The sequence below is a fragment of the Pygocentrus nattereri genome, chromosome 25, assembly GCF_015220715.1.
Source record: "Pygocentrus nattereri isolate fPygNat1 chromosome 25, fPygNat1.pri, whole genome shotgun sequence".
Taxonomy (NCBI): Eukaryota; Metazoa; Chordata; class Actinopteri; order Characiformes; family Serrasalmidae; genus Pygocentrus; species Pygocentrus nattereri.
This window is the reverse complement of record NC_051235.1, coordinates 8150926-8277199: the sequence shown is the minus strand read 5'-3', so window position 1 is coordinate 8277199 and position 126274 is coordinate 8150926. Positions and strand designations below refer to the sequence as shown.

Genomic DNA, 126274 nt, shown 5'->3' with positions numbered 1-126274 from the left:
AAAAGGAGGTGGTCATAATATTATGCCTGATTGGTGTATACATATATACACATACTGCTGTTCTCAGAAGAAAACTTTTAATATCTTTATAACTTTTAATAAAGTTTTTGACATAATTTGAAAATGCCTTTTGCCTTCTACATTGTGTTTAAATTTAATGAAAAATGGACCAAAAGAAACAGCCTGAAGTCCGGTTCCATTGACTTACATTTAAAGTAAAGTACGTTTTCTCCTTTTCCTGTAAAGTTATCATTTTGGAGATACAAGGTTTTCTTCTGACAACAGCGATATACAGTATCTCATAAAAGTGAGTACACCCCTCACATTTCTGCAAATATTTTATTATATCTTTTCATGGGACGACACTATAGAAATGAAACTTGGATATAACTTAAAGTAGTCAGTGTACAGCAGTACAGATTTACTGTCCTCTGAAAATAACACACAGCCATTGTTTTCTAAATAGCTGGCAACACAAGTGAGTCCACCTCACAGTGAACATGTCCAAATTGTGTCCAATTGTGTCATTGTCCCTCTCTGGTGTCATGTGACTCATTGGAGTTACAAGGTTCCAGGTGTGAATGGGCAGCAGGGCTGTTAAATTTGGTGTTCTGGGTGCAATTCATTCATACTGGCCACTGGATATTCAACATGGCACCTCATGGCAAAGAACTCTCTGAGGATGTGAGAAATAGAATTGTTGCTCTTCACAAAGATGATCTAGGCTATAAAAAGACTGCTAACACCCTGAAACTGAGCTATAGCGCGGTGGCCAAGGTCATACAGCAATTTTCTAGGACAGGTTCCACTCGGAACAGGCCTCGCCAGGGTTGACCAAAGAGTTTCCATGTGTTCAGTGTCATATCCAGAGGTTGGCTTCAAAAAATAGATGCATGAGTGCTGCCAGCATTGCTGCAGAGGTTGAAGAAGAGGGAGGTCAGCTTGTCAGTGCTCAGACCATACGCTGCAAAATGCATCAACTCAGTCAGTGTGGCCTTCGTCCCAGAAGGAAGCCTCTTCTGAAGACAAGCAGTCCAAGAACATGGATTGCTGACAAGACTAAGGCAAACTTGTTTGACTCAGATGGTGTCCAGCATGTGTGTCCAGTCCTGGTGAGGAGTACCAAGACAACTGTCTCTCACCTACAGTCAATCATGATGGTGGTGGCATCATGGTCTGGAGCTGCATGAGTGCTGCCAGCAGTGGGGAGCTGCGGTTCATTGAGGGAAACATGAATTCCAACATGTACTGTGACATTCTGAAGCAGAGCATGATCCCCTCCCTTCGGGAACCTGCGCCGCATGGCAGTTTTCCAACACGATAATGACCCCAACCACCTCTAAGATAAAGACAACTGCCTTGCAAGTTAAAGGTAATGGACTGGCCAAGAATGTCTCCAGACCTAAACCCAATTAAACACCTGTGGGGCATCCTCAAGTGGAAGGAGGAGGAGCGCAAGGTGTCTAACATGTCATCATGGAGAAGTGGAAGAGGATTCCAGTAGCAACATGTGCAGCTCTGGTGAATTCCATGCCCAAGAGGGTTCAGGCAGTGCTAGATAATAATGGTGTTCACACAAAATATTGACACTTTGGGCACAATTTGGACATGTTCACTGTGAGGTGGACTCACTTGTGTTGCCAGCTATTTAGACATGAATGGCTGTGTCTTGAATTATTTTCAGAGGACAGTAAATCTGTACTGTTATACAGGCTGTACAGTGACTACTTTAAGTTATATCATAGTTCTGTTTCTATAGTGTCTTCTCGTGAAAAGATATAATAAAATATTTGCAGAAATGTGAGGGGTGTACTCAATTTTATGAGATACTGCATACGCTGTACAGCATTATGTCACTGTCCAAAGATAAACATGTATCCCCAAAGTGGAAACTTTACAGGAGAATGTAAAAAAAGTTCTTAATTCTTAAAGCCAGTGTAAAGAGGTTTTCTTCTGAGTAATTGAAGTAAGTAAGTACACAGTGTGAAAAACAGTCGCTGTATTCAAATGATGCCAAAAACAAATTGACAAAAATGGATATACATGTTTATTTTGGAACGTGAATATCTACTGTCTACTGTATGTTTACTGTGAAGAAAATTACTGTATGTTTAGTGTGCTTTACTGCTGGTATACTTCAGGTTATTAATCTCCTGGCTAACCCAAAACCAATGATAATAAAGCATCTGACTGACTTTCTGCATTTTACAACACTTCACCTTTGGTACTAAAATAAGTTCTATCAGGCTTTTATCAGGCTTTCTTCTCTTCACTGCCATTTACATGTTGCTATTTGTTTTACAACCCAGGCAACATGCTTACAATGTATATATGAATGTGTTTTCTGTAATATAATGCAGTTCTGCAGATACAGTTACTCTAATATAATTGTAGAACTCGAGAATTTAGGTTTCAAATGGTTTCAGGAAGCCGTTAAAATTGAAAATAAAAATAAATGTAAATGGGTCCAGAATGATGAACAGTGAACTGCTGCAAATGATTCTAAAATGAATGAGAAAGCTGTGCAACATCAAGAATGAGGTAATATTAAGGTAAATATTTAATGATACAATATTATGATTTATTTACAATAAGAACGTATTGTTGAAAACTAATTATGGCATACTATTTCTTATTTAATACATTTTTTTCATTCCCATTGAACACTTGAAATGCTCAATAAAAACATATACAGCTATGTTTTGGTATTGATTTGTTGAAAAAAAGTTATTAGTGATTACAAACTTTTAAAAAGTGTTTGTATGTTTGTGTAACTTGAATATTATATATTGTATAATGTATAATATTATTCAATGTGACACCTAATACCTATCCATCTATGAAGTCTGACAGTACCATAATCAGCTCGGTCACCTAAACACACACACAAAAGTCACCTGATTCTGAAACTCGCTATCAAACATTAGTCAGCTATAATCATTCATACACACGCGTTTTTGTTGATATAGGGGTCTAGTGATGAAGACGAGTGCTGCTGCATGTATTGTTGCTAACATTGTTGAACTATTCATGTTTCAACATAATTATGATGCGTTCAGATGGTGGAGGGTTAAAGAGTAATGTGTTGAAAATTATGAATTCACTGGCTTGTGTACCATTCTGTGCATTGCTTTCGCTGAGATTGGCCAACAAACCCTCAAACTAGGTGATGATACTCCTCACCATGGAGCTTGACTAGAAGTTTACTGTGATACGATAGTGTCATTTGATTAGTTGTGTTCAGGGTACTTGTTACTGATTGGGATGTGCGCATGCAGGTCATTTCAGGACACTGGTTCGTTCAGATTAATGACAGATTTGAGTCACTTACCTACACTCAGAACAAAATATTTAAGCCCAAAACTTAAAACTTATGTATTTTAATTACATGTCAATTTTCCATTCAATTTAAATACATAAATCCAATGTAAAAATGATATTATAATTTGTGTTTCTCCATCATGTTAAATAAACCTGAATGAATAAAATAATTTCTATTAGAAGTAATTGTAGGATTTATGCAATTCTTTTACATAACATTTAATAGGACCTTCTGTATTCACAGCACAATTACTTAGACTGTGTAAATGTATTAAATGACAAGACATGTTAAATTCACAAACACTTATTGCCGTCCAAACTGTATTGAACAGTATTTGCTGAGTCACATTATAAAGCACATGCAAACTTTAAAGTCTAATGTGAAAGAAATAAACATAACTTTATAGATTTCAGCTGTGATCAAATTCCCTGCTTTAGAATTTCTATTCACTCGCAGCTGAACTACTAATTAAAGCAGATGTTTATGTGCACAACATTACTACTGAGGTGCAGCTCTCATGCTAACCATCATGCAAGTTAGCTAGCTAACGCTATCAGTCACTTCACGCCATGCTAATATGTCGAGGTTATCTACAGTTACAAAAACCATGAACTGTTGATTTTACTATTAATGGAATACAACTTTATATACAACTTCACAATAAATCACTGCCCGTGTTTATTTATTCTACCTTTTGTACCTGTTAATATGACATTAGACCTAGCAAGGACGCTAGCTAGCTGGTTCGCTGGTGTTGTCTAGAGTATCTCTCAAAATAAGCTAAATGAAACATTAATATCCAGACAAAAACATCAAAAACACAAATTAAGTTAATGCGCAGCACTGTTTTATTGCAGTTGCACTGAATAACAAAGGACGGCAGGAGACTGTGACAATAAAACGAGCCATTTCATGTCCACCATGCCAGCTGAAGCGATTTACTGGTTGATCATGTGTATCACACGTGCACTGCCTCCTAATAAGATGTAGTGGAAAAATCTAATAGGTCTTATAGCAATTAAATGTTTATGATAGCCATAAATATATTTTTTTTGACTGAACACATGTGAAACATCAGGTTAGGAAGATCAGATCTGAGCAAAAAACCAGCTTGTAACGGCTTAGCCGTCTTTCACCTCAGAAACTAAACCTGATAATTGCTAGTTTTGTAAGTTCTAGTCATTTAGGAATGCATGATGTGGTGTTGAACTTCCAAGCCATAAGGATCTGCTCTGCTCTTTCTCCACTTCTTCCAGGCAAATCCCTCAAGGAAAAATTGGTTTCGCATTATGTTTTGGATGTTGGTACGTTGGTCAGCAGCAATGGTAGTTAATAAGCTGTTTACTAGCAAGACCAGCATAAGTTGTGTTTTTGGATGCTGGCTTGCTGGTCAACCAACATGACCATGCTGGGTTAAACCAGCACCAGACCAGCTTAAATCATCTCTGCCATTGGTGGGTTATTTTGATATTTCCTCACAGAGTGAAATAGCCTACAGCAGTAGCTAGCTAGCCATATGGTAGACTGCTGACATGAGTACAGGTGGCATTTTTTCTTTTTTTCTGACTGACCTGATGCTGTCTCTCTGATAGCTGTTGTCTTCCTCTTGGCTCCTGACAGAGGCACATAGCCTGCGGGCAGTAGTTAGCTAGCCATATGTTAGAATGATCACACAAGTACAGGTAGCATTTTTCTGACTCTTTCTCAGCTCCACTCGTCTTTCCTCTTTTCCATTTTGTGAAGATGATGTAGGCTAGTTGAGTTAGCTAGCTCACTAGGACTAGCTAGGACTAATGTTATTACACATAGCTGTGCCTTTTTTTATTTCCAAAGAAAACTGAGTGCTTTTACACGCTTAAGCAAACCATGACATTCAATCTTGTGTCAACGTTAGGCTAAGGCTAACCTCACACAGCTGGCTCTTCCTTCCCGTCTGCTGCCTCAAAAACAAACTTGATTACTTCTGATGCAGAAGACTGGACAGCGGATGTGATTGAGGCTCTACTGTGTTTTCATTTTAATTTGAACTGTGACTGAAACATTCCTGACTCAGCCACTCAGCTAAACAGGCTAACATTAGCATGGTATGCAATGTCTGTACGTTGTTATCTGTGAGGATTTATGGCCGAGGACTGGACAGCGGGGGGGTGATCAAGGCTCTACTGTGTTTTCATTTTCATTTGGAATGTGATTGAAACATCCATGACTCTCAGCTAAATGTGCAAACGTTAGCATGGTTTGCACTGTTTGTACGCTGCGCACAAAAACTGAGAAACAATGTCAACTGTTATACTGGACGGCCCAGTTCTACTATTTACATATGATAACTGTGCCTGTCCTCATTCTTTAGACGTTCATTAGCATCTGTTCAAGATATGGAAGAGGAAGAACCAGTCCTTTCAAGATGTAAAGTGGAGCTAAAACCTGTACACAGTTAATCTGAGTTGACTGCACATTTCCCTAAAGCTCTGGGGCAGTCGTGGGCTGGAGGTTAGGGATCTAGCCTCGTGACCGGAAGGTCGCCGGTTCAATCACCAAAGCCGACAGCACATGACTGAGGTGTCCTTGAGCAAGACTGCGGATTGGGCTGCCCACCGCTCCGGGCAAGTGTGCTCACTGCCCCCTAGTGTGTGTGTGCTCACTAGTGTGTATGTGGTGTTTCATTTCACGGATGGGATGTGCTGAAGTTGTATTTTAGACTGCCTATTTTTTGTTTATCCCTACATGGTCATGTCTCTCACACCTGTCGTTTGTCACGTATATGCTGGGTCTAATCCTGGCATCAGTCCAGCTGGCTAGGTGTCTGGCACCTGTGTGTGCAATGAATAAACTTCACCTCTCCAGACATCAGGCTGGTTCCCCTGGTTAAGTTGGGGTTTGGATTCTTCACCATGCATACCATATTATCAGCAATGCCTTTATCAGTGTGTGTACTTGTGTATTTGTTTATATTCTCTCTTGTGTATCTACCATGCATATCGTTTTTTTTTTTTTTTTGGTTTTCTTTTCCCCACCCCCTGGGAGGGATTTCTCAGTTTAGCCAACATAAGCTCAAAGTCAAGCTTGTCCAATAGGAGAAGAGCTGAGGGAGACTCATCTTTGAGCTTACGTTATCTGGCTAACTGAGAAATCAGTGGAACACTCCTCCCTAGCTTTGCCCCTTCATGATGTCATGCACCTGTGTCTTGTCTGTCGCCATGCCCTACATAGCCTTGTATGGGTGGCTGGTATTCTAGCTGTTGGAGAGATCAGCCAGCACCTGAAAGGTCATGGGTTCATGTCCCAGGACTGATTGGTATACCTGGTTGTGCCCTTGTGCAAGGCACTGAACCCCCACTGCCCCAGGTGGTGCTGCTCCCAGACTGGGCATAGTCAGGCCATATGTTCAGTGTGGGTGCCTGTAATTTCTTCTTATCTGTTCATTTGTTCTGTTTTTCATTTACTTTTATGTTCCAAACATTAGTTTTTGGAGCCAAGGATGGGTATTGTAGTGCAGTACTGCTTCCAAAAATGAATAACAATAATTAACATATTTATGCTCTATATCATTTAATGTTATAGTACACTAATAGAAAAAAATGGCCAATGCGTAATGAATGTTAATAAATGAAATTTAACTTATATACAAATATACAACCTATATGCAAACTTATAATTTGTAGCCGTGGAAAAGCTGTAAAATGTTTAACAAATCATTTCCAAGAATAATGTAATATTGAATCAGTTATTAAAGCTGTAATATCTACAGTTGACTGGAAATGTGAGTGGGAATTACTATACACAAATAATACAGAATATTTTCCATTGAATAATTTTAATAATAAATACTTCCCAAAATACTCTATAATGTTTTTAAAAACAGCTATTGGTTTGTTTATAGCATCACAGGTATGTGTTTTTATTATTTTTATATTGCTATTTAACTTTCTCTCTCTGCTTATAGTGAAGCTTTAGTCAGATTAGGAGGAGATGCTGCTCCTGTTTCTGTCTTTTATGTTTCTTTTTCTGTACTTCCCTATCAGAGCAAAGTCACACTCAGCCACTAGAGGGAGACAGACAAGTTATTATTACAGTAGCACTGTTTAAAGGGAAAATGTTAACTTAAATACTCAGACTTGAAATGAAACACTAAATGCTGACCCACACAAAGGGAGGAGACGTGTTTGTATCACTAAGGTTTTTGTTCTTTTACTTGCCTTACTTATCAGTTAATTAACAGGGTTGTTATTACTGGTCATCCCTATTATAATCCCTGTTAAAACCTTGTTTTTGGAAGAAACTGGGAAATTCCACCAATTCTTCTGCATAATTTAATGGTTGATGTGTAAACAAAGTCATTCAGAGCAGTTTAATGTGAAATGGTTCTTAATATAGCAGTGCTGATAGGAACCAGGGGGCGCCATGTACCATCCCACCACCACACAACACAAATATAACCATTTTATTTACTACCCAGAATGATCTTTGAACTTTTTTTATTTGCATGTACATTTATATGTAATTTTCATAATGAAAAAAGTGAAAAGAGTGAAAAGTTCATTTTCAGCATGGATTATTTAGCCTTATGACCTCTCCGCCATTAATGATTGTTAATAAAAGATGGTATCAGCCAAACCTTTATGTAAAAATCAGTATATTCTCAGGCAGTATATTCATAACCATTCCATGGAATGGCTTACTATGGGGGAGTTTTCAGAGACATCCGGTTCCTGTCACCACCACCGTGAACAACTCTGACTCCACAGGTTTCTCAATGGATCATTTCACACCAATCCCTTCTGACTCTGTTTATCTTAACCATTAACTTATGCAGAAATCTTGGAAATCAACTTTTGGATTTCAGCATGCTCTACAGTGGCCAAGCTCCACCCTTACAAAACTCTTCTTCAGTTGTTATGTAGTAAAGGCAGTGGTTCTACAACCCCAATTGCAATGAAGTTGGGACGTTGTGTAAAACATAAATAAAAACAGAATACGATGATTTGCAAATCCTTTTCAACCTATATGCAATTGAATACACTACAAAGACATGATATTTATTTTATTCAAACGGATAAACTTTATTGTTTCCTTTCCTTTTAATAACACTCAATAAGTGTTTGGGAACTGAGGACACTAAATGTTGAATCTTTGTAGGTGGAATTCTTTCCCCATTCTTGCTTGATGTACAACGTCAGTTGCTCAACTGTCCGGGGTCTCCATTGTCATATTTTGCACTTCGTAATGCGCCACACATTTTCAATGGGAGACAGGTGTGGACTGCAGGCAGGCCAGCCTAGTACCCGCACTTTTTTACTATGAAGCCACGCTGTTGTAACACATGCAGAATGTGGCTTGGCATTGTCTTGCTGAAATAAGCAGGATGTCCCTGAAAAAGACGCTGCTTGGATGGCAGCATATGTTGCTCCAAAACCTGTATGTACCTTTCAGCATTAATGGTGCCTTCACAGATGTTCAAGTTACCCATGCAATGGGCACTAACACACCCCCATATCATCAGAGATGCTGGCTTTTGAACTTTGTGCTGTTAACAATCTGGACAGTCCTTTTCTTTTTTGGCCCAGAGGACACGACGTCCATGATTTCCAAAAACAATTTGAAATGTGGACTCGTCAGATCACAGGACACTTTTCCACTTTGCGTCAGTCCATCTCAGATGAGCTCGGGCCCAGAGAAGCCGGCAGCGTTTCTGGGTGTTGTTGATATTTGGCTTCGCTTTGCATGGCAGAGTTTTAACTTGCACTTGTAGATGGAGCGACAAACTGAGTTCACTGACAGTGGTTTTCCGAAGTGTTCCTGAGCCCATGTGGGAATATCCGTTACAGAATGATGTTCGTTTTTAATGCAGTGCCGCCTGAGGGATCGAAGGTCACGGGCGTTCAACGATGTTTTTCTGTCTTACTGCTTACTTGTAGAGGTTTCTCCGGATTCTCTGAATCTTTTGATGATATTATGAACTGTAGATGATGAAATTCCTAAATTCTTTGCAATTGCACATTGAGAAATGTTGTTCCTAAACTGTTGGACTATTTGCTCACGCAGTTGTTCACAAAGTGGTGAACCTCGCCCCGTCCTTGCTTGTGAATGACTGAGCCTTTCAGGGATGCTCCCTTTATACCCAATCAGGACACGCACCTGTTTCCAACTAGCCTGTTCACCTGTGGAATGTTCCAAACAGGTGTTTTTTTGAGCATTCCTCAACTTTCCCAGTCTTTTGTTGCCCCTGTCCCAACTTCTTTGGAACATGTTGCAGGCATCAAATTCAAAATGAGTGAATATTTGCAAAAAACAATAAAGTTTATCCATTTGAACATTAAATATCTTGTCTTTGTAGTGTATTCAATTGAATTTAGGTTGAAAATGATTTGCAGAATAATCGTATTCTGTTTTTATTTATGTTTTGCACAACGTCCCAACTTGACTGGAATTGGGGTTGTACATAAAACATAAAAAAAAGCTAACAAACATCTTAATGCCTGTATGGTACACTGCATGGTTAAGTGATTCTTCTCTGTGATGGAAAAAACCTGTATGTGGTTCTTTAAGGAATATAGTCGTTTCTTTAAAGGGGAATTTTTTTTCCATATTTCTGCATGATTAAATGGTTAAGATGTAAACAGAGTCATTTGGAGTGGTTTGACAAGAAAAGCTTCATTCTAGATAAACGTGTAGAGTCAGAATTGTTCTCAGCGATGGTGACAGTAACCAGATGTCTTAAAAGGTTATTACATGAAATGTTATACAGTGAACAGATGCCTGAAACATTGTTTTATAGTAGTTTTGAGGATGTTCTGGCCAAAAATGTGTTTTTAAAGTCTATTCATGGCAGAGAGGAAGAATTTTGGTCTTGGACTTCAGCTCAGCCTTTAATACAATCACACCAGGTCAGCTACACAACAAACTACTCCAACTCAGCGTGCCAAGCCCCACCTGCCAATGGATCACCAACTTCCTCACTGGCAGAGAGCAGCAGCGTCAGCTGACGAAGTTCAACCTGCCCCAGGAGCTGATGATGCGGTTCTACACAGCCATCACAGAGTCTGTCTTCACCACGTCCATCACAGTGTGGGGCAGCTCAGCTACCAAGCGTGACCTCCACAGACTGCAGCGCATCATCAGGTCTGCAGAGAGGACAATAAGGGTTAAGTTGCCTACACTGCTGGAACTGCATGCCTCTAGAACCAGGAAGCGTGAAGAGAAGATCTCCACAGACCCCTCTCACCCCGGACACCACCTGTTTCAGCTCCTTCCCTCAGGCCGGCGCTTCAGCCAGATGAAGATCAGGACATCCAGGCTACAAAGGAGCTTCTTCCCACAAGCCTTCACTCTCTTGAACAGTTTAATATTACATATAAACAACATTCCAGGTTCAAACTGCACTTCTATATATACTGGTATGTAGTATCAACTCAACTCCATCCTCTGGAACTGCCGCTCAAATCAATGTCTGTTCTAGCATCTTACTCACCTTTTTCCTCAGTGTGTTTGTAGTCCACTGTACCCTAATATAACCTTGAATTTCCATGCAAGCTTGGATGTTGCTGGTTACTGACCTTACTTTCTGTTTTCCGTCAGTCAGTATGAAATCTGTTAGCTTCATCAGATATACATATTCATCATATCGCTGTTGTTGGGAGAAAACCTTGTATCTCAATTTTTGACATTTTCCAGTTTTTGAGATAATATGAAAATATCTGTTACCCTTTATATACTGTGTAAATTTCAGGATGGATGGACCAAAAGAAATGACCTAAAATGACTTGGAAAAATGTCTGGTTCCATTGACTTACATTAAAAGTAAAGTAGGTTATTTTTTCTCCTGTAAAGTTGCCGTTTTGGAGATAAGCGATAAGTTAAACCTTACTGTGACCCTTTTTAAGGTGTTTGTGATTAAATGATTAATCTTTAATAAACAAATTTTAGGCTATTCATAAACCCTTTATGAGAGTAAAGAAATGGTTCTATAGAAAGAACCCTTTTGGTTGCTATAATGAACTCTTTTTAAAAGGTTCTATATAGAACCGTTTGTAGCACATTCAAGCACATTTTCCATCAGTCTGAAGAACCATTTCTTTAACGCAGGTTCTTTGAGTGTTCATGTTTCATTTTCTTTACTAAAGAACCCTGAAAGCACCATATTTGAAGAGTGTACTACTCAAAACCTCCAGTGAGTTTTATATGTAATGTTGATAAATGGCAAAATAGTGGTAGATCTGAAAAATTGTTTTCTTTGGAGACTATTTTGCCTTCTAACACCCAGCATGTACTCCTCCACCATGAATATGTTTTAAAAAGCCCACACATTTTAGGCCAGAAATTTCTCAAAACTAAAGCAAGACTAAAACAAGCTTAAACACAAACATGCTGAGGCAGCATTCTGAGCAAATAATAAACAGGACATCTGGCTTCTATCATCATTGCTGTGAACAGTTCTGACTCTGTACGTTTCTCTAGAAAGGAGCATTTCACATGAAACCATTCTGAATGACTGTGTATACACCTTAACCATTGACTTACTCCCATTTCAGATTCTACTTAATGTTCATATTTGTTCAGTTCCAGGTTCAGCGGCAGAACAGTATATCTGACAGTGCTGGAACAAAACATAACTGCAATACTTTCAAACAATCTCAGCATACAAAGATAACAAAGCGAAACAAGGAAAATATAGTAAACAACAACATGCTGTAAAAAACCTATTTTTAATAGGCTATTCCTCAGTATCATTTAAACAGAAATATTCTGTTTCTGCATTTCACAGCAGCTTTTTCTATATTTCTAAGCACTTGTTAGTTTCTGGGTAAAGCTTATCTGCCACTCCACTGCTCATGGCTGCAGCAGAGAGTACACCAGCCAAATAAGATTCGAGGAGAAAACGGCTCCTTCATCATGAGAGAGTAACTGGCCTCTTTTTCACCATGATTATATATTCAAATGTGTTATTAATGACATTACAACTATATGGAAGTGTTAGATGTTCTATTCATTTATATTCATTTGTTTCCGGTGGCGTGGTGGGTAGCGCTGTCTCCTCACAGTGAGAAGGGCCTGGTTTCGAGTCCCCGGCCAGGTGACCAGTGTCCTCTCTGTGTGGAGTTCCCGTGTTCTCCCAGTGTCTGTGTGGGTTTCCTCCAACAGTCCGAAGACATGCAGTCAGGCCAACGGGACATGCTAAATTGCCCCTGGGTGTGTGTGTGTGTGTGTGTGAAGGTAAATGTCTGTCTGTCTGCCCTGCGATGGACTGGCGGCCTGTCCAGAGGGTATCCTGCCTTCTGCCCAATGACCGCAGGGGTAGGCTCCAGCACCCCCCCACCCTGAGGGAGAAGCAGCTTAGAAAAGCCACAGTGTCTCAGAAATGTTGATGTTTTGCCCATAAACTAGGCGTAAAAGTGTGGCTAAGTTAGCTAATGCTAATCAACAGCGGCTAGCTAGCCTCATTGATGAATACAGAAGGTATGTTTTGTATAAAACATGGCAGATATACAGAGGAAAATGCTGAAATGATAAAATAAAGAAACATTTGACTGTCATGACTATGTTTTGTCTTTCATTTGCAGTGAGGGAGTTTTTACCACATACGTCAATCTGTTTTTGGATCACTTGAGGGCAGGGTTACCCAGAATTCTTTGAGGTTTCAGTTTCTCCATGCTAAAGCACAGGACTAGGGGCTTTTCACATGCTTTTGTTTTACTCACCATAAAGTAGCAGGCTGCTAACTGAGCTCTCAGTAGGTAAAATCATAAGGCTTTGCTCTAATAGCCATTTTCATCATCAATAGTTATCAGCAATATTTTTGTTGACACCACTAAATCTGTGGGTTCTCAATCATTGCTGATATCAGCTGAGTGATATATAGTTGGGTTCTAGTGGAGGATGCAGATTATTTTCTCTTTTGAGTTGAAGGAAACTTATTTGCTATGGACAAAACTGTAAAATGATGGAATGTTCCATATAAGAAGTATGCAAATTGTTCTGTATATACACAGAATATGTAAGGTTATTTAACAGAAGTTTTGCCATTAAACGAGTGATGGAACTATGTTAATTTTACAGAAAATTTACAGGCAATTGTTATTTTTACATAGTTTTTTTGTGTAAAGTGTACATCTCACCCATAAGTACGGGAACGACAAAGCTACTTCTTTTGTTTTTGCTATACACTGAAGACATTTTTGTTTGAGTTCGAAGGATGAATATGAGGAGATCGCCTGGGGAGAAGTTGGGGGTTAGGTGTCTTGCTCAAGGACACCTCAGTCATGTGCTGCCGGTTCGATCCCCAGAGCCGACAGCACGTGACTGAGGTGTCCTTGAGCAAGACACCTAACCCCCAACTGCTCCCCGGGCGCTGCAGATTGGGCTGCCCACCGCTCCGGGCAAGTGCGCTCACTGCCCCCTAGTGTGTGTGTGCTCACTAGTGTGTATGTGGTGTTTCACTTCATGGATGGGTTAAATGCGGAGGTGAAATTTCCCTGTTGTGGGACTAATAAGGGTCTCTTAATCTCAGTATTTTTTGTTGCTACCATCAGGCTCTCTTGCTGCTGATGAGTGGTTCGCATCTTCGCATCATCTTCAAACGCTAGCGTGTGATACCTTCACTCATGCCCTGTGAAGGTTGTTGGTGATGTCAGTGACTAATGCTTTCGGGAGTTTTTCTTCACAGCTCACAGTGTTTCTGTCATCAGCTGCTGTTGTTTTCCATGGCCCAACTGTTTGATGTCTGGTTGTTAGGAACAACCAGTTCATTCCGAACTGTTGACCTCAGAACAAACGCAGAAATCCAAGGCTCTGATCAAGAGTAGATATTCCAAGCTATTAAATGTAACAAGCCTTTTAACAGGGCACACCTGGGCGAAAAGAAATATCTCTCAGTGACACGTTCCGGTATTTTTGCTCACTTGAAATATGGGTGGGTCTAACCACATGGGCGCATGCCACGCTCTACATTTAACAAATCTAGGTATAAATATCAGGAAATAAAAGCTGAAATTCTGACCTATCTTTTCATATAGGGATGGGCAATATGGCAAAAATATTATTTCACGATATTTCAAGACATTTTCATGATCAGTGTGTCTGAGATCCTGTCATTTGGAACAGACAAAATAGAACATGTATTGCCACATATAAAACCCTATAATATCCTATAAAATCCTAAATCGTATTAATAAATCTACAACTGCAATGTTTTATTTGATGTTTTACAAACTACACTGCACCAACTAAATTAAACAGGCCTAATTATGCTCACTTTGTAAAGAAACATAGTTAGTCAGTGTTCTTTAAGTACATATTGTGGCATCATTTATCACACTAATGATAAAATATCATCATATTGCCCCTCCCTAGTCTCATCATGTGATCTTAAATATCGATTTTATTCATTCATAAATCTACCGCTTTTCTTAGTTTCTACAAGACACAAGCATCAGAGAATTGATGTGAATTCAGTGAAGAAGAGACACCGCATTGGTTGAGAGTTTGAGAAAGTTTGTTTGTGAAGAAAGAATTTAGCAGGTAGACGTGAACATATTCTAGGGCAGGGGTGCACAACTCCTGTCCTGGAGGGCTGGTGTCCAGCAGAGTATGGTAAGGGATCTACACAAATGTGCTTTGACTAAATAACATTTTACATTTATGGCATTTGGCAGACACTCTTATCCAGATTGACTTACAACTTGATCATTTTTACACAGGTAGGCCAAGGTAGTGTTAGGAGTCTTGCCCAAGGACTCCTATTGGTATAGTATAGGGTGCTTGAACCTCGGTTTACAGCACAGAAGGCAGAGGTGTTAACCACTACACTATCCAACCACATCCCGTTGTTGACCACATTATCAAAGTTAAAAGTGTGAGCACTAAGTTAGATTAAATAGATTAAAAGTGTGAGCACTAAGTTAGATTAAATAGATTAAAAGTGTGAGCACTAAATTAGATTAATGTTGTAAAATCAATAAAACGTTACCAGAAACAGATAAAAGCAAAAATGAACACGGCTTAGTGAGGCGAAACAGGCCTACACACATGTTTATTCATATATAAGGTCATGGCTGTATGAGAAGAGCAAAATAAAACACAAAATAAATTATTTCAAAATAAAATCCCCTGCTACTCTAAAAAAAATGATATCTTGGCAAGGGAAATGACCTAAAAGCCAGTCGATATATTTATGTTGAGATTTTTAAAATTCATTATTTAGATTATGCATCATATTTTTTAAGTAATTTTATCAAGTAAAATTATCACTATGTTGCCAATATATCGAGCTAATTTTACTACAATGATTTAAAAGAAGTAAATTATGTCTCGAAATAAGTTAAAAATTCTCATTACAACAACATGAAGCTCAACATGAGGAACATTAGATATATCGGCTAGATTTAAGACCATTTCACCCCCAGATACTATTTTTTTACAGTGTACTGTCACACTGCTATACTGTAAAACACATTAACTGTACGACCACAAGGGGGCGCTATGTCAGCGGCTCCTTTAAAGTGCAAAGAAGTGATTATTTGCGTAGACATATGAGGCACCGGGCTTTTATTTGAGATGGTTCGAGGTTTTAAATGGTTCTTCTGCCATTTAGAAAGCAAACTTTGAACGAAAGAGCCAAACAATAGATCTAATCTATCAAACGCTGTCCGGTCAGCTCAGAATTACGCTGGAATGAATCAAAGCTTTAAGCTGCGGGGGCTGTGAGCTGTAATCGTACCCTCTAATGCAGCCTGGAGACGTCATGAGAGGAGGGTGGTCTCTCAAACTTTGCGAACAGCAACGCTGACAGAGCCTGGAAGTGTTCGCTTCAGAGCCAGACGTGCTGCACTCATTACAGCTGCTGTAGAGAGTGACTAACGATGGAAGTGGCCGAGGGAGATGAGCGGGCGCCCGGCCATGCAGCCACTCTGCTCGGGGCAGGACGGACCCAGAAACACGGCAACGCCGCTAAAAACGGGACGTCCAGTAAAATGAAAATCATAGCTGGGGTGAGTTTCGTCTCATTCATACCGACACTACGGCAGTACATGAGAGCAGAAGCCGTGTCTGAGCCACAAAGCTGGTGGGTCAAAGTCTCTCCTGACTCAGTTTGTCTTTCTCCTCCACCGCAAACACGGGCGACTCTGGAAAAGACAGACTCTCCATTCATTAGCAGAAGGAATATGAGGGCAAAGGGTCGAGCAGAAAGTGCGTTAAATGTCCAGCTAGTGAGCTAATTCTTCTGCTTTTGTGCTTCAGGTCATTCTAGCCGTCACCCACATTCAGTTGTGGTGATTCCTACTGAAACTGCCGTCTGTTTACAGCCACTCAGCTCAGCAGGAGTGAAGGACGTTACTGAGCGAGGTGTCCGACAGTTATGAGGCATGTGAACACTTGAGGTAGTGGACGTTGACCTGGTTAAAGAGGTTAGCCTTCTCGTTATTAGGACCAACAGATTTCCACAGTGCTCTGGAAACGTCTTTCACTTATAGGTGAGCTACCTGTGGGTACCTGTAAGTACACTTATACCTGTACGCAGTTAGCCTTATCGTTAGCTCACCGTCAGCAACAACAAAGATTACCACAGTCCTCTGGTGAGAAGATAAAACAAACACCTTTCTTTAATACCTTCAGTATTCACGCCAAGGCTGAAGCCGGCTTCTTAATAGAATTTTTCCGTTCCACCTTAAATGGTGCGGCAGTTACATATTACCGCCGGCAGATGGCGCGTTTTAAATGCGAATAAATGAGTTCTTCAAAACGTGAAGGGAATCAGATCTAAACAGTCATTTAAAGTGACTTAGTGTGAGGTGCTCTCTTCCAGAGCAACTACTCACCTGATCTTGCTCTAAAACACGTTAATTTTTCACTGCGGATGGGTACAGGCAGTTATAAGACAATATAGTTCCAAACAATGTTTATTTACTATCCAGAACCACCAGTGATCTATGTTTACATTTACGGCATTCGGCTGGCGCTCTTATCCAGAGCGACTTACAGTTTGATCATTTTTACACAGGTAGGCCAAGGTGGTGTTAGGAGTCTTGCCCAAGGACTCTTAGTGGTGTAGTGTAGGGGGTTTGAACCCCAGCCTACAGTGTAGAAGGCAGAGGTGTTAACCGCTACACTATCCCAACCACTATGTGCTGTTGGTGATGGTAAAATAGTCATAAATCTCAAAAACTAAGCTTTCTTGCCCTACAACGCCCTGCATGCACCCCTCCGCCATGTCTGGATTAAATAACTGGATTAAAATGCAATACTTTTCCTCAAAACTATCATAAAACAGTACGCCAGGCATCAGGCAGCATATATCTAACGTTTCATGTAATACATTCCTATGAGTGGGCTTATGGAGGCATTCAACTCTTCAGACGTCTGGTTCCTATCATCACTGTTGTGAACAATACTGCTTCTGCAGGTTTCTTTAGCGCTGAGACTTTCATATCAAAGCACTTTGAATGACTTTGCTTACACCTCAGTCATTTAATTAGGTGGAGTTTTTGAAACGTTGGTGGAATTCCCCTTTAAGTGGCGAGGATCCCTTATCTGTATAACATACACATTTGAATGAAAGGGTCACAGTTTTTAAAAAGTCCCGCGCTGCAGTGTTTACAGTAATATGTCTCTTCTCAGGATATATATTGGGTCTTGAGCCTGGTGGTCAGAAACAAGTCTCTACTGAGACTCTACTGGGCTTTACAAGCTAAATGGATGTTTGTGGCTGAATGAGCACATAAGTCATCGGTTCAGGTCTGGTATGTTATGTTTATTTCTGCAGTGAGGTGTTTTCCTCGCCGGGATGACACTCTGTTATATTGTCCTTAAAACAGGGGGCAGTTGTGGGCTGGAGGTCAGGGAACTGGCCCTGTGACGAGAAGGTCGCCGGTTTGATCCCCAGTGTCGACAGTCCGTGACTGAGGTGTCCTTGAGCAAGACACCTAACCCCCAGCTGCGCCGTGGATAGGGCTGCCCACCGCTCTGGGCAAATGTGCTCACCGGCCCCTAGTGTGTGTGTGTATTCACTAGTGTGTATGTGGTGCTTCACTTCACGGATGGGTAAATGCGGAGGTGGAATTTCCCCGTTTGTGGGATTAAAATAGTATCACAACTTCTGTCTGACTTTCAGATATTTGGAACGTCAGGAATTTGTCATTTCCAACAAACTCAAAGCCCCACAAATCTGTGGGTTCTCTAAACCTTCTGATTCCAGATTTTAGGGTAGTCTGTTATTTTATGTCTCAGCCTGAGTGCCATTCATTTAGATGCTCTGACGATCAAGAGATTGGCAGAGCGGCACTTATTAAAGAAGGTTCCTCAAGGGTTCTTTAGTAATAACAGTGGTTCTATTTGGAATCATGAGTTCTGTATAGAATCATTTCATGTTTAAATAGTTCTTTACATGGTAAAATGGTTCTTCAGATTGATAGTGAGTGTGTTGTAGATGTGCTCTAATGTGTTCTGTGTGAACCTTCCTGAAAACTGTTCTAAATAGGTTCTTCTACAAGCTTGATATCATAATAATAGCTATACTACTTTTTTGTTGCTGGATGGAACCATTTTTGAACCTAAAAGCTTCTGTATAGCACTATACACAACAAATTCAAATATAGCCACTTTATTACTCCAGAAAACCTGGTGCACCTGTCTTCTGCGTTTTATATGCAATATGAATGATGGTAACAAAATGAGGACTGTTTCTCCTTAACAGTGCCCTGCATTTTAGTGGCATTAAATGCTTCAGACGTCTGGTTCCTGACGCCACCATTGGGAATAATTAAGAGTCACAAGTTGCTCTAGCAGAGGCATTTCACATGGAACCACCCTGAAAGACTCTTTACATCTTAACCACTTAATGTTGCAGAAATCTGTACCATCTAAATTCAGCAGAATGTAACTTATGCACCACTTCAGGTGGAATGGACAGGTCAGAATAACAAGCCAGTCTCTTGGATTAAGCTTTCCCCCGTGACATACTTTCACGCCATTGTACCTGACGAGTAACCCGAGTTTCATGTTACTTAGTCAGAACAGAGTGAAAGCTCCTCAATGAGCCTGTCACAATTATCACATAATCACCTGATCACAATGACCTCAGCTTAATTTTACAGTTATGTGGTTCCATTATTGGATGTTTATGGCACAACAAACAGGATAGAATTGCGTGCATTTGAATCAGTTTGAGGCAAATTCATGCTAAAGAGCATTAAACCTGTGTGCTGAGTCGTTTAAGTTTAAGCTTAAGTGATACTGTTTTGATCCCACAACCGGGGAAATTCCATCTCCGCATTTAACCCATCCATGCAAGTGAAACACCACACACACACTTGCCCGGAGCGGTGGGCAGCCCTATCCACGGCGCCCGGGGAGCAGTTGGGGGTTAGGTGTCTTGCTCAAGGACACCTCAGTCATGGACTGTCGGCGCTGGGGATTGAACCGGCAACCTTTCGGTCACAGGGCCAGATCCCTAACCTCCAGCCCACGACTGCCCCAAATTCCCAATATGATGTTGTCGCTTGTTTAGAGGGCGGCGATGAGTAATATTTGTTTATTTGAGCTATAGCCATCTCTGGTGTAGCTGGGTGCTATTATGTATTGACTGCTGCTTTCGAAAAGACTACTAAAAAGGTCTACTGCTCGATTCAGGGTTTGATAGGATAGAGCTCTTTCTCTGTAAGTGAGGGTCAGATTGCAGGCGAAAGCTTGTTTTTCCCCACTGTGTGGTGCTCTCATTGTGTCTCATCAGGACATTGCCAGGTGCTCAAATTTCCCCACTAAATGATACGCTTGAAATGCCCCATTTCTCATTTCTCCTTTTCAGCGTCACAGTGGCTTACATCCAATATCACACTTCTTGGAACAGGAATAGGCTCTCAGGTTCAGCTACTCTAACACCATATCTCAGTTACTGAGACAGCTTCTTCAGGGTTCATCATGCTTACAATAAGAAAAGCATGTCGGGACCATAAGGATGAGGGCACGGAAAAAAGGTTTGGCTTGAATAAGGCAAGGCCTGTGCAGTCTTGGAGGTTGTGCATTCCAGCCTTTGGGGTAGTGTCACTGAAAGATCTCCAGCTTTGGAGAACTTCATTAGAGGGATTTCTAAGAAGGCCTGTATTAATGGACTCAATGGGTTGGTATGTGAGGGAGGAGAAGTTCAGAGGAGGTGGAAGGGGAAAGTTCATGGAATGCTTTAAATGGGACTAGAGCTGAACTGGATAGAGGCTGTAACTGGACGCCAGCGAAGTGGTTGAAAGGGGGAGGTATAAGCAGATTCTCTGGTATGTGAGCAGAGATTTGGATGTATTACGGTTAGTCGAAGGCTTCGAGGGGGAAACCTGCAAAAAAGAGTTGCAGTAATCAAGATGTGATGCAGACAAGACCACAAGACCAGACTTGGACTTGTATTTCTGCATCATAAAAGCCGAAACGGGAGAGGAGGCGGGTGATATTGAAAACATGGCTTATGGTATTTAAATGTGACGGGAAGTCAAATGTGATTTTTAATTTTGGAATTGTCTACCTTGAGACCCTAACAGCATGATCTGGCATCCAGAGAGCAGTGGGCTGAGCGTTATAGAAGATACACTCACTGGCCACTTTATTAGGTACAGTTGCTTGTTAACACAAATAGCTCATCAGCCAATCACATGGCCATGGCTTTATTTTTTTTTTTACATCAAAACTATGCTTACTTGTATTTTAAGCTGATGATCCAGTTGCATGTAATTGGATAGCTAATGTATTGTGGTGTTTGTATTGGGCCGTGCTGCCGTGAGCAGCAGAACTTGATTGTGATTTGATTGATTGCAGTTTAATGACAGCATTCTGTTTCCAGTGGGTACAAGAGCAGTTGGCAGAAATACTAATTATGAAATAAGAGACAGACATATCACTGAGGCATGTAGAGCGTTCCTTCTTCACAGCTCAGGGCGTAACAAGACATGACTGGATTGTCAGAGAGAGATTTTTTATTGTGTATTTGATGTGTATATTGCATATTGTATATAACGAACATTTAAATGCTGTGTAAAACCCTATTTGGGTGGGATTAGATAAAGCCAGCTTACAGAGGATGTTGGTAATGTTTATGACCAATTCGCATGGGATAAGAACTGTTGGTATAAATGACCGAGGGGGGAGTGGCTATTCGTTTTATGCACCGACTATCCAGAAAAGTGTTAAACATCATCTGTTCACCATAGCCGTCTGTCTGGCTGTCTTGTGAATACAAAGTGTCGTCAACATTGGAATTAGTTTGGGAATTCTTTAGTTTGGGAATTGCTTCTTTGAGTACCTCCATACTTAAGAAACTTCTTTTTCCCCAGAATATCATAGACTTTTTACTGACCAGTTGATTTGCATGGACTTAATATAATGAATTATTAATAGCTTAATAGTGAAACAGTAATAGTGGAATCCATACTGATGTAGGAACACACAGTTGTTAAAAATTGCTGTCATGGCAGATTTAAATGGGCCTAAAAACGCTGGTAAAGATGACCTTAACCCACCTCCTTATGTGAAACTTATTCTGGTCAAATGTGATTTAAGTTGTGGGGTTTTGGAGACCTCTCTGGTGGAAATGTGTAATTACATGCAACATCAGTTGTGTTTTGGAGCCCTTCCCTAAGCGAAAGTATGTAAGTGAACTATCTACTACTGTCATCATATCTTCATCCGTGAAATGTTTATTTTGCCTTTAAGACCTAAACATCGAGCCGAGTCTTCTTTTTGAGTCTGTGCCTGTGGCGTTAATATGTAATGACATGGTGCTAAATCCCATCAAATCTGACCTGACGCCTCTGACTTTGAAATTGCTGTTTAAGGCTTTACAGGGTGACTCGCAGCAGCACACATACAACAGATTTAAGACTGCAGTTTGTCTTTTGTTTATAATTTCAGTGGCAGAGCGAGGACAGAGGCCTTGCGTAGGTCAGGGAGGCATTCTTTTGACAGTGATCCGCATTTAGCAGGGGTGTTGAAGGTGGATACAAGATGCTATCTTGAACACCAGAATGTCTTTGGAAGGCACATGGTAAGATAAAAGAAGCTTCGTTTCACTGTGTGGAGGTGGTGTGTGGATTGACATAATTATAGGTTTGGTGGTGGGCTTTGAAGTTATAGCGGCAGATTATCTTGCATGTGAGGTGAAAGATGGAGCAAGGAAAGAGAAAAGGCCAGGGAGTATGAGTGTGCTTGGATGACTCTTGTGGTTCAAGTACAGCCATGGAGTCAGCAGAAAGGATGTGGAAAATGTCAGTGGGTCAGCACAAACTTCGTTGGTCTCAGACAGCAACATAAGGTCATCACTGGCTGAAAACCTTACACAAGTTACAGAATCAGCAAACTAGGGTGCATAAGCTACGCAGGGAGACGTACTAGTACAGCACTGCAAAAACAAAAATAAACTGGGTGGAAAAAGGAAGAGTAAACTCAGTGCAGGGTTGGGTTGCATGGTATTGCACGGTATTTAAAAATAATGACGGTATTTTAAATTCTGACTTGGTAAATTTCTGTTCTGTGTCTGAACAGCTAAATAATCTGTTACCACCCAGTCTAGGGCCAGGCCGTAACAGACAATGAGAGTGGGCTCTCTACCCAGAGCCAGACCAGACACCGAACACCATTTAGCCCAGAAAATGACAGGTTTATTTTCTTCAGAAGCTCAAACAAGCTGGGTTGATGGCTTCAGGGACAAGCATTAGCCAAAATAACAAAATTCATGATTTCAAACTTACTAAACTAAAAACAAAAGAAACAAAAGGCATATAGGCTACCCTAACTCCCTACCTCAAACAGGAGAAGGTAACCAAAACAACACGGCACCTGTCCCCTACTTTCACCCAGCTTTCAAAGCATAATCAGTCACAGTTTTAACAGCAGAAGTGAAGAGTGCCTGGCTGGTCTGCACAGGTGTTCGTCCAGGTCAAGTCAGAGGGGAGAAAAGCCCTAAACGTCTCCCAAGATGGTGGCTTCGCGAACTCTTATACCCCGGTGCGCCCCTGTCTGGCCAATCATGGGGACACGCAACAGGAAAACACAAAATGCCAGCACAAGGCACATGAAAGGTATATTACATTCTGCTGGTTTATATTTTAGAGGGGCCCACTGATTAGCGGTGTGGGAGCTGACCAATAGGTGGCGCTGTTAGAAAGGGGGGTTGGGGGGGATCAGAGCCAGGAAAGATTTTAAAGGGGAGCCTGGCCACTTTCTGTTTCTGTCATTCTATGGAAACATCCATTTTTGTGTCCCTAGCATTTACACTTGAAAAACATGGTAGGATTACCATTGATTCATATTTTAAAATAAATGTAGTGGTATTGGTTTTAAATCAATTATCTTGAATTTCAAGCCCCACAGAAGAGCTCATCCTCACTGTCGCGTGTAAAGGATGAGGCCATATTTTGAGGTAAAAAACACATTTTTCTGCAATTTTCACTGCAAAAATCAATACATGACTATGAAATATATCATTTATATGACAAAAGAAAACAAATGCCAAATAAGTCTAACGAAAATTGTGGTCCCCAGGAGTCGTATCACTAATGCTGATACTGCGTAACGAAAAATCTCTTATTTTGAAATAGAAGTCACACTGATGACGTCCCTTGACTTACTTTGACCTGTTTTCTGAAGATCTATGAAGAAAAGCGTGCTGAGTCTCTTTTCAGAGACTCTCTTTTCACCAAAAGTTTCAGTCAGTGGTGTGACCCACTTTTTATTCTTTGGTAACCGTGAAAAAATAGAATACAGATGGATTAAATTGCATATTTTGGTGGAGAGTCCATGTTTGACATCATGTTTGATACGCCGTAGCAGCCGTTTTTTAAAACGTGAACGTTTCTTATGTGAAACACCAGTGACGATCAGTAACACCAGTGACTCCTATGGATAGATAAAAGTGGACGTGTATGTAGAATGACCCGTCTCCCACTATATCAACAACATGACATTTACAGCATTTGGCAGAGGCTCTTATCCAGAGCGACATACAGTTAGATAAACCCCCTTTTCATTTTTGGAAAACAAAAGGATGTATTCCTTTAAAAACCAAAGAAAACAACGCTATCTTTCCGATTTTCTACAGCAAACCTTACCACCATGTGATGATTGGTTGACAAGCTGATCAGCTTAATGGCCAAAGTGAAGCAGTTCGCACTCATTGATGTCAGCTAAGCATGAACAAAGCATCATGGGAGCCAAAGCGTGCTCTGAAGCCACAGCAACTCTGCACTGGACAATCAAGGGTCTGCTAACCATATGGAAACTGTAGTATAGACAAGTTGAGTTTTTTCAATTTAAAAAATCATTAAATAAAATTTGACTGGATCAGCAGTGATTAGTTGGTCATTTGCATATTAATGCATATTTAAAATTCTCATACTGCTGCAGAGAAGCAAAGATTGCCACTTGTTGAGATTGTTATTGGTCAGTTTATTCTGTTAATGGAAACTTTGTTATTTACTCTATAACAAATGTGATTGATAGCAACAGCCCCATATAGGATGTGCAAACCATTCTGACGTCTGTACAGGAGAGTAATCGGCAATGATAAAATTTCAGCGTGCAATAACGAAAGTACCTGTCTGACCGGAAGTCTCTTCAATTTCAATATTCCCACCTTCAATCAGGGAGCTGTTTCACTTTCTGGAATTGAAGGCAGTCAGAAAAGAGGATGGCTGCAGAGATGTGAAAGCTGCTGCCGTGGCTTCTGCAGGTGCAAAGCAAGGCCTCCAGCACTGCTATAAAGGTTACAAAAGACAGAACAGGAAATGAAACAGGGTCAGGAAGATATATAAGCAGGTGTGCAGTGTCGTAATACGTAATTCGGTCACTGAGGTGGAAACAGAGCCATTCAAAGTGTTGCGATGTGAAATGGTGCATTGTAGATAAAGCATGATAGGAACCCGGGGTCACTGTGTCTACAAGGTACATGCAAAATGACTGGAACTTATACATGCACATCCATTGATATTGATACCCAAGAAGTACCTCTCTCATGTCTCATGACCATTTCATGTAATAACTTTCCTGGAGAGAGCCTTTCAACTTTTTAGACGTCTGGTTCCTATCACCACCACTGTAAGCAGTTCTGACTTAGTGAGCTTCTCTAGACTGGTGCATTTCACATTAAACCACTTGAGATGGTCATCATCAAGATTTACTTCCCCAGAAGTTCCCCTTCCAGTGCACTGGTATGTAAGATTCAAGGGCATACAGTTAACCTCTGTGAATCCATTTGACTATTTTTCCATAGTTAATTTACCAATCGTACTAATTAAAGCACAAAAGATCACATTGTAGCAGTGTTTGGCAATACAGACGTAAATGTACATCACCATATGTTCTATTATTTGGACAATAACTATCATAGTAAACAAAGTAATAATATAAGCAACTGGAGTGGGCGATATGGCAAAAATATCGCAATACTTTTTTATGATACACAGTGCATATCACAATATTTTGTGGCAGACACAATGCACTGGTAGTGTCACATTTGAAAACAGGCATCCGGAGCTCTCGGTCCAGTGATTCTTATTCAGTATTTCACACACTGCACCTCACTAAATCCAACTAATCAGGCCTAATTATGCATTTTCTTTTTTTTTTTTTTTGATACTTAAGTGTTTATTTAGATTTTTTTTCACAATATGCACAAAAAACACTTTAAAGAATTAAAGACACAAATACAAATGATAATTATAACCCCATCCATAGTACTAAAGATCTCTGTGTCCTTAACGGAAGAAAGAAAGGGAAAAAAATAAATAAATAATAATAAGATAAATAAAATAATATATAAATAATAACAACAACAAAAAAAGATAACAGTAATAATGTCATAACAAAATAAGAGTATAAAAATATTAAATCCACCCAGGTTGCCGAAAGTCGAAAGATTGTGTGTTAAAGATTACAGTATGTTTAACAGTTCTTTTATTCCAGTTTATTCATCCTTGTTCGTTTCTGTGATGGCATATACTGTCCATTTGCTCCAGTTATTATCAAAAATTATTCCCCTCAGTCGAAGCTGGTAAGTCATTTTTTCCAATACATAAATTTCTCTAACAATTTCTACCCATTGTTCAAAAGTGGGGGGGTCCGATTTGCCCCAATTTCGCGTTATTGCTTTGTTGCTTGCTATCAGCAAAATCTTTGTTAAATACCTATCACTGTCTAAAACATAGTTATTTATATCACCAAGATACATAACTTTGCATTCTTTGGGTATTGGGTAGCCCAAAATGTCCTTGATGCCCTCATTTATTTTCTCCCAGAAAGAATGTAGTTTATCACATTCCCAGAAGACATGAGCGTGATTGGCCACCATATTTGTACAGAGTCTCCAACATGGTTGATGTTGCCCAATTTGTTTACTCTTTATTTCGGGTGTTATAAAATATCGAGTCCGATTTTTCCACCCAAATTCTTTCCATATTCTTGAATTAGTAGTAGTGTGTGGCACCCTGCACATTTTAGCCCACTCTTCCTCTGTAATATTGATGTTAAGTTCCTTTTCTCATTTAACTTTTATATATACAGTGGAGGAGGCATTACATTCTCTCAGGCTATGATAGAGATGAGATGTTGCCCTTAGTTTTGTTCCACTATATGTTTTTACAACAGCATCGATGACTGCATTAAGAGACTTTGAAATTTGCTCACCTTGTAACTCATTTATAAAATAGTTCCTTATTTGTAATATCTAAAGAAATCTCTATCCCCCAGGCCATACCTCTTTTTTAATTCCTGGAAACTAATTAGATGTCCATTTTTAACATTGTACAGACTGCTGTCACGCCCTTTGTTGCCCACTGTCTGAAGCTATGATCTATTAAGCTTGGTTTGAATCTCTCATCGTAGGCAAACCAACTTAATAGTTTTATGTGTCTACCTAATTTGTGTCGTTTGATAAAATCAAACCACATATCTAATGTATGAATACTAATACAGTCTATTGAATCTTGTAGTGTCTTTGTAAGTTTCATATTACCAAGAAGGGACTGGATTGGAAATTGCCATACAGTCTTCTCTATGTCTTTCCACCGTGCATAATAATTTTCGTCACACCATTTAAGTAATGGTCCCAGTTGGGCTGCCTGGAAATAGTCTTTAAGATTTGGCAGTGACACCCCACCCCTTTCCCTGGGCAACTGTAAAGTGGAGTAATTTATTCTAGGCTTTTTTCCATTCCAGATGAATCTGGAAATCATTTTATCCCAAATGTTGAAACTTTCTTGGGGTATTTTAATAGGAAGTGAGTGAAACAGGTATAAAAGTCTGGGAACTACATTCATTTGAATTATTTCAATTCTAGAACTAAAATCCAGAGGTAGTAAGGACCAGTTTTCCAAATCTCTCTTGATCTGTACATGGATCTGGTTGTAGTTTGTTTTGAAAAGCTGGGAGAGATTTCTTGTTAAAAACACACCAAGGTATTTTATTGTTTTTGCTTCCCATTTCAGTTGGAACATCTTTTGGATTTCTTGAGAGGGCGTATAGTTGAAGGCCAAGATTTGTGTTTTGTGAACATTTATTTTGTAACCTGAATGTTTTCCATATATACTCGGTAATTCCATCAGGTTTGGGAAGCATGCATTAGGGTTCCTTAAGTAAACTATGATATCATCCGCAAATAGGCTGACAATATGCTTTTGTCCTTTTATAGTAATTCCCTGTGGGTCTTTACTCTGACGTATAACTTGCGCTAATGGTTCAATATATATGGAGAATAGGAGCGGTGACAAGCCGCATCCCTGCCGAGTACCTCTTGTGAGCGTTATCCTTTCTGTTAGACTACCATTAAATTTTATCCTGGCCGTTGGATTTTGATATAAAGTTTTGATACACTTAATTGAATCTTTACTAAATCCAAATCGTTCTAACACTAAATATAGAAAACCCCAATTCACACTATCAAAAGCCTTCTCGGCATCGAGGCTTATCATTATAGCGCTCATCCCAGTCTTTTGCACTGAGTCAATAATATGTAGAGTTCTCCTAATATTGTCTTGTGTTTGGCGACCTATAATAAAACCTGTTTGATCTTCATTAATTAGCTCTGGCAGAAAAGTCATATATCTTTTTGCTATAATAGAGGTATATATCTTGTAGTCCACATTAAGAACTGAAATAGGGCGGTAATTACTACAATATTCTGGATCCTTGCCTTCCTTGGGAATTAATGATATTATTGCATCCTTCCAAGATGGTGGCAGTTGCCCTTTTTTAAGCGTCCAATTAAAAGAAGAAACTAGTAGAGGGGTTAATTCTTCTTTAAATGTTCTGTACCACTCTGCTGGAAAGCCATCATTACCTGGGGATTTGTCTGGATATAGCTTCATATATTTCTTTTTGAGTAATAGTGGCCATAAGTTGTTCATTTTGTATTTCACCAATGGACGGTAGATCTAGAGAGTTGAGGAATTGTCTTATCATAATTTCGCTAGAAGCAAGTGGTTGTGTATATAAAGTTTTATAATATTCCTTAAACACATTCTCAATTTCCATTGGATTATACAAATGCTGACTGGAATGAGAGTCCTTGATCTTATATATTGTATTTGCATTCTTTTGTTTACGTATCCGTCGTGCCAATAGCTTGGTAGCCCTGGCCCCTGCCTCATAATATGTCTGTTTTAGGAATCTTAGTTTTTTTCTCTACCTCTTCTCTTAGAATATTATCTATTTCTTGTTGTGTGGCCCTCTTTTGTTGTAGAAATTGTGTTTGACGAGTATTCTGATATTGTATTTCTAAAGTTCTTAATTTCTCAATCAGGCTAAAATATGTTGCTTGTTTAAGTTTTTTAAGACGTGACGTAATCGCTATCAATTTCCCTCGAATAACGGCCTTGAGCGCATCCCATAAAATTGTTGGTTCTGTTTCCCCTGTGTCATTTTCCTCAATATATCTTCTAATTTCTATTTTAATTTGATCAATTATTGTTTTGTCGTTTAAAATACCTACATTTAACCTCCAGGTAGTGTTTTTCTGCCTGTTACCTAAGTGTACATCTAGATGTACAGTGTTATGATCTGATATATCAGCTGTTCCAATTTTACATTCTATTACCCTATGTAGTTCCCAGCTATTCATAAATATATAGTCGATTCTTGAGTGTGTTTTATGTGGGTTGGAGTAATATGTATAATCTTTTTCCAATGGGTGAAGTTCCCTCCAGACATCGACCATTCCTTGTTCTTTCAAAATGGTGTTCATGAATTTGGTAATGTGCATTTTGTTTCTGTTAGAGCTTGTGGTATCCATATTCCGATTTAATATTATATTTAGATCCCCCCCACAGATCACAAGGCCTTCTGATTCTGAGGCAACTATTCTAAACAGGGATTGAGCATGAAAAAGCATTTATCTCCCTTCTTTATCTGTAACTTCTTTGAAACGTTCAAACGCGACTGAGTTTTTAATAAGTATTACTACCCCCCTCTTATGGCTCTGTTTGTGTGAACTATAAAATGTGTTTCTATAGCCAGTTTTTTTCAGCTTTTCATGTTCCTCTTTTGTTAAATGAGTTTCCTGCATAAATATAACATGAGCCTTAAGCTTTTTCATTTTTAGGATTACTTTGCTTCTTTTGATGGGGTTATTCATGCCATTTACATTCAATGACACCAATTTTATAGTACTCATGTTATTGCTGACAAAGATTTATAACTCTTTCTATGGCCCTGGCAACCGTACAACATATAGTGAACCAAGAAAAGATTGGGGATCTTCATAAACCAGAAAATATGAAAAGGAAAACAGAAAAAGAAGACAAGCAGAGTGACTTCCAAAAACGGGTGCATCTCTTGTGCACCTCCCACGTCGTATCTGTGGGCCGAGGGGAACGTCTCATAAAATATAAGGGCCCCTCCCTAGCAGTAAGAGGTGGGCTTCTCAGCCACCGACTCTCACACACTCTAGTAAAATCTAACTCAACTCGCATAGGAACGCTCCCAACCAAACATTAACTTGTTTACAGAGCAGACCGTCCAACTTGGAACTATACGGACTTTGAATGTGTAACGTTATATTAGCGCATACCAGTCAGGCAGAAGTCTTTTCATCTTATCTTCTCATCTTATCTTCTCATCCTTATTCTTGTAGTTTCAATTTGACTCGATCAGTGGTTGATGGCACTCTGTGATTTCCAGCTTGTTGCCACGGCAGCGTCGTCCGAAGCCGCTCCTCGATCCCCACTTTGGCCGTGTTGCTGCTCGGTAGCACGACCTCTATCCCTCTCCTCCTCGCATCCTCAGCCGCTTCTCTCGCGTTCCCGTACGTTCTTGGGCCGGATTCCCAGTGGATGCGCATCTTGGTCAGAGGTGTTTGGAAACGGATGCCTCTTTCTTTCACGGCTTTCTTAATCCCGATGTACTCCTTACGTTTCTGAATAACCTCCATCGCATAGTCGTGATCAAAAGAAAGCGCCCGACCCTCATACTGGATCTTTTTCTGCCACGCTTTCTTCAAGACTGTCTCTTTTACAGTATATTGGAGAAAGTTCACGATTATGGATCTTGGGGGCTGATCGGAGTTTGGCTTCGGTGCTAAGGCTCTGTGTGCCCGCTGAATTTGCAGTTCCATTTCGCTGGGCAGAGAAAGTTCAGCTCTCAGCAACCGCTCTACAAACATAGGCACAGAGGCGCCCTCTGCGTTCTCTGGTAAGCCAAAAATGCGGATATTGTTTCGTCTACTTCTTGTTCTGTCAGTTTTCTCTTGTAGAGCTCTCTGTTGTTTTAATGTTTCCAAGAGAGCCTCGTTTGCCTCCATACTCCACGATTCAATTTCGCCCACTCTTTGCTCCGCTTCGTCAATTCTGGTAGCTTGTGAGGCTAGCTCTTTCGCCGTTTCTGTGAGTCTCTGATTGATATCTCACTTGAAATGTTCCGGTTCTTCTTTCATTTCTTTTTTGAATTCCTCTTTAAATGTGGCTAGGTCAGAACGAAGTTCAGTATTTAAAACTTTGTATTTCTCTGACAACGTCTTTTAACCCCGAGCGAATTGCTACCGCCGCCTCAGCTTCCATGTTTTCGCCATCGGCACCGCTGTCGTCTGCCTCCGACATGTTTCCCTCGTTCTCTTTATCTGTCAGTTGTTTGCCGTTGTTTTTGGTCTTCCTCTGACTTCGAGTTCTCCCTCCCCGTTCCATTACTGGATAAAAGGCGTAGTTTTAGTCGACTGTGGATTTGGGGGCTCTTTTTCCCGTTTGGTAAATGGGAGCTAGTGGCTTATGCCGCCATCGTTAACCGAGTCCAACCGGAAGCCTCCTAATTACGCATTTTCAATGATTGTGCACAGGTAGGCCAAGGTGGTGTTAGGAGTCTTGCCCAAGGACTCTTGGAATAGTGGTATAGTGTAGGGTGCTTGCCCAGGTGGGGATTGAACCCCAGTCTACAGTATAGAAGGCAGAGGTGTTACCCAGTACACTATACCAACTGCACGGTTCTTCTATTTATTCCCCAATTAATTTTGAGCCTCTGAAAAAGGAGGGACTACATGAAAATTGCTGCAATTCCTAAACAGTCAATGCAATATTGTTGCTAAACCCATTGAATTAACGTTGGACACATCAGCTTAAATTCAAGGGGTTTTCATGATTGCTTCATTTTTAATCTATTGCGGTGGTGTACAAAATGTGTAATGAAGGCAAAATGTAATGCAAAAAAGTTGTCAAAATTCTCTTTTTAACTTTGTATAATGTGACAACATCGTGACATGGTCTCACACAGTCCAGTAGCTTCTTCAGTTCCCCTTTTGGGAACCATTTGTTTTTCTTTCTGTCGCACAATCCCTCCACCTGCTTGTTTTTACTTCCCCAGTTACTCAGTTTTGTGCTTTTTTCTGGGCTCTAAAATAATTTCACTGTTTGCTGTAGCTAATAAAGTACAGCTGCAAGTTTACCACCACACCTGTCGAAGGGGTTTTATAGACAGACGTGTTGTTCCTCATCTTGTTTAACATGTAGCATTGTCTCTGTTGTCCGACAGGGTGCAACAAAAGAGTAAATACTAAAGAGTAAAAGGAAATGATGATGAAGTAATAGTATGTGCCAGCATATCACAGCTATCAAAGTAGTATGTTTCTGCCACAGTTTCATTTTTATACAGTCCTGAGTGAAAAATGTCACAGGAATAACTGAAAAAAAACCAAAAAACAAGCACAAATGTTCTTTACGTTTAATGTAAGTCAGATTTTATTTAAGGAATTCTGGAATGTTTCATTTCAGTCATTGAATGTTTACAAAATGTAAAGAGCAGCTTGTAACGGTTGGGAGTGAGGAGGTGGACGCATGTGCTGAGGTAAGCGACGTATATTAAGGGCAAATCCAGGGTCATAGTCTAGCCGGTCCAGGGTCAAACATCCAACACGGAGAGCAGGAGGGACAGACATGGCGAAATGAACACTGAATCAAACACCAAACACCACGAGAATACAAAGCATCCAACAATTCAGACAGTTCAGACAATTCAAACAAAGACCAGTAACCAGACAGGGCTTAAATACATAAGGGTAAACGAGGGACAGGTGGAAACAAGGTTGGAGACAATCAGGGGCAGAGTCACTAAACAAGGGGGCTGGACTACAAAACCAAAACAAAGAACACGCCGGCAGGACAATCGTGACACAGCTGCTGTGTTAAGATGATTTAGAATAAAAAAAAAGAGAATGTTTCTTGCATAATTTATTCATTGAGGTGTAAACAAAGTCACTCGCAGAAGTTTAGTGTGAGATGCTTTAGTGTAGAGAAGATTACAGACTGAGATTTCTTTACAGGTGGTGATAGGATCCAGAGGTCACAACTTCTACAACACAAATACAGCCATTTTATTTTGTTATCAAACCCCACAAGTGACCCTTCAAGTGTCTTCTGAGTTTTTACAGTCAGGTCCTTAAGTATTTGGACAATGACTGTTTTTGTTAGTTTGCCCATGTACACCACCACAATAGATTGGAAACGAAGCAATCATGAAAACCCCTTGAATGAAAGCTGATGTGTCCAACTTTAATTCATTGGGTTTAGCAAAAATATTGCGTTAACATTTACGGCATTTGGCTGACGCTCTTATCCAGAGCGACTTACAGTTTGATCATTTTTTTTACACAGGTAGGCGGAGGTGGTGTTAGGAGTCTTGCCCAGGGACTCTTATTGGTTTAGTGCAGGGTGTTTACCCAGGTGGGGATTGAACCCCAGTCTACAGCGTAGAAGGCAGAGGTGTTAACCACTACACTATACCAACCACACACAGACATATGCATTCACATCTACAAGCAATTTGGCATCTCCAATTCATCTGACAGCAGGTCTTTGGACTGTGGGAGAAAACTTACGCAGACATGGCAAGAACATACAAAATCCACACAGAGAGGACCCTGGTCGCCCGGCTGGGGAATCAAACCCAGGCCATTCTTGCTGTGAGGCAGCAGCGCCACCATGCTGCCCCTCTTTTCTGGAGTGAAGGCAAAATTGAGTAGCATAAATCGAGGATGAGATTTCTTATCCTGTGCGAGGATCAGACATAAACATTACAGACGTCCAGTAGTAAACACCTCCCTATGTAAAACTAATCCTGCCTGAATTGGGCTTTTGGCGATGCTACGCCAACCTCCATTTCAAGAAGGTACTAAACTGTTTGGCCACTCCTAAAGCTTCTGCTATCTCTCTGATAGGTGTGTTTTGTTTTTTTCAGCCTAATGATGCCCCCTTCACTCGCATATTAAGAGTTCCAATTAACAGCTACCAAATGCATACTCAACACTTGGAATCAACTCCACACCTTTCCACCTCTGTCTATCTCCACAATCTATCATGAAAAAATGAGGGACTAGGCCACACCTGGAATTGAAACTGCTTATCAGTCCAATTACAGTCCAATTACTTTTGAGCCTGTGACAGTGGAGGGAATGTGTTAAAAATGGCTTTAATTCCTAAACAGTTATATTTGTTAAACCCTTTAAACTGAAGCTGAAAGTCAGTCACTTCTTTACTGCTTCATTTCAAATCCATTGTGGTGGTGTACAGTGGCAAAATTGCAACAATTGTGTCACTGTCCTAAAACTTATGGACCTGAATGTAGGGGTAAGGTTGTTAATATTAAAATCTAAAAAATATATATGTTTTTCTTTCTTTACTATTTTGCCTTGCCCTGCTCCTCCACCATGAATGGCTTTTAGAAAATACATTTTAAGTCCAAATAATATCTCAAAACTATTGAAAAACAATGCCTCACGCAACATGCAGTGTTTTTAGGAATATTTCTTATAACCGCTTTCTGTGAGAAGGATTTTAGAAGAATTCATCTCTTCAGCCATCTGGTTCCCATCACCACCACTGTGAACAACACTGACTCATTAGGTTTCTTTAGAAGGATTTTACACCAAACCACCCTGAATGACTTTGTCTGAATGTCTACATATTAACTATTGAATCATGCAGAATATTACAAAGATTAATTATAAATAATCCCATTTAAATAACTGTGGTTGTCTAGTTTAAGATTGCTGGTACTGTTATTTCAAAGGCCAGTATTCATAGTTAACTGTCTAATGCAGTGGAATAGTTGAGCTTGAGCTTGTAAGTCAGGGCTTTATGTGTAAGTCTCTCACAGATTTAGTCCTTGAGTCAATGCAAGCATCACAGCCAAAAGGATCTGCCAAGTTTTTTTAGGGTTAAACAACAGGATTTTCGGGGGAGTATAAAGCTATGCTATACAAGACATAGGCATTCCGGTTTGCAGCTTTCGTGACAGAAAGACATGTGCAGTTGAGAATAGTGTATCCAGGCTTGTGGTCTTAACCTCAGTTATGACAGAATGCTTCCAAAAATGTATGGTATCTGGACTCAAGGCAGATGTAAACTAGACCTACTCAGCTAGGCGTATAGGAACGGTTGAGACATAGATGGCCTTACTTGCTACTGACCGTGTCATTCATTAGTCATTTGAAAGAGACTGTAATGCTTACGCACATCGGCTGTTTCATGTTTAGGCCTGTGTTTCTAGGCAGCCGAATTGGAACCAACCACAAGAAACGTTTCATTGATTTTCATTTTCATTGATTATTATCTATAGTTTTGGTGATGTTTTTATTATGGTATCTTCTGGTGAGAGATTTTTTTTCAATGACCTTCTTCTGCCAATTTCTTCCATTTGATTTGGGTGGGATGGGATTGAGCATAGGTGCCATCAGATCTGCCAAAGTACCAATCAGAGTTAGCAATGTCTATACTCACATTCCTCTCCCTCTCATAATGTGACTGCTCTCCTGCCCAAACAAAACTCCCAGCCAGGGTTATTGGCTGACCTATTCTTGGGTTCTAGAAGTGTGTAGTAAAACTTTGGGCCTGCTGAGTCGCAGTTGAATCTCCAAAGCAATATGTTTCTCTAAGAATCACACAGAGGGGGAAGTTCTTAGTAAAAACCCTGAGATTCCCACAAAGATTACAGGAGGTTAAATGGGCCTAAAACAGGTTCCAAGTCATTGGTTGCCTAATTGTGATGTGAATGAACAAGAACGTATTAACATACATGCCAGTTAAATCAGAAGGAAGGAAATCTGTTCACCTGCTTCATTAGCAGCTACTAGCTCTGTAGGCGACCTGGCCCGTCTTCAGTGATGCCAGAGGATGGAGAAGTTCAGCTCCACACTGCTGGGCTTTAGTTACATTTAGGGCATCATAGTCCTTCAGAGAGGGGGTGTAAGTGTTCTTTATTATCGCCTGACTTAAATGCTGCAGCAGTGACATTCTGGCGTTTCAGGCGTCACCACTGCTGGACTATTTAAGGTGGAATGGGAAAATTAGCTAGCTAGCTACCGAGACATTAGCATACTTTTTATTATTAAGATTCCCTTATTAGTCCCACAACGGGGAAATTTCACCTCCACATTTAACCCATCCAGGAAGTGAGACACCACATACACACTAGTGAATACACACACACACTAGGGGGCAGTGAGCACACTTGCCCGGAGCGGTGGGCAGCCCAATCCGCAGCACCCGGGGAGCAATTGGGGGTTAGGTGTCTTGCTCAAGGACACCTCAGTCATGTGCTGTCGGCTCTGGGGATCAAACCAGCGACCTTCCGGTCACAAGGCTGGTTCCCTAACCTCCAGCCCACGACTGCCCCACCAAGAAGACAACCATGATGTAATGAAACGATCTTAAACTAATATCATACAATGGTTATCGCATTTGTAGTGGAGAAAATACATTTGTGTGTTTCTTTGGTCACTCGGACCGCCGTCTTGCCGTTTTTTCTTTTTTTCTCATAACTCTCCGTTTGGAGTGAGTCTCTGAAAAACCCTTGTTTGGAGGGTCATGTAGCCCTAACACTTCGCCCTACCCCGCTGTCACAACAAGAACTGGGACACCTTAACCTTAGACATGAACACGCAAAACGGAGGGCTAAGGGCCAAGTGGTAAGGGTAAGGGGTGAAATGGGCTTGGGCCTAAATAAAACCAGTAACACATTCACATAACTATAACCAACAGAACAACAACAAACAACTTTTTCCCTTTGTTGAAGGGCACGCACCTCCATGAGCCCTTACTCATGGTCATCTGTATAGCCACACTCCTCTTAGGCACCATCATTGGCGGTGCCACTCACCATGTTTGCATGCAGCAAACACGCTCATTAAGAAAACTCTAAACACCCCTTTTGAGTAACATGTTGATTTTGGATTGGAGACCTAAACTTCGAGCTGGACCTTCTTTTTGACATTGGGCATGTTACCTGGTCTGAAACACTCCAACCTAATCCAACCTGACTTAAAATGGCCATTTCAGGCCTTACAGGGCAACTCGCAGCAGCAAACGGAAACCATATTTTAGTGCGTTTTTCTCTTTAATATCACCAAAAAACATACATAGTGCAGCTTTAAACCATTAAGTAATACATTATGAGAATAAACATTAACATTTTCAATGCATAAAGAAATGCAGTGCTTAAAATACTTACTAATATAATAAAATACTAATGGTTTTATTTGATTTATGTCATCTTTGTACTACTTCTAATAGTTTTTATTCATTTTGTTTTTCCATAGGTTCTTCTTATCTGCTTACTGGCTGTGATCCTAGCGGTCGTGTTTATCTTGAAACTACACTGTGATGTGAAAGGTATGGACTTTACTATTGAAGGTCATGAGTTTGTTCCATTTTTGCTCACAGACGTATTGAAAAAGGTCACATTGTGAACAAAAAATCAATTAATTAAATACTGATGCATTCATACATTTAGCACATATCTTGACTGATGTACTGATATATATATATATATATATATATATATATATAATTACAACGCAGTGTACTAAGTGTATTGTATGAGCAATCTAAGGTTGAGTTTTGAGACGCTAAAAATGTTCTGCCAAAAAGGTTCTACCAAACTGATCTACTGAAATTGACTAACATCCTTTGAAACACTTTGAAAGGGTTCTTCTATTAATCCAAGCTTCATATCATAACAAATGAAGCACCCTTTTTGGTGCTGTATAGAACCATTTTCAAAAAGCTTCTGTACAGAACCATCTACAGCACATTCTCCATCAGTCTGAAAGATGATTTCACGATGCAAAGAACACTTTAATTGCGCCGAGGGTTCTTTGAGTGTTTATGGTTCTAGAAAGAGCTATTTTCTTTCTTTAGAAAAGTGCAAAGAGTAAAGTAGAGGAGGCAGTGGATAGGGCAAGATGGAGGCAGATGGTCCGCTGTGGCGACCCCTAAAGGGAGCAGCTGAAAGAAGAAGAAGAAGAAGAAAAGTGCAAAGAACTCTTGAAGAACCATCAGTGTGTAGGGCACTGGGTGGTTAAGGACCACCATGTTTCCTACTTTATTATTGGGCAGCTGATGCCAGGGCTTTGGTCTAATGGTAGTACAGTCACAGAGAAGAGATTTCCTAGAGATTTTCTATTAAAAGAGATTGGATTGAAGATCCATCCCTCCCAGCTCTTTTCTCTTTGACTATACTTTTTAAAATGATGGCTCTTCAAGGGTTTTTAATGTGGCTCAGAGCAGTTGCAAACATGCTGCATACGGAGAAGCTCAGATATGAGCTATTTGGCTAATCCTAGAAAGTGTTTCGAAAAATGGAACCTTTTTTTTTAAGAGTACCTCGCCAACACACAGGCCTGTCAGGCTTGAGCCTGTAGTCTTTTTTGTTTTCTTCTTTTTTTTTCTTGCACTTTTACTCTGTATTCTATGGAGCCCCACTGGTGACATCCCTTATAAATGAAAATAATGCATGGCCACGACTTGGTAAGGTGTGGAAATGAGATGATTAAGTCATGGCCACGATTTAGTAAAGCGAGGGAACGGGATCCTAATGCGTGACCATGACTCAGTAAGCCGTGATCTCGTTCCCACACCTTGCTATGTCATGGCCACGACTTAATCATCTCGGACCCATGCTTTACTAAGTCGTGGCCACATGTTATTTTTATTTATACAGGATGTCACCAGTAGGGCTCCGTAGAATTCAAACATCTAACAGAATTGTTAGATGTGTATGAACCTGTTGTGGTGTGTGTGTAGTGTGGCTTTTAATGATATCATGTACAATGATTATACGGATATAGATATGGATATTTATTTATTTATTTATTTATTTGTCTTCCATGTCTGTCACCATCCTTCTTATTTTCTATTTCTATCTTTTTCTTTTCTTTCCTTGTTTGCTCCATTACATTACATGTATTAAGGCTACCATATCACTGTTGACATGTGGATGCATGTCATATCTAAAATTCCCATAAATAAATTTATGAAAAAAGAGCCATCCATTGACCGGTTCTTAGGGAAACTTTGTGGAATTTCGCAAAGAACTATTTCTGGCACCTTTTAAGAGTGTGTTTTGGAGCCCTGTTGCTAATTCCTCTACGCTCCACATTAGGTGTGATGTTCCACCAATGGCCAGCTGAGTTCTTGAAATAGATTTTGAAAGCTTGCAGGTTTAAATCAGGGGTTGTGACCCTCAGTCGCAGAGGGCTGGAGTCCAGAACTGCTTGGAGATGTTCCTGCTCAAACATACTCGATTCATCTTAGCACCTAATTGTCAGGTTTGGTGTTTAGGGCAGGAGAATCACCAACCTGTGCTGGACACCGGGCCCTCCAGGCACCACAGTCGGCCACTTCTCATTTTAATACTGGTCTCAGTGTGATCATTTCTTAACACCACCCTTTTTTTTTAAACGACGATAAGGTATTTTCCTGGAGCCCAGTCAGAGAGGATTCAGAACGTGAGAGCTGCCATATAAACATATTTCTGTGAATGTCATCATGTGGTTTTGGCCAGATATGAGGGGGAGGTCTCATTCCACCTTTATGCAGAAAACAGACAATCGAATCCTGCGTGCAAAGGCAGAAATTGTGGGCCATTTTACTAAACGTTAACGATTATTCACCCTTCATAATTACTTGTGGATATTTGTTCAGTCATCTGTCAGGGGTTTCTGCACAGTCTAGTAGACACAGGAGGGGTGAAGTGGATGACCCAAGACTTCAGCAGGCAGGAACTGTATCTCTTTTTGCCCCTTTGACTTAAATAGCATGCGCTATCTTGGTTTATCATATGATCTTTTGCCCAGATTCTAGTGTGCTCCACACCATCATACATGCTTTTAGATGGCCTGACTAGAGCAAGTTGTTTGTTTCAGCTCTTCATAAGCGACAGAACTGGAGTGCTGTGTGGGGAAGCAGCTGCTGAAACTGCTGTTTTCTCTATGAGGCATCAATTACATGTTACTGCTGCTCCATTTAAGGTGGAATGGAAATTCAGACAAGAAGCTGGCGTTTTCTCACATTTGGTGATGTCTTAAAAGATGATTAGCATATTTAAAGTATAAGCACGAGTATTTGATCGTGTTAAGCAACATCTGCACTCTGTCACCATTCGATCGACCATTCTTTGCCCCTCATCACTGCGCTTAACTGAGATTCATCACCATTTCAAACAGCTAATCAACCATCCAAGACAGCATAACTAAATCAGGTTTTTCCAGTTCCAAAAGGAGTGTATGGTTGTCTGTTTAGGTGTATACTGAACTGTGTTAAGTAGAATTATATAAGCCATTCCTGTTATCACATGCATATCGTCCCATATTGACAAACACAAATATAACGTGAACATTTTGACAAGATGAAGTAAATTGAGGCCGAAGTATCATTTACAGGCAAAAGATCACATCAGTGATATCGGTAGCATTAGCACCAGACAAAGCCCTCAGCAAACTACACTGGGCTGTTCTTTTTGGATTAATAAACGAAAGTGGCAATTACAGTTACATGCAATATGCAAGCAGTGTAGCATGTGTCACTGTAGACGCCAGTTATGAAAATTAATAAGTACGTCCTTTACGTGAACCGCATGTTCAGTTTCATGTTTAATGCATTGCTTTTCAAACGAATCTCTCTTTAGGGTTAAATAAGCAAATGTGATTAATCAGAATGAACTACACTATGACGATTAATCACGATTGATTGTTTAAATCATTCGGCAGCCCTAATTCTGAACCATGCCGATCTTTGCTTTTCCCTCTGGCAGTGAACAGCTGTAAGGGTCGATGTCTGTCAGAGAAGAGAAGCATCGGTGCCACATGCCACTGTGATCCAGCATGTGTGAATGAAGGAAGCTGCTGTCTGGACTATAAAGAAGTGTGTGTGGAGCCAAGTAAGTCTCACAGCTCATCTCCATAAATCAGAACTCCCTCTAAAATGGGTTGCAAATTGCATGTTTGGTTTCAGTGGTATAGGTCATTCTCTCAAAACCGCCTCAAAACATGTCCATAAATATTTGAGTGTGACAGGCATCACCTACATAAACAATGTTCTTAGAATTTAGTAGATCAGTTGGAGCACTATATGGTACAGAAGGTTTGGGGAATTTGGGGAAGTCTTTTTTAACAGTAATTATCATTACTGCAGTGTATACACACACACACACACACACACACACACTCACATATATATATATATATATAAATAATGGTCACTCTTATCTTAAATTGTAAAATGTTGCTGAAAGTCCATTTAAAACCAATGAAATTACTTTTATTCTTAATTATACAACCAGGCATCACTGAATGAAGATTGACAAATATCCTTTGGACAAAAAAAAAGTGAGATTTTTTTGGACTAAGACCAATAAAATATACAATAAAAGAAAACTCAGTTAGCTTTTTTTCAGGTTGGGCCCCAGTATTTGTCATGTTTGTGAAAATATATCCCACATGAAACTTGCACATTTTTGTTCAGTGCTTTTATAAAAGGCTCAATATACAGGCAGTGCACATAATTTAACAGCATGCAGGAGAAGGAGGGACTCATTTTACCCAGAGAAATTACAACATCTTGTGATTAGAGAACAATAAACCAACAAAACTGCATCTAGAATTTTCTTATACGCTGGAAGGGCTGACCCGTCTGTTATAATGCAGGTGAGATTTTTCTCATCCAGTTTCCACTCCTTCAGGGCAGAAAAGAATGTTTCAGGCAGATCTGCTGTGGGACCCTCCAGTATGAAGCTTGTCTGAAGATATTTTGATTCCAGCCTGGGGTGATAATTTATACACTCACTGACATGCACGGGCCATGTTGACATTTGAGTATTTCACCGGTATGAGAAAAGTGTGAGGCGTCCTGAGGAAGCCATTCACTGTTTTTGTGGGTTTTTGAATTGAATTGAATTGAATTGAATTGAATTTACAACCATTTGCACACTGTGAAATTTTGAGGTACAGTTCTGGCGTGTCAATCTTTGTAAAGTATTTAGAGTAGGGCTGGGTTGGTAGCTTAGTGGTCGGCAAGGTCAACCAGCATCCAGAAGGTCACTGGTTCAAATCACTACTGAATATACCTTTTTGGGAGTCCGTGCCCTCCCACCGCTCCATGCAGTGCTGTGCTAGCCTGGGCTTCCATAGCTGTGTACAACCCCATTTCCAAAAAAGTTGGGATGCTGTGAAAATAAATTCAAAATAAATTGATAAATAAATCACTTTATTTTGAATTTGATGCCAACAGCACAAAAAGTGTGGATGGGAGCATGTTTACCACTGTGTTTCATCACCTCTTCTTTTAACAACACTCTGTAAGCATTTGGGAACTGAGGACACCGATTGATGTAATTTTGAAAGTAATATGTTTTCTCATTCCTGTTTGATATAGGATTTCAGCTACTTAATAGGCAGGCCAGTTTAGCCCCCAGACTCTTTAGCTATGGACCAATGCTGTTGTAATACATGAAGAATGAGGTTAGATAGATAGACAGACAGACAGACAGATACTTTATTGATCCCGAAGGAAAGTTAGGAAATTTGATATTATCTTGCTGAAATAAGCAAGGCATTCCCTGAAAAAGACGTCATCTGAATGGCTGCACATGTTGCCATAACAGGTATAGATCGTTCAGCATTAATAGTGGCTTCACAGATGTGCACGTCACCCATGCCATGTGCACTAATGCCCCCCTAGCTGTGCACGGATAGCAAGCTGAGTGGTCTTTAGCCCGGAAACAGCAACCATGATTTCCAAAAAGAATTTTAAATGTTGATTCATCAGACCACAGGACACATCTTCACTTCACCTCAGTCCATTTTAAATGAGCTCAGGCCCAGAGATTTCTTCAGGATTTCTTTTTTAAAAGTTAACTTGCATTTGTGGATGAAACAATTAACTGTTTTCAGATACAGTGGTTTTCAGAAGTTTTCCTGACCCCATACAGTGATTTCCACTATAGAATCATGTCTGTTTTTGATGCAGTGCACCTGAGGGCCCAAAGATCACAGCCGTATATGCTGGTTTTACCTTATGAGAGTTAGAGGGTTAGAGCGAACAGTAAAAAGGGTAAATCGACTCCAAAAAATAGAGGAGATGGTTGATGTGGGGAGAGAGAAAATGAAATTAAATTTGCACCCTAAACATGTCTTGGCTGACTGTATTTCGTCAAAAATCATGCAAAGTAATTTTGCCAAAGAATTCCCTTAAACTGTCAATGTTTTTCTTCACCTTGGCTAGTCAGGCAACTTGAAATACAGTAAAAATAAGTGGGTATACACATAAACCTATGGTTAGGAGTGAGTATGTGCCAACAGCTTGCTGAAAAAAAAATTAGATAGATAGATAGATAGATAGATAGATAGATAGATAGATAGATAGATAGATAGATAGATAGATAGGAAGAATAAATATAAGAAGATAAAAGATCCTCTTTAGGTCCTCATCTCTCTTCTTCCCTCTTCTCTCTTCTCTTCTGGCCCCCCTGGGAAGAGTTGAAGAGCCTGATGGCTCTGTGGACAAAGGATCTCCTGAATCTGTCGGTTGAGCAGCTCTGTCATAGCAACCTGCCATTAAACATGCTCCTCCTGTCCATTATGATGGTGTGCAGTGGGTGGCCATCGTCCTCCATGATGGAGAGCAGTTTGTGCAGTGTCCTTGTGTCAGCTACCTTGACCACAGAGTCCAGTTCCACAACGACCACTGGAGCTTCCTACAGATGTTAAAGGACCTCAGCCTCCTCAGGAAGTACTTCCTGAACAGGATGTCTGTGTTGGCTGACCAGTCCAGCCTGTCATCCAGTTGCAGACCGAGATACCTGTAGGTCATTACCCTCTCCACTTCAACCCCCTCAATAGAGATTGGCTGTGTGCGTGGCCTATCCTTGTGAAAGTCCACTACCATCTCTTTGGTCTTGGCAGTGTTCAGAAGCAGATTTTTTCCCACAGCACCACTACTTAAAGTCCTTCACCAGGGTCTTGTACTCCTCCTCCTACCCTCCCCTTACACAAGCCACAATGGCATTGTCATCCGAAAACCTCTGCATGTGGCACGTCTCAGAGTTGTACTGAAAGTCTGAGGTGTACAACGTTCAGAATGGGTGAACGTACAGTCCCTTGTGGTGCTCCTTTGCTGATGACTACAGTCTCTGATATACAGTCCTTCAGCCTGACATACTGGGGTCTGCCAGTGAGGTAGTCAGTAATCCAGGAGACCAGGTGTGGATCCACTTGCATCCTTACCAGTTTAACCAGTTTAATGGTATTAAAGGCACTGTACAAATCAAAGAACATGACTCTTACAGCGCAACCACCCTTGTCCAGATAAGAGTGGGCTCGATGGAGGAGGTATAGCATGGCATCCTCCACTCCCACTTTCTCCTTGTAGGCGAACTACAGGGGGTCTGTTGTTTGTCGAACCTGGGGTCTGAGAAGGTGTAGAAGAAGGTGCTCCAGCTTTTTCATGACATGTGATGTAAGAGCCATAGGCCTGAAGTCATTGAGTTCACTGGGTCACCCCCTCTTGGGTACTGGAATGAGGCATGATGTCTTCCACAGTGTGGGAACCTTCCCCAAGCGCAGACTCAGGTTGAAGATGTGCTTTAGGGGTGCCCCCAACTCAGCAGCACAGGACTTAAGTAGAATAGGACATACTTTGTCCAGACCAGTTGCCTTCTTCATGTGGAATTTCCTCAGCTCATCTCTAACCTGATCTGCAGTGAAGATGTGCTGCAGGTCAGATCTGATGTGTTAATGTGTGTAGAGGGGTGAGAGGGGGCTGTGATGTCTGTGCTGTCAGCCTTTGGGAGGGTGGCATGAGTATCAATAGGAGAAGATAAGGTGTTGATGTCCAGGCAGACAGAGACTGAAGTGCCAGGAGCTGAGAAGAGGGAGGGTGTGGAGGTGACTGCTGGACATGCAGGTGCTGTAGAGATCTGAACAGGGCAGTCAAACCGGTTATAGAAGATGTTGAACTCATTGGTTCGCTCTGTGTCACCGTCCAACGCGCTGTCCATCCTCTGATTACAGTCTGTAACGGTCTTCATACCATTCCATACCTCCCGCATGTTATAAGTATCCAGCATGCATATGCCCTGAGATTTTGATTGATTTTACCTTGTACTGAGATGATTTCCCTTTCAGCCTTTACTCATGTTTACTCTGACATAATTTTTCCAACAGGTCAACTATGGACATGCTCCAAACTCCGCTGTGGGGAGGTTAGCTTGTCCCACAGCCTTTGCTCGTGTGCTGCAGACTGCACTGAAAAAGGCAATTGCTGTGCAAACTACAAGAGCGTATGTGAAGGTGAGGATGTTATTCAGATACTTATTCAGGCTGAATCATAGTTCAAGTGACGTGCATGTGAATACTTTCACTTGAGAACTTCTCATTGTCTTTGTCTCTTGACTGAATGCCAAAACTAGTGTATTGCTGAGACTGTTAATAAGAACAAAAATCAGGAAATTATCATCAATTGACCATTTAGGGGTGCCTTCTTCCTTTCGGAATATTATTTGTTTACTTGTTTGTGACTTATCAGCAAAAAAGGCACATGAAAGGTACATAGATGGAATGACCTTAAATTGACCTTAGTCTGATTAAGCCAGATCTGGGCTCTTAATGTTTTATTTGAACTATAGTTAGAGTCGGTTACTGTAAAAGTGATTCAGACTCACTACCATGGCTATCAAAGCTCTGCACCCCAAAAACAGAGTCATGCAATAAGTATTCTGGGAGAAAGACCACACCTAAAACTCGTCCCATCTCGCTGCTCTCCATCTAGCATTCTCATTTTTGTGGCATGGCACTGTATTATGCTGCCCCCTGATAAAGCACTTGAGGTCATTTAGAAGCATCCCTGCCACTCTAGACTTGTGGGCCTCTGAGGAATAACACAGACATACATCACTAACTTCTTTAACTCAAAACACAGTGTTTAAATGATCGTTTCATTTATTAAAGGAAAAACATTTTGCAACACCTTTGCTATCTGTGTGAAAAAGATTTTTTTCTTTCATTTTACTGCTTGTGCCACTTTTAACAACAGCAACTGCAACTGCAACCTAATATTTCCTATAGCTGGAGATCAATGTTTCACATTTGTGGCCCACTCTTCTTTGCAGAATTGCTTTAACTTAGCCACATTTGAATGGCTTTCAAGCATGAGGGGTCCTCCCACAGCATCTCAGGACCTCAGGTGAGGTCAGGACCTTGACTCGGCCACTCCAAACCCTTATTTTGGTTCTTTTGAGCCATTCAGAGGTGGACTTGCTCTTATGTTTCGTATTGTTGTCTTGCTGCATAACCCAGCTGCTCTGGAGCTTCGGATCATAAACAGATGGCTGGACATTCTCCTGCAGAACTTTCTGGTAAAGAGCAGAATTCATGGCTCTGTCTATTATGGCAATTCGCTCAAGCCCTGAAGCAGCAAAGCACCAACACTACCACCACCGTTTGGTATGATGTTCTTATTGTGAAAAGCTCTGTTAGCTTTACACTAATTGCCTTGCAGAAAGTTCCATCTTTGATTCATCAGTCCACAGAACATTATTCTATAAAGTCTTTAGAGTCATTAATGTGTTTTAGACAAATCGAGTCTTTATGTTATTCTTGGGTAGCAGTGATTTTTTTGCCTTGCAGGGCTTTCATGGATATTATTTTTGCCCTCTTTCTAATGGTGAAATCATTAGCGCTAACCTTATCTGAGCCAAGTGAGGGATTGTGGTACTTCTGTGCCAGGTTTTCTCCATTTGAAGATAATGACTGTGGTTTGCTGGAATTCCAGAGCCTTAGAAATGGCTTTGTAATCTTTCCCAGACGGATATAATTCCTTTCTTACCTTCCCAAGCACTAGGTGCTGCTTGTTCAGATCCTTTAGTCTACTTCATTGTTCTACTTAATAGAGGTTTAGATTTACCAGGGCTGGCAGTTATCCGTTCTGGGTATGTCTTGTTTAGTTGATCCCAGTTGTCAGATAAATGGTTGCTTGAGTAACTAAGAGGACAGTTACTTTTTCGCCCAAGGCCAAGTGGTGTTGAAGAACTTTTTTCCTTCAATGAAACGATTGTTAAAAAACTATATTTTGTGTTTACTCAGGTTGTCTTTTGTTTGAAGATCTGAATTAAGTGTGACAAATATGCAAAAACAGAAAAAATCTGAAGGAGGCAAAAACCTCATGATGCTGTACAGACAGACGCTTCATTATACATTGTCTTTATCAAGGGTGCTGACACTTCTAAGGCACTGAATTATTTTGGCTATTCTGCATGACTAATTCAGCAATGATCTTTTTTATTTTTATAGGAGAAAAGTCATGGCTTGAAGAGGAATGTGTGGATATCAAGACACCACAATGCCCTGCAGGGTAATATGATATAGTTGATCAAGTTTAGTATGCATGCAAATTGTATGTAAATACCTGTGCCCTGTTGCTTATATTTCATCTCCAAAATACTAACTTTATAGGAGAGGGCAAAAACACCCTTTACTTTCAATGTAAATGAAATTTTCACACATTGTAAAGGTCAGCTGCTGAGCTCAAATGATGCAGAAAAGTAAAAATCACAAAAATTGTAGATACATGTTTTTCATTGGACACTCTGCAGTAATTTCTCTAAGATCTTAGGGATTATAGACTGACCACACTGATTTCAGTGGTCTCCTAAATGGCTCTTGGTTTGGACACTTGGATGAATGTAATTTGTACTGCTGTGCAAAACGTCAAACCACCCTTTCATTTATTTAATTTCCAGTGAAAGCAGCAATTAAATACAAGTTATTCATTTTCAGCCACTTGAAAAAAAGCCGAAAACATATATTTGATAGAAATTTACAGAGAAGCACTACTATTTAAACATAACACCTTTCAGCGTGTCCACCCTGTGCCTTTACTACGGCCTTTTACTTTTTTGAAGAAAGTTCAGTCTTAGAAGTTGATTACATTTTTTATTTACTTGCTAACAATCCAAGAGTAAAATTCTAAATGAAGGGTGACTTTTACACATGAAAGATTTATTGCATATTCTTAAACTGTACATTTCGTTAGATTTACAGTTTAGAAACAATCATTAAACGTATTTGCTAATGAGTTGTGATGATTAATATAAACACCCAATAATGCTCACTATGTATTGTGTAATATTCTAGTATAATAACCACATGGTAGGACTACTCAAACAATATCCATATTACATGTTTATGTTCATAAATCACTCAGAATTGATGCAGAATGTTCAGAAAAAGCAATGTTGGTCAAATGAAAGAGATAATAGCTTGACATCGGTGTTGGAGGATAGAGGGGTGATGGGATCAGATACTGGGGACTGCTGGGGTGGGCACAGAAGTTCATTCCTATGCAGCTTTCTACTTAAAATGATGTTTTTCTTTGACAGTTTATATAGGAGCCTGCAGCTGGTGTTCATTTAATTTAACTCAGTTTATGCAGAATTCCATACGTTTTTCCAAACGTGTACATAAGTAAATTGTCAGAATCTAAACAAAGACATTCAGAGTGGTCTGATATGAAATGCTTTGTTCAAGAGAAACTTACAGACTCAGAATTGTTCACAGTGGTGTTGATAGGAACCAGATGTCTGAAGTATTTAATCAGACAAGCTATTACGTGAAGTGCTTATAAATTGCAGAATAACAGAGTTTGTTTACGATATTTTTAATATAGAAGATTGAAGATCTTGGCACATACATGTACCATGGCATATGCATGTACCCCTTTAAAAATCATGCAGGTTAGTATATGCAATGTAGTCGCAAAGAAATTGTGTATGTACTCGATTACCTTTATCAGCCTATCACATAAAAACTCAAAGGCACATGTAGGTTCACTGGTGGTTTTGGGTAGTAAATAAAATGGCTGTATTTGCAGTGTTGACCTTGCTCTTCTGGTTCTTATCAGCACCACTGTAAAGAAAACCGAGTCAATAAAGTTCTCACCCAGATTTCACATCAAACCACTCTGAATGACTCTGTTTACATCCCGATCACTAAATTATACACATTTAACCCCTTAGGATTGAGAGTTAACCCCTTAAGCCCTTAAGACGTTTTATTACACACTTTGTGTTGTTAGATTCTATAGTTTTGGGGTTATGCAGGCTTTTGTATATTTAATTTGGATATTTGAACTTGATATTTGAAATTCTGCTATATTATAATTCTAACAGCCCCATCAACCATTTGGAAATTTGCCATTTGTCCTCATATCAGAAGTTCTTAAGTCTACATCCTCTCCAGTGGCTATCCGTATCTACTGAGAAGTTCCTGAGAAACTGAAAACATGTAATAGGTCTGTCATTTGAAGAGGTTAGAGGCTTACTGGTGTTTTCATTATTCTTCTTCTAACGCTAAGGCGTGTGCAGTTAGTTCTCTGTGTGCCCTTTGTTTCATGCCAAGATAGTTACTGGATGTAAGCTGGGTATTTTTGTGCCTGTTGCCATATGTTGCTCCTTTCATGAAAATGGAAGATTGCGTGCTGCCTTTTTTGTGGATGGGTGTGTGCTTGTCTGTGTTTAAGGGAGTTTCCCTGTATGTATCATGTTTAGAATGATGGAAAATAGCATAACACCTCCTTTTTAAGTGATTGGTTTGCACATCCACAGACTCCGTTTTTCATGACAAAAAGAACGTTTATTTCTGTTTTATGGAAGGGAGTTTTGGCAGGGTGGCAATGTGAGCACGGTTGGGGAGGGGGCAGCTTGGTTGGATCGATTTCCATTAGCAAAACAACTCTCCACTTAAAGGTGCAAATACCCTCCCCACAGCAAGGTGAAAGACAAGGACATGGCAGAAATTTTGGTGTGGTGTCTGTGGTGGCCATGCCAAATGAATGAAACAGAAAACACGATCATACCAGACCAAACTGACCAAACCATACGAGACCAAAACTGAAAAAAAAACAGTGAACATTAATTCTAGAGTAATACAAGCAGTGAAAACCAACCAAGCACTATTAACACCAAATCAAACAGAAAAATGAGCACGAGTATAAAATGATATAGTATAAAAATTTACTTGAACATAAACTTGAAACGGAGAACTATAAGCATGGATCTGAAGACACTAACAAAGAGCAGGGGAGGACGAACTGGGCCCAAGAACAAAGAGCCCAAGTGTATAACAGTAATTCTGGCGGAGGAACAAGAGAAACAGTGGGTTAGATACACAAACACACAAGACAAAGGACAGCTCAGCACACTTTACATGGGTGGAGCCAGAAACAAGAAACAGGTGTGGGCTGAAGACCGAGCAGGACAGGGGAGGAGCTAATACAACAACACAAGCACGTGGGCTAGAAAACAAAGGCATACGGCAGACCTAAACAAAGACACATAGTACAGGAAAACAAAGAAACAAAGGCAGAAACAAAGAAAGACACGGACAAGGCTCGGCAAGACCTTACACAACGATTGCCAATCAGCCAGTCGGATTTTAGGATCAGAATTTTCAGTTTTATAAAGATCACAGATCAAGATAATAGTGACAAAGTAGTTTAACACTTTTGATCAGTAATTTTACATAGAAAATAAAACAGTATTACACTCTTTGAGAGTTGGATAATAAAAAGGGTATCATATAGGAGTGAGCAGTGTTTATTGTTATCATGATAAATGACATCACGTTACATTATTTTCTAGGCATACCATAAATATTCAGTAGAAATCAGCATCATCTCATCAGGAAAATCACTGCATTCATGGTGTTTGATAGGATTTTGAAATGTGGCAGTACTGGTCACATTGTCAAAGTCTTTGAAAAATATAATACTGCGATCCATATCACGTAACGAGAAAATATCTTGAAGTACTGTCATGTTATATTTCTGCCATATTGTCCACCTCTAGTATTATAGATTCAGTGCATTGGTACAATAAAAATGTTTAAAATCAAATTGAATGAGTGGAAGGTGAAGCAGTGATTCTTGAGTGCTTTTCTTTGTTTTGACAGCTTTTCCAAATCGCCACTAATCCTGGTATCTCTGGATGGCTTCAGAGCGGGATACTTGGAATCCTATATTGGCCTTCTTCCAACCATCAAAAAATTAAGTAAGTGTTATTGATTGATTGTGTCTCAGAGGTTTCGCTGAAATCATTTTACCTAGTTCTAGATTAGGCTGCCCTGTTAGTGGATGTTCTCCACTTGAAAGTTGTAGTCTAAGACTAAGCTTTATCTAAACACAGCTGGCTGGAACTGTTTAGTGCTCAGTATACATTGATGAGCCAAAACATTATGACCTCCTAGAGATGAAGCAAATAATGTTGCCTATCTCGTAATAACGGCGCATAAAAAGGTCTGGGATATAATAGATGGTAAACAATCAGGTTTCGTAATTGACATGTTGGCTCCAGGAGAAACTGGCAGGCTTGAAGAGTTGAGTGATTTTGACTATGGTGAAATCATGATGGATAGAAGACTATGAACATCTCCGAAACAGCAAAGCTTGCTACCAGTACCTACTGACCGTGGTCCGAGAAGGGACAAACCACAAACTGGCGACTAGGTATTGGGTGCCAAAGACTGATGCATGAAGTCAACAAAGTATTTCCTGACAAAAAGATTACTGTGTAACAAGTCACAGACATTTTTAATGATGATTAACGAAGGAATGTGTCACTACATTTGCACCCTGCCACATATGGAGCCAACTAGAAGTGTCCATGCTAACACCTGGGTGCCATCAAAAGCACCTAAAAGGGCATTCCTGCTTCAGAACTGGACCTTGGAGCAGCGGAAGAAGGTCTGACAAGTCCTGCTTTCTTTTACATCAGATGGACGGCTGGATACATGCGCACCACTTAACTGAGGAAGTGATGGCACCAGGATACACCAGGAGAGTGATGCTCTGTCAATGTTCTGTTGGGAAACTCCAAGTCTGGGCGTTCATGTGGATGTCAATTTCACACGTGCCACCTACCTAAACACCGTTGCGAACCAGTGGCGTTCCCCAGTTGCAGTGGCCTCTTTCAGCAGGATGCGAACTGCCACACTGCTAACATGGATGGATGGATGGATAGATAAATTGATTGATTGGTTGATTTACATAGCATTGTTCAGAAACAGTTCAAGGTGTTGCCCTGGCTTCCAAATTAGCCCGATCTCAATCTGATCGAGCATCCGTAGGATCCACTTTGCTTCTTACAGGACTTAAAGGATCTTGCTGCCAGATACCACAGGGCACCTTCAGAGATGTTGTAAAGAGCTCAGCAAGCTGGAGTTGTTTGACCAACAGCATGTTAGGCGTAATATTTTGTCTTATTGGTGCAAAGTATAAGCTGAGAATGACTTTATTGTGATTTTATTATGTAAGTTGAGTTTTTTCTGCACTTTTACGTTTTCAGGATCATGCGGAACTTCTACAGCATACATGCGTCCTGCCTATCCTACAAAGACCTTCCCCAATCATTACACCATTGTAACAGTAAGTATGTGGTAGAGAATAGCTTGAACGTTGCTTAGGACTGTCCACATTTGTCCATCTGGAATTCTCTTTCACAAGATAAAATTGGGCTCTGATTAGAATGCGCTTGATTTTAGTGCTGTGCGTTAAGAAGTTGTGGCTTAATTGTATTCTAATCCCTTCCGAGTGGCTAGTGATGTATCCCAAGGTGCCATTTGTCGGTCCAATTGTAAATGAACTTCTTGTCTTTCATAACACTTGAACCTATTTCATGGCCCTGAGCCAATCTGAAATGGCATATCAGATTCTGTCTTGACAGCAATGATAATCTGCTTAGATTCACTGCTATAGGAAGTACACATAAGAGAAAGAGAAACTTACCAGCTCTTATCTCACATAGCATTTATTTACTTTTTCCTGTAATTTCATTGTCCCGCGCAAGTCCAGGAAGGTTGGGTCCCTTTCTGAGCCTCGGAGCTTCCAAAGTTTGTTCTTTTATCACTAGGGAGTTCTCCTTCGTCAGGAAGGAAGGAATGTTTTCTACCACGAGCTTTATTGTACTTCTCCCATAACAAATAAAAAAAACAGACTAGTTGGGTGTAATTGCTGTTTATTTAGGCTTTTCCAGGATTCGTGGTCAAAACACATTCAGTCAGAGTTAACCAAGGCAAATCCATCATCAGAAACCAAGAATGAGGCTGAGAAGGTCAAAACAGGAGAACACTTGACCACAGAATACAGACTAGAACACAAGAACACAAGGAATTCGACAGAACTTCGAAAATGACTGATATGATGTAATGCTAACTACACTGATATTGAACTAGCTTCATAAAGAACAGCAGAGGACTATATAAAGACACACACCCCAACATCAAAGACAATAGTGTGGACTGTTACAAGGGGCTGGAGCAAAGCCAAGGCCAGAAAGCTCAAGCCAGGATGAGTGGCCTGAATAATGGTCTTTTGTGATATTGTTCACAGGGTCTGTATCCAGAGTCACATGGAATTGTGGACAATAAGATGTATGATGTTAAGCGCAATGCCAGCTTCAGTTTGAAAGACAATGAGAAGTTTAACCCCGCTTGGTACCAGGGTGAACCTGTAAGTATATTTGAAAAGAACCAGTAAATATGTGAGAATGGGAAGTCTATTTGTTTACTATTGCTGTAGCATATTGGAGTAACATTAATTATAGTAATAACTTTATTCATAGAACACGTTTCATAGTAGTGGCAGCTCAGAGTTCTATACAGACAGATGTTAAAGTTGAACAACAGTAGAAGAAACTCTATTCCATTCTGTTCCACTGAGATGTCTGCATAATTCATTCTTTAGGGCAGTCATAGGCTGGAGGTTAGGGAGCTGGCCCTGTGACCGGAAGGTTGCCGGTTCAATCCCCAGGGCCGACAGTCCATGACTGAGGTGTCCTTGAGCAAGACACCTAACCCCCAACTGCTCCCCGGGCGCCGTGGATAGGGCTGCCCACCACTCCGGGCAAGTGTGCTCACTGCCCCCTAGGTTCAGAATATCTACAACACATTTTATTTACTATCCAAAACCGCCAGTGATGTCATATGTGTCTTCTGAGTTTTATGTGTAATGCTGGTATTGGAAATATCGTAGTAAATCTGAAAAGAAAGCTTTGTTTTATTTTGCCTTACAACAACCTGCATGCCCCTGTCCACAATGCATGGACATTACTTTCAAGGCAAAAAACCTTTTCTCGGAACAAGACATCAGGCAACGTTCTTTCAATTTCATATAATAACTATGAAGGAACTTTTAAAGACATTAAACCCTTCAGACGTCTGGTTCCCATCACCACCACTGTAAACAGTTCTTATACTGTGAGCTTCTCTAAAATTGAGCATTTTGCATCAAGCCACTCTGACTTATTCATATTTATTATGCATACGTATTCAAATAAACAGCGGGATTCCCATCAAAAGATGCTCTTCGGTCCACTGTTGTCTCTAATAACTCATTACACATCAACAATGCATACAACACCTATGGAGCTACTGATGATGTACTTACTGTTACAGGTAGATTACAGTAGTACAGCTTATGTAAATACACATATGAATCAGTGTGTGTTGATTGTGGTAACAGCACATTGTATTATGTAATTACATGTGTAATTACAACCAGTGTACACTGCATCTGCACAGGAAATGCCAGCTTTCCTAACATTTAGTGTGGTAGTGTGCTTGTGTTGTGACATGGTTACCAAAGTTCTGCCTTTATACCATTCTGTAATGGTATTTACAGCAACAGCAGATGTCCAAGTGTGGATGAATTGGCCCTTTAAAAAAAGTAGACAGTTCCATTGTAGTTGTTATGTAGATACAGTGAAATTACAAAATGGTAATCCAGACATTTTTGGGGGTAGTATAATACGTATGTATTAATTAATTTTAGAAATGTTACTTTTATATATATGTCCAACTGCTGTCCATCTAATTCCACACCTCCTGTTTAATGTGTGCAAATACAAGAGTGAAAATGAAAGTTGATACATGTGTATTTACATATGATGTACTACTGTGATCCGTCCACAACGGTGACTACTTAACCAATAGTTACGTTGTTGCATGTATTGTTAACTACGCAGTTATCAAATACACTTAATATTGTATTTATTGTTCAGAACCAACAATATAAAAGTTGAAGCAGTACTATACAGTAAAATATGACATGAGTCTGCTGTGAGTCACGCTACAAAGCCTGTAATAATGTTTCCAAAGTCAGTGGTTGGAGTTTTTCAGACAACAACGTACGTGTTTATTGTTTAACGTCACATGCACAGGCTCTAAAACAAGGTCGGGCTCAGTGTTTAAGTCTCAAATGCAAACATTATACAATACACAGTGTAGCTTTAAGAGTGTTAATTTACATAATCTGAGGCAATAACAAATCAAATAGTCCATTTATTTCTCTACATTATTTATTAGCCACATTTCTCCCTGTTCTTTAATAGTCAGGACCCCCACAGAGTAGGTATTATTTGGGTCATGGATCATCCTCAGCGCTGCAGTAACATTGACCTAGTATGTGGTGTGTAAGCGTGTGTTGCGCTGGCACGAACTTAAACACTGTGTCCACTACTGTCCACTCTATTAGACACTCCTACCTTGTAAGTTTCCCTTGTAGTCAGACACAGTAGCTCATCAGTTGCTGCACGGTCCTCTAGTCCTTCATCAGTGGTCACATTACACTGCTGACAGGGTACTGTTATCTGGATGCTTTTAGTTGGTGGCTCCCACCACCCAAATAATACCTGCTCTGTGCTGGTCCTGACCACTGAAGAACAGGGTAAAAGGGGGTAATAAAGTATGCAGAGTAACAGATGGACTACAGTCTGGACTAAAGTGCACCTATATGGTAAGTGGCGCTGATAAAATGGACAAAGAACGCAGATGTACTTTGTGGACAGGAGTGAACAGGAGTGAACAGGAGTGTAACTATGTAATTTATTATTTTTTTAATGGAAAGAAGCAGCATGACTGAGTATGGAGAAAAAAGAACACAGTAAAATATGGTGTGTTTTCAGTGTGTTAAGCCTGAAATCATCATTTAGTGGTCCCAGGACTGATTTGGCAAGAGCTTTTCAGACTACATCAAATTCACGTATTAACCTCACATGCACAGATTTAGAAAAGATTTTTTATACAGTGAACACATACTGCAGTTGTGTGCGAAAGTTTGTGCACCCCCGGTCAAACGACATTTTATTTATTTTCTAGCTGAAAATACATCAACACATTCTCTACAGATGTTTTTGCACACGTTCCTGCACATTTGAATGTAATTAATTCATTGATCATGGTTTATTTGCTGACATGTTGGACGGGGAGGAAATAAAGCATAACAGGTAGCAAATACAAAGGTTATAGCCCATTTTAATATGCTGCTTTATGTTTTATGTTTTCCAATATGTTCAATTCAGCTAACCATCCATTGTAAAATAGTGCTATATATGTTTACTGTGGAGAATGTGTCAACGTATCTACACTGACCAGGGGTATTCACACCGCTTTACACTCTTCATTTTTCCCATCCTTTCTATAAAGTGAAGAAAACACCAAATGAAAGCTTTTCCACAAGATACAAAGTGCTGGGAAAAAGGACAGAAAAAGGCCAGCTTACAATTAGTAATTATATAATTATAATTATTTATAAGTAAATCATTATTTTTATGGCATTTGGCTGACGCTCTTATCCAGAGCGACTTACAATTTGATCGTTTTACACAGGTAGACGAAGGCAGTGTTAGGAGTCTTGCCCAAGGACTCTTATTGGCGTAGTATAGGGTGTTTACCCAGGCAGGGGATTGAACCCCAGTCTACAGCGTAGAAGGCAATGGTGTTACCCAGTACACCAACCAACCACAATTATAGACTAACAAAGTTAGCATTTTGACTTCAGAGCCCAAACGTCATGGTGGTTCTCAGTGGCCTAGGTCTTCATTTACACATAGATTTGCATGAGATTATAAGATGAGGAAAATGAAATGGATGTGCTGTAGATCTTCTGCCCCCTGTTCCTTTAATAAGCCAAGAGAGCTGCCTGCGTTCTAATTTTGGCTCTGGGGTTTTTAATTAGCAATGCCACCACAGATGAATTGATGTCCAGCTGATGTTCCCTCAAACATCTGGTTTCCATTTACCAATCCAGCATGAGCGGGAGTGCGGTTATGGTGATTAATATCACGTGCGATTTGGTTGTAGTAAATTGCCCGTGATGTTATTTATGATGACACACAGCCTCAAGTGTTTTGCCTTTTTACAAGAGCATGTGAAAAGAAGGCAAAAAAGCTCCAAACAATGTTCAACATCAGTTTTTTTTTATTATTGGCAGTTTCTTTCCTCAAAGAATCCAAAGACAGAAGTGTGTACAATTTGTAGTTAGTAGTGCATACAGCTCAAAAAATCTCAATGAATGAATCCTGAAGAAATGGATAGAGAGACATAACGAGTACATATGTTTCCAGACACGTGTACTGCATGACACAGCTAAACATAACATCCTTCCGCACTCTGTAGCACGTATGAAAATACTTAGACTTTGATTTTGGGTCGAGGAAAACATCTAAATAAACGTAAAAGGGCGCTCATGTTATCGGCCCTATCATTGATCCCATTGGCTGATTTGATCCCCAGCAATAGCAAAGTCAACAGAATATAATTGTTATCCCACTCTTTGTTTGGGTAGGATAACCCTCCATTTCACACCCCCATCACTCAGCTTTATGCAGAGTGTCTGTTAGCTGATTTAAAGAAGTTGGCAGTTAATGCTGTACTGCAAGTGCATGAGCTGCCCAGTGACATTGCATCAACTAAAATTCGAAAAAGATGTGGTGGTGCTTCACATGCCTTGGAGGAAGGATCTGCAGGCCTTTACCATCTCAGCTTGGTAGCACTGTGTTATTATACTCTTATAGAGGCTGTTTAAGCAGTTCTTTCTAGCCTTAGGATGATTGATTGATTTATCGATTGATAAGTTCTGTCAGAGTTCACAACACAATTTGGACCTTTAACTGATTTGAATTTTGAGACTAAAATCCTCTTGCTTTGAGTGACCCTCTACCTTAATTATGATTGGCTTATTACCATAAATGATTGAACATTCCATTTTCTCACTACCAAAACATAGTGCTATTATTGTCTTGGTATTTAGCTCATTTTGAGCATAACTCGAAGTCAGTACATGACTAACAAACGCAGCTTTGAACTGCTGTACACACATCAAAATCATAGTGTTTTTCAGTGAAACAGAAAAGTGTTTACCTAATTGCAGAAAATATGTTTTTCAGTGGTTATAATTCTTAACACACTGATTTCTAGGTTTTGGCACCTACAACAATGGGATCTAACTAGAGATGCACCGATACCACTTTTTCCCTTCCGATTCCAACACCGATACCTGATCCTTTAGCTTCAGCCAATGCTGATACCAACTCTATCTAACCTAACTCGTCTATATCTCCCGATACTTATACAATCTGTGTTCTTTGTCACAAATAACACACGCGGCTTGCCTAGATGGCATTTACTCATTGGATTATATTTATTAGCACAGGCCTGGTTAGAAGGCTGCTGCGCTAAAGGTTAAATCCAGGCTGAGGCTGTCATTACCAATCTCTCAATAAGTTAAACTCAGACTTTAAGTAACCACACAGCCGCAGACGAGTGACTACTGAAAGAAGCGTCTCTGCCGCTCAGGTCAGCATGTTCTTAACACCAAAAACTGCCTTTACAAATCCTGCCATGAGCATCGTTACTGCTGCTCGTCGTCCCACACCGCTGACATGTTGTCTGTTCTGTGTGCTGTTGTGATTTACACGCCAGTGTCGGTCATAGGTATTGGTACCGATACTGAGACTGCGTTTTAGTGCAAGTGCCAGGTTCTGTATCTGTATTGCAACACTAGATCTAACTGTTCACCATGTGGCCAGTCTCACTTATGGCTCTGCCTATGGACTAAAAGTCTTTGTGTTTCTGTAGTGACATGAAAATATGGAAGTATTATTACACCTCATAACAGAACGCACCCTTTAAATAATGCTTCTATGTATATTTAGCTATATTTAATAATTAACTCGTTAATTATTCGTTTTAATTCAGTACAGTGGTCCATAAATTGCTTGATGCTTTGATGAGGAACTTACTGTAATATCTTACATGTTAAAAAGGGACGAACTGCCAAGTGGGAAGTCTAATTATTGCTCTTTGATTGAGTTTATATACTGTAATTAACTTTCCACAATCTTGTGCAACGTCCTTATCTTCCGTGATGACATCAGAGACTAGGGTGCAGCCGTCACCACCCCACATAAAGATGTCTCAAAATAACCCACGACTTTGCCTCTGCAAATGACAGGCTTTGCGGGCTGCAGACTGCTGTTGTGTCGACAGGCTGCGGCTGTGTGATGAAGCCAAGGGCCCCTAAAGCCGAGGGCGTTCTTCATGCCTCTTATAGTGGCTCTTTAAGCTGTTGTCTGTTTTTCTGAATGAAGTACTGCTTTAACTTTTGATACATATTTCTTGCATAACTACGTTTATGGGAGACTGGGCACCTTTTCACAATCTTTTATATAGGGTGGTGTCAGAAGTCCAGAGTGTTAGAAAATGCATGACAAATGGAAGAATGAAGTCTCATTTATATCTCATTTCAATACAGACTTATAGTTTCCTCATCAGTGGGTAAGTTGTCACACTGTGTGGGGTAAAGGCCCACAACAAGTGAAGATCCAGTTGCCTCCCAAAAGAAACCAATAAATGACAAATAATAGGGAACTGTTTGATGAAGATGCTTTATTTTCTAATTAAGATGCAAAGTTTCTTTGTCAGAACACGTGTTGCCATAAAAAAGATGTGTTAAAATGATAACTTAATGATCTTAAACGTTCTTTAAATTAAAATTTTAAATGTAAGAATTATAGTTCAGGATATAAGATTCAATTTCTCAATTCAATAATACTACTCATAATACTAATGGTCATCATTTTTACGTAAATTAAACCTTAATGGTATTTTTTATTAGAATAAAAATTACAGTTTAAATTGGATTCAATTAACATGCAAAAATTCCACTTAAAATAACAAGCTCTCTTGGGTTTTATTTCTAGTTTAGCTTTTATTTTATCTCAGCAGCATTTCAACTAGTATATAAATATTTCCTTCTTGATATAAGGATTTAGATTTGCCTAGTCTAAAATTAGATATTCAATTTCATCAAATAAAAATTCAGTTTTTACTTCAAATACATTTTTACTAGTAAATGTGTCATTTTCACACGTGTAAATCATCAATTTGTTTGCAAAATCAGTTGTAAATTGAAAAATACTATGAAAAACGGCAACGAAAACCACTGCAAACGAATTAATCTTCCAAACCCAGTTTCCACTCACATGAGGAGGGTTTGCCAAACACAGAATTTGAGGCAGGAGGAAGAGGCTGTTGTAAACATATTGATGGTTAAATCTACCAATCTGAAATCTTCTTTCTCCTCTGTATTGATACAACAGCCATTAGAAAATGTAACATGCTGCTCCATCCAAACAGATCCAAACAGATCTTTTAAGTATATCAGTTAATCAGCTGAGTGTGTATACATGTGACTTGTTGCATGTGGGACTGAACATGTTTGGGAACATTGTAGAAAATATAGTTTAATCCTCATCAGCATCATCAAAATCAGCACCAGGTGTTAATTTTTTCAGGATTGTCTTGTTTTATGAATCAGTACCGCCATATTTAGATCACATAATAGTGCAGCTGTGCCAATAATCCTTTCGAGCAAACGTCCACGCTGTTTGCTGTTCCCATCATTGTAAATCTGGTGCGGCGTTTTTATGAACCTCACTGTTGCTATGGACATATGGACAAAAGATGGGAATGTCTTGTTAGAACAGAAAGTTCCTCAACACATGTCATTCACGGAATTCCCACATTACTCTTTTTTGTTTGTAATTAAGATTTTCCCATAGGCATGTTTAATTGATTTATTAAATACAGCTGTGTGACGGTCTGCACTGTTACATTGACTGGCATGCCACAAACTTGATTTATTATTCAATTTAAAAAGTAAAATAAAAACTGTCACTGAATTTACAATCAATAGCTCACAATTGACTCATTATGACCTCATAATGAGAATACCCGTCTAAGGACTTTTGGTGCTAGATAGCAAAGAAAACCGCCACAAACAAGAATACGCTCCCTCTAACCCTCGGCAATTGATAACACAAGCAAAATGAGATAGCTGACCCAATGCTATGATTAGCTAATGGAACTGGTTTTCCCTTCATGAGATCTGCAGGATTATTTCAAGCTTTTGGGGGGGGTTCTTAGCCATGCTAACTTACTTTACATCCATGGGCTTAACGACAGGCTTGTGGTCTAGTGGACAGTGTGGACAAGCACACAGTCATCCCTTATTCTGAGCTCCATCTTCAAGAAGCATTGAGCTGAATGTTGAGAAAGTCAACATTCCCTCCCATGTTTAGCCCCAACTGTTCTCATTGTTCTTTCCAGGATTTCTTGTGAACATCTGGTTAACAAGAAACTTGTTAACATCTGGTCCTTGTTAACATCTGGTCCTGTGAGTTGAGCAGTTTGCATGATGAAAATGCACCAAGGCTGCCAACTTCTGCATTTTTGTTAGCGTGAGAGTTTTTAGAAGTGCGGGTATTTTTAAATGTCTGTTTACACAGCCACTAAAATTCACGTAATTTATGTAAAGCCAATCATTGTAAGTAAATTATAACCTATACAAATACAATTTGATATTCTGTCACATTATGTTTCGTTCTATCACTTTATTTTAGCCTTCAGAGGAGTAAAGACTGAAGCTGGTAAGTTCTGATCATTTGTTGCCAGCGTTCAACTGAACTGGTGAGCCTACTCTAATGAGGCACAGTCCAATTACAGAGAACAAATGTAGACCAGTTAAAAAGAGCTAACAGCAACAAGCAATACAGCAGTGGCACCCACTTTTATCACTGTCCCACCCAAAATGCTGCTCAAGTGCTCAGTATTAAACTTTAATGAATAAACACAAATGAACCCTTAAGGCCCAGCAGTCCCAAAGTGTTATTACACATTTCTGTAAACTAGAAAAAGGTCAAGAGGTTTGCATTGAAGTCGCTGTAGTTGCTGAGTAATAAGCCCTAGTATGTAATAAGCCTGGGATTTTAAGAGGTTTACACGACCTTGCAAAATATATAACGTATTCAAATTCCATTTTAACACAGACCAGTTAAAATCTTTTTAACAAATAATGGTAGCTAAGTGTGAGAGCTTTGCTAAGTACCAACACACCCTGCTACAGTCTCAGAGTCTATAAGAAGTCTAAGAGGCTTCAGAGCCTAAGAGCTTCTCATCCAACTGGTTGGAGAAGTATCCTGAGCATTCTGGAGATGAATGTAGGGATGGATTTAAGGATTTGAGCATGAAGGCAGCCGAGCACAATAGCGATAGCCCATCATATGAAATAAAAACAAATGCGAATTTGTTATGCATGTCAGGTCTCAGAACAAATCAGATGCTGCCAGATAAAAACCCCAGGTAGAACTTTTTTGAGGTTAAGGGGTTCACACAACAATCGTGGTCCAAACAGTCCAAGGTCAAAACCAGAAAACAGGACATTCAGAACAGGAGAATGATAAAGAGAGGTCCAGACACACAGTCCAGGGTCAAAACCAGAAAACAGGATATCCAGAACAGGAGAATCATAAAGAGAGGTCCAAACACTCAGTCCAGGGTCAAATCCAGAAAACAGGACATCCAGAACAGGAGAATCATAAAGAGAGGTCCAGACACACAGTCCAGGGACAAAACCAGAAAACAGGATATCCAGAACAGGAGAATCATAAAGAGAGGTCCAGACACACAGTCCAGGGACAAAACCAGAAAACGGGACATCCAGAACAGGAGAATCATAAAGAGAGGTCCAGACACACAGTCCAGGGACAAAACCAGAAAACGGGACATCCAGAACAGGAGAATCATAAAGAGAGGTCCAGACACACAGTCCAGGGACAAAACCAGAAAACGGGACATCCAGAACAGGAGAATCATAAAGAGAGGTTCAGACACACTCCAGGGTCTAAACCAGAAAACAGGACATCCAGAACAGGAGAATCATAAAGAGAGGTTCAGACACACTCCAGGGTCTAAACCAGAAAACAGGACATCCAGAACAGGAGAATCATAAAGAGAGGTTCAGACACACAGTCCAGGGTCAGAACCAGAAAACGGGACATCCAGAACAGGAGAATCATAAAGAGAGGTTCAGACACACTCCAGGGTCTAAACCAGAAAACAGGACATCCAGAACAGGAGAATCATAAAGAGAGGTTCAGACACACAGTCCAGGGTCAGAACCAGAAAACGGGACATCCAGAACAGGAGAATAATAAAGAGAGGTTCAGACACACTCCAGGGTCTAAACCAGAAAACAGGACATCCAGAACAGGAGAATCATAAAGAGAGGTTCAGACACACTCCAGGGTCTAAACCAGAAAACAGGACATCCAGAACAGGAGAATCATAAAGAGAGGTTCAGACACACAGTCCAGGGACAAAACCAGAAAACAGGACATCCAGAACAGGAAAATCATAAAGAGAGGTCCAGACACACAGTCCAGGGTCAAAACCAGAAAACAGGACATCCAGAACAGGAAAATCATAAAGAGAGGTCCAGACACACAGTCCAGGGTCAAAACCAGAAAACAGGACATCCAGAACAGGAGAATCATAAAGAAAGGTTCAGACACACAGTCCAGAGTCAGAACCAGAAAACAGGACATCCAGAACAGGAGAATCATAAAGAGAGGTTCAGACACACAGTCCAGGGTCAGAACCAGAAAACAGGACATCCAGAACAGGAGAATCATAAAGAGAGGTCCAGACACACAGTCCAGGGTCAAAACCAGAAAACAGGACATCCAGAACAGGAGAATCATAAAGAGAGGTTCAGACACACAGTCCAGGGTCAAAACCAGAAAACAGGACATCCAGAACAGGAAAATCATAAAGAGAGGTTCAGACACACAGTCCAGGGTCAGAACCAGAAAACAGGACATCCAGAACAAGAGAATCATAAATTGAGGTCCAAACACACAGTCCAGGATCAAAACCAGAAAACAGGACATTCAGAACAGGAGAATCATAAAGAGAGGTCCAAACACACAGTCCAGGATCAAAACCAGAAAGCAGGATATCCAGAACAAGAGAATCATAAAGAGAGGTGAGACATTAGAAAGGCGGTGTGGAGCATAGAAAGGAGAATGCATTGCCTCACACAGAGGAGGAAGGAGACGTAGGTTCATCCAGAGACTTATGGGAGTTGTAGTGCTCTTTACAGTCCAGGGATACTACAGAATCTACTGGTTGCAAGCAACAGACAGAAGAAGCGTCCTCATAGGTGTGACAAGCTGAGTGGCATAATTGTAAGATGTGAATATTAAATAATTTTTTTTAAATTATGAACAATTTTTTGGACGGCACAGTGGTGTGGTGGTTAGCGCTGTCGCCTCACAGCAAGATAGGGTCTGGGTTCGATTCCCCGGCCGGGCGACCAGGGTCCTCTCTGTGTGGAGTTTGCATGTTCTCCCCGTGTCTGTGTGGGTTTCCTCTGTGTTCTCCGGTTTCCTCCCACAGTCCAAAGACATGCAGTCAGGCCAATTGGACATGCTAAATTGCCCCTGGGTGTGAGCGACTGTCTGTGTCTGTCTGTCTGCCCTGAACTTTGACAAAAGATATGTGAGGAAGTATGGACATTAATATGCGAAAGAGATCAAGGAACTGCATGTGAGAGAGCCAGAATGTCTGTCTGTAAGAGCCCACTTACAAATTAGTCACACCCTTCTCAAACGGCAGCCCTGGGGCTGCTTTTGGGGCCAGTACTGTCAAATTCTTCATCTGGTTGCATTTGTTTGGCCATTTTAAAGCTAGCAACCACACAGTGAAATTGCATAAGGATAGCCTACTTTTACTCTTTAGCTTGCAAGTAAGATACAGCTGTGCTCAACATGTGTAGTCATGAAGGTCACTCTAGTTACTGATCATGTCCTTTAGGTCTGGTTCACAGCCATGAAGAACAAATTGAAAGCTGGCACGTTCTTCTGGCCAGGATCAGATGTACCTATTAAAGGGAAATATCCAACTTTATATGAAAAGTATGATGGGTGAGTATATTTTAATTAGATATTACAACAACAAGAAAAATCTATATCAAGATAAATCTGTTCAACTGAGGGCAAAATATGTAAATAGATTGCCAAGACTTTTCTTTGTCCTTTCTGCTTTCATTTTAGGAAAGTGCCATTTGAGAAGAGGGTGACCACGATTTTGAAATGGTTAAGTTTGCCTGAAGGAGAAAGGTAATCATTTGTATTTTGCATGTGCATTTGCCCCATAAGCACATGATTTACAATACATTAAAAGCACTATTTCTGGAAGCCCACTGTACTTGTAACGTACATACAGTATCTTTGCTGCATAGTTAGTTAGAAGTAGCCAAATGCAGTTCTTGTGCACACATAAAATTAAATATTCTACTATGTGATAGTTCAAATTATATCATCTGTCTTATAACGGTAATAAAAGTAAAGTATAATCTACTTATATTGTAATTATGAAGTAAATTGCACCTTACTATGAATAAAATTACTATATAGTAACCAAACATATTGTGCTTGTATTCTTGACTATTTTAGGCCAGACTTTTACACCCTATATATGGATGAACCCGACAGCGCCGGTCATCGTTTTGGACCAAAAAGCAGCCAGGTACATTTGTATGTAAAACAACTGCTATTGCTTTCCAGACTGCTCAAAAGACTTCAATTGATTAAATTGAATTAAAATATTTATTGAATTAAAATTGATTAAATATATTAGTATTGGGGTGGAGACTAATGAATTACAAGTTAAAAACAAACATTCAGAGATTTTGGTTTTTGTTATTTAATATACTTTTTACAGACATACAGTACACATTTACAAACATATTGGGCCACATTCATAATATTCACTGCCAGATTACCATGACGTTAGGAGTAAGTAGTGTGACGGTAGCATGTTTGCTCATTTATAAACAAGGATGAGCGGCACGCTTTTTCCACTTGTGTGAGGTGAAGTGTGGCCTGCAAAAAGTCTGAACTAATCTGATGGTAATTTTCCCCAATTTACTTTACTGTCGTAGGAGAAAAGGACTTGCTTGAGATGGATTTCAGATTAGCAGATAAAACGGGCACTTAAAACTTCTCGTCTTACTGCATCAAATTCACAAATCTCCCTGTGTGTGGAAAGCAGATTTAGTAGTAGTTGAAGCTTATTTGAAAATGATTTTAAGTAACTGAAGATTTTCACAGGTGGAGATTCTAATTATATGTTCAAATGGATTTTATTGCAAGCAGTTTTAACTTTTAACCTTAATAATCTACAATGGATTTCACAAAGAATTCAATTTAAGCATGTGAAAGTCACTTTTTACTAGTAAAAATCATTTCTTACAAGTAAAACTGAATTTTTAATATTCGATATTTTACCTGGGTAAATCGAAATCTTGATATATAACATTAATTATTTATTAGTTGAAACTGAGTTGAATTCAAGAGATCAAGAACAAATAGGAAATAAAAGCTTTTTACATGTTGCATGTCTTTTGTCTTTGTGTTTATAAATATAAACAATAAACTATGTAGTCATAAGCATAAACAAACATAGGTTTATGCTTCTTTGTGCAGTAGTGTGATTCCGTTTTGGTCCACTACTCTCTTAAATTCCCCAAAGCTATGAAGTTTCCATAGATTTTTAAATGGATTCTAGTCAGGAGATTCAACTTCACCTTTTAGAAGGCAGTCTTGAATCATTTTGGCTGTATGTTTGGGGTCATTGTCTTGTTGAAACCTGCATCTTTTCCCCTTTCATGGCCGATAAGGCAAAATTCTGTATGTGTGGATGCATACACTGAAAATATATTAAATAACAGAAATAAAAGTGTCAGAATAATTCTTTGCCCTAACTATGTATGAACATTTTATATATTTTTTTAAACTGTCAAATATCACACAGTAGACTGAATGACTGGCCCCCAAAGTGATTATTCAAATTAACTTTAGTAATACAGTTATAATAAATGTAGTTGCTAGCTAGCCAGCCAGTTAACCTCCTCCTAATAAGCTATAATAGCAGCACTGAGTTTGTAGTGTAAGATGATGGTTATGCTAGTTCATGTCTAAATCAGTACCTGTCAGTAGTCAAATCTATACAATGTGGACATTCCCGCTAAACTGACCATTTGACTGGTTGCCTAGTTAGTATGTAAACCAATATGCTGTAGTCCATCTGTTTCTCTGTATACTTTATTAGCCACCATTTCCCCTGTTCTTCAGTGGTCAGGACCCACAGAGGACCACCACAGAGCAGATATTATTTGGGTGGTGGATCAATCTTAGCACTGCACTGACAGTAGCACAGACATTGAATTATTGCTAAATAATTAATAAATGCAGTCCAGATACAGCCTATACTGTCTGTAATATATACTCTCAACAAATGAAAAGACTGGATATGAATTAGGGTCTTTTTGTCCTCACAAGGTTTCTTTCTTTTACGAAAATCTGTCATTTTTATTAAATTACAGAGATTTTGCTAGATAAAGAAGCTGAAGCTAAAGGTTGAAATCAATAAAAATAGAACCCACTTGAGGTTCCCTGTGCAAAGAGTGGAGGCCATTTAGACATGTTTCAGGTCCGTCAGTATATAAACACCCTAAACATTGCTAAAGTAGCATTGTCCTTATACATAGGCTTGTCTAAAAGTGTTAAAGCACAGTGAGGTTCTAATCAAAGGAAGGGTTCTAATGAAGCTCTGTGAAGTCTTGAGCTTGGTGTGGAACAATGTGTATTGTGTTGTAGGTGATTAAAGCCCTGATGCGAGTTGACGCAATGATGAGTTTGGTAATGGATGGGCTGAAGCAGAAAAACCTCCACAACTGCGTAAACCTGATTCTTCTCTCTGATCACGGTAATGTGGTTTTGCTTAATATTTATTTTTATGTATGTTTTTACATACATAGACCAGCACTTCATTAAGTACACCGTTTTGTATCTAGGGCGGAAAGAGTAAACATTTTTATATCAAAATTGCAATTTGCTTTTAGTTTAATTCGACTAATCAGAAGCAAGCAGACATCCATGTGCTGTGACATCACAACCACAAATAGCTGGCAGGCTGGCATTGTGTTAAGCCTTCAAGTCAGGAAAAAATATGCTGGTCTTCTTATTGCCTTCTTATTGCCATGAGGCCTTTATTTATATAGATGAAGTGTAAGCTTAGTAGGACCTTTTTTAGAGTGTTTTTAGGGCCTTCCCTTCCACAAGGGCAGGCTTTTGCTAAAGTATGAGTGCATGAGGAGCTTAAAGAGTGAAAGGGTGTCCCAACAGGTAATACCAGTTATGACCAGGTATTTTTGTTTTGTTCAGGTCTTTGAAGCATTACGTTTGATTTTTAAAATTGTGCAGCAACCCTATCATGCGAGCTGATAGCTTCTTCTAATTTATAGTCCAGAGAGTCTCACAATGTAGCAGGCCAAAATCAGGAGTGAGCGTCCTTAAGAAATACAAATACATACCGGGTTTGGCTTTTCTGCTCTGAAACAGTTGAATTTCTTTTGCCCTCAGCTTGATTTCAGACATCTAAGATCTTTATGCCGGTAGAGAGAACATAAACAAGACTAGGGAAGCAATGATCATCAGCCCTTATCTGATCATGCCTCCAGATTATGCCCTCTTGGTGCCAACTCCTAGTGCAAAACCACATCCACGCCTGTGAGCCAGATGTGTTGGATTATCATGAAATAATTTGTTTTTAAAATGCATGCTCTATTGGTACTAACAGTAAACATAAAACGAGCAAGGAACTAACATAAAAATAGCAGACATCATATTTATGTCTTGTCCTTATCTCTGTCTTTTCTGTTGTTGATCTGGAAACAGGAATGGAGGAAGCCTCGAATAAAAAAGCTGCTTATGTCTCATCATATCAGGACAACACTGATGACTTCATAGTCATTCAGGGCCCAGCAGCACGAGTGCGACCCAATCGGCTTCCTGAAGACTTTTTCACTTGTAAGTAAGAAATAAAAGCTAAAACTGTAATTCGAGTTTTAGTAGTACTCGTAGTACAGATACTGATAGCTAACTTCTACGCAGGTTCACGTAAAGTTGAACGTACTTCGTCCAGGTCTCAGCGTAGCCAATAGGAAAGCAGTAGGCGTGTTTATCGCTATACGAAAGGTTAGTTTTATCTGGAGGTGATGACAATTTTCACACCTGACAGGATAGCGCTTCTCATATTGCAAGACGTTTGGAAGCAGTTTGCTGCTCACATGAACAGCAAGCACAGTAGTACTGCGTTCCTTGTGAAATCAGCTCGAGCCGTCACTACTGAAGCATATATTTTCTGCCATTAAGGACATTTCTTTGTGTTCATGTCACTTCTTTGTGTCACTATTGAAAAATTTTGTAATTTAAATAGTGTTATAATTGTTTTGTTAATGACAAAATAGAATGTTCGTTCGTTTTCAACTTCAATTCAGTAGAATAATCCAGATAACTTTTACATATATGTATTTTCATTACTGTGTCTGAATACTTTGTTTCAATATCAGTTTTGTTTTTTTAAACATACTTACTCATCTCAAGTCACTGCAGTGTTAAACATAAAGGTACCATCCAAGTACGTGATTCATTCATCAAGGTACAAACAGTATAAATGTTCCCTCAAAGGTGTAACAGTAGTTTTCAGGTCCAATTGTGTACCTTAAATAAGTTTTTCCTAGTGGAAAAGTAGATATTAGTATCTTTTTATAAACTAATGTTTTAAATCAGAACAATAAAAGTACAACTTAGAAAATGTGTGGAGTCAGTACAACTTAGAAAATATCATTTCAATGGATTATAGTACAGTTATGTACCCTGACTGAAGGTGCTGGGATGTACCCCTGAGGGTACCACCACAGTGACAAAAAGGGTACTGCCCCAGTGACAGTGTCGTACCTTTTTTTCTGAGACTGTGGGGCAGTACACCTCTTGTCACTGGGGTGGGACCCTCATTGAAATTGAAATAGTTTTTTTTTAATTGTATTGACTCCACACACCCCGTCTCATCTCGAGGCTTTTTATTTTATTTTTCTGTTTTAAGACATTCAGTTAGGAACAAGTACTAATTTGTTGGGATAGTGTAGTGTAGTGGTTAACACCTCTGCCTTCTACGCTGTAGACTGGGGTTCAATCCCCACCTGGGCAAACACCCTACACTACACCAATAAGAGTCCTTGGGCAAGACTCCTAACACAGCCTTGGCCTACCTGTGTAAAGAAATGATGAAATTGTAAGTAGCTCTGGAAGAGCGTCAGCCAAAAATGCCGTAAATGTAACTAATTTGTACTTTTCACCTGGAAAAAAACGTATTTAAGGTGCACAGCAGGACCTTAAAACCACTGTTGTACCTTTGAGGGAACATTTACATTGTTCGTTCCTTGATGAGCTAAAAACGTACCTGCACAGAACCATTATTTCTATCAGTGTAAATGCATACGTTTTGGTCGTATTTCGTAAAAGTAAAAAATAAAAGTAGAAAGTGAAACATTATGTGTGTAAATTTGAAGTGGATATATAAGCTGGAAGTATATTAAATAAGAAAAAGAAAAGTGTCTGAATAGTATTATTTGACGTGCGTTTTTTATTAATTGTCTTTTTATTTTTGGCAGTCAATTATGAAGGACTGGTGAAGAATCTGTCGGTATGGATCTCCTCACACAGAGTTAATAGTCTTGTGTTGGTCATAGCTGTTCCAGTTATTGTTCTTTTTATTTTTTAATACCCCCCCTCCATTTCAAGTGCAGAGCTCCGGATCAGCCGATGAAGCCCTATCTAAAGGAGCATCTACCCAAACGACTGCACTTTGCCAACAACATCCGAATAGAGAGAGTGCATCTCTACATGAAGACTCAGTGGCAAGCAGCCCTGTGAGTATTTTTACTGCCTGGTACACTAAAACTTCTGAGCCAGTGAAATTTTAGCCAACGATTAATCATCATAGAAATGATTTAATTGTCTTTTCTTGTTCATTCTTTGCGTCTATTAAAATATGTGCCAAATTGGCTGATTAGCCACCTTCTTTGCCAACTATGCTTACTTAGCTAACACTGGTTGTGCTGTCTGATTGATAACGAACACTCACACAAATGTCTACAGTTATTCAAAACGTGTAGATTTAAAATAAGCCACATGTTCTTGACGCGAGTGTAGCTATAAGCAAAAAGCTCATTCGGACAACATTTGTTTTCATAAGCCTCATCATGTTTCTGTAAATACATACTGCTTTTTTCATTTACACTTGCATCAACCCAGCTGGGCTCCGTAGCAACACTTTATTTCGATATTTTGGTTCTTGGAAGCTTCTGAATACACTGAGGTAAATATCTTAAAGATGTACTGTTGATACATTACTTGTATTAAGTAGATAGTTGTTAAGAAGTATTGAGATACGAGATCAAGAAGAATTTTTGATATTCCATGAAGTAGACTTAATACGGATGTCCATTAAGGAAAACCTAACCCTACCCAACCTTACCAAAACCGCACCTCATTGACCTTAAAGTCCGCCTACAAGCACAGTCATTGGCTCACGCGCCATGGACTGCTGTTTTTTACTGGCTTCCTACCAAAACATCTGCATGAATTAGGCCATGCTGCAAGTAAACGATTTGCAAAAGAGGCTCTGGTAGGTCAGCGCTTGATTTCACGCACTAAAGCTGATTTGTCATTTGCACTCAGATTTTCACTTGTATACTTCATACACTGTATGAAATTTTCATAGTTCATACGTCATTAAAGGCGGTCAAATAGGCAGCCGACTGTAGAACGACTGTAGAAAAGGATTAGCTTAAAAATATGTGATTCAAATAATTGCGATCATCTAAAATCATTTTGATTGCACAACTATATAATCCTTGTGACAGGCCTAGATTTGGTGCACATTGAATGCAGTCTGCCCCTGTGTTGCATTAGAAATTGGCAAAGAAGCCAAAAAAGTGCAGCTTAAGGTCAGTGTGCATCGTAAACACAACCTCATGCATTTGTGGGAAGGCCACGTAAGACATCGGGTGATAGCGAAAATGCTTAAGCAGCTCATGATGGCCTATTTTCTATCTATTTTTCGCCAAAGCGGGGCATAAATGTGTGTTGTGGTCACAAAAGATGTGTTTTTCAGATACGTCCTTTAAAACGGCAGCAGACAGTGGCTAGACCCAAGTACAAGCCTCAAAAACATGCTGAAAGAATGAACACTGAAGAACAACACTGTTTGTGCTCTGGAGCCCAAACCATGCTGTGATTCAGCCACATTATGTCTGTGTTATAACAGACGGAAGCAATAAATACAAACAGAAGGGAAAATGCATTAACATTTTTTTATACACTGTTATGTCATCGTTACTGAGCTTTCATTGTTTTGTCAGCTTGTTGATAGCAACACTAGAACTGTGCCTTTTAACTCCTAGGCACTGGAAAGAAGCGGTATGTAGGGTTTATGTGATTACTTCACATCTTAGTCAATTTTATGTTAATTTCAGGTGCTGTGGGCACATATTATGGTGGCATCTGGGCACATTTTGTGCTAGTATGTACACCTGGTCATCAGTGCTTGACTTGAAGCATTTACAGCATCATGTTTGCTTCATTATTTTTGCTTTATTACTGACCACATAAAGTCCTGACTGCAACTGATCTCTACTCAACCAAGGGTTCTTAATAATAAAGCAAGCATTCTATATATATATATATATATATATATATATATACGTTTTTTTTCTCCATCATGCTTTCAATTTAATAATGCAGATGGTGCATCCAAGAGGACTAATTTCATTTGAAATTGCTTGCCTAATATTAAAGATTAAAAGTTGTCAAATGATGAAAATATATTACTTTATGGTTTCCCAAAGCAATCTAAAGCTGAATTCCACTGTGTCCAAGATAAGGACAGAAAACAGCAGTATTTAATGACTTCACATGTTTACAACATTCAGAACAGGAAGTAAAAGAAAAAATATTGAGGTAACTATTTCTGTAATTTCCGTAAGAAAAATCTATTATACAAGAAAGTAAACTATAGGTAGGTAAACTATAGTGTGTGGCTGCAATGTTCAAGCGATTCAGTGTTGATCCACTGCTACTCAAACTGCTTGAACCTGTCTACGCAGACCAGAGCAGAAGAGCAAAGAAAACTATGTTTTCACCACTATTCCTCATTTTCATTGATGGATTTTGAGTCTTCAGTGTATCCTATTCATTCTTTTGCTTTTTTCAACCAAAATCTTCTGCCTTTTTTGTCTTTCGCTCTTAACCCAAAAGTGCTACTTTGTCCAAAATAGGGAAAAAAAGGAAGAAAAGTTTGGCCAAAAAAGCAAAAGATTAGAGACGTACCTATCTTTTCATGTTCATCCGTTCATTGATGTTCTTCATTGCCAAACTGAACTGTCTTTGTGTGTTTTTATGGCAGAAAACCGACAGAAATCAAGTACAAGTTTGGTGGATTTCATGGTTCAGATAATACCTTCAAAAACATGCAGGTTGGTACAGTGTTCATGTTATCAAATATATCCAAACAAGAGACAACAACTCATTAATCACAGAAAACCTAAGCTGCTGTGACGATATACTGTGAAATGCCTTTGCTTGCACGCAGTCTGAATTCCTCTGTAGTTTATCTGATCGATACTCAGCGTATTAAGATTTAGGACATGAATGGACACATCACATTAAGCCTAGGGCTGAGAACTCACTGTAGAAGAAACAGGTTGGCAAATACATAAATCTGCTACAATGAACTGTAATTAAAAGTCCCTGCTTTGGAAGTGAAAGATGAGTCAACCCCCAGAAGTCTGTAGCATTATATACGTCATTCCATGCTGATGTCTAGATAAGCGTCAAACTTGTTTTGGGTCATTCTTTCATTTCCTCCTACTATCTGAGTAAGATTCCTTAGTGACTCATTGAAAAACATACGAAGTATCCTATAAGTAAGTAGCTTACTCTCATAATATTTGCCCTTTATTAGCATTGACTCTGGCAAGTATAGCATAATATGTATAACGTATAAAAGTATAATTTATGGTATATAGTGTTTAGAAATTTTCTCTGAAACATGTTTTCCTGACCCAAATTTCCACTGTAATCTGCCCATTGGTTACAGTGAACTGGAAATGGGCTAACATAAGACTTAGCAATAAATACGTTTAAGTTAAATAGATTTTCATGTTGCTTGACTTTTTCATGGAAATCCATGGCATGACCTGCAAGGCTCTGGGTAGGTTAGTGTGGAATAACCCTTAAAACCCTGCAAAATTGTTGTGATTGTGCCCAAATAAATCACTTTTATTCTGAAGATAACATGAATATCATGATGAGCGGTATAGTGTTTCTTAAATTTGTGGAATGTTGTTCCAGCTGCTGATACCCTTACATAGAGTGTTTACACACTTATGATGCTTATTTTTTTTATAGATTTATACGAGACAACTTTGACACTACTTCCCTTGCTTTCACAACCACCTTGGTTAGACTGTAATCAAGATGCCAACATAATCTCCTTTCTTCATGTTCCCATTGCCGGATCAAGGTTCTCTCTGTCTAAAGCAGCAAAACAGCTCCATAGCATTATGCACCTACCACTGTGTTTAACTGTGGGAATTATGTTGTTATTGTTGAAGGCCTCACCCTTCTTACATCAAAGAAAAGCAACATCCTTGTGCCTGAACAGCTCCAATTTAGTCTCATCAGACCCAGACCACAGGACAGACTTCCAAAACTCATCCCTATATCTCAAATGGATATACATCAGTCTTGCTTGAATGTGCCCCTATATGAGCTATGGAGTTTTCCTTGGGCAATAACCTCAAAGCTCACCATGATGAAGAGCCCTCACAACAGCCTTCTTTGAATTTCAAGTCCAGAAGAGGCCAATTCAGCAACCGATATCTTCACAGAGGTCTGCGGATTCTTGTTGACATTTCTGATGGCTTTCCACTCCAGGATTCAAAGTCTTTAATATCTTGCCCAGGTTTTTAACAGAGTGTGTCTCTTTGTACTTTGCAGTGATGCAATGTACAGCTGTTCTGGATACCGTGAAATGCTGGGAAAATTTACACTTTCACATTTAGGAGCTAATCATTTTGGGCATAACTGTGCATAAATATACAATCGAGCACTTTATTAGGAACACTATACTAATACCACACAGAGCCTCCCTATGTTGACTTGATCGCATCATGCAATTCCTACAGATTTTTCAGGTGCACTTTCATGCAAATCTCCCATTCTATGACAAAGCGTTCTTTTGGATTCAGATATAGTAACTGGGAACGCCACTAAAGAGCATTTAACTCAATGTCATATTTATGAAACCAGTTTAAGATGAATTTTACTTTGTGACTTGGTGCATTATGATGCTGGAAGTAGCTGTTAGAAGATGGGTAAGTTGTGGCCGTGAAGAGATGTACATGGTCAGCAACAATACTAATGTGGCACTGAAGCAATGATTAGTATTAACAAGCCCAACGTGTACCAAGAAAACATTCCCGATAACATTACACCACCTCCACCAGCCTGAACTGTTGACACAAGGCAGGTTGGGTCCATTGGTTCATACCGTTGGTGACAAATTCTGGCCCTACTATCTTGGTGCCTCAGCAGAAATTTAAACTGTACAGTTTTGGTGAGCCTGTGCCCACTGCAGCCTCAGCTCTCTGTTCTTGGCTTAGTGGAACCCAAAAAAAAGTCTTTTGCTGTTGTAGTCCATCTGCCTCAAGGTTTGACGTGTTGTACACTCTGAGATGCTTTATCTGCTGACCTCAACTGTACAGACTGGATGTCTGAGTTACTATAACCTTTCTGTTAGCTCGATCAACAAGGTGTGTCCTAAGAACTGCTGCTTACTGGATGGTTTGGCTTTACTGCACCATTTTGAGAGACACTGTTGTGCGTTAAAATCCCAGGAGATCAGCAGAATTAGAAATACTCTGTTCTGGCATCAGCAGTCACTGAGATCATATTTGTCCCTGCATTCTGATGATTGATTTGAACATTATCTGAAGCTGCTGGACTGTATCTACATGCACTGCACTGCTGTCACAAGAAATTAGATGACATGTAGTGTTAAACTTTTGAATGTGCAAAAATCAGAGACCATCATTCATTAATTGTATATCTTGACAATCAGGCCATTGAGTACTCGTTTTTCAGTGTTTGGGAATAAACCAGAAAACACATTTTTCAATACCTTATTACAGCTTCTATTTTTTCTGGAGACCTGTGGACACCCACAAATTACTTTGTTGCAAAAATAAACTAAGAAGCAACAGCTTATAAAAATAAAGAAATGAAATGTGGAAAATAATAATGGGCCAATATCCAAACAACTGGCTGTTAGTTTATATATATCGTCTTTTTTCATGACACACGCAATTGTTAGTGTTCTAGAAATACTGAAATCACAGAGGTGTACGTATGTGTGGCTCTCTAGGCTTGATTAGGACACCAGCGGATTAAGAAAACCTGTTGTTTATTATTTTTGACTGGGTCAGATTTTTCTGGCTACACTTCCACCCACAACACAAACAAGCTTTTTTTTTTAGCTTTCCTTGTGGCTCTGCGCCATTTTCCACAATCTCCAGTGAGACAGAGATGTCCTACTGAGAGAAGCCCACACACATAAGCAGAGTGCCTTAACAGCACTCAAGTGTAGGCTGTTACTCATGACCTGCTCTTTCACTCAGACCACCTCTCTGTCTTCCGACCCACGCTTAAACACACCCTGTGCTGCCCCAGGATTTACTGTATCATCATTCAAAATCAGACACACAGTACATAAAAACCATACATTACTAAAATAAAGTAGTTCTTTTCCACAGCCCCTTTACAAAAAGCCAGAACTAACTGGTGTATAAAACAAATCAAAATAGAATGCAATGATCTCATTGCACAGGGACACTTCAGAAAACCACTGTCAGTGAACTCAGTTTGTCGCTCCATCTACAAGTGCAAGTTAAAACTCTGCCATGCAAAGCGAAATACATACATCAACACCACCCAGAAACGCCGCCGGCTTATCTGGGCCTGAGCTTATCTGAGATGGACTGACGCAAAGTGGAAAAGTCTCCTGTGGTCTGACGAGTCCACATTTCAAACTGTTTTTGGAAATCATGGACGTCGTGTCCTCCGGGTCAAAGAGGAAAAGGAGTGTCCAGATTGTTATCAGCGCAAAGTTCAAAAGCCAGCATCTCTGATGGGGTTGGGGGGTATTAGTGCCCATGGGATGGGTAACTGGCACATCTGTGAAGGCACCATTAATGCTGAAAGGTCCATACAGGTTTTGGAGCAACATCTGCTGCCATCCAAGCAGCGTCTTTTTCAGGGACATCCCTGCTTATTTCAGCAAGACAACGCCAAGCCACATTCTGCAAGTGTTACAACAGCGTGGCTTCATAGTAAAAGAGTGCAGGTACTAGACTGGCCTGCCTGCAGTCCAGACCGTCTCCCATTGAAAATGTGTGGGGCATTATGAAGCGCAAAATGCAACAACGGAGACCCCGGACTGCTGAGCAACTGAAGTTGTACATCAAGCAAGAATGGGAAAGAATTCCAACAACAAAGCTTCAACAATTAGTGTCCTCAGTTCCCAAATGCTTGTGTTAGAAGGAAGTGCAAGTGTTGTTAGAAGGAAAGGTGATGTAACACAGTGGTAAACACGCCCCTGTCCCAACTTCTTTGGAACGTGTTGCAGGCATCAAATTCAAAATGAGTGAATATTTGCAAAAAACAAGTTTACCCGTTTGAACATAAAATATCTTGCCTTTGTAGTGTATTCAATTGAATACAGGTTGAAAAGGATTTGCAAATCATCGTATTCTGTTTTTATTTGTTTTACACAACATCCCAACTTCACTGGAATTGGGGTTGTATAACATCATAAATACTGGCTTTTGAACTGTGCACTTAACAAGCTGAGTGGTCTGCAGCCTGGAGGACACAGCAACCATGATTTCCAATAGGAATTTTGATTTGTCAGACCAGAGGACACTTTTTTTTTCACTCCCTCTCAGTGCATATTAATTGAACTTGGGCCCAGAGAAAGTGGCAGCATTTCTGGATCCTGTTTATATATGGTTTTGTCTTTGAGTTGTAGAGTTTTGTAGAGTTGTGGATGCAGTGACAAACTGTTTTCACAGACAGTGGTTTTCAGAAGTGTTACTGAGCTCAAGCAGTGATTTCAACTACAGAATTGTGTCTGATTTTAATACGGTGCCGTCCGAGGGCCCAAAGATCACGGCTAGTAAATACATTTTTTGGCCTTGTCCTTTGCATACAGAAATTTATTTTAATGATATTGTGTATCCCAGATTTTTTGGAAATTAAGTTGTTGATTAAAACCTTTAATTGGTGAAGAACCGTTACATTACGTGGACATTCTTTAAGCTTCACATCGACACAAAATGCTTCTTTAAGCTTTTGGCACCTTCAGGTTTGAGTATAATAGGAAAAATTAAAATCATTTTTACATGACCATTTACCAACTTCTCTTTACCTTTTACTAATAAACAAGCTGTTTATGACCTCTGACTGGCTGCCTCATTCAAAAAGCAGTCCAGGCTGAAACACTCTTTATAACTTTAACATAAATGGGCATGGCTAAATTTCCGTAGGTGGATATATATAAATAGAATGTTTTCTGTGACATTACAGAAACAAATAGCGTAAAAAATAAGCACAAGAATACAGAATTGCGGCATAGACTCCATGTATGAATTGTATGAATTGCAGAGTGAGCAGTATCCTTTGAAACATTAGCAGCGTTGACACAACTACATCAAACTGTTTTAAACAAAAAAGCAAGGAAAATTAGATTTTATGTGATGAGCCCTATAAAAAGCATAGGCATATGGAAGAAACTGGAAATCACTGGTTGTGCTTCGTCAGATTGTTTGTGTCTGTGGTAATGGACTGGTCTGGTCTGGTCAGTGTGTATTTGCCTATGTGGTTGTCCAGGAATGTCTGCAGTTAAATATTCCCTTAAGGAAAGCTGTGGGTGAAAGACATAACGGGCTGTCTTTTACTGAAATTGCATGGACTAGTGGACACAAATGAAGTAACAGGGGAAGTTGTACGATGGTACTTTCTTTGCAGATTTTTTTAAAAGAGCACTGCAAATTTAGCTTATGAAACTAAGGCTGTGACCATAGTGGATCCCTACTCATGCAATAGTTTGTAAGATGTATGGAGTGTTCTACTGAACTACTAGTAGTGCAAACTGCAGACCCACAGTTAAATATTCAGACCTTAGATATGTACAAGGATGGTAGGTTCCTGTCCTAAACCCTAACCACTACATTTCAACTTGTTCAAACAATACATTAGAATTGAACTAAAAAGATTTAGATTTATCATGAATTTAATTTCTAAAAAGTTTTTTTTCTGTTGTCTAAAATTTTTGTTACTATGAACTGGCAGCGAAAGAATGCTGTTGGTCTTTTTTGTTAAGCGAGAGCCTCAAGTCTCAGACAAAACTCCCAGCAAATAGGTTATTTAAGCTTTTCTAAATTTGCCAACGATGCTTGTCATGAAGGTTTATCACACTGTTGTTTGTGTCATAACTAGGCACTGCATTCTACTCGTGTTAGCCACTTGTTGCAGGATCCTACCATAAACAATTAACTTTATTAACATATTTACACATATATGTACACGTGTATACATGTATATATACATTAGTTACCTTCTCAACATATCATAGTGTTCCTAGCAATTGTACAGGCATGCCATACAATGAGGCACACGAGAACTTTCTCCACAGTGTCTGCAAAAGTGACCATGACGATTAGTGAGAGCTTGTGGGAGTTTCAGAAGCACAGTCCAGCTCTTAGCTAGCTACCCATCAAAGATGACAGCCTCGAAGATTAGCTGCAAAATTTGCAGCTGAAATACCTGAACTCAGTAATCAGCAGGGGTATCCATGTACTTTTGACCATATAGTGTAGCTTCATTATGGTTATCAAGGCTTCCAGTAAGAGGTGAGGCTTGACTTGATCGAGGATCTATTTGTTTTCTTTGTCATCCAAAAAGTCAAAAGTCTTTGCCAATGCCAAAGTTTAAAAAGCATCCATATTTTCCTTTTTCACTTGTTTATTGTGCAGCTTTCACTAAACCCAGAGAAGACCATAGGCTGGGCAGTTCTGATTTTTTTTCTTCAGAGACAAATCATTGCCTTATATCTTCTCAAGCTTCTACAATGTTGTTGTACTGATTGCCAATCTGTGTCATATTTCTTAAGTCCTCTGTTGGTAGTAATTGATCTTACTTAAAAGCTGTCCACAATTTCTACGTTTCACTTGGAAATCATTCATCAAAAAGTTTTGCTATTTCTTGTGGAGCCCCTCAAGGTTCAATCTTAAGGCCTTTGCTTTTCTCTTTGTACATGCTACCTCTAGGTGATGTCTCTAGAAAGCATGATATAAATTTTCATAGCTATGCTGATGACACCCATTTATACATTTCTATTCCTTCTGAAGTCTCTATAGATAGATTGATTAGCTATGTGTCAAATATTTCTCAGTGGGTGTAAGAAAACTTTGAACAATTAAATCATGAAAAAACTGAAATATTGATCGTTGGTACAGAAAGTCAGAGAAAAATGATTTACGAGAAACTTGATTCTTTAGCTTCATATATCAAACCTGAAGTACGAAATCTGGATGTGATCTTAGTCTCTGAGCTCTGCTTCATCCTCTGGTTCATATCATTTGAGAAATATCGCTAAAGTTCAGCCTTTTCTCTCTTTTCTCTGCAGAGAAACCTGTTCATGTATTTGTTGCAATCTGTTGTTGATCTCTGTAATGCTCTTCTTACTGGACTTTCTAAGAAAGCAGTACATCCTTTACAATTCACACAAAATGCAGCAGCTCAAATCCTAACAAAAACAAAAAGTGAGATCACATCACTCTCTTTAAAAGAACTGCACTGGCTGCCTATATCATCCCAGATAGATGTTAAAGATTTTAAAGTTCTGCAACTAGTTTTTAAAGCTCAAAATGACCACTTACATCACAGAGTGTCTGTTTATGTTCCAGCACATAATCTAAGATTTGCAGATAGTGGCCTTCCATAAATACCCTCTGTAAAATACAGACAACACGGAGAGGCCTCTTTCAGTTATTATGCTTCTGAACTGTGGACCTCAATTCCACCTTTTATTAGACAGTCAAGCTCAGTGCTCACTTTTACAAAACATCTAAAAATGTATCTCTTTTACTTTTAATTAAAACTTTGTCTTGTGGTGTTTATCTTCTAAATTGATTTGATGTTTCATTTTCTTCTGATACTAAATAAATACTCATGATTTATTGTATAACTATGTTTTACCCAGTGGTGGACAAAGTACAGAAATCATATACTTGAGTTAAAGTAGAGACAACCAAGGTAAAATATTCCTCCAGTAAAAGTAGGTAAAAGTAGAAGTTCCTCCCTTTAGACCTCCACTTGAGTAAAAGTACAAAAGTATTTGTCTTCAAATGTACCAAGTATCAGAAGTAAAAGTACTAAAGGATTCATTCTGGCTCTGATGTCCTGTTATCCTTTTTGTAACAAGACTCGCTTCATGAACTTATTTTAGGTACGAATACTCCAGCGTCACTCTTGGTAAACCAGTCTTTTAATAGAACGTCATTAATTAGTGAAGCTGACGTCACCTGGCTGGAGGTTAGGGATCCAGCCTTGTGACCAGAAGGTCGCCGGTTCGATCCCCAGAGCCGACAGCACGTGACTGAGGTGTGCTTGAGCAAGACACCTAACGCCCAACTGCTCCCCTGGCGCTGCGGATTGGGCTGCCCACCGCTCCGGGCAAGTGTGCTCACTGCCCCCTAGTGTGTGTGCTCACTAGTGTGTATGTGGTGTTTCACTTCATGGATGGGTTAAATGCGGAGTCCCCGTTGTGGGACTAATAAGGGTCACTAAGAATTAAGAAAAAAAAAATTATCATAAGCACAAAACACTGAAGGCAGTTTCCTTTAGGTAGAACCGAGTGGCTCTGAAATCACTTTTTACAGCCAAGCAACGTTTCAGTTTAAGATTTATTTGCTAATTAAGTTCACAAATGAGTTTTCCTTTACTAAACTGCATCTGTAGGTCTCTGTTCATAAACATAAAATAGCCTAAATGAATTTACTATAAAATGAAATAGTGTTTGTATAAATTCAGAAAACAGACAAACGTCAGTCACGGTTGCATATTCCTATTGTACATATTCCTATATTGTGGTCTATTTACAAAAAGTTAGGTTAGTTCCATCACGCTTAACTGTGTGCTTGCACTGGGTTGGTATGGCCAACAGGTCAAAACTAGCTCAAAACTAAGTGACCGCTGTGCCCTGATTGGTGTTCTTGCTTTGCGCTTCTTTTGTTTTTACATGTTATGTTTTTATACACACAGAAACCATTCACAAAATGTAGTGGAGTAAAAAGTAAGATATTTGACTTTGAAATGTAGTGGAGTGAAAGTAAAAAGTCAAAAAAACTTCAGTACAGATACGAAAAAAAAATTAAATTACAGTTATTTAGTTACTGTCCACCACTGGTAGTACCACCTGTCTGTAAAGCACTTTGAGCTGCCACCGGCATGAAAAATGCTATATAAATAAAAATTATTACCATTATTAGAATTATTATTATATTGTCTATGTCAGTGGTGAAGCTAGCTAGTCATAACTTTAGCTGTCTTCCTACTGAAGTCCCATTTTTTTTTTTCTCTCTGTTCTTCAAGCTTCCTTATTAGGGCCTTCAGGTCTTCCAGATTTTTCGCTATGAGTGTTGTATCATCTGCATATGGAAGGTTATTGATGTTTCTTATACCAATCTTAACCTTCTTCCAGTCCTGCTTTTGTCATTATATGTTCTGCATATAGGTTGAAAGAGTATGATGATAAAAATACCCCATATAAACCAGTAAGGTTCGTCAAAGGTGGTCGTTTAGAGGCCTTGTGAGTTTTAGACAGCAGTTTGAGTAGGTGTTGTTGGTATATAACAGTATTGAGGGTATTAATTCAGCATTGTTTAAATGCATAAGAGCATTAGCTTTATTGAAACATATGCAGCATTATAAACATTTTGACTACTAAGCCGCCTCTCAAGAGAATATAGTGACACCTCATGAAAAAATGTATATAGTTTAGACACTAAGTATCTATTATGGGCATGACTACTTCAGAGGTCTATTCATAGCCATAGAGATGGGTATAATGTCTTGAGAAGACAAAGAAAAAAGTACTTGACTAGGGTACATGTGTAATTCTTAGTCCATGACATCTGCATTTACCTTACTTTCAGTGTTTTTGCTGTGGCAGCAGGAGGGTCTTTGTTACTTAATTGTATAGAGCTGCTATTAATTTTCAGTGGCTCAGTGGTCACCATTAATGTAGCATTCCTCTATCCTTTGTGTAGTAACAAGGGACTCAGACTGTGACCGGAATGGACCATTGGCCATTTTTCTCTGAGTGTCCGAGCTATAAAAAAGGAATTCCAGAGTGATTAAAAGCACTGCAGTCTCCAACCCCACAGTCCACTCAGAATTTCTGGTGAACGCTGTAGATCACTACACTATTCCATCTTTTCAAGTCACTTGTTACTAAGCAGTGGACAGAGGAATATTAGCTAACGTTAAGGGTAGCTGCTGAGCCATTGAGAACAGACTTACCAGCCTCTCTTGACTCTCTGGCAGGGTACAAAAAACATTTAAGCTTTGTGCACTTCAAAACAAAGACGGTTGTAGGTTACTGCAATAATAAATTGAATGAGTCAGCTTTTGTGGTTGTTTCCCAAGTTCCTCGTCACAATTTATAGGTTGGGCTGTTGTAAATTCTAACTCTGAAGCGAACAGTTATATGGATCATTCAGAACTTGCTTGGACTTTAGACTAAAATCCTTTTAATTTGAGTAACTCTATATATTAATTGTTTTATTTTATTAAAGTAAAACTTTCTAAAATGCTTCAGTACTGACTGTTTCGGTAGTGATAATTTGGTTCTCGCGACCTGACATAAGATGTTTTATGAAATAAATGACATTGTACTGACATAATATGAATAAACTTTGAACATATTTACAGCACTAAACATATTTAAAACACTATACAGAACTATTTATGTCAGCATTCTTAAGTACGGATATCAGGTTAAATATGCCTGGAAACCACCCCCTCTTCGCTCCATGGCGTGGATAAGATGATTGATGCAATTATGTATATGTATTAAATGTGTTTAGTGCTGTAAATATGTTCAATGTTTATTCATATTATGTCGGTACAATGTCATTTATTTCATAAAACATCTTATGTCAGGTTGCGAGAACCGACATAAGCACTTAATAAATGTTCAAGTAGTGCTTCATAAACACATTATTCAGTGCTTATGAATGTGTTATGAAGCCCTTATGTAGGTAGCCTTCAAATAAAGTGTTACCAATAATTTTAGCCTAATTAAGAGCACAACTCAAAAACACTAGTCCATGCAGCATTTGTACACACATAAAATGATATTTCTTATTAAAACACAAAAAAGTTTACTTAATTGCAGGAAACATGTTTTGGTAACGACAGTTCCTAATGTTACACAATCATTTTCAGACACATTTACTGCAAAACAGTGGGATGTAGCTGCTCACCATGTGGCAATGATGGAGAGGGATGCAGTCTCACTTCCTGCTCTAAAATGCACTAAAACTCTTTTTGTTTTTCGGGAGTGACATGAAAGTGTGTGACAGCATTTTATGAATAAAGTTTTCTACATCTTCCGACTTCACTTTAAAAGAATTATTATTATTATTAATAATAGTAGTAGTAGTAGTGGTAGTGTTTTCACAAGTTCAAATATAGGGGTTAGGGTTTGGGACAGACATCTCTCAATAGAAAGTACCCTGTAAATGATGATTTTGTATATATTTAAATAATAATTTATCATTTTTTTCACTGTGAGACTGCAGTTTGAACTAATTCATTAGAATGGGCCATATGCCATTGAGCAGTTACTGATCCACCCCTTTTATAACACCAAAGAACTGAGGACCTGTGTATACTGTAGCGCTTTTAATACTTTACTCTGTTAGGGCACTCAGGAACTGATCAGATGTTTTACAGTGTAGCTGGTCTATTTTGGGCCTCTAGAGTGCCGTAAAGTACATTTGGTGTGCTGTCATAAACTTAGACACTAATGAGATTAGAATTTAACAATAACACAAGACAATAAAACACATTTCACAGGAGCCTTACAGAAAAGTGCCAAATGTACGAACCCAATTCCAGAAAAACTGGACCAGTAGATAAAATGCAAATAAAGCAGAGTGAAGCAGAAAGCAGTGATTTATAATCCACTTAGACCTGTATTTCAAGGAAAGTAGTACAAATACATGAAAATTAATGATTTGCCTTATCAATATTGTTTTTGTTAATATATACTGTAAGTATACACTGGATTGGTGTATTATAATAAGGTAGTACGAAGACAGGCTCTCTCTAGTGTGAGAGAGAGAGGATGCTGGCCTCCCGGCCACATTCACAGAGAGAGCAAAAGGACTTAGTGAGTAAGCTTTCCAATAGTCGTTTGATTTATACTCACAGTGTTTGTGTGTGTGTGTGTGTGTGTGTGTGTGTGTGTGTACTCGACGTCTGGTTTCCCTTTCTGTGTTTGTCTGCCCTTCCCCAGGCAAGAGTATCCACAAGGATTTTTAGTATTTCCCCCTCGACAGTGTATAATATTTTAAATGATTCAGGGAATAAGAGATAATCTCTTTGCATAAAAAGCAAGTGAATGCCTGTGACCCTAAATCGCCCAGACACCACTCACCACTCAAAACTGACATGTTTCTGTGGTGGATATCCCCACATGGGCTCAGGAATACTTTGACAAATCACTGTTAATAAACACTGTTCCTTGCTGTATCTACAAATGCAAGTAAAGACTGTAGTTTACACAGTGGAAGCTGTATGTTACCAAGGTTCAGAAACGCCAGCGATTTCTCTGAGCCCCAGCTCATCTGAAATGGGCTGATGCCTGGTGGAAACATGCTTTGTGGTCTGAGGGGTCAACCCTTCATTATTTTTATCGGAATAATGCACATTGTGTTCTCTGGGCCAAAGAATAAAAGGACCATCCAGATTGTTACCAGCATAAAATAGCCAGGGCCTGCCATAGTTTGGGGGGGTACTAGTGGTTAACTTGCAACATAAGTTGTTGCCTTTTAGACACCGTCTTTTTCAGGGTCATTCTGAACGCCCCTATAAGGTTGTGTAGCTGAATACTTGGATAGCAGAAGAATGACAAGAAACGTTCACTTTCAAAACTGCATCACTTGGTGTATTCAGTCCCCAAATGTTTATTAAGTGCTGTTAACAGGAAAGGTGATACAGCACTGTGGTAAACGTGCTACTGTCCCAACCTTTAGTGTTGCAGGCATCATATTTGGAATGAGCATATATTTCCAAAAGAAAAAACTTCTTAATGTAAAGCATCAAATATCATGTTTTTGTGCTGTTTTCAATTGAATACAGGTCTATCAGAATATACTAATCACTGCTTTCTGTTTTAAATAGCCTTTTCCATAGTGTCCTAACCTGGTCGGGAATTACGTTTGTATGCTGTAGTGCCCTTAAACACAAATAGAGATCCAATTTGATCACAGCCAAAGTTTCAGTTTGAGGGTTCTAATAATTCCTTAACACTTACACACACACACAAACACACATTTTTAAGCCGCCCTCAGGGTCGCATGGGGGTGTTGGAGCCTATCCCAGCGGTCATCGGGCGGAGCGCTTAACACTGTCTGTGAAAAAAAGTCACAGACACATATCCGAGATATTTATTCAGGCCACACGTGGTCATTTTTTCACCATTACTTTAACTATCAGGGAGAAAAGTAAGCGCAGAGTTATGTTGAAGTGTTTACATGTGTCGGCCATGTGAGCCTGCTGTTTTTTTTAATGCAGCAGACTGCCATTATGTAATGTGTAAAGAGCCACAGTGTTGACTTTTAAGGCGGGTGAGGTATTTCTAAACCACACTTTCTACTGACTCACTTCAGTGTTGCTATAACAAGACATATGTTCTGTGATTTACTTTTTCCTTGCACTCAACTTTTCCTGTTTGATGTTGGGTGTAAACACTGTAATATTCTCTTCCAAGTCCAGCAATGTAAGCCTGTTCCTTCAGCCTTCAGATGTTTAGTCTCGCACATTTATTTATTTATTTATTTATTTTTATATATTTTTTTTATTATTATTATTTATTATATTATGGCACGGTGGCGTGGTGGGTAGTGCTGTCGCCTCACAGCAAGGAGGGCCTGGGTTCGATTCCCCGGCCGGGTGACCGGGGTCCTCTCTGTGTGGAGTTTGCATGTTCTGCCCGTGTCTGTGTGGGTTTCCTCTGGGTTCTCCGGTTTCCTCCCACAGTCCAAAGACAAGCAGTCAGGCCAATTGGACATGCTAAATTGCCCCTAGGTGTGAGTGACTGTCTGTGTCTGTCTGTCTGCCCTGCGATGGACTGGCGACCTGTCCAAGGTGTCTCCTGCCTTCCGCCCGAAGACTGCTGGGATAGGCTCCAGCACCCCCCCCGCGACCCTGACGGAGAAGCGGCTTAGAGAATAGATGGATATATATATATATATATATATATATATATATATATATATATATATATTTAAAAAAAAAAAAAAAAAAAAACATTTAGCACATTTAGCCTGAAGCAGATATCCTCACCCTTTCAGCCTACAGCAGCTTAGCCTTGTCCAATCGGCCTACGGCAATGTAACCCCATCCATTCACCATTCAGTTACATTTACGGCATTTGGCAGACGCTCTTATCCAGAGCAACTTACAATTTGATCTTTTTTTTAAATTTTTTTTTAATACAGGTAGGCGAAGGTGGTGTTAGGAGTCTTGCCCAAGGACTCTTATTGGTATAGTGTAGGGTGTTTACCCAGGTGGGGATTGAACCCCAGTCTACAGGGCAGAGGTGTTACCCACTACACTACACCAACCCCAGTTACAAAAATGATGTCTTGTTTATTTAGTTATTTATTTATGTTTTGTTGGCCTTGCCCACTCTGTCTGCAGCAGTCTACCCTGTCCGTTTAACCAACAGCAGTGTACCCCCACCCATTCTGTCTTCAGCAGGTTAGCCCCTCCCTTTAAGTCTGCAGCACTTTAGACTTGCCCGTTCAGCCTACAGCAGTGTAACCATGCCCCATCCATTCCGCCTACAGCAGTTTAGCCCTGCTCATTCAGGGCAGTTTAACCCTGCCCATTTGGACTAGCAGTTTGGACTAGCAGTTTAGCCCTGCCTATTTAAGTTGAAGTCATGTTTCAGCTGCTTTTAGAATGAACGGACTGTTTTTGATACCACACAAATGTTATTATTTATAAGCAAAGAAAATAATATGCAGGATAATGTAGGATATGGGTGCTTTAACAGAGCTATTATGAGAATAATGCTAGTGGTTGTATGTAGGTAAAAAATAAATAAATAAATAAAAACTTGCTTATGTATGTCTGCAGTGTTATAACTAAATGTAGTTATGTCATAACTGAAGTTTGGCGTGGGGGGGGGGGGGGGGGGTGAACATGCCTGAAACCCCTCCTTCTTCCAGTCTAACGTCCTTTAAATTCATATCCTCACCTTCCATTACTGTGACGAACCTGTTGTATGAATATGCAGATCATATTAAAGCCATTTGGATAGATATTAAATAGCATACGTTTACAGTGATGGTCATCTGTTTGAATAAGAGTCTTAAACTCTCTTTGTTTACAGACCATTTTCATGGGATATGGTCCAGGATTGAAGTACAAGACCACCGTGGCTCCCTTTGAAAACATAGAAGTGTATAACCTCTTGTGCGGTAAGTGGGCTTCACTCTCAGAAGTGCATGAATACATTTATGAATATGTCGATATTTAGATGCTTTTCAGTTGTGGAACAAGTAACTGCAAGTTGAAAGTTCCAGGCCGGACATTTTTGGGGGGCATGAGCTTGAATCTTTTTTTTCGCACGAGAGAGTCAGGAGACGGGAAGCCGAGATGAAGTTGTTGATCAGTCTGCAGTAATCCAGTCTGACAACAGTCCTAGCACACAGACTTTTATACTGTGTAGCTCCCCTGCAGCTGTTGGTTCGTCTGCCAAGGATTATGTCAGGACAACAGCAGCTGTTTGTGCAGACACTAAGGACAATACTCCACTCGTAAACACATCCAAGCTGTTTGAAATCAGGAGATGCATGCAGAAGACATTCTGTTCTAATGAGCAGCCATGTGTGTATCTCTTGGAGACACAATCAGTGGTTGAGGTGAACTTTTACTAGCCATGTGCTGAGCCATTGATAAGGTCTGCAATAAGGAAAAATACAAAGGAAATAACTAAAACTTTTTCCAAAGGCAGCCGGAAGCACTAAGGTTGCTATCTATGCAAAGATATGAAAACCAGTTGCCAGCCGCAAAGCTGTGCTGTAACTTTCTAGATTATTTAATCCATTTGGTAGACTATTTAATTCATTATAATGCTATTAAAGAGCTCCAGTCTCCTATATATGCCGTTCAATAATGAAAAAATAATGAAAAGTGTAGCAAGATATTGAAACCATTCATCAAAATCATTTGGTTGTTATTCAGAATAACTACATTATGGAATGTGACTCTTTCCTATAGAGATTATCAGTGTTTTATTGGTTGTATTTCCAGTGCTGTGGTGATGGGTGACAGGTCAGAATTATTGAGGAGAACCTCAGTTGGTCAGTACTGCACCAGAGGGGCACCAATTAGTAACAAATCTCATAGAACCCAAGCCATTCCACAAGCTCTATGCCTGTCTCACTGAGACAGATCTTGAAAAATGCCAGAGGCAATACAAAATGCCAATTAATCACCCAAAAGAGCACAGACCACCCCCAACTCTGATGTGGACTTGCCTGATAAAGTGTCTGTGTTAGAAAGCATTAAAATAGGGATAATAAAACAGGTGCAATTAATGTACACACAGTTTTATGTACTTGCATGTCTCTCTCCATTTAGATCTGCTGGGCATTCCTCCTGCCCCTAACAATGGCACTCACGGGAGTCTCAACCATCTCCTGAGGAATCCACCTCACCAACCAGTCTATCCTGCTGAGATCTCTCCAGCGAACAGCTGCTCCACCAAGGCTCTTTTACCCACTGACGAACGAGGCTGTGTCTGCAGCTCCCACACGAAAGACCAGGTTTGCACCACCCAACCCTTCACTGAAGTAACAGCCTTTTACACTAGATGTCTGAACATTGCTGTGAAGACTTGATTGCACTGAGACACAATGGCATTAGTGAGGTCAGGTATTGGTGTTGGATGATTAGTTCTGGATCACACCAACCCACCCCAGTGGTATTGGATTGAGCTACATCGCTCCAGGGAACAGTTGCACTTCTCCACAGCTCAATGCCGGGGGTTCTTTATACCCCTCTAGCCAGCACATGGCATTGAACATGGAGACCTTGGACTTGCTAATTCTGTTTCCAGTACTATTCTATGAAGATCATACAGGCCTTAAAGATGAGCGCACCTTAGAGAGGACTTTAACTATTTTTAGAATTCGGTGGTCGAGGTGTAAACAAACTTTTTCGGAGTGGCTTGACATGAAATTGTTAATTGTAGAGACACTTAGCATTTTTGAATACAGGGGTGGTGGTGACACAGATACAGCCGTTTTATTTACCATCCCAAACCATCAGTAAACCTACACGTGTCTACTGAGTATTTATATGGAATGCTGATGATGGTAAAATAGTCATAAATTCTGTAAAAACTCATTTTAACTGAGGACTGTTTGCTTTGCAATGTCCTGCATGAGCCCCTCTATGTTAAATCTTCTCAAACTGTTGTATAACAGTGTCATCAGGTGGTCTATTCTTAAAAATATTTTTAGCTTTTAGAGATATTAAACTCTTCAGATGTTTGGTTCCTATTAGCGACACTGTGACAAAGTCTGCCTCATTAATTTTTTGTAGAATAAAGCGTTTCACATGAAACTACTCTGATTGAATTTGTTTACATCTTAATGAGCGATTCCTAAATATAGGCAATATATATAATTATACAAAATCCATGTCAGTTCCACTTACTATATAGGTGCATTTTTGTGGTCAGGACCCCCATGGACCCTCACTGAGCAGGTACTATTTGGGTGGTGGATCGTTCTCAGCACTGCAATAACAGTGACAATGGTGAAGGTGTGTCCACTCGCTGTCCACTCTGTTGGACACTCCTACCTTGTATGGCCACCTTGTGGATGTGAAGTCAGAGACGACAGCTTATTTGCTGCTGCAGATTGTGTTGGTCATCCTCTAGTCCTTCATTAGTGGTCACAGGACGCTGTAGGCTGAATGTTTTTGGTTGGTGGTCTGTTCTAATCACGAATGATCAGCTGGTATATTCTCAGTCCAGCAGTGACACTGAGGTGTTTAAAAACTCCAGCAGCACTGCTGTGTCTGATCCACTCAGACCAGCGCAACGCACACTAACACACCACCACCACATCAGTGTTACTGCAGTGCTGAGAATGATCCACCACCCAAATAGTACCTGCTCTGTGAGGGTCCATGGTGGTCCTGAGCACTGAAGAACAGGGTAAAAGGGGGTAACAAAGTATCAGAGAAACAGATGGACTACAGTCTGTAACTGTAGAACTACAACATTCACCTGTATGATAAGTGGAGCTTATAAAATAGACAATGAGCGTAGAAACAAGAACAAGGTCATAATGTTATGCCTGATCGGTGTGTGTATATATATATATATTGTGAGTTTTATTGATTCATTCATGTTGTGCTGTATGGCAATGTTTATATTTACATTTTTCCATTTTCTGTCTTAGGTGAAAATTCTCAACCAACAACTCATCAGTTCACATTCCAGTATGTAAAACTTGATGTGATTTTTTTTTTTTCAGATTTTTTTAAATCTCGATTGGCAAAAGCATATTTTAAACATTTAGATTTATGTCAAGTAAGTAATAACCTATTGTACTCTGACAGACATGACCGCCAAACGCCTTCATCTACCGTACGGAGTTCCACGGGTTTTACAGGAGAAGGCCAACTACTGCATACTTCATCATTCGTCCTACATCAGTGGATACAGCAAAGACATCCTCATGCCACTCTGGGTCGCATATACACTGGAACCACTGGTGAGATAGTCTTTCATTTCTCTGGGAATTGAAAAGAGTAATAAAGCAGTAAAATGGAGCAGTTTACTCTTTACTGAATTACCTCACTGAAGTCTGTATAGCGTTTCAGTCAGCTCGGCCTTCATCAGATGCTCTTAAAAAACTGAAAAGACTGACTCTTCTTTTAAGAGAGCATTCATTATAGCTGGTAGCACCCAAATGGTAGCAAATGAGCATAACATGATTGGTGAAAGTAGGAGGGATCCGAAAGAAACACGACTCCCACAGATGCTAAAAGAGCTTCACATGACAAGCACACGTGAGTCAGAGGGTGGAGAAAAGGCAAGAGAACCACTAGTATCAATATGTCGAATTCAACTCAAAGCCAATCCATTCATTCAAAAGTCCACATATGTGTAGCTATAAATGATGGAAGAGAGTAAATAAATAATAAACCTGTAAGTAACTGTTCAATTCACTTCAGATGTATTTATGGAGCTCGTCCTGTATGAAAGCTCATTTCTGCCGGGTAGGAGGAAAAAATAGTTTTCTCTATTTGTTTTAAACTGTGACTCAGTAGCTTGAAACGTCTTATTTTCTATTATATTAGGTCTTGACTTTGTGAGTCAAAATAATGTGAAGTAGAACAAAATTGTGTTGCTGTTCATGAAGAAAATATCTTTTCAGTTCCAAAAGTTTGTAGACACCTACTCATCCAATGTTTCTTCTGAAATCAAGGGTATTAGGGTACAGAACCTTTGTTACTCCTTGCTGAAGTAACAGCCTCTACTCTTCTGGGAAAACTTTACTCTAGATGTTTGAGCAGTGCTGAGGATTTGTTTACATTCAGCCACAAGAGCATAAGGGCTTTCTACACCTCTAGCCAGCACTGGGCATGTTGACCTAAGACTCATGAAGCTGCTCCAGACATCTCATTCTTTTGGAAATACGTTTTTATGATTATACAAGCTGTCTGTGCATAATGGAATGCCTGAGTGACTCACTATTTAGAAGGGCTGCCTGAATACTTTTGGCCATATAGGGAATGCTATGCATTTATTTACCTACTGTATAAGCAATGAGGAAAATCAGCGTCTTCTCAAAGGATGAAAACTATTGATAGAAACGATCAGTGTTGTCTTAAAGATGTGGCGATAACTGTGATAATTTCAATACAAACATATAAGAAGCTCAGAGAATTCCATCTTTATTATTTAAAATAGTGAAAGTATATATGAAGAGTTAAATAGCCTGTGTGATTTTCCCTTGAAGGCAATTGGACACAAATTAAAGCTGATCTATCTCCAGCTCTCTCAGGTCATATATCCTTTCCTCGTGTTAGCTTTCACAGTGTGCATGTACTATTTCATTATGTGGTCAAGCCTCAGCATAAATCATGAGCTGCACCCATTGAACTCTGACTTATGTGTCAGAGTTATGTGTCTCGCATAACTGTCACTCCATTCACGGCAGCTTTCACTCATTCATTATTTCTGCGTCACACAGTTTTCTGATAAGTGTAAATTAGTGATGATCGCTGCAGGTTCAGTCGGCTAGAACTGAATATGAAAGTGGAAATGAGATTAAACCTGTGTGTTTTGAACAAATGCGTTATCCATTAGAATTTATTTTCTCTTCAGTCTACAATTGTCAGGTTAGTAAAAGCATCAGTGCACTGATATCAGCTAGAGCCAGTTTCCAAGAAGGCATGATGAGTAAAAAATGAAGTGACTGGGATGATAAAACAGTTTAAACCTATTCAGGCAATAATATACAAAGTGAGCATAGGGAAAAGCTTTGGGCTGGCTTGAAAACAGCCATGTCAAATGAGCATAAGTTACACCTTCACACATCTTAGTGGAAAAAGAATATGCAACTTTATGTAAACAAATTAAATACATTTTATATACAAAAAAAAAAATTCAATGTCACCTGTGAGTTTTTCTGATCTCCAGCGATGAAATTTGAGCACTTTAAGGGGAACTTTTCAAACTTTCTCTGTAATGAAATGGTTAAGATGTAGAGTCTTTAAGAGTGGTTTGGTGTGAAATGCGCAGTTCTAGAGAAATATAGTCCGAGTGTTTCACTGTGGTGGTGATAGGAGCCAGACGTCTGCCTCTAAAAGCTCCCTCGCCAAATTGTTGAATGAGTTAAGAATACGCTGCCTGATGCCTGACACACTGTTAGTTGGCATAAAATCATTTTTTTAAACACATTAATGGTGGAAGTGTTCATGCCAGGCATTGTACATCCATCACTATTTTTCTGTTATGACTATTACAAATAAAAACCCAGAAGACAGGTGTCAGGTTACTCATCATTTTGGATAACCAACAAAGTGACTATTTTATAGACCCCTTGTGTCAATCACCACTAAAGAAATCCGAAAGTTTTCTCTACAGTGTACCATTTCGCTTCAAGCTACTCTAAATGACTTTGTTTGCGACTGAATTTGGCAGAACATTGGACAAATCTGTGGAATCAAAAGGTGCAGTAGGTAAAAATGGCACTCTAGTGGTGGCAGGCTTTTTAGAATGTGTTTACTTTTTGACCACAACATCCATCTCTACCCATGTACACATAGCACGTCTCAACACTATCTATGTTGGTCAGTAGTGGTCAGGCTGTTAGACAGTACTGTTAGCTGACCCCAGTCAGGTATAAGTCTGAAACACTGCTGTGTTAAACTAGTAAGACTATAATATGGCAAGACCCCTAACATAACTTCATTAGATAAAACAATCATTCATTTTTCAACTACAATATCCTGTAAAATTACTCGGGCTATTTTGTTACTGGGCCTTTAAAACTGATATATGTAAATGGGTTCCGTTCTGATTGGCTGCTCTTTTTAAATAACTCAAAAAGCAGTCTGTGCTAAAACACTGCTTATAACTTACATTTACGGCATTTGGCTGACGCTCTTATCCAGAGCGACTTACAATTTGATTGTTTTACACAGGTAGGCGAAGGTGGTGTTAGGAGTCTTGCCCAAGGACCCTTATTGGTATAGTGTAGGGTGCTCGCCCAGGTTGGGGATCGAACCCCAGTCTACAGTGTAGAAGGCAAAGGTGTTAACCACTAGACTAACCAACCACCTTTGGTGTGAGTGGGTGGGGCTAAGCTGCTGTAGGCTGAATAAAGGGATCTTTGTAAATGATGTTGCTTTCAATGAAACAGAGAATTCAACATGTGGACCGTATGGACTGGAGAGTGAATGACAGTGTTTAAGTACTACATCAAACTACTTTATTTAAAAAAGAGTGAGGAGAAATTCATATATTATATGTCATATATGAGTCTTTTAATATAACTTGTTATTCGTAGTGACATCCTGACCGAGTCCATTCTTTTCACTCTTTGATTTATTTCCACTTGAATAAAACATAAATAGCAATTTCCCTCTGCTGTTCTAAACTGCATTTGCTCCCTATAAGTATAGTTATATCTTACTTGCATACCTTTCAGCACTCTACATTCTCCAGTGCACAGGCGTGTGTAATAGACATAAACATTCTCCTCTCTTTTTTCTTTCTTCTTTCAAACATACACCCAGGCTGGCGTGCAGCCCCTCAGTTCTTCACAAGAAGAGTGTGTTCGTGCTGATGTGCGCATTCCGGCCTCTGCAAAGCAGTCTTGCTCCTTCTACAAGGATAACTCCACCCTGACATATGGATTTCTTCATCCTCCCAGTGAGCTTCCCAGCATGTCTGTTATTGTTCAGTTCTAGCTTAAATAAACAGATTCAGCTCTGCGGTTAATACTTCTTATGCTGGAAACAGGAACTGCATTGACTTTGACTTGGTTCATCATTTCCACCTGAATCAAATATATTACACGTTTTTGAAGTTTGGCTAACTTTTGACACTAATTGTGTTTATGTAATGTATGTTATTCATGTTGAAATGATCCGTTCGAATTCACACTCGAATCAGTTACATTTAACGCATTATAAGTGGCCTGGAAACATGAAAAACTAGTGGTTTTCAAACCGGTCCTCAGAGCCCCCTGGACAGTGTCAGCTCATTCCCAGCTCCCAGCACATAGGATTAGAGCAAGAATGTGCAGTTTGGGGGTCGTTAGTGCTGCTTTGGGAACCACTGGGCTAGAAGGATTACAATGCTGGATATGTACTGCATATCATATAATAGACCCTTTTCACACGGGTGTATTTGATGCAGCAGAACTTGTCACAACATTGCTCGGATAAGATGAAATATGCATGGGTTCCTGGAGTAATTTCCTCGTTTGCAGGTGCTGCTCTGTGATTTTACTGCCATTTGGATCGGTCTAGACGGTGTTTTTCCCCTCCTCCCTTGAAAAAGCCACAGGCCTACTTACTTTCTCTTTTACAATGAGCAGCTCAGCAGTGGTCTCATAGTGTTATATTTGTCCAGATGCACATCATCTTTTTCAGCCAGTTGCACATTTCCATCCATCCATTTTCTAAGCCACTTCTCCGTCAGGGTCACGGGGGGGTGCTGGAGCCTATCCCAGCAGTCTTCGGACGGAAGGCTCCTGGGCAGGTCGCCAGCCCATCGCAGAGCAGACACACACACACACACACACACACACACACACACACACACACACACACACACACACACACACACACACACACACACACACACCTAGGGGCAATGTAGCATGTCCAATTGGCCTGACTGCATGTCTCTGGACTGTGGGAGGAAACCGGAGAACCCCGCAGACTGTGGGAGGAAACCCACGCAGACACGGGGAGAACATGCAAACTCCACACAGAGAGGACCCTGGTCACCCGGACGGGGAATCGAACCCAGGCCCTCCTTGCTGTGAGGCGACAGCGCTACACACCACGCCACTGTGCCGCCCCAGTTGCACATTTCATTTCACAAAAAAATGATTTTTTTACTGCTACTGTAACTAAACATTACAGGACTAACAATGTTTCTTTATGAGAGTGTAAACAGAGTTCTCCTTTATAATATCTCAAGCGTAGAGGCTGTGCTTATTAAGGAATGTACCTTTTTTCCATGGAAAATATGGTTTGTTGGAACAGTTTTCGTCTTCAGACACGAGTGAACAGACGTTTCCTTGCTTATATGACTATGATGGTAGATCAACGATTCCATGACAATGTACACAACAATATTAGCTGAGACTGACCTTCTGGTAATGTTTGCTAGAACACGGTTGTGCAGTGTTGTGCATGTTGGATGTCATAATCTTTTGGTTGTATTAAATGGTTTTACTCTGAAATGTAAACAATTCAGAAGGCCCAACATTCTTTGCTTTTAATCTAAGATAATGTAGATTCAAAGCAACTTTGGAGCCTTTCTAGTGGCCCATTCTTCCTGAGATTTTCACACATATGGTAAAGTGTAGCTTTATGTTTTTAGAAATAAAATTGAAAGGAAATGGAGACTTTTAAAGGACCGTGACAGTATGTTGTGTTTTTGGATGCTGGTATGCTGGTCAACCAGCATGATCATGCTGGGTGACTAAATTATCACATGACCACCACCAAACCAGCTTAGACCAGTATGGCATTGATGCTGAACCTTTTTGGGTATGTTAGCAGCTGCAGTGGCAGTAGCTGTTGTGCTGGCTCTTGTCTTAAAATGAATACTGCTCCACCAACCAAATGTCATGTAAAAATGGCTAAATATCTTAATATTGATGTCCAACTTGTGTCTTCTCTGCATTCATATTAGTAAACACCGCTGCTAATGACTTCTGCTGCATTGAACGTGTGAACGGGTTCATTTCTCACACCACTTTATTAAATTAGTTTTATGTTTCCTCCACAGATTTGAGCTTAAATGGCACCGAGTCCGAGTCCTTGATTACGAGTAACATGGCACCAATGTTTCCAGTCTTCAAAGGTAAATGTTCGTGTTAGGAGGCGGAAGAACGCACCCTTTTATTCCTGCTTATCCAGCACAAAATGCTGCTCACTGACCTTGAAGCTTTTCTCTCCCAATTTATTTTGACCACGTCCACTGTACCCTAAAATGAGCTTTAATATCCATGTGATTTTGCCCTCTCTGCACCACGCCTTGTGATTATGAAGTTTATCTGGCCATCAGCTGTGTTATACTTCATTTTGGGCCTGGTGTAAATGATTACCTTCCCGTAAAAAACACGCCTCTGGAGTTGTGAGCACCAGGTCATGGAGCCTCACCTTACCAGGAGACGTGACAGTTAAAAAAAGAATCATAAATAAAACACTTTCGCAGCCTTGTTTGTCACTTTTACACAAACTGTTGTAAATTGGCTTTGAGATTTGTCACACGGTCTAAATGACAAATGTTTGCGTGTGGTTTTACTCTAAGGAAACGCTGCTGTTTAAGGAAACAGACTGACAAATATAGAACATTCAGATTTAGTCTACAGCCAGAAGATGCTCTATAAGCCTTATTCAGTGGGAAAATCCTACAATTACACCCCAAAAAGTTGGACAGGTTTTGTTTTGGTTTGCCTGCTGATAGTACGTTTTTGGCCTTAACATGCCCTCTAGTGGCCAAGCATGCATAATGATTTAATGTGCTTTCTGCAAACTCACTAAGAGTCAGCAGATTAAAGCTGAAAGAGGTCATGGTTGGTAATTATGACCATTTGATTCTCCATGTAATTTCAAATGTAGCTTTTTGTCATGTTTTACATTATTATGTAAATATTACCGAATCATGGCTGCTTCTTTGCTTATTTAGGCATTTGGGATCACTTCCACAATGACCTGCTGGTGAAGTATTCACAAGATCTTAACGTCACGAATGTCATGAGCGGACCAATATTTGACAAAGACTTCGATGGAAATTATGACATCATGACAGGGAGGACACCGTAAGTTATTTGACAGTTTATTCCCAAAACCAACCATGTCATTACATCAAGATATATTTCAAAATAGTTCGCATTAATCTAATGATTTGGATAATACTATCACTGACATTATAGATCTGTCTGTCTTTAGTAGAGGTGTCACAATAAGCATGTTAATATTGATCTTTTTTTATTTAAAATATATGGGAGTTGAGAGACCGTATTTCATGCTATAAAATGTGAGATACAGGGAAAGGTCTATGATATTCCTGAAAACTAACCACAAATGGAAAAGCCTCCACTGAACAGCTCTCAGAACTGGAAAATCAGCCTAGCTTGAATGGATCATCCTCACATTCATCTGTTTAGAAACACTGGGTCTTCAGTCACTTCAGTCGAATCCAGTAATGATGGGCAGAGTTATAGCACAAACAGTCACAGTGTTCAGGTATTGCTTAACATGAGGAGCAGATACTTGAGCTAGTACCTCAGACTCACTCCAGTGTGTGGTACTGGGTATTTGGCCAGTTTTATCATTTTGGAAATGACCAAAATATGTAAATAAACGTGAAAGTTATGTTGCATTTCTTTTTTAATTGTGTAAAGAAAATAGATCATAATCTGATGCAAAAAATTACAATACATGTTGTAAAATTTGCATTTCTTTACACATCTACACTGAAAAAAGCCGTTTAAAAAGCTCTCAAATTTATGTGTTTTGGCTCAACATGAATATGTTACATCACATCATAACTGCTGTGCAAGTAGTTCATTTAACGTAATTGATATTGATGAAACATATTTCATATTTACTTATTCCAGAGTAGTCTATAGTGTAGTCATGAGCCAGCTGGATGGAATCGTAAAATCAGGGAGTATTGGTAATATAACAGAAGACTGAGGCACATTTTAAGATTTTGTTAAATAAGCTCGCACATCTGCGCTGATGTGTCAATTTACTGGTACCCGTTTAGATGTTTATGGGATGATCTTTGGCTATTATGCTGTTAGCCTGCTATTAACAAACTACAATGAACAGGGAACAGTTGTTCATTGATATTATCAATAATACATTACATTTATCTATTAAGCATTTATGTATTTTAGAACATTGTGTTTTGTCACTGTTTTTAATGCAATTTAATTAGCTTTTTTGATTTAATTATGTAATCACTGGAAGTTTCTTGTGATTCACTGCTTTAGTAATGTAGAAGTGTTGGCAACTCTAACAAATCTCACTATACTGTCTCTTCTGTTTCTTTGTACCAGGAATGAAGTGCCCATGCCCACGCATTTCTTTGTGATTCTCACAAGCTGTAAGAGCTTCTCTGTGGCTCTGCAAAAGTGTGATGGTCCACTTGAGACTTTGTCTTTCATTCTGCCCCACCGACCTGATAACATGGAGACCTGTCATGTGAGTAGCAGATGTAAACGCGTTCTATTTTTGGGCTTTGCTGTAAGTTAGAAAAGTGCATCTGGGGTGCGTTTCCTGAAAGTGTTGTTGAAGAATTATCATAGTTAAATGATAGGGAGGCTATCATTTTGGACATTCTCTCTCCGTGGTTACCATGGCGGTTGCTCAGCTGTGAGTAAAGTATGTTTCATAGTTTTGATCCTTTGCTACTCACCTGTCTATTTCAACCACAGTCTCTCTGTAGCACAGTGACGAAAGAAATCACATCCAAGGCGAGTGCATCGGAGTTCATGTGTCTAGTTGAAATTTTTTGTTTGGTTGGTTTAGCTGTAGTTGAATGTGTTCTAAAGCCGGACAAACACTGTGAGATTTTAGAAATCTTCTTTGGTGACACAACGTACGTTTGAATAGACCATCGTATACGGACAAAGCCTAGGACTCGTACACACACATTGTATAAAAAACACTTGGTCTGATTGACATGCTACATGAAAACACAGCCTCTACAGACAGCTCTGTTTAGGAACATTTATCAGTAAAGCTGTTTCATCAGCACACCAACTACTGAGTACTGAGTAAACCTACTAAGAAACTGAGCTAGAGCAGCTCTGCTAACTTGTACCACACTGTGTACTGAAACAAAAACCAGGCAGTGATGTACATGGTAGGACAACATGACCTCTCTTCAGCATATTTTACAAAGACAGTTAAAAAAAAACATATTAGTTTATACTATACTAGTTTATGCAGCTCTATACTATCAAACAGAGAACATTTGGACTTTGGTATTGGACTTCAAATGTTTTTATGGTTGTGATTGTGTTTGTTAATATTGGACCCAGCTCCATATTAATGCCCATGGTTCAGGAATGGAATGTCCAACAAGCTCATAAAGGAGCGATGCTCAGGTGTCCACATGCTTTTAACCATATAGTGTATCAGGTCTACCCATTAGAAATCGCCTTAATCTGCCATGTGTACGTTCAGTTCCTGTTCATCACTGTATGTTCTTGTTTCTGCAGAATGGAAGTGACTATTCATGGATGAAGGAATGGGCTCAGCATCATGTGGCACGAGTTCGAGATATTGAGCTTTTAACCGGCCTGAGTTTTTATCATGACCGCTTATCTGTTACAGAGACATTACAGCTCAAGACTTTTCTACCAACATTTTAGCAGTTATTCCTAGAAACTGAACAAGAGCTCATGAGGTGGCCATGAGTGTGGATAACCCTCGTCTGCATGGAGCAGCACAGAGACCCAGAGACTTCATACCAAAGAGTATTTTCAGCCAAAGTGGTGGAATGAACCAAAGATGTAAAGATATTACAAGAAGTTGACTCTTTTTGAGGGTGTGAAAAGGGTGGGCTGATTTATTCCACACTTATTTCTTCCATATTCAGAGGAAAAATACATTCACAGCAGGGAAAAGCATGTTTGTAAGCAATACAAACAAGGACATTTGAAAAGCCATATTATTTAGGAGTAATGCTCAAGGTTTTAAACTAAAAAATATAAGATAAAATAAGACTATGCATCTAAACAATGACTTTGGGAAACAAATTCTGATTTATTATCAAACTACATATAACTGAAAAGTCACATATCATCGCTGTCGCACCAAAACATTATATGCCTAAAAATGTAACTTCTGCACTTTGAATGGATTCATTTTGTAGTATTTCTATTGCTCTATTCATCGTGGCATTTGAACACAACGTACAGGGCATCTACCGTTTTTAAATTATGTTTAAAAAACAATGAATATACAAGGTTTTGTCCCAACAGCGATGATACTGAACACTGTTACGTTTCTACAAATTTGACTGTATTTACCAGCCATGCCTTTTATAAACTATGCAGAAAGATTTGAAAGCATGTAAAATAATGCACATCATAGTTTTTAAACAATGGAACAAGGACATAAAGTGTTATAGTATATAGTGTTTATTGAGTATTTTTATGTGTTTTAAGTTCTTGTTCTGATTATTTCATGATTCTCCACTGTTGAACTTAATAATGTTCAATAATAAACAAATGTTTAGTTAATTTGTAGCGTATATTTGCTATTTACATCAGTCAAGTTTATGAATATGAATGAGGAAGAAGAGCTTTGAACATGAAAAATACACCTTCACTGATGTAACCTGATGGCTTTTGACATCAGAGACCCTCGACAAGGCAACCCAGCCATGGATGATCAAGCCCTCCATGCATCCCAGCAGCATTCACCCACTAACCTGCCCTCTTGAAGGTGTCTCACTTTTGCCCCAGGTGTCAAGGTTTGCTGGACTAGGTGGGACATTGGTGGGAAGAACTTGATTCAATGGAAGTCTGCTTGCCAGATGTTGAACCAGGTGATCTGTCATTGCGGTGCACTCCCATCTAGTCCGTGCTCCTTGCTGTCCCATCCCCACCATCCTGCTACCTCCCCCACACCTGCCCGCACTTCCTCCTGCATGAGATGTTGCCGCTCTTTGCCCTGGACTTTGTCAACCCTGGTCACCGAAAAGCAACCTCTCTACGCCCTGTTGCTACTGACCCCACCAGTGCCTTCTGCCTCAGCTATCACGCCACCTGGATGCTAACATTTGATCCCTGGACTCTCTGTAATGGAGAGCTTCCCATGTCTGTGACACCATGAACTCTTCAGCAAGGCCTCTGATCAGGAGTTGCAGGATGGTGCCGTACACAGCAGAGCTGCTCAGACTAAGGAATAGGCCTAGCTATTTTCACAAGTAGCTGCTGGTCTTCCTAAACTAACGCTTTACAGTAATGTTTCACGATAGGCAACTATTCAGAATAGTGCTGCGCCATCACATTAAATAATTATTATTAACTACTAGTCAGTTACTCAGTAGATAATGTTGAAATCATTATTACAGTAGGCCAAAAAGAATTACACTCCATAGTGTGCAGTGTCTAAAACTGGAGATTATATTCTCCATTATTTACAGAAACAGCAATCCTGAGAGGAGGCAGGAGACAGCACACCACACTGTACTGAGTGGAGTGCCTTCGTTTGGTTTGATTAGCAATCGTAAATGAGAATTCCACCAGTTTTTTAAAAATATCTGTATAATTAAATATACAGAGTGCTTCACTAAAGCAGTTTGATTTGAAATGCTCATGTCTAGGGAAACCTGCCAACAGGTACTCTACCTGATGCCAGAGACACTGTTTTTGACAGCTGGGAGAAGGGCCTGACCAAAATCTATTCAGGATGTCTTAATGCAAACTAATCCCCAAGGAAAACTCATGCAGGTTCGCAGGTTGGATTTGTATAGAAAAATGGCTGTATTTGTGTTTTGGACTTCATGAGCCCTGATTCCTATTCCTATTCCTATTATGTGAACCATTTCACATCCTAATCTTTGAGTTATACTGAATTTTGGAATTTTTCTGAAAATCCAGTGGAATTCCCCTTTATTTGGAAGAGATTGCTGCTACATCACTAATGTACGCCTCATAGCATGATAAATGTAATATCAATAGACATGAAACACAGCATAGACGTTTCAATAGATACTGAGAGTAGATAGATACTGATAGATACTGATAATAGATTTTAGCTCATCTCGCAAGGTATATTGTTTGAACAAGTAAACAAGTTAGTATGAATACAATTAAAACATTAAACATGTTTTACTGTTACTCTTACACAGCTGAATTATTTGTTATAAGCGCTCGATCCATCAATAAAAGAAGCCTCCTGCATCTTTAATACAGTGATAGGAAACACGAAAACTCTGGACAACGAAATAATAAAGAAGCGGTGCATTTCATTTTGGCACATGGCAGAACTCCTACAGCAGATATGTTGAAAAGTCGTTGCATTAGTCTTAACTACGCTTTCTAATCTAAGCTTACGCGGCTGTATGCAAAAGTATGTGCGCCCCCAGTTGAACTACATGTTGTGTTGATTTTCTATGTGGAAAAAAAAATGAACACATTCTCTGCACATTTTACTGCACAGCTACTGTTTGTTTGTTCAATCTCTAACACTGGGAAAATGTGGCATGTACAAAGATTACATTTATTTTTATTTTCCAATATGCAAAACTCAACAACAAATCGCAAGTGTGTGCTAAAATGTGCAGAAAATCGCAGGATTGAAGTTTGGCTCTAAACCCCTCTGATCATTTGTTTCATATACCTGGTTTATTCTTCACTGCGTTCAAAAAGGGTTCGAAAATGATTCAATCACGAAAGAGTCACAGCACATGTGCGTGTTTTTCTGTGTTAAAGAAACAAAGAGAAAATACAGGATTGTCATGCCTCCCGCCAGCTTAGCAGAGGATAACACGCCTCACTCCGTTCAGAACTACAACTCCCAGAAGCCTCGGGGGTATCACATGGCCACGGACTCGAAACCATCCACCTATCCAGGCTCTGCTTCACCTGATTGTTGATTGTTGATTATTGACACCTGTTCTAGTGCCTATAAAACTTGTGTCCATCTACTGGCCATGTGTTTGGCTTGAAGACGCGATGGCCGTTACGATGCATGAACGCAGCTGAACCAGTTCTATCGGAAAGTGGTTCAGTGCTCTAAGGCGTTTGACACGTGGCTCAATGCTACTGACCAGTTCAATTTCCTACCACGACTGTTTCCTATTCATTGTCATTTCATTCCTATTGAAGTTTAAATAAATCTTTCTTACAACACGCGTGTTGAGTCACATCACACATCTCACTTTGTTTCGGCTGGCTAAATGAAAGCGGGCCCATAATTGAGACCTGGTCTCTTTCCTGACCGAGATCGGTTTAGTTTATGGAGCAATCTCGCTGATGTTTTGTCTCAAACTCCTGACGGTGTAGCTTCAAATTCTGGAGACAAAATATAAAACCTTTTCCCCCCACAGAAACGCAGGAATATTACTTATAGCCTAAAATGTGTACAATTATTTTAAAAGTGAATGATTACATTTCAAAGAAAAAAAAATATTAAACTCATTTACAAAAAATGTGTTAGCATGAAATACATTATTTCTTGGTGTTGTAATACCTGGTTAATATTTCAGCTCAGATAAATCTTTACAAGCTAAATAAAGCTAAACCAGCTAAACGAACTTTAAGTAAACTTATTCAATTGAAATTGAGTTCAATAAAAGTTTTTGTTTGGTTTTTCCAGGTTCCAGATGAGTTGCAAAAATTTTAACACCCTTGCTGAAACCCTTGGCGCGGTCATGGGCTGGAGGTTAGGGATCCAGCCTCGTGACCGGAAGGTCGCTGGTTCAATCCCAATGACTGAGGTGTCCTTGAGCAAGACACCTAACCCCCAACTGCTCCCCGGGTGCTGCGGATTGGGCTGCCCACCGCTCCGGGCAAGTGTGCTCACTGCCCTCGTGTGTGTGTGTGTGCTCACTAGTGTGTATGTGGTGTTTCACTTCATGGATGGGTTAAGTGTGGAGGTGAAATTTCCCTGTTGTGGGACTAATAAGGGTCTCTTAATCTTAAAATGACTTTTTTTGTTGATCTTCTAAGTAAAAATACATAAACACATCCTCCACAGGGCACTTAATTATGATAAATTATAATAATTTTTAGAGCGTAATTTTGATTTATTTGCGGAATATAACCTACTGGAATTTAATGTTTCATTTAGAGGAGTGTGTTCTTTGTAGAGGCTTTGTTAACTTTTTACTTCATCAGCAAAACATTGTAATTTGACCAGAGATGACCAAACTTTCCCATCGTCTCCGTCTGTGAAACAGATAAAAAAAGGAAGTAACATTTCGTGATTAGGGAACAGACGCCTGCCTTCACATATCAAACATACACACACGGTTCAAGTAAAAGCCTTATAGAAGCAGCTCACCTCGTCTCCAATGTTGACAGTCTGACTGTGGGAAGATTCCTTTACTTGGGAGGCTGAGAAAAGAGTGACGTAAAGAATCTAAATCCAGAACTGGCCACGGAAGAATGCAGACTTGCTTATGACCATATAAACACACAGAGGTGCGGGCAGTTACAGCAAATCAGAAAGAGACCTACTGTTCTGTTGTTTCCTCGTCAATCTGATTTACCGGATCATTTACTTACAGTAGGTGGTGGTGGAGGCCAGTCAGCCCAGCAGAGTTGATGCACTATTGGACTGACTGGAATTCGCTAAAAAAGTAGTACAGATGGCTTCCTAAATATGAGAAAGAGAAAAGTCACCAAACTACATGAATAAACATTTATTGTAATGTAATGTAAAATAGTTGTAAATCATTGGGCACTATTTTGCTTCACACCCTCAATGTAACTTTCTTCCATGAATGGATTAAAAAAAAAAAACATTTTAGGACAAAAATCTTTCCTATATCCATCCCACAATGTCTCAGGCTTCAGACAGAGTATTTGTGAGCATTCAATGTAAGAACTTACTTAAAGGAGCTACGAACCATGTTGACCTTGGTGAGCTTCCCCGGAACAGCACATTTCACATCAAACCACTGTCAATGAGTTTATTTAAATCGTGACAATTCCATTTTGGATAAAATCTAGGGAATTCTTATTTAACCTGGGCAAATTCAAATACCACTGTAGCGCACTGTAAACAGATCCATGATTCATAAAACAGGTTAACAGGCAGGCCATGGACAGAATCATAAAGAAAAGAAGATAACGAATTAGAAAGTTCAGAGCACAGTCAAAACCTTCAAAAACCGAAGGGCTGTAAACAGATGACACAGGTAAAAGTAATGACTGAGCAGGGCTACACAGACGCAGACAGTAACAAATAAACTGAGGAGGGGGCATTTATACATCTTCATCAAAGAACCTTTTATCCCGTCCATCTTCAGAACATCGTCCTGCCTGACTGTCTGAGGCTGTGTTTGAGTTCGAAAACATATAAAGAGCGAAACAGAATCTGATTGTTAAATAAGAACTAATGCTAATTTGAAAAAGTGGTTTTAAAATTGCTGTACAGCCCTTACAGCATGTCTACCACCATGCAGGGAGACGAGAGGAACTTACGGGAACCCTGCCAAGAACAGCAGAAAGAGAGGACACTGCATACAGAGATATATTTAAAATACACACAGCAAATACAGTAAATATCCACAGCCTGTAACTGTAAACTAAGACAGTCAATTCAAATCAACTCATCTTTATTTAGTCTCACAAATAGGGATGCACAATGATATTGGAATCATATCAGAGTCAGGAAAGTTCGCTCTTAAAATGTATTGGCATTAGTCAGATGTTTGGATTCGACCAAAGAATGTGTAGGTAAGCTCGACTACTGTTGTCACGATTGGCTCCTCCCACTCCATGTGCCTTTTTGTTTTGGTTTAAGTCCTGCCCCCTGTTTGGTTACTCCGGCCCTGAGTGTGTTCACCTGTCCCTCGTTACCCTTTGTTACTTAAGCCCTGTGTTTGCACTTTGTCTCTGCTGGTCTTTGTATCAGGCTTTGTCCTTGCCTTGTGTGCTGTATTGGTCTACGTTTGTGTGCTTGAGTCTGTTTATAGTTTGTTTGTCATGTCTGGACCCCGATCTGTCCCTATCAGCTCTTTGGCCCTGGACCGTTATGACCCCGATTTTGGATTTGCCCTCAATAAAAGTCACTTACCTCCGCACATGTGTCCAGTATCTCGCTGCCCGTTACAACTGTGCTCAAATGTCTGTATTTTATTCATTTTATTGCATTTGTAATTCTACAAAAATAAATGTTATATTTCTGCCAATTCCTGAAAAATATCCGGTATCAGCATCAGCCCACAATTCCCATATCAGTGCATCCCTACTCACAACTGCACAAAGAACATTAATGCAACACTAACTTTAACACTAACAATGCATTATATTTCACCAATAAAATACCTTCAATAATATTACATATTTTTAAAAAGACATTATATACACAAAGGATATGAAAAAGTCCTGGGTTATCATTGGTTAATATAAATGTCAGGCTAATTCAGTTTCTTTATTCAGTGTTTACTATTGTACAGAGCCCAGCTGGTAACCTCCTATATAAATAATAATGTGTGGCCACGCCTTGGGAACAAGATCCTAATAGACCATTCTAGTCATGCGTCATTCTGTAGTCCTTGTTATGCCCATATTAGGAACTCCGGGTCTAAGCGTCGTTTCTCTGTGGCCGGAATGAATAGGGTTTTCGAAAAGTCGCCTCTATCGCCCCCTGTGTTAAATAAACATGTTCAGAACCCGACACATTTTGTCCTGTGAACATTTTTCTCCTGAATACCACTGGATCCTCTGAATTACGAGGTCGTATAGAGCTATAATACTAATATTGCTAAATACGAGCTAAAGCTACTGCGCATCAATTTGATGTCACTACTATGCTACACGAAGCTAAGGCGGGCTGTAGCGGTGCTCTGACCAGCTGTGCTAACTTATCGAAACGGTCTACCGTAGCGCATATTTACAGGTATACTCGTAAAATAAAACTTCTAGGTAGGATATAGGATATAATTTTCTTTTTCGCCGGCTGCTTGTTCAAATTTCCCTGTTCCACCTTAACATGACTGCTGCACCACTTAAGATGGAACGGGGAAAGTTCAACAAAAAGCTGGCTAATGTCCTGAGAAAATGTCCTCAGAAAAATGTTACCAGCATTAAAATAATAATCCGGATATTCTGAGAGCCTAAATCAGTTCATCGGGGGGGTGAAAACCGGCTTAAGGAGGCCGCCAGTCAAATGACGTGAATCCAGTGCGCACAAGCTTTAGCTCACATATAGCAATATTCATATTCCAATTCTTTAAGGACCTCGTAGTTCAGAGGATCCAGTGCTTTTCGAGAGAACAACGTTCGTGTCGGGTTCTGAACATGTTTATTTAACACAGAGGCGACTTTATGAAAACCCCTATTCATTTTGGCCCTAGAGGAATGAAGCTGAGACCCGGCGTTCCTAATATGGTCATAACAACATGGCAACGACTAGAAAATGACAACACGACTACAGTGGGCTATGCGTGGCCACGACTTAGTAAGGCTTATCTAGGAGCTTGTTCCCGTGCCTTACTAAGTTGTGGCCAGGACTTAGTCATCTTAGTCCCAGGCCTTGCTAAGCCACGGCCACGGTTTATTTTTTATTTCTACATGATATCCCCAGCAGGGCTCCATATTATCGAACATTTACAGTCAAACCTCTCTTGTTCAGTCATGTGGATCTGGTTGTATGGTTGTTTTGCTGTCTGCTTTAGTGGAGCTGCATCTCCAAAATCATCTCCAACGCTGAGATCCCTGCTGTGAGTGAAAGAGCTCCTGAAGCGAGGTGGAGAATCTCCCCGCTCTGCTCTCACTTTTCCAGAGAGGAACCCATCCAGCACAACGTCAGTCTGCCTGTGTTGTGACGGGCAAATAACGTTACTTCTATATATTCTCCCACTACATGTGTTTGATACTGAAACCAGTTTTCCTGTCGTGTGTGGTGAGTAACGGCCTTCGGGCGCAGAAGGGAACCGCGTCACGCCTTGAAGTGTAACGGAGGAGGCCAAATCTCAGCCTCGCCAACTTTCAGTTTGACCTAAATGTTTTCTGTGCTCTCCCATTTTGCCTGCACAGCGCCGAGTGGGCGGTCACTCTTTTTTTGAAGGGGGGGGAGAACAAAACAAACATGCCCCAACATGCACGCGCCGCCGTCCCACCTATAAAACCAACGACAACAAGAAAAAAAAAAAATCAGAGAAGCTCGGATTGCAGATCCCACCACTGTGAGTGCGTTTCAGCAAAGCATTATGGGTCGTGTAGTTTTGTGGACGATTTTAAACTACACGCGTTTGCAGTCACTGCTGCCTTCGTGTGTGTAATCTGTAAACACAGCTTCAGCCAGTGGACTCCTGTTCTTCCTCAACCGAACATGGTAACCGTGAAAACAGTCAATAAAAGCTCAAACGCGCTGTAAAGGTGGTTGCCAGTGTTAGCTGTGAGTGCAGAAAGCAGGAAGAAACCAGATGTCGACAGAAAAACCAACCCCCATCTTGAACACTCAACGTTTGCTCACCCCACCCTCACACACACTCACTCTGCACCTTCCATGGAGTTACACAGCTGTGAAAGGTCTTTACAGGAGACAGTAAGTAGTCAGGATTATCTCTGTTTAATCCACAAATATATTATTGTGACTGAGTTCAACTATTAGAGTGTAACAGTGGACATGGTGGAAATGTTAAAGCCACAGAGTTTCAGGTACAGCCACAAGTTTCAGTTGCCTCAGTAAGGGGAACCTGTGGAGTGTCTGATTTTTCGAGATGTGTCTTCTGTGTCTTTATATTACAGTAAAAGTGGAATTATGAGCTCTGAACGTGGGATGTTGTCACTCGTCACCCTGCTGTGTATTTCAGGTAGGATTATTCTGCTTCTGCTGAACAGCTGTGACTGTACCAGGAGTTATCCTGCTGTGTTGTTCTTTACTAACAAACCTAGATAAGACTAAATTAATGGAATTAATGCCAGGCGACCACTTGCAGCTGTGTGGAGTTCAGCTCCCAGCCACCCTCACCTTTGAAGTGCTTACTTCAACAGTGAGAGCACGTGAAGAATCATATACAGCTGCAAGTGGCCGCTTGGCATTGCGACTGGCTTCTTTTTCTCTGCTGGTTCAGGTTCTCAACATTTGCTGCAGTGTCCCCTCTTCCTGCACTGCCAGCATACCAGTTGCTCCACTGTTACTTGCTCGGGGTCTGCTTGGTACACCATCTCCTCCTTGAGCTACTCAGCAGCATTACACTGTGTTGCTCCCCATGGCAGATCGACTGACCCGTGTGGTGAACTGCATGTGCTGTCTCCGCTCCTTTGGCAGCAGCATGTTCAGGAAGTGCTTCAATGCTAATTCATCCTGCACAGCTTTCTTGAACATTGGTTATGCCTGCCGAACCATCGTACTCTGCCCTCCCTTTAGCCTGACCTCTCCAAGAAGCAGCCGTCGGCACCTGCCCGGAGCATCACTGGGGAGCTGCAGTCAACACCACTAAACCTTAATGTTGTTCAGACAGCAGTTCCACAAGCCCCTGTAGTGCTTTCCTCTCCAGTGTTAAACACAGCTGTGTCACAGTGACTGCTGCCAGGCAACAACTTGCAGCTGTGTGGAGTTCGGCCCACAGGTGCCTTTGTGGTAAGTAGAGTCGCAGCGTCTCTCTGACCACTCTAGCTGGGCTCAGATGCTGAGCCTTGCCCTGCTGTTTCCTTCAGTGCCTTCCCCTGCCAATCTAGCTGGACCTATCAAGGAGGGTCTATGCACTATGGACTCTGACCTCTTTGCCATCTGCCTTTAAGTTTGTTGATGTACTGCTTGGTGGCTGTATCCCATTTCTGACCACTGTTTTTAGAAGGAGACATTGGCTGTACAAGCAAATGCTTTTTTTATTGCACAGGCACGACATAATCTACAGTGATAATTTAGCATACTAGATTAAACTGTAGGCTGAAAAAAGCGAAATAATGGCATTAATTAAAAACAAATAAAAAAAATACAGAGAAATGGTAATTACACTTAAATATGGTTGTGTTGAATGTATGTTGTTGAATAAAGGAGGAGACTGAGCTAAAGACGGTGGTGTCGTAATGCAAAATGCTCAGACACTTGCGAATCTCTGCTGTGCTACTCAACAGCGCAACAGTGTCTCTGCTTAGTCATTTACTTTCCTAGTAAATGTTTGCCTTATCCTGTATTCTGTTATCCTGTAGACCATGCTGCCATGACTTCCCAAACATCAGGAAATATAACAGAACCGGTGACCCTCATATTACTGGCAGGTAAAAGTTTACATTTTTATATCCATTTGTGTGAAAGTGAAGATGTAGAAACTCTTTAACATGTCCTATAATTTCAGTTACAGTCTGTTTTGTCTGAACATTTTATAAACATTAATCGATTGAGTCAGCGGTAGATCAGTAGTTCACGGGGTGTGCTTGAGCAGGGAAATGATCAGACTGATGGACACTGGCAGTTTGAATAAGTTTTTTTTTGTGTGGGTGTATAAAACAAGATATGGTGCAAATGGTGCTTCACTGAGACGACTTCTCTCTTTCTTTTTTCTTTTAGTCCAACCCAAAAAATGGCCGCCGTCAGCCTCAGCAGGTTGCGTTTTCAGAAGCGCTTCATATTATTGCTGTCCATAACCTTCATTGTGTCTGCCACTGTTTTTGTGTCCAAAGTGTGGTTCAGCAATTTCGCCAAGTTTACCACACTTAAAAAAGTCAGAAATCGAACAGTAATAAATATGGCCTGTCTCACGAGACACGACAGAACAATCAAACAACTGATGTCCGATGCCAAACACACCACAAACAGACATAACGTGACGGACATGCTCAGTATGGAGTCCATGACGGCTGTTCCAGTGAAAGAAGCGTCATCCATCTGTTACCATGAAGCGTATCCACACAACTACCGCTTCATCATAGACGAGCCCCATAAGTGTGAACAAGAGAACCCGTTTCTGGTCCTCATGGTTCCAGTGGCTCCGCATGAACTGGAGGCGCGCAACGCCATCCGGAGAACATGGGGTAATGAGAGCGTGGTCCAAAACAAAAACATCACGGTGGTCTTCTCGCTGGGTCTGCCTGGGATTGAGGCTGAGAAACAACAGGAGGAACTAAGGCTGGAAAACCAGCTGTACCATGATCTCATCCAGAGCGACTTCATGGACTCATACCTCAACTTGACGATAAAGACCATGGTAATCATGGACTGGCTGGCCACACGTTGCCCACAGGCATCCTACGCCATGAAGATCGACTCTGACATGTTCTTGAATCTGGAGAACTTGATGAGCTTGTTGCTGAGACCTGATACTCCTAAAGAAGACTATATTACAGGAAAGGTTATGTGGAATGTACCGGTCATCCGGGACAAGAACTCCAAGTGGTATGTGCCAGAGGAATTATATGATGAAGACTACTACCCAACATACCTGCTGGGGATGGGTTATGTCTTCTCCAATGACCTTTCAGGGAAGATTGTTAAGGTTTCAAAAGAAATTAAGCCGTTTAACATAGAGGATGCATACGTGGGTGCCTGTGTGGAACGAATAGGAATTTCACCTTCAGACCCTCCCAATCCCTCCCAGTTTAAGGACTATTTTAGCGGTAGGTATAAACGAAAAGAGTTTGCCAGTGTGATCACCACCATCCTTCACTCCCCACAGCAGCTGATCACATTCTGGCAGGACCTAAAGGGCCCACATGAACGACTTGGAGTTGAAAGACTCATAACTGATGATATTTGGGATATATTTGGCTGACATTTTCTTGCATTGCTTTTGCAGTAGCTATATGGCAGAAGTCCTCTATCTTCACAGTTTAATCAGAACTGAAAAAAAGCTGCTTGCATAGCTATTTAGTCCCTTCAGACTAGTACTTGATAGAACCACCTTCTGCTGCAATAACAGCTTCCGACCAGCTTTGCACCCTGTTTGGGAAAGATTTTCACCCGTTCTTCTTGGTAGATTTGCTTCTTGTTATTCGGGTTTGTTGGATGGTCCATGTGGATGACAATTTACTGATAGTGCCATAGATTTGTGATTCGATTGGACTTGGTCCAAAACAGGGTGTGTCAAAAGTCACAGGACACTGTTTTATTTTATTTTTTATTCTGTCACAAGCCTCAGTGGTGCTGTGCTGAAGGTGGTGTTTGTTGTGGATTTTCTCAGCATACACAATTTGTTTGAGATGACCCCAGAGATAAAAGTTGATAATAAAATAAAATAAAACGGTGCCCTGTAGAACATTCACCTGTTTTGTTGCTCAGCTACTCCTGCATTGTTTTGTCTTTATGCTTTGGATCACTGTCCTGCTGAAAGGTCTGGCAGGTATCTCTTTGTATTTTGCACCATTTGTACTTCAGTTTTAATAAGATGCCCAGTCCCCACTGAGGAAAAGCATCTCCACCAACATGAGGCTCCTCACAACATTATGCTGATGGTGTTTGTTGGGCACTGAACAGTGTTAGGTTTGCACCACACATAAAACTTTGAATCTTGGCCATACATACACAAAACATTATCCCACATGTCCAGACATGTTATGATTTCTTCTACCCACCCTCTTATACAGGCCAATTATATGCAGGGCTCTTGATGTTGTTTCCTGGTGCACCTTCACTCCAGTCTCAGCCACTGAGCTCTGTAGCTCTTTCAGAGTGAGTGTTGCCGTCTCTGTGGCGTCTGTTACAGACTCCCCCTCCTGCTTTCTTGCTAAGTTTTGAGAGACAGCCTTGTCCAGGCAGTGTCTGGGTGATATGATGCAGCTTCCATTTGCTCATAGTTAATTGACCAGTTCTCAAAATGATCCAGACACTTGGATTTTATTTTGTGACTGTCAGATTCACAGTTTAATAAATCAGACTTGAGCTAAGGGGGTCCTTTATCCAGTAAAGGTGAACTTTCTAAATAATTCACAAGCAGAGGCCACTTGTAAGCATCTTGTGTCCTCATATGGAAATGATGAGCTTCCACATCACAGGGGCTGAATATTTATGCAAGCAGCATTTTTTATATACACTGCTCAAAAAATAAAGGGAACACTCAAATAACACATCCTAGATCTGAATGAATGAAATATTCTCATTGAATACTTTGTTCTGTACAAAGTTGAATGTGCTGACAACAAAATCACACAAAAATCATCAATGGAAATCAAATTTATTAACCAATGGAGGCCTGGATTTGGAGTCACACACAAAATTAAAGTGGAAAAACACACGACAGGCTGATCCAACTTTGATGTAATGTCCTTAAAGCAAGTCAAAATGAGGCTCAGTATTGCGTGTGGCCTCCACGTGCCTGTATGACCTCCCTACGATGCCTGAGGATCTCATCTCGGTACCTAATGGCAGTCAGGCTACCTGTGGTGAGCACATGGAGCGCTGTGTGGGCCTCCAAAGAAATGCCACCCCACACCATTACTGACCCACTGCCAAACTGGTCAGTAATGTGCCATCCTGGATGAGCTGCACTACCTGAGCCACTTGTGTGGGTTGTAGAGTCCGTCTCCCGCTACCACGAGTGTGAAAGCACCACCAACATGCAAAAGTGACCAAAACATCAGCCAGAAAGCAGAAAGGTACTGAGAAGTGGTCTGTGGTCCCCACCTGCAGAACCACTCCTTTATTGAGTGTGTCTTGCTAATTGCCAATAATTTCCACCTGTTGTCTGTTCCATTTGCACAACAGCTGTGAAATTGATTGTCAGTGTTGCTTCCTAAGTGGACAGTTTGATTTCACAGAAGTTTGATTTACTTGGAGTTATATTGTGTTGTTTAAGTGTTCCCTTTATTTTTTTGAGCAGGGTATATTCATAAAAACCACTATCACTTTACAAATATTTTCTTAAAAAAAAACCACTATTGCTTTACGTACATTTTCATAAAAAAACCACTATCACTTTACAAATATTAAAAAAATAACCACTATCGCTTTAAAATAATTATCAGGAGTCTCTTTGACACAGCACAAAATATCAGTTTCACTTGTAAACTAGTGTTCAGCCCCCTTAAATGACTTTTAAGGGGGGGTTGAATACTTTTGCAAGACACACACAAGGGTGTGTGTGTGTGTGTGTGTGTGTGTGTGTGTGTGTATGCTGGCATAAATAAATGCCCTGTGCAGCAGAATACAGTGTTTGTGTTTATTGAGTTCTGTGGCTTCATTCATTCTCATTCATCAGTGTGACATATCAAGTCTTCACAAGCATCTGAGTGGCCATATCAAAAGGATACAATTAGGGCTGTGATCAACTCTGCGTAATAATCACCAGTTAATCTGTATAGCACACAGCTTCTTGTTATCACTTGAAAACAAATTCAAGATCTTGATGATGATGGTTCTACTTTGGTTTATTTATTCATTTATTTATGCTGAGAGGACTTTGCCTGAGCCTGCGACATAACATTAACACAAACATGTCACCAGAGATATTCTGATTTATCACTACAGATCATGTGGAGTAATATGTGGCATGTTATCATTACCAGTGACTGTCATGGCCGTTGCCATCATTTCTGATGGCACATGCAGATTTTGTTGGACTAACTGTAGTTGTCCAGTCGTCATGACTGGAGGTGGAAAACGGTTCATAACTACTGAGGAAGGAAATTACCCTGAACAGGTTAAGAGGGTAATCTTGCCAAATTGGTCTGTCTTGCTGTAATTAAGCAGTGCGTTTTTATTTCCTTTATCCAAGACAGAACTGTAGACATATGACACTTGGTGATGCACATATGAGATGCCAGTTCTGTGTCACCCAGAACACAGTCACTTCTGATACTGCACACCTGGAAATTACTGTGTTCTGCTTGTAGTTTAAAAAAAAAAAAAGATAATATTTTTATTTATATAGCACCTTTCATGCCGGAGTCAGCTTAAAGTAAATTAAACAGTAAAGTAAACAGTAACACAAGAAATTAGAAGTATTAATTTTGAATCACAGAAAATGACACAGGTCAAACTGAAAGATAAATACCATGAGTTGTAGAACTTTAAACAAACACTAAGTTATAAAGATACGTTTTTAGAGTGAGCACTGAGCTTGACTGTATAATAAAAGGTGAATGGAGCTCCACAGCTTAGAACACAGAATAACAAAGGGTCTCTCCACATTTTCTGTATTTTACAGAAGGTATTTGAAGAAGCCTCTCCTTGGATCACCACCTTATCGTGGTGGAGGGGTTTGCGTGCTTGAATGATCTTAGGAGCTATGTTGTCTGGAGCAAAAGCTCCTGATAGGGTCTCCCATGGCAAACTGGTCCTAGGTGACAGGTCAGACAAAGTGTGATCCATAATAACCCCTATGAAGACACAAAAGCAGGACTTGTGTACCCTGCCCGGAACAGGGTTACCGGGGCCCCACCCTGGAGCCAGGCCTGGGGGAGGGGCTCGCCAGCGAGCGTCTGGTGGCCGGGCATTTACTCATGGCGCGCGGCCGGGCCCAGCCCGAAGGAGTTACATGAGTCCCCCCTCCCATCGACCCACCACCAATGGGAGGGGCAGTAGTAGGGGTTCGGTGCGTTGTGGATCGGGCAGTGTCCGAAGGCGTGGGCCTTGGCGTTCTGATCCTCGGTTGCTGAAACTGGCTTTTGGAACTTGGAACGTTACCTCACTGGCGGGGAAGGAGCCTGAGTTGGTGCGCGAGGTTGAGAGATACCGGCTAGATATAGTCGGGCTCACCTCAACACACAGCTTGGGCTCTGGGTCCAATCTCCTTGAGAGGGGCTGGACTTTATTCTTTTCTGGAGTTGCCCATGGTGAGAGGCAGGTGTGGGCTTTCTCATAGCCCCTCGACTCGGTGCCTGTATGTTGGGGTTTTCTCCGGTGGACGAGAGGGTAGCTTCCCTACGCCTTCGGGTTGGGGAACGGGTCCTGACTGCTGTCTGTGCTTATGCACCGAACAGCAGTTCAGAGTACCCAGCCTTCTTAGAGTCCTTGGGAAGGGTGCTTGAAAGTGCTCCTCCTGGAGACTCTATTGTCCTACTGGGGGACTTCAACGCTCACGTGGGCAATGACAGTGAGACCTGGAGGGGTGTGATTGGGAGGAATGGCCTCTCTGATCTGAACCCGAGTGGTGTTCATTTTTGGACTTCTGTGCAAACCACAGTTTGTCCATCACGAACACCATGTTTGAACACAAGGATGTCCATAAGTGCACATGGCACCAGGACACCCTAGGCCGCAGTTCAATGATTGACTTTGTAGTCGTGTCATCGGACTTGCGGCCATGTGTTTTGGACACTCGGGTAAAGAGAGGAGCTGAGCTGTCAACTGATCACCACCTGGTGGTGAGTTGGATCAGGTGGTGGGGGAAGATGCCGGTCAGACCAGGCAAGCCCAAACGTATAGTGAGGGTTTGCTGGGAACGTCTAGCAGAAGAACCTGTCAGATTGATCTTCAACTCACACCTCCGTCAGAACTTTGACCAGATATCGGGGGAGGTGGGGGACATTGACTCAGAATGGGCCATGTTCCGTTCCTCCATTGCTGAAGCGGCTGACTGTAGCTGTGGCCGTAAGGTAGTTGGTGCCTGTAGGGGCGGTAATCCTCTTACCCGGTGGTGGACACCCCAGGTGAGAGATGCCGTCAAGCTGAAGAAGGAGTCCTACCGGGCATGGTTGGCCTGTGGGACACCAGAGGCAGCTGGCAGGTATCGAAAGGCCAAGCGATCTGCGGCTTCAGTTGTCGCCAAGGCAAAAACCCGTGTATGGGAGGAGTTTGGTGAGGCCTTGGAAAGTGATTTTAAGTCGGCTCCGAAAAGATTCTGGCAAACCGTCAGGCGACTCAGAAGGGGAAAGCAGTGTGCCACTAGCACTGTATATAGTGGAGATGGTGTGCTGCTGACTTCGACTGAAGAGGTCATTGGGCGGTGGAAGGAATACTTTGAGGACCTTCTCAATCCCACCGACACATTCTCCAGTGAGGAGGCTGAGTCTGGGGACATGGGAATAGGCTTGTCCATTACTGAGGCCGAAGTCGCTAAGGTAGTTAAGAAGCTCCTTGGTGGCAAGGCTCCAGGGGTGGATGAGATCCGCCCTGAGTTCCTCAAGGCTCTGGATGTTGTGGGGCTGTCTTGGCTGACACGCCTTTTCAACATTGCGTGGACATCGGGGGCGGTGCCACTGGATTGGCAGACTGGGGTGGTGGTGCCTCTTTTTAAAAAAGGGGACCGGAGGGTGTGTTCCAACTACAGGGGAATCACACTCCTCAGCCTCCCTGGCAAGGTCTATGCAGGGGTACTGGAGAAGAGAGTCCGGCTTATAGTCGAACCTCGGATCCAGGAGGAACAGTGCGGGTTCCGCCCTGGTTGTGGAACACTGGACCAACTCTTCACCCTCTCCAGGATTCTGGAGGGTTCATGGGAGTTTGCCCAACCAGTCCATATGTGCTTTGTGGATCTGGAGAAGGCATTCGACTGTGTTCCCCGGGGTATTCTGTGGGAGGTGCTTCGGGAGTACGGGGTACATGGCTCTTTGCTACGAGCCATTCAGGCCCTGTACAAACAAAGCTGGAGTTTGGTTCGCATAGCCGGCAGTAAGTCAGACTCGTTCCCAGTGAGAGTTGGACTCCGTCAGGGCTGCCCTTTGTCACCGATTCTATTCATAATTTTTATGGATAGAATTTCTAGGCGCAGTCAAGGGATGGAGGGTGTCCGGTTTGGTGACCTCAGGGTCACATCGCTGCTGTTTGCAGATGATGTGGTCCTATTGGGGACATCAGGCCGCGAACTTCAGCTTTCGCTGGATCGGTTTGCAGCCGAGTGTGAAGCGGCTGGGATGAGAATCAGTACCTCTAAATCCGAGACCATGGTTCTCAGGCGGAAAAGGGTGGAGAGCCCTCTCTGGGTCGGGGATAGGCTCTTGCCTCAAGTGGTTCAAGTATCTCGGGGTCTTGTTCACGAGTGATGGTACAAGGGAGCAGGAGATTGACAGGCGGATTGGTGCTGGGTCAGCAGTGATGCGGGCTCTTTACTGGTCTGTTGTGGTAAAGAAAGAGCTGAGCCATAAGGCAAGGCTCTCGATTTACCGGTCGATCTACGTTCCCACCCTCACTTATGGTCATGAGCTTTGGGTAATGACCGAAAGAATAAGATCGCGAATACAAGCGGCCGAAATGAGTTTCCTCCGCAGGGTGTCTGGACTCTCCCTTAGAGATAGGGTGAGAAGTTCAGTCATCCGGGAGGGACTCGGAGTAGAGCCGCTGCTTCTTCACGTCGAGAGGAGCCAGCTGAGGTGGTTCGGGCATCTGGTTAGGATGCCTCCTGGACGCCTCCCTTGGGAGGTGTCACAGGTGAGTCCACCTGGGAGGAGCCCCCGGGGAAGACCCAGGACACGCTGGCGCGACTATATCGCCCAGCTGGCCTGGGAGCGCCTCGGAATCCCCCTTGGAGAGCTGGTGGAAGTGGCTGGGGAAAGGGAGGTCTGGGCTTCATTGCTTAGGATGCTGCCCCCGCGACCCGAACCCGGGAGAAGTGGAAGATAATGGATGGATGGATGGATATTTGAAGAAGGTCAGTATCTGCAGATCTAAGATTGTGTGCTGGAATATAAACAGACTCTCCTTGTAGCAAATACATGAACACGTTTCTCTGCGTTGCTCTGAGAGAGAAGAGAGAGAATATATATATATATAAATAACTGGAAATGACCTTTTTAACATTTAAAGTAATAGTAAAATGGGAACATTTGCTGACTTACACAATTATTAAACAAAACCACACACCCTATAACAACCAACCTGTTATACTGCATGGCTCAAACTAGACACAATATCACAGTTAAACCTACAAAACAAATTAACTTTATAAAAACTAATAATATAAAACAAAACAGTGGTTACAGGCAAATATGGGCTCCTGCTATGCCAGATCACTTCTCTAGACACAGATGTCAGCAAGTCCAGGCCAGGCAGGAGGAACCTAGCTCAGAAAACATTACACACTAATTAAAACAAAAAATTTAATTTGGATTCACTAACATTCAAATTCATACACGTGAACCTTTTAAACTGGCAACGCTTTAGTGTCAAACCTTTTCCTCCTAACGAAGTAGTCGTTTACACACAGTTTAGTAAAATAAGACACAGTGTTAGCCGATGGGGCTTCTTGCAATTCAGCACTAGACCAGCAAAAGTACAGTAACAAAGAAAACGTAAGATAATTGACATTAAGAGAAAGTGAATCATGCAAGTGATACTATAATTTAAATAAACAAATCTCAAACATTTTAGCATTTATTAACATAAACAGCAGCATTGTATAGTAATAACAGAGTATATAGTTGAATAGGAATTAAGAAGTACACATTCAACCCCTCCTCCACATACAACCATTTCCCCAAAAAGTAAATAAAAACAGCTGAATGATGTGCAAATGATCTCAACCCTATATTTAACTGAAAATAGTATCGGAATTAATCACATTTTCTTTTGAAGTTTGGAGCTGGAACCTTTGTATTCGCGTGTTCTAGCACGCCAGTAAATCTGATGCACAAGCAACATCCGCAAACAACAATGATGGACGACGAAGCTGCTTCTCTTGGTCCACTGAGGGACAACTTTAGCTTTAAAAAACGTCCTGACGGGACTTTCGAAAAGACTACTGTTGTATAGAAGTTGTGCTTGTCACCGTTTGCTTATCACCGAAGCTACTCAAGCCTAAAATACCATCTCAATGCAAAATATGTTGCGGCAAGCAAAGCAGACCCCACAGCTGATTTCAGCGCCCCCAGCAGCGGTAAATAACCACTCCAGCCAGCCCACATTGGACCAGGTGACAGGTTTCAGGGCCAAAATAAGTAAGTCTACGTCTGAAAAATTAAACAACTCCCTGGCTAAATGGATCGCAACAGACTGTAGGCCGCTTTCGGTGGTAGAGGACAGGGGGCTACAGTCTGTGTTAGATGGCGACATCGGACCCTGCTCACGAACTCCCGTGTAGGAAACCCATGGCGGGTAAGATCAGGCAGCTTTATGATGAAGTAAAGCAGTAAAAACAAGATATATTGAATGCAGTTGATTGTGTTGCATTAACATGGGACCTTTGGACTTTCCGTCAGCAATTCTAACTACCTTGGCGTGGCCGCGCACACAGTATGCGTCATTAACAAAGTATGGCGATTAGCATCTTTCGCCCTCACTGTAGAGAAAGTCAACAGCAGACATTATGCAAGGCACTTAAGGGCACTTGACCAGGAAAATGAACTCCTAATCCAGGATGTTTCCACAAGGTGGCTACCTTGGCGTGGCCGCGCACACAGTATGCGTCATTAACAAAGTATGGCGATTAGCATCTTTCGCCCTCACTGTAGAGAAAGTCAACAGCAGACATTATGCAAGGCACTTAAGGGCACTTGACCAGGAAAATGAACCCCTAATCCAGGATGTTTCCACAAGGTGGAAGCAATAAACATGTTTGTTGTTAAGAATATACGTGTGTTCATTCAAAATTTTAGTAGCAAAATCATTTTTGTTGTCATCATCAGATCTTTTAACACCACTAAGCATTTGGGACCTGAGGAGACCAATTCCTGCAGTTTTGAAAGTGAAATGTTTTCCCCATTATTCTTCAACATAGGAGCTCAACTCCTCAGCAGTTTGGGGTGTCCTTGGTCATATTTTTCATTTCATAATGTGCCATGTTTTCAACAGGTAACAGTCCAGGACTGCAGACTGGCCAGTTTAGCACTGGGACGCTTACTACAAAGCCATGTTGTTGTAATGAGCAGAGTTGGGTTTGGCATTGTCTTGCTGAAATAAGCAAGATGTTCCCTGGAAGAGACGTCATCTGGATGGCAGGATATGTTCCTCCAAAGAACTTGTGTATATACATCGTTCAGCATTAATGGTGCCTTCACAGATGTGCAAGTCACCCATGCCATGTGCACTAAAACTCCAATACTATGACAGAGGCTGTCTTTTGAACTGTGCACTGGTAACAAGCAGGATGGTCCCTCTCCTCTCCAGGATTACCAAAAGAATTTCTGACTTTGATTTGACAGACCTCAGGACACTGTTCCACTTCGCCTCAGTCCATCTTGGGTCAGGCTCAGAGAAGGCAGCGGTGTTGTTTCATAATCCAGTTTATATTGTTTCCTTCCTTTTAGTTTCACAGTTTTTAAAAGGTCCTAAAACGTGTTGCTGGCAGCGAATTAAAAATGGGCACATAGTCGAAAAACAAAAGTTCAGCTGCAACATTTGATACATTGTCTTTGTGCATGTAATTGCATTCTGTTTTTATTTATATTATGCAGAGCGTCTCAAAGTTTTTTTTGGTTTTTTTTTGGTAACAGTGCTGTACATAGAGTTTAGTGTAGAGAAAACAAAAGGCTGAATGATCCTGTAAACTCCAACTCCTTCAAGTTCTCATGAAGCCACTCCACAACACGGACTGAAAGGGCAGAGAAAACACAAATAAATGAGAAATAAAATTGACCGATTTTTACATGGTCATTTTTTACAAAAACATTATGGACTGCATTGTCCAACTCAAGCCAGCGACTCCAAGGTTGCTGAGAACAGATGGGAGGGTCTTGTGGTTCACCATATGTTGAAACCCTTAGAGAGCTTCTCAGATCAATGCTATGAGGGCAGTTTCTGTGGAGTGCACCACTTTGAAGCCTGAAAAAGGGAGATGCTTGGTTATAGATTGCGCATTTAAAAATTTGAGAGGAAAGAAAGGAGTGAATCTGGTCAAGAGCTGCTGACATCAGAGCTGGCAAGCAGGACATTCTCAAAGACCTGATGACAAAGAGCTGCCTATGAGGAGTGATGAAGGACAGCAGGTCCATGGAGATTGACTGGAGCAGTGTGTATTGATCATCTGTGAAGAGCACAGCAGAGCAGAAGGTGAGCATTATAAGAAAGTGATGATCTGAGAAATTGTTGTTACAATGATATCCAATGCTGAGGTAGGCCTGTGAATATCACATCCAGATCAATTGCTGCTCTAGACTGGCAGGAACCAGAATACTTGCAGCTTGTCCAATGGAACGAGTTGGGTTCCTCAATGGGGAAGAGACTCGGAATGGCTAACTTATCTACAAGGTTTCCCAGAGATGAAAGAGAATGATAAATAACAAATGATGTGAAGTTTAAAGGGGTAAAAATACAATAGCAGCATGGTACATGAAAGGTGAAATTTAAAGATGACAAAATGAGAGTGGAGTGAAACACCACTTTCTAGGCAGAAGCAAAGCTTTTGCCACCACCCCACTGGTCCATCTTGGAGAGTGGGAAAAGTCGACGAGAAGAGCATAGAGCCAATAGAGTTACTGAGTTCTCAGAGGCTGATCCAAGTCTCTGTCAAAGACAGGAAGTATAGCAAATGGACAGATGCTGAGATAAACTGCACCTCCTGCAACAGTGATTGGGTACTCTAGATATGTAGGATGTGCAGACAGATATAGAAAAACATGTTGGAAGTGCAGGAATGCAGTAATTAGAGGGCAACAAATAAATGAAGAAAAGAAAAGAAGGATACTTAGCTAAGGATGAATAGTCCCATCTGTGTTCAGTGGAAAAGGTTGTGTCCACCTAGCAATTAAGAATTAAGAGACACTTTTTAATCCCACAAATGGGGAAATTTCACCTCTGCATTTAACCCATCTGTGAAATGAAATACCACATACACACACTAGTGGGGCAGTGAGCACACTTGCCCGGGGCGGTGGGCAGCCCTATCCATGGCACTCAGGGAGAAATTGGGGGTTAGGTGTCTTGCTCAAGGACACCTCAGTCATGGACTGTCGGCGCTGGGGATTGAACTGGCAACCTATTGACAATAGCACAAAAACAACATACTGAATGTTGAAACTGAGAAAATTTTAGGAAAAAATACATGCCCATTTTGAATGTAATGCCAATAACATTTATAAAAAACACTTCCACTGTGATGCATTACTTCTTAACACTAATTGCTTGGGAACTAATGAGACCAATTCCTACAGTTTTGAAAATGAAATGATTTCCCATTCTTGCTCAGTATAGGAATTCAGCTCCAACAGTTTGGGGTGTCCTTTGTCACATTTTTTATTTCATAATGTGCCACATGTTTTCAGTGAGTGACAGTCCAGGACTGCAGACAGTCCAGTTTAGCATTGGGACTCAAAGCCATGTTGTAATATGAGCAGAACAGTGTTTGGCTTGTTGAAATAAGCAAGGCATTTCTTGGAACAGACATCATCTGTGTGGCAGCATATGTTGCTCCAAAAACCTGTATATCGTTCAGCGTTCATGATGCATTCACAGATGAGCAAGACGCCCATGCCATGTGCACCAACACCCCCCCACACCATCATGAATGCTGGCTCTTGAACTGGGTGCAGGTAACAATTCACATGGCTTCTCTTTGGGATTTCCAAAGTCAATTTCAGAATGTTCATTCAGCAGACCACAGGAAACTTTTCCAGGTCGCCTCAGTCCGTCTTGGCTCAGGCCCAGAGAAAGCGGCGGCATTTCTGGATCCTGTTTATATGTGGTTTCTTCTTTGCCTGGAGTTTTAACTTGCATTGTGGATGCAACCACAAGTTCTTTTGTTGAAACCTTTTTGAAACGTGTTGCTGGCAGGAAAGTCAAAATGGGCATTTTTTTTTTTTAACAACAAAAAAAAGTCCTCAGTTTCAGCATGAACCTGATAGGTTGTCTTCCAATTAAGCAGAGAATTTTAATCATTTGCATATCATTACATTCTGTTATTAAATTACGCAGCATCGCAAATTTGATCAGAAACAGGGTAGTAGGTAGAATTGGTGTAGATGGAACAGTCTGAATCCTGTAAACTCCAGCTGTCTTGTTCAGATTAATAAAATAACAAATTAATAACAAATTAATAAAAAAATTAATGGTTTTCACATTGTAAAAAGCCATTGTGGAGCATGCTGTAAAACTCAAGAGAAACAGGGTAATCCAATGAAACAGTGAAGACATCAAGGCATTGATCCTCAATGAGAAATGACTCATCTGGACTGCACAGAGAGCTGAATTTGCTAAGTCACAGGAACCCAATCTAAGGAGAGGTCTGGCCTTTTCATGCTGAATGGCCTAAGAAAGGACTTTAAATTTAGTCCAGTTACACAATGCATATGTTCTATCAAATAACATTCAGCTAAACCCATTACCAGAAATTGCAAATAGGTAAAGCGTAGTGGGATAACCGTCAGTTATTACTCCAACTTAGTCTTGTGCAGGTTCTTCTGAAGCCAATCTATGACTCAGACTAAAAGGACAGATAAATTATTGAGAAATAAAAATAACTGACACATTGTAGAAAGGCCATTGTGGACTGTACTGTCATACTCAAAAGGAACAGAGAGTGCTCCAGTT

At 40.3% G+C, this 126274-nt stretch overlaps 2 protein-coding genes across 8 annotated transcripts; both read left to right on the top strand.

The window, feature by feature from the left end:
* The first annotated feature begins 15865 nt into the window (after window positions 1-15865).
* On the top strand, window positions 15866-102558 carry enpp1 (ectonucleotide pyrophosphatase/phosphodiesterase 1). Its single transcript, XM_017694607.2, has 25 exons — window positions 15866-16305; window positions 37353-37425; window positions 40847-40972; window positions 45255-45380; window positions 47379-47439; window positions 51036-51133; window positions 52427-52506; window positions 53470-53589; window positions 65073-65182; window positions 65312-65377; window positions 65714-65786; window positions 67919-68027; window positions 68999-69130; window positions 70774-70805; window positions 70904-71031; window positions 73569-73638; window positions 88914-89001; window positions 90167-90351; window positions 91999-92038; window positions 92159-92313; window positions 95849-95984; window positions 98082-98156; window positions 98985-99117; window positions 100366-100510; window positions 101533-102558. Exons 1-25 carry the CDS (start codon window positions 16177-16179, stop codon window positions 101683-101685), a joined length of 2643 nt encoding a protein of 880 aa, XP_017550096.2. The 5' UTR covers window positions 15866-16176; the 3' UTR covers window positions 101686-102558.
* A 7662-nt stretch (window positions 102559-110220) lies between these two features.
* Window positions 110221-115083, top strand: LOC108425722 (beta-1,3-galactosyltransferase 1-like). Of its 7 annotated transcripts, none has more exons than XM_017694606.2 (4): window positions 110221-110545; window positions 110749-110813; window positions 112156-112224; window positions 112514-115083. In XM_017694606.2, exon 4 carries the CDS (start codon window positions 112527-112529, stop codon window positions 113712-113714), a length of 1188 nt encoding a protein of 395 aa, XP_017550095.1. In that variant the 5' UTR covers window positions 110221-110545; window positions 110749-110813; window positions 112156-112224; window positions 112514-112526; the 3' UTR covers window positions 113715-115083. The 7 variants fall into 7 exon arrangements, with proteins under 7 accessions (XP_017550095.1, XP_017550093.1, XP_017550092.1 ...); XM_017694604.2 differs by having other exon boundaries at window positions 111371-112224; XM_017694603.2 differs by having other exon boundaries at window positions 111220-112224.
* The last annotated feature ends 11191 nt before the right edge of the window (window positions 115084-126274 follow it).

Coding starts and splice junctions, on each gene's coding strand:
- enpp1 (XM_017694607.2), top strand. CDS start 16,177: ATGGAAGTGGCCGAGGGAGATGAGCGGGCGCCCGGCCATGCAGCCACT. Junction 37,426..40,846: donor ACTACACTGTGATGTGAAAG/GTATGGACTTTA, acceptor TCCCTCTGGCAG/TGAACAGCTGTAAGGGTCGA. Junction 73,639..88,913: donor ATACCTTCAAAAACATGCAG/GTTGGTACAGTG, acceptor CTTTGTTTACAG/ACCATTTTCATGGGATATGG.
- LOC108425722 (XM_017694604.2), top strand. CDS start 112,121: ATGTTTGCCTTATCCTGTATTCTGTTATCCTGTAGACCATGCTGCCAT. Junction 112,225..112,513: donor GACCCTCATATTACTGGCAG/GTAAAAGTTTAC, acceptor TTTTTCTTTTAG/TCCAACCCAAAAAATGGCCG.